The sequence below is a fragment of the Patagioenas fasciata genome, chromosome 3, assembly GCF_037038585.1.
Source record: "Patagioenas fasciata isolate bPatFas1 chromosome 3, bPatFas1.hap1, whole genome shotgun sequence".
NCBI classification, from domain to species: domain Eukaryota; kingdom Metazoa; phylum Chordata; class Aves; order Columbiformes; family Columbidae; genus Patagioenas; species Patagioenas fasciata.
Window position 1 is genome coordinate 74,275,349 of NC_092522.1, and position 144,179 is coordinate 74,419,527.

Sequence of the window (144,179 nt, forward strand, 5' to 3'; positions counted from 1 at the left end):
AATATATACACACACGTGTAATGCATACATATTTTTAAGCAAGCAGGATTCCTTTTCTACCATAGCGAGAAGAGGAACGGTGGGGCGCGCGGGACACTGCGGGGTGCCTGCGCGGGGGCGGACACGAGTGAGGTCAGCGGGCGTCCAACCCCTGCAGCAGAGGTCGTGCTGGAGCTTCCCGTCCCTGTAACCTGCTCCTGGGATGGGATGTCCGCACAGGGGTCCCAAATGCATATTAAACATGTGCAAGCTTTTATGCATTAAAGTTGTGCTCTGATTAATTGTGTATTTTTTTTGAAGAATGCTGTGGGCAGCTCTCTCTCCAGGTGGGATGGCCTCAGCTGCCCTTCTATGCTGACCTGTGGCACAGGGAGTGACTCAGGTGCACGGTAACGAAACGCCTGCAGCGTCAACAGCCGCAGGAGACCCACACATTAAACAGCGCCCAGCAGTCGCCCTTTTAAAAGTGTACCAAACAATTCAAAGTAGCCTGCCTGACACCGTACAGCTTTTTCAGGGTTGGGTTGCCATGAGGTGGTTAGATTCACACTGCTGGCAGGTCAGAAATACTGCACTGCCACACCAAACTGAAATATGTAATGAACTTGCATATCCTAGAGACAACTGATAGTTGTTCAATTTTGTAGTATTTTAGAAAAAGTCAAGTTTAGTAAACCTTTATTCTAATTGAGTTCTTGTTTTGTAAGTTGTAATGTCTGGTTTTAACTTTTCAGACACCATATGTGATCAGGCATATTTTTTACAGTGTACCCAGTACATTGTATTCTTGGTATATGTATTTAACACAATTTTTTAGTAGTTGAGACTTATCCCTTCTTTGCAAAAGAGAGTTCAAAATCTCAACTAAATAATTAGACAGCGTGTAAGGCAGAGCCTTCTTTACTGCAGCAGTTTAGCAGTGAGACTTAATCCTTGCTGGACCTCATCAGCCAATGCCAGCATCCTTCTGGCTGAAGAAGGTTGTGGTGGGTCACTCACTTCGATAATCTGAAGGCGGAGAGACTTTCAAAGAGAAGTATGTCCATGTGAATAGAAGTGGTCTGTTACTGTATTTGTCCCATAGATTGTCAGGAACAAATCCATACAAATGAGAGTGATTGTGGAGAGGCAAGTGCAAGAAAGTCTAACCCTGCAACAGCCTCAAGACTAGATTTAAAAAGAACATGGAATTGGTAAAAATATCGTGGTCATAGAAAACAACTTCTCTAATAGCAAATGCTGGTTCAAAACCTATCAATGATACCCAACATAAATTAAAATATGAGAGAGAGAAATAAATAGGACAATATAGATGTTGCAAAACATGTATCACTTGTGAAAGAGTTGCAGTTATTGAAGAGCAATGTAACAACAAAATAGCAAACGTTTTGTATCAGTTTCAGTGGGAATCAAAACCAGTCAGTCATACACAGGTTGATACTGGGAATTACACTGATTTGCATTCCATCCACTGAGATCTAGAACATATTCTTTAATCATATGGCCATATTTTAGTTGTATTTGTTGAAGGTCATGATAAATACTGGCAGGAAAGTCCTGCAAGTCAGTGCCAAGTCACTTTATGGAGGCAGTGCTGCAATAAACTGAGTCTGGTGGTCTTGGGCAACTAAATATGCAAAAACCTTTACCACAGTGCTTGCAGATAAAGTTGCTAGTGCTGAGCTTTCAGTAGAACTTGGGTGGTTGGTAGCTGGTACAGGCAAGTTAGCAGCCTTGGAAGGCCACAGGGTTTTTGCCTGTCACACCTTTGGGAGGCTCATAAGGAGGAGGGAGATGGGTTGGCACACAGTGGAAAAGGAAACTTTCTCCTTCTGCTGGGCAGTGGAGGTTTGGCAAGGCCCTCTGGGACAGATAGCTAGAGAATAAATCCCTTCACAGTTATTTTTATTCCAACAATTTGCAGTAAAATGAGAAGTCATGCCCTTGAGACTGGGGCTATAAAATATCTGGGAGTGGTACTTGTTTTCCTTTCATGATTGGTGAAGGAGTTCACTGTACAGAAGGGTTGTCTTTTCAATCTCGCCACCCTGGACTCAGCAGGAGCTGGTTGCTTATCCAAGGCTATGTGTTTCCTGTTGCAAATGTCTATAATGTCCAGGTGGAAACTTGACATCTTCCAGAAGATGTTGGGAGCAGGGGGTTTCTATTGACTTCAGTAGGATAATGAATAACACAATCAGTGCAGTAGCTTCTCTATTATTTATTTTGCTATTAAATTCACATTACTTTATCATGCCCTCTCCCTGTCTGTTTTCAATATGCTGTGGGCAAGGAACTTACTGTCAGCTTCCAAGATTAAATAATCATGAAGATGAATGAAGTAGTCTATAGTTCTCAAAGCTGTTATTCAAGGACTTGTGTAACCCCTGTCACATTGCTACTTTGATTCATGTGTACGTTTCCAAATATCCCTTTATAAGGAGGAGAATTAAAACCAGCTTTTAAATAAATACAGTTTTAAAAGCAAGTGCTTTGAGTAAAGGCAAAAGTTTAATTCAGAAAAAAGGCATATGTCGAGCCTGAGTAATAACTTATGGGGATGCCACACAATGGGAGGTTCACAACGCAAATGCTCCCTGGCAGATCACTTCTGACAGCTTAATGCAACTGATTTTGGTCAATAACGCTGACTTAATTTGGAAGAAACAGTGTTCCCCCAAGAATGTAAAAAGGTTGCTTTTTAGCATGAGCACATGCCCTTCTTTTACAGTTAGTTTTCCAAGCATACCAGTTAGGAGTATTTTGTGTGTTTAATGCAAATGGTATTAACTGTGTCACCCAAAACTAGATAACGTGTCTCATCTAGTTTTCATTATATTGATACATTCACTGTGCAGTCACTTGCAAATGGGAAATTATGTCTGATCCCAGGATAAATGACAAGACAGGACTTCAAGACAAAAATCAGTTCAAAACACTTTAGAAGGTGGTTGGTCAGTAGGATGGGAACACGCTCGATTGTCATTTAGAGACTTGTACAATCTATAACTTCATGGATTTACATTCTTACCTATACTTGTCGTATACTGTTACATACTTGTATGTAACACACACTTAAAAGAGCTTCTAAGCAGACCTAAAGCACCTAATGAGTCCTTGCTGCCTTGTGTGGTTTAGAGCCGGTAGTTTGTCTGGGGGAGGGGCAGAGAAGGAAGGAAAAACACACTGAAGAATTTACCTAAGCTTATGTTGCAAGCTTGACACTAAATACATATTTTCTTTCAAAAGCATCTGTTTAGTACATTTGTTCTAGGAGAAAGAAAAAAGGCAAAAAATGTAATTTATAGGAAGAGGCTTAAGTTTCGTTGTATTGAAGCAGCCTTGCTTTTGTGCAGCCAACAGGAAAGTTCCTGTTCTTCAGAAGTTGTGAGCACACTCTTTGCTGACTGTGTAGAAGGGAGACGAATCATAACGCACAGTGGAGTGGGGAGGACCCAAGGTCACAAATCACAAAATACAAGAACGATTCTAGACGTTGAGAGATACATTAATCTTGTCATTTAGCAGAAGGGTAGCTTGCAGATTGAGAGGTCTTTTAACGATCTTTATACATGGGCCAGGTTTTGCAGTTTCATTGGTGCAAAGCAAATAGTATAATGGATTTACAGGTAAAGCTGAGAACAAAATGCCCTAGTTGCTGATCTCTGTGTATTCAGGTACTGTGTTTTACCAGAAGCATATGTGATGGTTGAATAAAAAACAGAAAATGAAACATAGGAAGTAAAAGCCTGAAATGCATCTAGATTCAATATTTGTATATGATATGTGAGGAACCCTCCTTGTTAAAAATTATTAGGTTACAGCCAGGTCAGTGCTGCTGCAAGGTTGTGGCATGGCTTAGAAAGTCTAGCAAGTTCCTTGAGACACACCTGAATTATTCTGTATATACAGAGTATTTAATGGACACGGTACACTTTGCTGCATTTGTGTCATTGGAAGACTAAGGCCATGCCTAGGGAGCAGCAAAAGCATTTCAGCCTCTATTGAGGTCTGCATACCATTAAACCAGCTAGAGATTGACTGACCTCCGGGACTCCTCTGGGCTTCTCAATATTCACCTGACTACTGCTGCAAAAAAGGTCTTCTCATTTTGTACCAGACTGCTGGGCTGGGCTCCCCATGTCACAGCCAGCTGTGGTTCTGGTGAGGTTCATATTAGCAACCTCCATCCTTGTGTACTCTACTCTCCAGGTGTGAAAATGCACAGGAGTGATGGAGGTAGTCAAATAACATTTCCACTTTTCAGGTAGTTTTGTACAAGTAGCTAAGAGGATGTAATGACTCGGTGCTTCATTACTTTAAAGGAAACACAAGACAAACATTAGCCAGAAAAAAACTTCTTCAGATAGAAGAAACAGTTTACCTTGCACTGGCACAAGTTGCTGCCCATACCCATACAGACGAGTTGGAACCGTAATATTGGCATTATGCAATTATGCTAGTAGCAAAAATCCCCAGGGAGGAGAGACCATAAATATTCTTAGACCTTCAGAACATGGAAGAAGAAATTTGGGGCAATAAATTCGAGTAATAATCTCTGGGAGAGAAAACCAAACTGCAACAGGCTTCAAGACTTTTGTCTTCTATTTTCAGCAGAATAACTGGTCTTGTCTGGGCGAAGCGGTAGCAGGGCCCTTCTTCACCAGGGCTGGCAGGCGCTGCCTGTGGGATAATTGAATGCTAAAGAGGATACACAGCCTCATTCACTACAACAGCAGCAGTTGGGTGTAACTCTAATGAGAGCCATATAGGGGATGAATGTGCACTTTTCATCACTTTAATTACTGTAACCTATCCAATCATGTCACCTATTATGATGCAATTATGAGATCAAGCTGAAGACTAATCATTTGTCCCACTGCCACATATTTTGCCGTTTCTCGCAGCTGCTTGATAGTCTTAGGTCATAATTTGTCTTACTTTCAAGGAAAATGACATAAAGTTGCTAATCATCCAGATTTTGAAGATAATCAACCAGACGTGCCATGCTGCCGTCTGATTTGCTGTCAAGAAATATGGGGCAGAATGTTCCTTTTCATTTAAACATATTGTTTTCGGGTTGTCTTGAAAAATATTGTGATCTAAAGATTCATGACACTCTTTGTCAAAACAGAGCCTACTATTTTATAACTGACTTGTTGGCAGCATCCTTGATCAGTTTGCCAGTGACAAAGCTCTCATTGCTTTTTATAGGTGTTTTTAAGAATTTTCCTGTTTCTGTAAGGTATTAGCCCTCATACATTTAGAAGATAACCACTTTTAACTCTTAACACATAGGTAGTATGTAATTTTGAACTGTAGCATGTTTTCTTTTTGAGGGTGAGTTCACAGCTGAATTTGCATGGTCTGCATTTTTTTCTGTGAGAGGCAAGTAGTCTTAATCATTTACCCATGTTTATGAGGCTACATCAAAGTAGGAGCTAAGAAATAACTTGTGCAAGATATGAAGCAATCCCGTGGTCACTTCCAGGAATAACCAATTATGTTTGAATCACATGCCTTTTTAATAAAGACAGCAATCAGTCTAGTTATATCCTTCCAAAAAAAAGTGTGGAGTAATGGAAGGTGCATGCACGTGAGTAGAGTTTAACCATTTCTCATGTAGTGAGTGTGGCACTTACTCCCATGTATACTAGAGAGAGCAGTTTACATACTGTTTTATTGATCACTAAACTCCTGGCTATAGGAGTAAGCTTAGAGAGCTGAAAGTAAATACAAGTGTGAGTGGAGTGACTGCCTGGTTCAACAGAAATAATTCAGTTTACACCAGTTCTAGCCCTTTATCCTAATTTCAAGTGTTCATGCCAAGTTGCAGTTTTCTTGCAGGGTGTGATGTGAAATCAGGCAGAAAGCCTCAGGGGTGGAAAAGTGAGGCCAGAGATGGCCTTCTTTCCCTTCAGTTGATTTCTTTGAAGAGAGAGGGATGGGAATCATGCTTATTAATTCAGTAATTAGTGATGTGTGGGACTGTGCTCCCTCCCCCCACTCTGTGCTCACTTTGGGCCCTATGGAAGATTGCACTCCCTGGGAGCTTCAGAAGTCAGCCAGTTGTGCATAGTGGAAGCTGGGCTCATAAATCTGCGATAATCATTATGTATGGAGAAAAAACTTCTTGTGCAACTTTTTCACATAGCATTGGGGCATTACACCAATGAATTACAAGGTCAAATTATTGTAATTCATAACTGTCACAGCTGTGGATTTCAACTGTATATATAGTTCGAGGGTTCACTGTCAATTGCTTTTAAAGCCTGGCTATTTATTAAATGTAAAAAACTGATCAAATGTCATCTACCTTTGTAAAGACTTTTGTGCTTTCTAAAAAATAATTTCAAAAAAAAATATTGGTCCCTGCAACAATCCCCACTACCCAGCCACATTCGTCGTGTGCCCAGAGAAACAGGCAGCTTCACAGAGGAGATGCTGTGGGACAGCTCAGCTTAGTGCTGCACAAAAGGATAGAGGATGCACACCCAGAATCCCAAATGGTGAGCATGTTGCTGGTGCAGTCAGCCACAGCTAAGGCTGTGTTGGTGACTGCTCAAACCAGGGCAAAACTAACCTTGATAATAATTACCTGGTATAGTCATGCAGTGGAAACACATACCTCTAGTCTCTAGAGAGGACATGAGTCCCTGCAGCTTCTGACTTTCTCATGGAGCATCCCACTCATCTGGGAATTACGAGGACTCAGCATCTTTTCAGGGATTACCATAATCTTTTAGGTTCAGACTTCTGCTGTGTGCATTTGACTACTATATTATTTATGCATTTATAGGTTTCGAAAAAGATGAGCATGCTGTATAAATCTATCATCAGGATTCATGTTAGCACTGTTGAACTGTTTTCTGACTGACTTTGTTGATTTTACTTGCAAAAGAGAGAAATCAAATGGATTTTGATTCATTCTCATGGCATTATTTGGTCCCTCTCCCATATTCCTATCAACATGCCCTCATCACTAGGGATCTAGAGAGTCAAAGCCATTGAAAAATGGTGATCACATATCTTGTGTTACACTATCCACTGCTGTCACTGGTAAGGTGGTGAATTATGACTTCTCAGTTTGCCGGTTCAACCACTTCTAAACAAGCAGGAGCAGGGAGCCTGGCTGCTCTTCAGCCTTCTCTCAGTTGCAAAGCACTGTTGGAGCACACGTAGGTTATCCCACATTGGTTTCCTCTGGTGGCAAAGGCTGGCTATGGTGCACCATGAATCTTCACTTACTTCCTTGCATCTTAAAAAGTATTTAACAATATTTTCTTGATGTTCCTTGTTTTACGTTAGTGTCCTGGGGACTTTTTGTTATTGTTTTCCTGTGTGGAATTACATTAATGTAATAAAATAGGTAACATTGAAGTAGGAAAAAAAAAAAAAAAAGAGAAAACCAGCATGACAGAGATGCCACAGTCAGAAAATAGTGATAACGTTTGCAGACAGCTGTTCTACCAAGTGAAGGCTAACTCGTTGCTACACAAGAGAAATATTTACAGCTATTTTGTTTTACTGGTCTTATAGAAATTCCTCATATGTATCATCTTTATCTGAAAACCACGTGCAAAAAAGCAGTGAACTATTTTGATTGACACACAGATATCAAAGTGTATGTATCTGGGCACTCTTTCTGGACCCGGAAACACTGCCAAAGTAAGAATTATTACTTAGCAGTCCTGCTCCGGTGGAGTCTCTGCCTTCAGCTTAGTTCTTGGGCCTAATCTAACCCACCCTGAAGTTACCAGAGGAACCTGTGCTAAAAGCAGCGCTGGGTGCTCCTTTGGGCCCTTACTTTCCAGGTTCTGATGGATCTTGCTGTAGTGTTTCAAGGTATTGTTGCACCCATAGTAATAGGATCTGCCTAATTTCTGCAGCTCGCAGAGCAGCAGAACAGAGCATGTGCCTGTACCTCAGCTGTTCAACTTTCGTTTAACATGCTATTAGCACGGGTATCCACCAGCACACTGGGCTGTGAACACGACTGTCTGCAGTGGTTGGAGGAGATGGTGTCCTCTGCAGTCTCTGCTGTGGATTACTGCAAAAGGGCACATTAGCCATTTTCACAGAATAGACTTTCTCTGGTGTGTAATTAAATCCATATTCCAAACATTGCTAGAAAACAAAAAATACAGAAACTTCTTCTCAACAATAGTTGTTACAGTATCAATTGTTTTAAAATAAGTAATTCTGTTACATCTGTTTTGATCTAGAGATTTTCTCTTTCTAGCACGTTCCTTTCTTCTTTGAGCTCCACTGATTCCTTTCAACATTAGAAGATGTAGGGCTCTGTGTGTGTGTGTTTGTGCATATAGGTAATACTGAAAAATAATATACTTTTCATAAACCAATTTATATTTTTAATCTTAGGAATAGAAAAATATGAATCAGTATGACATCCCTTGTTTAATGCTTCTCCTCTCTTATCCTGCTTTACCTTGAGGTAGTATTTGTCATTACAGCTTAAGCACATCATTGTTTTGCAAATCTTTAGGGAGTACAGATGTGCTAACAATTAAAGGCCAACTCTTGTTATTTATATTATCATAATGCAGAGAGAGGTCACTGCTCTATTGTGCAAGATCACATTCAAACACATCATGAACAGCAGACCCAGGTCCCCAGGCTTCTTTCTATTAAGGGACAATGATGTATCCTCAGACAGAAAGTTAGTTAACAATAGCAGCTGTTAGAGTGAAGGTTTGAACTAGCTGAATAAAAAGGTCCCTTTCTTGGTCTTCCTGGTGCTGACCTGATGTGTTGAGCCAATTCAACTTGCTGAGCCAGCAAAACATTTTCTTGACAACAAGGTGAATGGCTTTCTGCTGTGTCAGTGACCTGAATTAGCTCAGTAGAGGATCACAACTGCATCAGAGCTGGTACAAGGGATGACCACACTGCTGGAGGACAGGACAGGGGAAACTAAGGTCTGGGAACATGGTGAGAGGGAAAGGGAGGGTAAAATGTCAGGGGTGCTCTCTTTCACAGGGCAATAAATCCTTTCAATCTCTGTGTACACCCTCACCATTAGTGTTCAGGTGTAGCTCTGTGTTGTTTGCCCCTCTTCTTGCTCTGGCATCTGCCTGACTTCTTGGTGAAGAAAACCTCTTCAGGAAGGAAACTTCCCTCAACTGTCAGGAAACTTCCTCATCCAAGGGAAAAGGAAAAGCTGGTCCAACACCCAGGCAAGTGCTTTGTTGTGGGTCTGACAGCACGTCAGTGCCAGCACGAGTGGCAGCACACACAGAGCTGGAGACAGCAAATACTAAAACAGTTTCAAAGCATTGTAATTAATTTAAAATCAATAAATCTAAATGCAGATGACTGCTGTTGCCATCAATGGAGATGTCAGGCTTGGTTCAGTGGCCTGAACAGAGGCACCTCCTGCCTTTTGAGATGCTAAGATGATCTCCTTGCCTCGCAGCTGCTGGTCCGGAAGGGCAGAGGTCTCCATTGCTCTGGGATGACACCTGCTTGCCCTGGCCCTGACAGGGGCTCTGCCTGTCCCTGCCTGGCCTCAAGGGACTCACCCACTGGCCACAGCCAAGGACCTCACATCAGAGTCCTGGCATCACCAGCCCCTGCCCCAGCAATGCCCCAGCAAGGCTGGTTTCCAGCTCCCACAGCCCTGCCCTGCCCAGCCAGAGGGCCCACTGAGCCATGGACCCATGTTCCAGCCTGGTCTCAGCCTGTCCCCATCCGCAGGGAGGTGCCCAATGCCCAGGGCTGGGCTGTCCCATTCTTCCTGGCTGCCCTGTTCCTGACTGTGGTTGGGACAGACTCTGCCTGCCAGGCCCTGTTCTGGGGCAGGGTCCTGGCTGTGGTGACCAGATGCCCCCATCCCTGGGCGAACCTCTGGGATACCCTAAAACAGGATGAGTATCACCAGCAACCTATATTTAGGCAACAGGACAGAGTCCCTGGCCTCCCTGGTGTCGGGGAGCAGGTGCACAGTCATGGGGCTCAGCACCAGCTGTGTCTCAGCAGGCCTTGGTCTGGATGTGGCAGCTGTGGAGGAGTGTGCGGGCTTTCCCCTCCACCCAGCGAGGTGACAAGTGACTCCCCAAGATTTTTCATGTCAGAAGTCCCAGCTAACTGTGGTCTTCTCAGGGGATGTTTCCCTGTCCCTCAAACAAGAAGAGATCAAACTTATCTCCAGCTGTTTGCAACACACCTGTGTTTGCCTGTTGGAGACTCAAAAACATTTTAGAGAACTTGTTTAAAATTATTATTTTTTTTTTTCTACTACAAGGGGCTTTGCTCTTGCTTGTGTAGAGAAAGGGAACTACTTGTTCCTGTGGACCAGTGACAGTGCCTGTACCCAGGGGCACTGCTCAGCCAAGGAGAGGAGGACTGAAAGGTTAGTGAGCAGTGCATCCAAACAGTACTCCAGAAACATGCTGTCACAAGCAGGTGATTGAAATGGTCAAAACCAGGCCCTGCTAACTCCTGCCCCACATGGTGGGCACTGTTGCTTCTCCAGCTGTCACAAACTCTGTGCAGATGGGCTCTCTTCTGGGTTGCTGGATGAGCAATTTCTTTTCATGAAACTACTGGGAGATTAAATGTTCAGGTATTTTGGAATACCATGGAAACCAGGAGGTGTTAGAGGTACAGCCTTTTATGGGAGATGTTTATGCAGGCTGAGCATGACTGTTCCGAAGATCTCTACAAGTATCATGTAATCTACACTACTGCTTCCGCTCCTTTTGTCTTTTTCTCCTAATCTTGGCTTTATATCTTCTTATACACTGATCTACATGCTCAGAGTGATAAGTCACTCCCTCTGCAGTTTGCAATCTTCTTTCCTTCTGTTCCTCTCTAAAAACCTTTGAAAATCTTTCCCACACAGTCCTCTTCAGACATGCTGCATCAGGCCACTTCACATTTACACTGTTGCCCTGTCTGCTACTTGTATAGTTTGAAATGTAGTTTTCTTCAAATTTCAGACTGCACATTTGATTAGTGACGATCAGAAGATACCTAATAGATAATACAGTTGAGCAAATCACTAAAGTGCTTTGCAAATACCTTGCCAACCTATCCTCTTTAAAGCAATACAATACGAAAAGCAGTGCAAGCTTTATCTACTTGACAGCAAGGTTTTTATTGTTACATTCTTGCTTCCTTTGTCCCCTGATGTCATATACGATGATTACACAAAAGTAGTTTAGTAAGCCCCAATACAGTTTTTTTTTTCTTTTCTTTCTTTTTTTTTTTTTTCCTTAGGATTTCATTTTTTTTTTAGCAGCATATTTATAGATCTTTGTTACCCTTTAGCATTTCTTATATTTTGTGTCCTGGCCTACCTTTCACATCTCTTGCTATTGTTCATCTCCACAGCTCAAATTTGCCTAGTCTGAAATCCATCATTGTACTTTGCTTAATGAGACATTTCTGCAGTCATCATTACTGCAGATCAATAGAAACAAATCCCTGTCTCCTGACTGGTTTAGCTAAGTATCTCATGCATGACTGTCTTTCCAATTTGATCCAGTTTAATAGTCTGCTTCTCCCCCCTCCCCAACCCCACTTCTCTAATCTGCAGAGATAGATATAAATCTTGAGCCAGACTCCAGGGGGTTTCTCTCGTACGAGTCTTCCCTCTGTTTGTGCAAAGCTCTCCCTGACCGACTGGCTGCTATTGCCAGACAAACAACTGCCTCAACAGTTGCACTAGCAAATAAAAGGGGAGGGAGAGAGGGGCAGTGGAGGGCAGCTTTTTACCCTCAGGGTCCTTGTTCACTTACTTTACTGAGAAATTCAAAAGCTAATGAGGGCCCATTGCTGGAGGGAAAATGAGAATAATCTGTGATCTTTGGAAAAGAGTGAGAATCTGTCACCACTAGTGAGTGCTTCACATGAGCAATATCTTTTCAAGGCTACCCCCACAAGACAAAGGGGTTAGAAACTGATAAGTAAAAGCTGAGATTTTCCTTTTCATTGCTCTGCCCTGTAGGCTGGCTGTGGGATTTAGTCTTTCCTTTCTCAGCTCTCCCAACTTCTCCCCTACGAAGACAGGACTCAGGAATGTGGTCTAACTTCAGGGAATTTTTAGTGCTATATAACCTGGTACAAGCAGCCCAGATCATACATAGACATCTGGGGCCTTTGGGTGTCCCCCTCCTTGCCTCCTCAGGCATCCCTTTTTCTGTTTTGCAGTCCTTCCAATTGCTGTTGAATGACATGGCTTTGTGAAACTATGTACAGACGTGGTCAAATGATAGTGCATGGTCAAATGTTTCGTTTGATGTGATTTTAGATGCCAAACTCACACGTGGGAGCAGATCAAAATTAGATGGCTGGAGTGGGTATTGCCCTGAGCTGTTGGCCTCCTCCCATTTTGATGGAGTTGCTGCCACTGGGGCAGGGATGATGGCATGGCTCCTGGCCTGGATCAGCTGGGACCTGCCCTGAAATTTGACAGCTTTTCCTCTGAAGTATAAAAATAACCTGAAGTTGGCATCAGTTTGTATTAATGTGTTGGGTTGTAACTTTTGGCAGCCCAGAACGTGCTTTCCAACACATGCCTCTGGCTGTAGGGGTAAAACTTTGTGTCTGCACACTGGTGTATATGGTAGGGGAGGCTGCCAACCCACCCTGAGCCAACAATTTCAGTCTTCTGCTCTAAGTACATAGAAGCCCTAAACCTCTGTCTCTTAGGATCATTAATCTGCTTATACAATACCATTCATGTGTACATATGCACAAATATGTGCATGCTCACATACAGAAAAGATTTGTCTTTACTGATCATGATAATTCCAGGTATAAAGAAGATGTTAGGTGCCTTACTGGAAGTAATAATATGTATTTTTCTCCTCAGGATATAATAGTCCATATTAATTACTATCAGGGCTGATAATTTGTCTGTATATAATTTTATTGCTTTCAAGGAAGTTTGAAAGATGAATCCACAGTTTGTGAGGTGCTCTGATATATACTGTTGTTCAGGTAGGGAATAGTAATAGAGTCTGCTTTTCTCTGTTATGCATTACACTGCTATTTTTCTCATGTACAGTCTCCTCTCTTGCAGACCCCCAGATTTTCTCTTCCTGTGCTGGGGTTTGGGATTGAGAAAATTATGTTCTGCATGTAGATCTACTATATGAAGAACAAGGTTTATTAATGATGTCCCAAGGAGTCTGGATTTCCTAGTTCTGTGCCAGGATGCAGTTTTATGGAAGAGATGCCCTTAAAAATAACACATACCCCATCATTTACAGATTTTACAAACCCTCCTTTTAAAGTTTGGTTTCTAAAGCCCATAAATACTCTCTTCCTGAATAATTCTTTAAATTTCGGGGAAAAATTCAAAGGCCTAGGTTACTGCTAGTATTTGTTTGGCCAATGTGTCAGTATAATCATAAACAAGAAAGGAAACATTTCGGTGCTTTTTTTCTTTGAAGGTCTCGGTTTATGGGATGTTACAGTGACACCTGGTGGAAAACAGTGCTGAAAGTCTATGAAAAATTTCTGTGTCCTAAAACGAATTATTCTTTTGAATAATATCTTTAATATTATTTTATTAATTATCTGCAGTAATGGTTAGAACCCATTTGTGCAAGGTATGCATGTACTACACATATATGAATGTGAAAATTCTCACAAGAACTGTCAGCATCAGTATTTGCAAATCTTTCCAGTTATAAAGAACTGTTTAGTTATGCATTTTTTATAGTAGCCAAATTTTCTTGCCCTAAGAGCCAAATGCCGACATTTTATCTGTCTGATGACTTCTTCAGACTTTCAGGTGCATCTTGACTACATTCCTCACCAGAATCTCAACTTGATCCCTCCTTTCCCCTCCCACTGCACCTCCCTATATACCTTCAAATAAGACCCAAGACACACCCTAACAATAAATTGTTTCCTAAAAAACAAAACAAACCCTGAAGTGTTGAATAATAGATGCAATTATATATATGCATATATGTATTTAAGATTGAAATTAGATACATTTGTTAACCTGTGCTATATCTAAACTAGCAATTTAAAGCCATACCAGGCGACAGTGACCACATAAACCTACTGTTAAACTGCTAGATTTGTGCCTGGCTGGTTTTGGTCCATGTCAGCACTAGCCCAAATAATATCCAGGAACAGCATGTGAGTTAGCAAAAGCTAGGAGTCATTCCTCATAAGTGTTTGAGTTGTGGTCATCCTCTCCTGGAGTATGAATGATTTTTGAAGTGTGGATTTGAGTTATCCTATGACACCTGTCAGGGTGTGGATGTGGGTACGTTTAATTTACTGGTGTAGAACTAGAGGTCAAATCCTGAGGGTCTTAAGTCTCCTAAAGATCTACCCAAAGCACAAAGTACTCTGTCTCAGGAAGAAATTGCAGCCTACAGCTGCCTGTCACCAGATTTCTTTTCAGCTATGCTGTTCATGTGAGCTCTGACGAAACTTCTTCAGCCTGGATGAGCTGGATTAGCAAAGAACTACTATTTAAGTGGTCAGACTAGACTGGATTATTTTGGCTGGAGCTAAGGAGTTCCCTCTTGAGCAGCTTTGCTGGTGGGCTGGAAGGCGGGCAGCATCCTTCTGGAGCAGAGAAGCGACAGATAAATGGGGGCAGTAACTCCCCTTCACCTGTGAAGCTAAAAGCCCTTAGCTGAAAGCTGAGCTCACTATAGACAAGTCTTACTCTCTTTTAGGAGTTCCCTTGAGTAGTGGTGAGGAGGCTGAGATAATGCACAAGCAAATCCCCAGATGCTTCGCGGGACAAGTGGAAGAGAAGGAAGAAACCTCCTCCACAAAGCCTTTCCTTCCTCTGACCACCTTCGAGCCATGTGCTTGGCAATATCCATCACCTCTCTCCAGCCCAGCTTATTTTATGCTTCTTTCTCAGTGCTTTTAGTGCCTTTCACCTATCATGCATGGGCACAGCAGCATGTGAGGCTGTGCTGCAGCCTGAATCAGAGAAAATAGCATCAGGATGATGTTAACCAATTCGCTTTTGTTGTTGCTGGGTTAGTGTTAACCAGATTCTCAGCCTTGTTTAATGTATGGCTGAAGGATGTTTGCCTGACAAGGGAGTGAGGCTTAGGAAGGTAAAGGAACATTTCAATGTGGTAGGAAAGTGTAGAAATGGAACATTTGGAAACAGTCATTAAAATAGATAATTAATTATCATTTTTGTAGTGACTGATACGAACTGTAGTGTTCTAACAAATTTATTCACCACCACAAATGAATTTACTTCATTGTATCCACTTGAAAATACTAAGAAACAGCTTAATCACAGTGGAAATGAAGATTAGGCCAGTTTTCTCTTACTCTCTCGCTGTTTCCGTGTTGCTTGGAGTACCCGATTAACAGCATTGCACTTAGTTTCCTCTGTACATTAATTATATTTATGTAAGGAGATACGCTGACTTTCATTGGTCGACTCTTTTGTTTCAGTGGTTTAATAAGAAACTATGAAATAGATGTTACGCAATTTCAAGACAGGTGCTCCAGGAAGCTGAAAAGTTGTTGAAGGAATGGAGTGTAAACAAGGATTTTAAAAACATTGAGTACATTGAAATGCAGAAAGTTCACAGTCGCATCTCCGTCATCTAGCCTAAAAGGAGTTCGTATGGCCAAGTCAAGGAAAGAATCGGACTGCCAGGTGAAACTGTTCAAGTTATGAGGAACATTTGCCTTTGGGATCTCCCGCTAAACAGATTTGCTGCTTTTTACTGTGTATGGATTTCTACAGTGTACTGTACTTTCTCAAAGAACTGTCGAAACTTGTGTACAAGTAGCCTGGTAAGTTTCAAAAAACTGTCCTTAATCCTTTGAAACATAGATGGTTATTAGCACTGTAAGAATTTTGCATTACATATATCTGCTTTGTTCAAAATTGTTTTAAAGAATGTAGCTGAGTAAAGACAGTTCGAGAACTAATGTTTAATATTTGAATTTGTGGAACTAGGTAAGGAATAAATGCCATTAACCAGTTTACATGTGTTTTTGTTTTATACTTGATATACTTCAGTTCCAACAGCTCCTGAAATTACTATAAACGCTAAAGACCCTGGAGGGTGAAGGAGATAACCCTTTATTCTTTCAGTTTATACACTTTGCTTATCAGTTTCTGTCTAGTCTATGACTTCTCTTGTACAAACCTAGGAAACTGTAAATTCAGAAGAAATTGGCTGAGAATCTGAGGCTTGCACAATTATCCCAAAATAATTTCAGCTTCTTTTTTAAGTCACTTATGCTTTAAATTGTGGATGTTTCTTTAAGTACTAACGTAAGTGGTTGGATCCTTAATCTTGTGCTTTCTTAGTACTCCTTTGAGTACTCAAGTGGAATTTATTATTTTTGCTTCTATTGATGAACAACAAAGATAAACAAAACCTCTCAAATCCAAACAAGAATTCTGCATGAGGCTTTCAGGAGTTACCTCCTTGTTTCTGTTTGCCTGAAATGTTGATGTTGCTTAGAAGACCATGTACCTTTGCTCTGTAAAAAGGACATTTTGTGCCCTAGGGCTAACTAACTGGAAACCTACTGCAAAGGACTATCACCTGCTCCATTTTATTTCATACATTTGTCTGACAGTTCCTTTAAAACTATTTCTGATTCTTGCACCAGTGAAAGAGTTAATTGTCTTCCCTGATGGAGACCTATCATGCAATGATAACTTTAATGGGGATCCTTTGATTTAAGCTTAAATTAATTCAGAGTAATAAGTAAGTTTCTGTTCCTCTCAGCTTTGAAAGACAGGAAAATCTCATTCCTGTTCAGTGAATGTATTGTATAAGGGATTCAGATGAGAAAAATATGATCTTTGAGTCTGAGAGCTGTAGATAATATTTTTAGCCTCTAGACTACTTACTGCATTTAGATTTGCTTTGTGACACCTTTGATTCTCACTATTGTCACAGTGCGCCCAGTGTGCTGAAAATTTCTTCATGAGAGTTGTTTTATTAAGGATGCTCTTACTTCCTTACAGGACAAAGCTAAAGACCTAACATTCAGCTCTCCAAGGCTGTTGGATACATCCTCAGATCATTTGCATTTCACAGGTTGTGACAGGTTTTGCACACTTTGAATTATGTGAAAAAGTAGGCACCTTAGCCCAAGAACACTTTTGGCAGGGGACGAAGGGCGGTCACCATATGGCTGTGTAAAATCCCTTCAAAAAGAGGCCAGACAAAAGACATTCCACTTGAAGGAAGGTCTCTCTGCTCTCAAGGGGTCAAAACCACTTGGCTTTGTCATTTATGCCTAAAGTATTTATGAAATTTTCATTGTTGATTCAGTGAACCAGAATCAGATGAGAGCCAAATTCCTATCTAAGGTAATGTGATTGAAACCAGGTGATTATGCCAATGTCTTTGATGGTACTCTGAAATTATTCTTAAGTGAGAAGCTACTGGTCTGTCAATAATAAATTTCTCCAAATTAGGAAACATTAGTCAAAGAAAATTTGTTTTACAAGAAAGTAATGATTTCATATATTTCAATAAAAGAATTTTGGGGAAACATTTTGACTCTGTAAAAAAGTATGTATCTCTCTTATAGGAAGGACAACTTGGAATTACTAACCTTTGCAATGTTAGTGACATCACTGGAGCAGTGAGTAATAGTTTACTTTGTTGATTACTGACATTTTATGTTACTGCTATTTGAATAAAATGGGTACAATGATTATATTGTCAAAGACTTCACATAAATGTGCACAGTTGCCTGTCTGGCATAAGTCAATAGGTTGTGTGTTTAGACTTGGCTCAAGTTATTACAGACACGATTGTCTTTTTTGTTTAAAGAAAATGTGTAAAGGGTGTGGATCTCTGCTGTGAGCTATGTTCACATTTATGGTCTACAAAGTTCATAAGCACTAATTTTTGAGAAAATGAATAAAAACTAGTGTTGCCTTCAAAATGCAAATCAAGAAAATTTTATTTAGCTACCTTTGTATGGTTAAGTGTTTTATTCTGGTTTTAGAGTGATTTGATGGGAGAAAACTTAAAATTACAATTTTTGAGAATTTAGAGATCTATAGGATTTCAATTGTCTGTGTCTATCATGGAGAACTCTTACACTTCACATGAGCTTTCCACAGCAGCATTCTTGCAGCTCTTTTAGCTAATGTTCTCCTAGTTCAGATTTCAAATGCAATTTAAACTGGCAGTTATACATATTCTTTGAAGAGTGGTGGAGAATTCAATCATCAATATTTTCCACAGAGACTAGTGGGAAGCAGCCTCTCAGCACCTGGCATCCAGCAAGACCAGGTCATTTATGATGCTGGGACCATAAAGGCTGTGTTGTCATGACAATGCATAGCAAGGTTGACTCATTCATTTAGGTCACTGTGTATCTTTGCTCAGTGTTATAAAGTCTTACTATCTCTTTCATGAGGCTTTGCAAGGTTCAATGTTAGTCTACTGCTTCCAAAGATATTCCCTTTCAGTTTCCCTTTAAAAAGAAAAATATACATGATCATGGAGAAGTGAATGGAACTGAATAAATAAATGAGGTCCAATACAAAATCCAAACCGCATCATATTCATTATATCTTTGAAAACTCCTGGTTTTAAAGCAAATGCCTTGCCTGTTGGAGAGTAGGAGGCTCACATCACGTGGCTTTCCACTGTGCTTGGCTGTGCTGTGTGCTCCATATCTCTATTCCACAGAGAACAAGGGGTAAAATAAAGCTGGGAGAGAGGGAGCACTGACTGCACACAGTGTGGCTGGATGACCCATTGCCAGAGCAAGAATGGATGTGGACTGTCATTAGCCAGGGCTCCTTCTGTTCCTGGAACTGTGTATCAGCCCTTTCCCAGCGCTTGTGTTGAACCGAGCACTCTCCCCAGGTGACAGTCACAGTCTGGTCAGGTGTCCTGCAATTCTTTTACTGCTCTCAGTACATGCAAGGGTGTCAAATACTTTAGCAGAACTGAACAAGTAGTTGAACATCTGCTCTTTTGCACAAACCAATCTTTAAGAATGATTTTTTTCTTCTGCTCTATATTTGATTTTGCTTTGAGAAGAACACTATGCAACATAACTAACTTAGTGTACATAGCATGTGAGTACCTATAATCTTTGGTATATTTAATATTTTTGTTACAGAGTTTAAGTACTGTAAATGCCTACTTTATTGCTAAAGAACCGGGGCAAGAGAGACCTAAGTGACTTGGTCATGCGGAATATTTTCCTTCATCTGGAAACTGAACTGTTGTCCTCACTCTTAGCATATGGAGTATCCTCTCTCTTTAAGAATGTGTTTTCAAAGGCCTTTTTAAAGCCACTGTCTGTCTTTGCAGTGCACACAGGGATGTCAGTTTTGGAATGCAACAGTGCAAATCGATTGCCCACTGAAATGTGTGAGTATTGCCTTAGCCTTGGCTTTATAGCACTTGCCTCCAGTCCATCAAGAACCTTAGCTAATGGCAGATGTGGAAAACCTAACCAGAGGAGTGTTTCTATGAAAAAGATATAATGAATGTATTTTCAGTGCATTCATAAATTCTGTCTTCAGAAATTAATAATCTATGTGAGTTACAGAATCACAGAATGTTAGGGATTGGAAGGAGCCTTGAAAGATCATCTAGTCCAATCCCACTGCTGGAGCAGAAACACCTAGATGAGGTTACACAGGAATGTGTCCAGGCAGGTTTTGAATGTCTCCAGAGAAAGAGACTCCACAACCTCCCTGGGTAGCCTGTTCCAGTGTTCTGTCACCCTCGCTGTGAGGAAGTTTCTTCTCATATTTAAGTGGAACCTCCTGTGTTCCAGTTTGTACCCATTGCCCCTTGTCTTATTATTGGTTGTTACCGACAAGACCCTGGCTTCATCCTCGTGACACTCACCCTTTATACATTTATAAACATTAATGAGGTCAACCCTCAGTCTCCTTTTCTCCAAGCTAAAGAGACTCAGCTCCCTCAGCCTTTCCTCATAAGGGAGATGCTCCACTCCCTTAATCATCTTTGTTGCCCTGTGCTGGACTCTCTCCAGCAGTTCCCTGTCCTTCTTGAACTGAGGGGCCCAGAACTGGACACAATATCCCAGATGCAGTCTCACCAGGGCAGAGCAGAAGGGAAAGAAAAACTCTCTCAGCCTACTAACCACCTCCCTTCTATTACACCCCAGGATACCATTGGCCTTCTTGGCCACAAGGACACAGTGCTGGCTCATGGTCATCCTGCTGTCCACCAGGACCCCCAGATCCCTTTCCCCTACACTGCTCTCTAACAGGTCATTCCCCAATTTATACTGGAACCTGGGGTTATTCCTGCCCAGATGCAAGACTCTATACTCACCCTTGTTATATTTCCTTAAATTTTTCCCTGCCCAACTCTCTAGCCTGTCCAGGTCTCACTGGATGGCAGCACAGCCTTCTGGCATGTCATCCACTCCTCCCAGTTTGCTGTCATCAGCAAACCTGCTGATAGTACACTCACAGTGAGAAAGAACTAGTACTTTCCAGGATTTTATTCTCCTGGGGCCTGTGTCAGAGTTGTATGCAGATGCAAATGAAGCACATGGTCTTTACTAGATTGATTTCTCTCTTTTATTAAACCAATGAATAAGAATTAGCATTGATCTGGGACAACTGGCCTGATAGTTTTTTAACTGCCTTTTTTTCTGGACCTCTTGAACACATGCAGCTGGCATTGTTTTAATGTTGACTTTCTGGTTTTTCAAGTGTGGGTTTTCTTTCTTTCATTATTTGCCAGTGATAAGGTTTGTAGCATACTTTCACTGCAAGAAATTTTAAATTAATTGATACTATCTGAAATACTCTGTGATTATATTTATGCTAATCCTACATTTTATTAATTTGTTTCTTGGCAGAACAAGACATACGTTAGAGCATGTGAGGTAAGTTAAATGCTATCAGATCAATATGAAAAAACATGATTTCAGTGATTACAATGTCCATATAGTGCTAAGAAATACAATGTAGATACATAAACTTATCAATCCAGGTCTACTGGTTTTGTGCTTCCTAAAGCTGAAGAATGAGTTAAGTACTGAATCCTTTCTTTCCAGCATGGTGAATAAGGACATGTTCGCATCTAAAACTGCTGTATGAGGCAACAAAGTGCTGCTAAAGAGAAAGTGCCTTTCTGGGGCCCTTTTAGCGTGAATACGGAGTGTACTACCAGATGGGGATGGGACTGTTGTAGGATTGTGTTTGGGACTGTTGAGGTCTCTGTCCGAAGGCTGTACCCTGAGGGGAGTAACGTACTTCAAGTAGGAGATGGTGGAGTTAGAGGGAATCCTGAGTAGATACAAAAATGCGTTGGCAAGCTGGAACTTGGATTGAAAAGACTCTTTTTAATGCTTTTTAATCTGTGAAATTGTAACCATGACAAAAGTTTACAAATATGCTAAATGATGGTTTTGGAGTGTAGGAGCAGTCAAGAAGTAACCAGCTTTTGTAGAAACACTGAATTAGTGTGACTTTTGTTGTTGTTGTTGGCTTTTTTTTTGTTCGTTTCGTTTTTGTTTTTTCTTGTCTGGCCACACAATATGCCAGCTAAATTCACTAATTCTACAAGGGCTTTTGCGAGATTATTTTTCCACTGTATCAGCTGGCTGACTTGACCCCCCACATGGTCAGGTGAGCAGCAGGTCACTGCGGTCTATAGGGCAGAGGAGGATGAGTAAGTGTGTGACTTTTCCTTTGACGTTGGCTCAGTTCTGTCCTGTGACTACATCTTGGGACTGGAATCTGGTAGTATTACTCCTGTTGGATATTATTTCTCACCTAGAAACATGGAAGTGCCACTGAATTCGGTAGGAATATTCACAAGGGCAGCAGAATCTGGCTCACGTAGGGGCAATTCTGATCAATGGAGAATATATGACTATTGCTTGTTTTCAGGCAGAGCAGATGGCGAATTTCCCTCTAAGTTTCTAAGGCTAGGAGCTTTAGTAATCCTCTTACCTCAAGCAAAAATTGTGTTTATGCTTCAGACAAAGATGAAAAGAAGAAAGAAAAACACTACATAAAATGAATGGTCAGAAATGTCTGTCTTAAATGAAGCAGAAGGCAGTATGAATCAGCATGTAATCTGGGGACACTATCCCCTACAAACTAAATAAATCTTGGTTGTAAATGAAAGCTCCAGTGTACAGCTGGTAACTGATGTCTGCTAATACCTGCATATTTGCCTGCTAATAGTCATGATAATTCACTTGGAAGTCTTTTATTTCTCTGAATATAAAAACATCAGAAAAAAACTTTTTAAGTACTTGCACTTGTCACTGAATGCCTAGATATGAGATAATGTATGTAGGAATACACTACTAAGCAAGTTTTTAAATCCATCTCACCTACAACTGCCTTGTTTGAAATAACATGCCTTGTCAGTTTCTGTAGGGTGCCAGAAATGTATATCCTAGAATCACAGGAAGAGCAATTAAAAAATTTGCTCACTTAACATAATGAATTGTTTCTGAATGATCTGAAGGTTAATTATCACTTGAAAGGTGGCTGCTCTATGAAGCAAACTTCAAGATTTTATAGGCTGAATGAACTTGCAGAATAAAATGAGCCCAAATAAAATACTTGTCTAGAAATGCTCAAACCATCACTTCTCAAAAGCTTCGGCTTTCCAGAAAACACAGTCTTTCATGTAACTTTTAAGCTACTGAGATGCACCTAGAAAATGTTACTACCTCTTCTTAAGTTCCCTACCTGTAAAGCAGGGTAGCACTATATCTGTGTTCCTTACCTAAACTGAAAACTCTTAGGAGTTTTCTGATTTTAGGATGTGAGCGTGGAGAACTCACTGCCCTGGGGTATTTGTTATGTTTGCAGCTTGTAGACATGACTGTACCAGAAGGAGTAACTACTAACAAGAAAGTGTGAATTAGGCATGGCTGCTCTGATGAATCACTAATTTCAACTATTTTGAAAACTGACTGGAAGTACATTTGAAAGAATGTTCCTCATTTGCAGGAAAGACAGGAAGCAGGAAAGAGTGAAACCAAACATGAGGCATGTAGCATTAACAAGTTAAAAAACATTATTTCCTGACTCCATGGTTGTCACTGAATTCTATTCCCAGCTTTAATGTAGCCCCATAGTTGTGCTTTCCACGAAAGGACAGTGTGTGAGGAGGAGAACCCTAATTCAGTGCCCAGTGAACCAATGGAAAATGCTCTCAGGAAGTTCTTTGGATTGAGTTTGTGGAACTGCTGTTTTTTAGAATGAATGTAATGACTTCCACAGGGTTTGTATGTATTCAATATGTCCATGGCATTTGTACGTGCTTAAACTGTGTCTGTGTAATTCTAGGAGGAAGTTTGCCTTTGCACAAAACTAACCAATGAGTTCTGTACCCTACACAGACAGTTTCCTGTAAATTTGGCTGTAGCCGTGCAGAGGATGCATATGGAGTTGAAGCACAGAGTAAGTCTGAATGGAGTCCTGTGTCTGATTCACAGTCTGATAAATTCAGTTTTAACATTATAGTCTTGTCCTACTCTCTGGATTTCTTTGAAAAAATAGGAATGTCTTGAGTATTTTTCTTTATCAGAATATTACCACTCCTCTTTCTTCTTTTAACAAATACAATGAAGTTAACCATTTCTTATAATAAAATTCATTTTCCTCCCTTTCATGGACATCAGACTTCTAAAATCCAACCTCAGCTGTTTAAGATGATACTTTGTCAAGACCTGTCTACTACCTTGAAATTATTGCCAAAAGCCCCTGAGACTTACATGGGAACAACTGGGCTAATGCAGTGCTGTTGAAATAGGCTCCTTGAAAATCTCTTCAGAAGTCTACCATAGCTTCTCTGGGTCACTATTTAGCAAAAGTTTACTAAGTATCTGTAACGAAAAGGGCGTTTACCAAAGCACAGAGTTGTAGTCACATATGCTTACATTGAGTTTGACCCAGTTTGGGCTTACTTATCAAACTGTGTTTAAAATGTCATTCAATTTATTCAACAAAATTTTCAATGTATTCTTTTCTGTCTTTTCATTGGCCTCACAACGTTTAGGTGTGTGAAGTGGTAGGCTTTAACCTTTAAGGCCCAGAGATTGTCACGGGGGCTTTTTCTCACTGTTGAATTATATTTTCCCTTCAGACTCCTTGAACAAACCTAGTGCTCCATTTGCATCTGCCATTGGAAGTCACAATGTCACATTAGGGTGGAAGCCAGCTAACGTCTCTGAGGTGAAATATATTATCCAGTGGAAGTTCAATCAGCTCCCTGGAGACTGGAGGTACACAGAGGTAAAGAAGAACATTTCCTTTTACTTGGCAAGGAAATAGGTTCTTGATTTCATTTATAATCCTATCCCATTTCACTGGAGAAAGAAAGGGTAATTTATTACTAGGGTGCAATCATATAAAAAAACTCATGAGGAAAGAAAGTAATGATGAAATTTTGAAACAGAAGTGGCTGTAATTTACTACTGAATTAAGTTCTTTCTTTATCTTTTACTAGCAGTTGGCTAAGACTGGTAAAATGCTTTGGGATTCTTAGTGTATTTGCAGGACAATGGTTGTGCTTGTCATCTCTGCTCTTCGTTTTATTTTAGAAAAATAAAATAATATGTTAGGTACAAGAAACAGGTTTACAAAATCATGACTAGCAGAGAGGAGTTGAGAGGTGGACAATTATTATCCATTTCCTCCAAAATAGGAACTAGGGACCTTGATAGAAACTAGCAGGTATCAGGTTCAAAACTAGCAAATGAAGGTATTTTCTCACAGAATGTGTAGTTCAAATGTTCAGCTGCTTTCTGGCAGATGCAGATGCTAAATTACTAAATTTCAACTACTAAATATTGAAATAACTAAAATTACTGAGTGGAGTTCAAAAAGTGACTGGACCAATTAATGGAAGAAAAAATCAGGTTCTAGTAAATGCAAACATTGCCATTGTTTCATGTTGAGCCATGCTTATAAAATGCCAAGACTGGGAGTATTTAAAAGAAATATCACTGTAGGCTTTCTCTTTTTTTATACCTTTCCCTAGACATATTTTTTGGTTCTTGTCAAAGACACAATACTCGGCTTCGTAGACCTTTGTTCTGACTCAGTATGGTTATTCTCATATTATGTACTTTTGCGTCAACTGTACATGTGTTATCTTGCTATCAACTCAATTAGACCAATTTACAGAGCATGGTAAGTTTGTGTCACAAATCAAAGGTAAAGATAATCTGTTAAACAGGAAGTTCTAATGAATTAATCATTGGTGAAATAATGGGGAACAATTGCTTTGGACCATAAATATTTTAAAGTAACTAGGAGCTATTGGATCTTCAACCTGTACTATATATATATATCAACAGTTTAAAATACATTGCCCATAATATGTTATTATTTTAGTTTTTTACCTTATTCTTCAAATTTACTATTATATTGCATCCATCCTTCCATACATTTACTCATTGTTTAGATTTGGTAGTGTGTTCTGAAGAAAAGAGAGGAGAAGAGAAAAAGTTCTGAAAGGATGGAAAATGAAAGTCTATGGTGAAAATAGCTCCCAGAATTTCCTCTTATTTAAATTTAGGATGCTACTTTTCAGTATCTCGGATGTGTATGTTGTTGTATGAGACCTTTTTTGCCCTGATAACGCTCTACATAGCAACTGCGGATGGAGGAATTAAAAAAATGTTTGTGTCTGTGCATTGATCTAGGTAGTATCTGAAAATTCATATACAGTCAAAGAACTTCAAGCCTTCACAGAGTACGTGTTCCGAGTTACTTGGATCATTACATCTCAGCTGCAGCTCCATTCTTCATCGAGTCCGAGTTACCGGACACATGCTTTTGGAGGTAATAAATAGAACTTTGAATTGCATCTTTCAGGACCATATCAGAAACATTTAGACTTCCTTGTTGTTTCTTTCATGGAAAACATTGATGCTTAATCTTCAGAATGATGGTTATGTTGTCTGCTGGGTAGCTGCAGAAGACCAAACTAAAATTCTATGGACTCTTTTTATTTGAACTGGAAGATTTAGGGCTACTTCCTGCTTTTAGTTTGAAAAACATGCACAGAAAACTAATGGTCAAAATTGTGAGGGCACACTGGATACTTTTGTGCATAATTATGCATGTTAACTTTTTGACTGAAATACACGCACATTTTCCTGGTTCAAAAAAAAGAAAAGGTTAACCATTGCTGAAATCTTATGCTGTCCCTAATATTTATTAGTATAAATGAATTAGTAGGTGTGAAACCTAAAAATATGCCTAAAAAAAGAAAAATCTATTAACATATTAGATGCCATCCCAGAGTTAACTACTTCTGTCTCTTGCAGCTCCTGCAACAGCTCCTGTCATTAAAGATATCCAAAGTTCAAGTCCAAACACTGTTGAAGTTAGTTGGTCTCCACCACTTTTTCCCAATGGGTTGATTGTTGGATATAACTTGCTCCTGACCAGTGAGAATCATGAGCTGTTGAGAGCCTCGAGAGGGCACAGCTTTCAGTTCTATTCCACTTTCCCAAACAACACTTACAGGTACAAAAAGAAAATACAACCAGTGTGGCCAAGTGTGCTGTAGCTCTTATTGCCTCGATAGTACAAGATATGCCTGAATACCACTACGGCACAATTATGCAGCTTACTTATGTTCTTGCTGAAAGCAAAAGTTCCTTCCTTGAGATAACGGAGTTATTCCAGATAAGTTGGCTACTTATGTGCAAGTGAGATGGGGAGGAAGGAAAAGCAATAGGTTCAGAAGGCTGCATTTTCTTAGCTACTGTTTTTCATTTTTTAAATCTTATGTGACATGTTTTCAGTATATGCAGGGAATAACAGAGCAATGCTCCCTAGCCCCTTAAACGTCTGGAAAAATTCCTTCATTTTTATTAAACACGAAGGCCTGCATTCTGCTTGCGCTCCTTTGAAATGAAGTTGTATTGCTCTTGAGTCTGAAACCCCATTTTGAATTTTAATTTAGAAGATTCTGTTGTTGCCCCACCTTTGGGGAATTCAGATTCTGGTTGATTATATTTTTATTATAAATTTCTCAGGGCATTATATTTAAACAGGCATTTTCTGGAAGTCAAGCACTTCTGTAGCAGCTGCCCTACTTGATAAAATATTTCTCAGGGAACTTTTCAAAAGAAACCTGCAAACCAAAACCTGTCTCTTTTCTTTAATGTAGGTTCAGTATTGTGGCAGTTAATGAGTTTGGTGCTGGACCTCCTGCTGAAGCCAACATCACAACCCCAGAATCCAAAGGTACAAAAATAGTAGAGTCCTTATCATTGTCTGTTTCTGGGGTCAAAGTCACGTTTGCTGGTCTACCATGTACCTGGCTGTAGAGAATAATATTTAGACTGTAAACAGTGCATGACAAGTACACTGAGGAGTCAGTAGCATATCAGAGAGACTCCTGTGTTTTATCTGTAGACATTATTGGGCTACACAGCATGGTAATAACCTGCGATGCTGGTAGGCCCAAAGAAGTTTGACCTGAGGTGTATTACAGATGAAAAACACCTCAGTGGTTAGAGACAGTGACCGGCAGGATATACTTTCATTTTCTAGGTGAGATTTTAACAGCTGACAAACAAATGTATTCTTCTTCTAATAATAAGTACTTAACACGAATCACTTTTGCCAAAACTTCCTCAGTTATCTCATGCCAAATATAAGAAATCCTATCAATATTTATTGCTCTTTCATAGCTGTGTTTATCTTACTATATTACCTAATTAATAATGAAAGTAATGATACACTGTAGGTATCACATTGTAGCAATATTAATTAATTGCCAGAGAAAGGTACATGTTGAGACGGAGCACAAGTGATAATTAAATCTATGTTAGCAAAATGTATTTTTAGAAAAGAAAACAAAAAGATGCTCCCCTGTTCCTGAAGAAATCTATTTGTCAAACACCTGGAAACTCTTCAATTTTAGTAAACACTTTAAGTCTGTCAATCTCTAATCTTCTGCTATTGGTTGGAGAAATTGAGCTTATAGCTTCTCTGGTACTTTTAAAATCTGTTTTGTTTTGGCTGGTGGTTTTTTTTTGTTTTGTTTTTGTTTTTTGTTTTGTTTTGTTTGTTTTGGTTTGGGTTTGTATTTTTTTTTTTTTTTTTAATAGCTTAGATACACTGATATATCCTTATCTAGAGACTCCACAGAAGTTTACCCTAGGGCTGGCTGAGCCATAAACATTTGTGCCATTTGTGAAATGTCCAGGCTGGTACATTTGACTGTATTCATTAAGCCAATTACCAACCAATTAATTTTGGTAGAAAACAACCAACCAACCAAGCATACCCCCCCTAAACATTTTCTCGGGGTAGATAACCATTCCACCTCTCCTTTTGAGATGAAGAAGTGATAGTGGCCTCTTGCACTCTGCTTTGGAGAGATCATTACTGAAGTGACTCATTGTGTGTGTGTCATGTGAGAAACGTGTGCAGCTCAATCTATGCATGTTATGCAGGAATTAATTAAGACGGCATCCCGCCACCGTCTTGTGATACCCATATGAGGAAATAATATCTGGTAGCAGGCAGCTGTTTAACCTAGAGGGAGAAAAAAAAAAAAAAGGAAGGATTGTTTGGAAACTGCAAGTAGCCAAATGCAGACTTGAAATAACACACCACTTTTGAAAATGATGGTAACTACTTGTGAATCAATTTAGCAAGTGATGTGTAAGGTTTTCAGGGATCTGAGATTCAGAAGCAAGACTAGCTATCTTTTGCAGAGCTATGCATAGCCTAGACAAAAGGTATGGATTTGCTGCAGTGTTTTGATGTGAGTTACTTGTGAGTGTATAAGCACAAAGTCACCTTATGTGAGCAAAACTCTCCTTGATTTCAAAATCTGTGACTTAAAAAGAAAATACCCGCAACATTTTTAAAATTTATCAACTCTGAAGGAGATAATATTATCCCATTATCATCTTTACTTGTGAAAACTACTTATTCCTTGAAAAAACTGGTCAGCATGATGAAATACATTAAACAAACATACTTCATTTGCTTTTCCCCAACTCTGTGGGATAATATTCTAGTTTGAATGGGCTTTTCAAAGAGGCCCAGGGGGGTTAAATATCCCCCTTCCATTGGATTTTGGACTGACATTGATGTCTCAGTGCCCTTGTTTCCTCAGGAGTCTGTAGGGCCTTGTTTGCTCCAGCTTCCTTTCCCTCACTGGGGACTCACTGCTGTTACCTGAAAAGGTGGTGTGAAATTCCTGTGGTGAATTCTCACCCTGTGGTGAGCAGCCACAAGGCACTGTAGTGAATAACTCCATCCACTTTCAACATTCAAATAGTTTAAATTTTAGTCAGTCATTGCTAGTGTAAAAATATATATGTACACGTACATATGTGTGTGCATGTGTATACGTATGTCTATTAGTGCTGTATCTGAGTTAGAAACATTTTTCTCTGTGATGCAGCCACCTATCTTAATTCTGATTTTTTTTTTTTTTAGTTAAGGAAAAAGCAACATGGCTCTTCCTATCCAGAAATCAGTCTTTAAGGAAGAGATACACAGAACATTTCCTCGAAGCAGCCCAGTGCCTGCAAAATGGTATTATACACCACAACATTACAGGTAAAAACAGATAGGGCTCTCTCCTCTCATCTCCAGTATGACTTAGACCTCTGTGTTCACCAAGGACAGAATGAACCTCACCTAGCCTGAGATAGTATCTAGCCTCCCTTCATAGTCAGTGAGGAGCAACAGGAACTTTCAGGACATATTTTGAGCTATTTGAAATGACAGGCATTGGGAAGAGATTAATTGTTCTCCCCAATGCAACCTTTCCTTCACTGAATCTAGGCAACTACTTCAGAGCTGGACTTTTACATAGTAAGTAGCTAAATTGAGTTAAGATGAAGCCAAAGCAGATGTTTCCCTGTAATTAGCTGGTCCTGTTTGACCAACCTGATCTTCTACAGCAAGTTGACCCACCTAGTAGATGAGGGAAAGGCTGTGGATGATGTGTACTTAGACTTCAATAAGGCTTTTGACAGCGTTTCCCACAGCATTCTTCTGGAGAAGCTGGCAGCTCATGGCCTGGATGGGGGTACTCTGCGATGGATGAAGAACTGGCTGGATGGCCGGGCCCCAAGCGTCCTGGTGAACGGAGCCAAATCCAGTTGGTGGCCGGTCACGAGTGGTGTTCCCCAGGGCTCAGTGTTGGGGCCAGTTCTGTTTAATCTCTTTGGAGGAAATGCAAACCGCATCTGTTTGCCCTGGAGAGGGGCAATCAGTGCCAGTTAGTTTGCATGTCATACATCCTCTTTTTGTCTGATTACCTTTCTGAAGGGGAATTGTCTATGATAATGTCACTTACATAGTAAATAGGAAAGTTTCCTTATTATCTGAAAGTAGAAGCAGAGGAGAAAACCGGTTAACTTTTCTCCAATAACACTGGGTTGCAGATTGAAAAATATTTCTTTTTAAGGCAAGTAGAAAAAGTAACTGAAAAACTAAAACTTACTATCTCTGCACATATCTTTCTATTTTAGGAATTTCTGTGAATGTTTACCAGGAAGTTGTCTATTTTTCTGAGGGGAATTCCATCTGGGTGAAAGGAGCTACAAATATGTCTGATGTATCTGACCTAACACTCTTTTATGCTGGCTGGGGGAATATTACATCCATCTCAGTAGACTGGCTTTACCAGAGGATATACTTTGTCATGAATGAAAAGGTAGTGCTCTAGGGCTTAATTAATTTCTTATTTCATTTGAACCATTTCTGTGATTTATTTTGCATAAGAAAATTTGATTTATATATAGATATGCATGCACAAAATATAATTACAGAAATAGACTTTTAAAATTTAATAATATTCACATATTTCAGAGATTTAAAAAAGAAGAAAGCCTTGCATATCGTGTCATATTTAAAGCAAACAGGCTATATGGAACTTTGAGTCCTTGTCTTATTTTTCTTCTTAGGACATAAACCACTTTGATTTTACCTGCTTTGTTTTTGGGACTGACTTCACACCCACTTCATACCCAATATAAGTGACTTCGTTACTTTGTTCTCCATCTAGCTTGTTCAGTTCCTATTCTGTCTCAAGAAGGAGGTCAAATAAGTAATTAGTGATATAATGCCCTTCAGAATTGGCAAATGGTGTTCAAGAGGGAAAGTGTTTCATACCTATGATGACAGCTGAGATTACAACTGTTTCAACTTGAAGTAAAAGCGATGGCAACTCTGCACTGGATTCCCTACTCATAAAACATCAGTTACTCTAATCGTCAGACTTTGAACGTATCTTTGTAGTCTTCTAATGTGCAAAGAACTGGAAAGTTTCCCTAAATGGTTAGGGGGGGTTTTATTGTTTGTTTGTTTTTGTAAGTCTCTTGCCATGTCTGATTTTTTTCACTTACTGCTCAGAGAAGAGGGAGCAGGAAAAGCAGTAGTAAGAAAAAGATACAAATGAGCTGTAGATGAACAGACTGATGGTAGGGATTACTGAATCCATTGTAGGTTATCAAAATCCCAAGGTATTGCTGCCAGGATCAGAAAAGCACTTGCTTCCCTCTTTTCCCTTCTTTGCTAGATTGTTTTCAAAGCACAGTCTGCCTATACCCCCAAAATTGGGGGTTTCCCTCCAGCTTAGAGGCAGGAAATTAAGATAAGGATGACTGACAGACAGCTCTTTTAGTGTAAGCTGTCATGCCCCACTGAGCAAGTGTTATACTCGGGTGACTGACAACTCAGGAGCCCAGGAGGACCAAAGATTGTCAGAGAGGTGTTTCATTGTCTGGTTCCCCTGAAAGAATCTCAGGTCAGCTCATTTGCTCATTAGCAAATGCTTTATGAATGCATCACCAGTTTTTCTTCTCGTTCCCCAGATATATGTCTGCCATTTAGAGAATTGCACAGCAGCTGAAGACATCACTCCTCTTCATGTGATGTTCCCCAGAAAGGTTATAGCTGATCCCTTCAATGGGTAAGTGTCCTCCTTTGAGCATTTGGTGTCAAAGGTGCTATAAAGCTCCTCTCTCATTTTCTTCACTTCATTAGTCATCTAGGTTCCCGCTTCAAACTCTTCCCTTATCAAAACAGAAGTGCAATTGGCAACACATAATAAATGATGAAACAATTGGAACAAGAGTGATGCCATGCAGTGTTGTTTTCTGCATTTTCTTCCTAGGGTGTTAGAGAAAATTAAGTATTTCCAATGCTTAAACTTGGTTTTCAGACATTCCTTGCTTTTATGAATATGAAGCTCTGTACATTTTAAATGTCCATGCTTAACACTTGAGGTATTATGAAAGAATATTCTCCAATAATCTGCCAGCCAAATCCCCAGAAGGTAAAAAGTGACATGCTTAATTCTTCCAGGATGTATATTAATAGCACTGAAAGCATTTTCCTGTTGTCTGCATTAAGACAGGCACATCTCTGAGCTGTTAAAATATTTGTGACTCATCTACGGAGTTCTTGTGCTGTAGTTATTTGAGTCTATTTTCCTCCATGGCCAGCTATATTTTCTGTCTTCTGGAGGATGGCATATACAGAGCAAACCTTCCACTCTTTCCTGGCACTGCCTCCACAACTTCACCAGTAGTGAAATCCAGTGCTCTGAGAGACTTCATGATCAGCTTCCAATCTAAGAGACTTATTTTCTTCAACAAAACAGAACAAGCCTTTGTGTCAGGTTTTCTTGATGGTTCAGAGCTTCACACACTGCGATCACACATGCCACTTAATGACGTGGAGAGCTTTGTTTATGAGGATGACACATTTACTGTCACAGATGGCCAGGCAGTTTACCATGAGGAGGTCTCTCCAGTGGGGAGTTCTAGCTTCAATGAGTATGTTGTGGATTGCAATTTGGCCTATCCAGAGTACTTTGGCTTTGGCAACTTGGTTTTCTACGGAGCATCTACTCAGCCTTTTCCTTTACCAACTCCTCCTCGTTTTGTCACGGCACTGTTTGGATTGGACCAAGCTGTGATCAGCTGGAAACCACCTGAACACACTATTGGAACCAGTAAGTTTGGTTGTTTCTTCCTGAAAGTCCAGTTCTTTTGTTTCTAGAAGAATAACTTCCTGGTTTCTCTTCTCCTGATGCTGGGCTTTGGTGACTCCAGTTTCTGATTCTGCTGGAAGTTCTGCAATTATCTGAATTTGAAATATTTAAGCAAAAATTTGCCAGTAGAATAGGTAAATTGTCTAACTAAGTTAATACAAGTTTACATTGCCAACTCCTTTGTCATCTTCAAGGTATTTTAAGCAAGGCAAGTAGCAGTAACGTTGATTGCTGATATCACACAGAAAATGCAGGCCAAAGATGTAGTGACTTTTGATCAGTGACTGTGCTATAGTCCCTGTCCTCTGTGCATGTGTCTTTGAACAGCAGAAAATTACCTGGTTGGAGAAAATGTTTATTCTTTCAACTTAATTCTTTGTGAGGGATTGAACCACTACTCTTGATTGGTCACAGAGTGAGCAAGTGTAAATTTTTAATTTATCCCTTTCCTAATTCCCCCGATACTGCATTTTAAAAATGAGCCTCCAACATACAGTTTTCTCAAGGAATGCACATCTTCTGTTGCAGCTATCCACTCTGTAATAACATGATTGTTTCTATCTCACAGGTCTGTCTGCCTGGCAGAACTGGACCTATGATGTGAAAGTGTCACCTCAGCACCCATCTGAGGAGGAATGGATTGTCTCAAACATTAGTGACACGAGGTTTACAATGAAGGATCTGGCCAGCTTCATGACATATGAAGTGTCTGTTAGAGCTGTGTCTCCTGCTGGTGAAGGACCATGGTCGGAATCATTTAGAGGCACAACTTTAGAAAAAGGTGAGAATTATTTTGTCATGCAGGAGAAAGGAAGAATGAGTTATGCATACAGCTTTCCATCTGTTGAGGTCCAAGCTTTGGGCAAAGACTGCAAAATGAGGGCCACAAAAAAAGTTGGTTTAGAACAATTAAAGAATACAGGATAAGTAAATTTGCTTTTAGTTAAAGTAGCAAGATTTTCAACTACAGTAATGGTATTATATACTACGTATTTCTTATTGCTACTTATATACATTTTTCTAATGCAAATACACTATCAAACACATTATTTGATATGCTATCAAATGAACAGCTATGAGAGGTGTTATTCCTTTCCTGTTTTCTGTAAAACACTTCCTATGATGAAGTGGTTTGAGCACTGCCTTGAGGATTGATGACAGTTTATGGGAAAGTGCAGGCTCACTGAAAGCTGAAAATCGCTGGTTTGAGCATAGATGCTAGGGGAAATGGATGTGTGCACAACATCTGAAGTTCGTAGACCTTGTAGACCCACAGTGGTTTTTAGGCATGTAGTAGGGTTCCAAACTGTCTGACTGTTCCAGATCTAAACCTGCCCTGAATCTGAGTTTCTCAAATGATGGTATTTTCATGCCTTTCTTCTTTGTCTATTATTTCTTAGGGCAGGGGCAGATTTAACTGGGCTTCTGTACCTTTCAAGAAACAGAAACCCTTTGTGTTGGAAATATAAATATTATGCATCAAGTATTGGTGTGTACAACTGCAGTTTTCTTTCTTTATCAGCTGAAGAAGAACCATATATTTTGGCAGTGGGGGCTGAAGGGCTCTGGAAGCAGCGACTGGATAGCTATGGACCAGGAGAACTCCTCTCTCCTCAAATAAGAAATATTTCAGGTAAATACTAAACAAACTACATGCTGCTGCTACAGACTTGTTGGCATTTATTAGCTCTCCATAAGTTTCATCAGCAGAACTGAAAGACGAGAGTTTTCACTGCAGCAGTCTAGACTTGAATGCAGTGCAGTGCAGCACCTTTGCTGAGCCAAGCCTTTGTGTTCATCTGCTTTCTTCTACTTTATGGGTCAAATTAATCCTTAGTGAAACCCTGCTGACATCACCACAGCTACAGTAGAGCTAAAATCAACTCTCTGAGCTAAATAGTTCTGCCTCCAATGTTGCAATATATGTAATACATTTATAATCATCAGGGCTATAAATGTACTATATATGTGCATTGTATTCCTGTAAGGAAGTATCTGTCTTCATGTTAACTGACCATAACTGTTTATTTGTATTGATTTTTTAAAAAAACGGAAGTGTCTGGCTACATTTTTTTCTTTCAAAAAAAAAGTTGTTTTTTTTTTTTTAATTTATTTACATGCTTGCTTAATATCTTTTTTTTTTTTTTTCTTCTCTTCAAGACTTCGACTGGTATAATGACACTCTTTATTGGATTAATTCCATGGGCAAAGTGCAGACCTGGTCATTGAGCAAAAGAGAGGGTACCACTGAGAATACTTACATATCTGACATCAGAAATGCAAGGGTGTTGGCCTTTGATTGGTTGGGTCAGTGCTTGTACTGGACTGGTAAAGCAAATACGGTAGGTATAGTTGCACTTCTTGAAAGGAAAAAAACCCACCTTTAAGTCAGTAAGAAAGACTGTAAAACAATGTTTGGGAAGATAACCCTTCTTCTTGCAACCTGAGATGCATTTGGACCATTGCTATTACAGTGTAGAACAAGGAGGCTTTTTCTGTGTGATTTTCCAGAGTTGTACAAAAGTTTGAGGTAAAATGTTCACTAATATTCACTAATGCAGGACACTGAACTTCAGGGGCAAATCAGGCAAATCAAACATGCCATCAGCAGTTTTGTTGGATTCAGCTCTGTGAAAAGAAGTGAAGATAGTGAAAATGGAGGCTGCCAAGTTGATCTCAGTTAAGGAGTAGATGGACTTTATTTTAATCCCTATATATGCAGCAAATTTGACACAATTTGTTTACAGAGAGATTTTCATGATTGGCCTGTGCACTGTGATATTTTGCAGATCACTGCAGATAAAAAAATAATTACAATTGCACTTTGTACTCTCTCATATCAGGAACATTGACATGCGAATTATTTAAAAGGTATCTGCCTTCAAAATTGCAGTGCTAATTTATGCAGTGCTGTCAAATTATGCCTTCCATTTCTTGTAAGTGCAAAGTCAGAAGCTGTTTGAAAAACTGGAGCTAGAAGGCCAGATTTCACACTGCCTTGCACCCTCATTTACACTTGTGAATAGTGAATAAGAAGTGGGTGAGAAACTCTGTCAGACAGAAGGCTGCCAAAACTGGGAGAGCCAAGGGGAAGAGATATTTCAGCTTTTGCTTTTGTTACTTTCTGGCAAACATTAACTAATAATTTTGCCTTATTCTTCATCCTTATACTTGGAATGCAAAACGTTTAGGCTCTGAAAGCTGAAGGCTTACATAAGTTTTTGCTAAACAGATGTGGAAATGTCACTTACGTATACTCAATTGATCATGGCTGATAACTTAGGTGTGACGCTGAAAGCAATTCTTTTGTCCCTAGATCTATAGAAAATCGCTGCTGGGAGGCCATATGGATGTTGTGGCTCATGTTGTGTTCCTAGTGAAGGATCTAGTAGTGGATTCAATAAATGGCTATTTGTACTGGGCCACGATGTACTCAGTGGAGAGTGCAAGACTGAATGGAGAGGAGTATCTTGTGTTACAGGAGCAGCTACAGTTTTCTGGTAAACAGGTGACTGATTTTTTTTTGTTTTTCAGTTGGGGGTGTGTGATTAGATCTCTTGAATATAGTCAGTGTTCTTGGTTGTCAAGATCACTGTGTTATGACCAGAAAAATGACATGCCTTTCTTACAATATTGTCCTATCATTTCAAGAACAGGATAAGAATTTATTCTTGTAACAGCTGTACCAAAACTCTGGCCTGTAATTCTAAAGTCAGACCATTACAACAAAATGTGATGTAAAAGGCATCCTTATGGCTGTAATGCTGCTCCTTCCCATACGTGAAAGTTACTTGCTTTTTCTAGTTGTCAGTTCTGGCTTTCCCATCAAAATACAGAACAGGAGCTCCATAGCATCGTGCCTCTTCTTTGATGTTTCCCACCTCACAGGTCCTGACAAAGCTAGTTTGGGGGCCAGACACTTGCTGGGGACACCAGAGTGGCACTTCATGCTGCAGAGGTGCTGCTGCAGGGACAGCTTTTGCTTGCGGTGATGAAAGAGGGGGCATGGCAACTGGTGCCATGCCTGTGCTTGCTTCCTTCCTTCCTTCTTTTCCCTCTCCTCTTCTCCCCTCCTCTCCCCTCTCTCCTCCTCCCCATGTAGCTGGGAGAAGAGTGATGGATGACCCAACTCCCTGATAAGAAAACCCCCTACTGCCACAAAAGGGACTGGGGGATGCTGTAAGTCAGTAGGATGGGGACTGCAGACCTGGTGAAGCACACAAGGGTTGATGAACCTATAAACCTTTCCCAGCCTGTGTCCTGAGCAGGTCAGGCTGAGTGACTGTCCCATCTTTTGCAGTGCTTTTACTCTATGGAGTCTTTCTCAAAGAAAAGCTGAATGCTCTCCACCTCAAATCACAGCCAGTGTGGGGTTTTACCCTCTGTCCCAAGTGTTAGACTGCCACAGAAGAAGTGAAGTTAGCTATGTTATTGCTGCAACAGCTTTCTTTAATACACAGCTCTTGCTAAAGAAGCCTTTAAAAAAAATCCATCTGTCTTAGAATTTCTACTCCAATTTTACCTGAAGACAACCTCTCTATTAAAGACCCTTTCTAAACTTTAGACATCTGTGTTTCTTGGTTACCTTTGTATCATTGCCCAAAACATTTCCATTTAGTTTCCTAAAGGAGAAGAGGCTGAAGTTTCCTTGATTATTAAAACAAAAGCCAGGCTTGACTTAGTCTCTGCAAGGTATTTAACATTCAGAAAGGCCAACCAGTCTCACAGATCCTTGTTACATTGATGAGGCCCTTGGGGGCAGAGGGAAAGCTGGTTCTGGTGTGGCATCTGCTATGTTTGTAAACCTAACTGCAGAAGAACTGAACAATTTTTGCCACATGTCTGTGCTGCAAATGGTCACTGTATTTTCCATGGCTCTTCACGGAAGCTGGCTGGTGTGGACTGTCTTCATGGGAAGAGACATGATGTCCCAGCTCAACAGCGCACTTACCACATACCTTCTGGGTGATGCGTTGCAAAGCACTGAAACTTTGCAGTTTATTCTAAGCGGTGAACACCACCTTCCTTGCCCTTTTCTTCTGATTCACTACCTGTTTCTCTGAATTGCCTCATGCTAACCTTAAATTTTCTTGTTCTTGTTTTCAAGAACCTTGGCAGCAATAAGACTGCTTGTCTGTTCCTGTCATTTTTTTTCTGCACCTTTATGTCAGTGATACCAGCCTTCAACCATCCACTTATTCACACCTCCTACAAACAAACGTCTCCTCTCCTACTTCGATGCTGCCCCTAATCTATGCACTGACTTCCTGAACTCAGCCTCCTGCTGTGATGCGTACAGGAAAAAAGCCAAGTAAAAATGTCTAGGTTGAGAAGTGACCAGTTATAGCTGACAGGTGTTTGTTCATTAAAATAAACCTAAAATAAACCCAAAATAAACCTATCAGGAAAAAAAGGGCAGTATAACATTATTTAAAGGTGGAATTACCAAGCTGGTCATTATGTTTTGCACAAATAATAATATGTATCTTCCTTACACAACGGAGTTTTATCCCCAAAATAGTACCTCTTACCTCAATATTAAAACAGAGATGTAATAGTTAATTTTTGTTATCCAACACTTAGAGCATGTTCTCTGCATAACTGGTTGTTACTGGTATTTGCTAGCTCTTTTTCTAATAAAGAGTGGCTGCTCAGCTGATCAGTACAGAATCTTCATCAGTATATAGCTGTATCTTGTTTTAGCTTGAAATCTGTCTTATAAGAATAGAAGTGACTACTTTGTAGATGACAGATTTCCTAAACTAATATGAAGGTAGAGCTTTGAAAGTCTAATTTCTTTGGCTGAAACTAGATCCTTTTATGACAATTATTTTATTTTCCAATCAGTTGTTTAGCTTAGCTAGTGCGTATTGGCATAGCTTGATTGATTTTGGCAGAGCTACTCTGATCTATCCCAGTTTAGGATCTGGCACAGAATTTCCAAAGCCCTTAGTAAGTCGTTCACATGGTACAATGTGCCTTGGACAGAAGTAATTTATAGGGCAGCAGGAAAGTGTGTTGTATGAAGGAGGGGGCAGGACCCTCTCGGTGTGGCCTCTTAATATTTCTAATCAAGGGGTATTTCAAGAAGCTAAATCTATCTTGCATCTCATGATGTAGAGTTACGTTGCATGATCACAACTACATATAATGTCCAGACATTCATACCTCTCCTGAAATGGGAAAAGTTTGTCTATTTTTGAAGTGCAACGAAAGGGAAGTGGTAAGTTACTGCCTAAGTCCTCAATATTAATAGTACCAATATTTCTTTGCCTTTTGTTAATGGTAAGAGAGGGATCAGAAGAAAAAAAATGGGCACATCTATGGGAAAATGTAATAGTTGCAGAAAATAGTGGGGCAAAGAAGGAGGATCCAAGTGTTTCAAAAAACCAGACAGATCCAGGAAGATGTAATTTGGTGTTGAGCATGAGAGGGAGCGTAGGTAAATGCAATAAAGTATAACATGCTTGAGTAAATATACACTCAGGCACATACATACTGTAAAATATTTTTAACAGGAAAATCTACAGGAGCAATCATTCAGACCTTGATTTTCTGACACACAATGTCAACAGAAATATGTCAAGATTGCGGTTACATAAGGACCAACAGACAACTAAGGGATGTGGCATTTGCTTTCCTGTCATCATCTTCTGCAGTTTATTAATGAAGAGTTAAAAAAAAAAAAAAGTCTGCTCCACTTACATCCATAATGGAAATCTAAGCTTATAAAAGAATAACTCCAACTAGTGTTTGGATGAGAAGTTTGAGAGCTGCCAGAAAACACGTTCAGAGAAACCCCTAACAACTTGTAAGCTGTGCTAATGACTGAACTTGATAATATTTAGCAGACTAATTTGTGGAAGCAAATTCTTTGTTACTCACAGAACAGATTAACAGATATCTGATTTCTATTATTTTTGCATATGGTATTGAATATGTTGTTTACTGCAAGAGCAACAAAGCTCTATTTTTAAATACTGGATCCTATTGAAAAAAAATCTTGCACCTAATTTAGATGAAAATGAAATATTGAAGTAAGGAAAAGGAAGATTGTTTCATTTCCCGCCCTGACTCTTATTTAATCATAAATGATTTACAAAAATGTAAATATTTGAATTTCCTGTTTAACCAAATACATCAATAAAAATTTTGCACATATATTCCATAAATAATGTAACACATTTAATATTCTATGCATAAAATCAAAGCTAGAAAACAAAGACAAAATATATGAAATACTTATTTCAAAAAGTGAGTCTGACTTGCAGACTGGATATCAACCACCTGTTTCTGATACAGAATATTAAAATACAACAGATGCTCTGAAATTTTGATAGCTAGTTTCACTAATCTCTTGATATACCATTGTCATCATATCAGAAGTACTCAGATACTCCAGGGGTGAACACTGCCTAGAAAATGCTGCCTAAAAATCATCGGTTGCTATAACGGGGTGTCTACCCAAGACCAGATTATTTTCTAGTGCTACTTCTCTTTGTGTTAGAATAAAGCTTCACAGTAATGTTATTTTTGCCAATAATATTTTTGCCAAAGAGCTACTCATGATGCTGTCAAGACATCAGAAGAGAAGGCATGTTTAAACTGCTATTTGGACTTGTTTTCCTCAGGTGGTTGGTTTAACTTTGGATCTCACCTATGGTTTTCTCTACTGGCTTGTGCAAGATAGTCTATACATAAACCTATACAGAGCTTCTCTTTGCAAAGAAGGGTAAGTAAATGTATAGCAGAAGTAAGAAAGTCTGTATTTTCTAGTTTTTGTGATACTCTTTAAAAGCAAATTTCATGCAGTGCTGGGCAGACTCATTACTAATTTTACAATGAACGAAAGAAGAGATAATGGTCACACTTGACTGATGGCAAACTACATATTGAGATGGTTGTTAACATGTTTTTACAGTAAGAGAAACATAGTATGGATACTTAACTGAACTGAGGTTATGCTCATAAATTCTAAGACTCAGCTTTAGGAAATAATCACCATTTATTTTCTATTTTATCTTGACATTTACAAGAGCTGACAGTTTTCAAGTGCCCAGAGCTGTAACTTGCTCAACTTGCATGGAGCTTAGGACTTGAACTGACACCACTTTCTCACCCGAGCAATCAGAACTCAGCAGGCTTTCCTCTTGAGCACCCTGAGCTTGAAATGGCTTCATTATTCCTGAAAGGCAAAGTTTTTTTTAAAAAAGCATAAACCCATCTTTATAGGTCAGCTTGAATATATGCTAAGATCTCAAGAAAAATGGTAATTTGTTCTTTAAGTGCCAAGTGCATGATGAGTGGTGGCTCATGAAACTGCATTTTTGCTTCCTTTCATGTGGAGAGTAGGGAGAGTGCCTTTTTTTTTTTTCCCCCCAAGCATCAGGTTAAACCTCTTAAACTTAATTGAACAGTATCTGTATTTGCATGTGTTCATGAAGTTGCTGGCTTTGTGTGGAATCACCTGAATTTTCTGATTTTAGACTTTCTATGATTAATGGTAAACTTTGAAAGAATCAAAATGTGTTCATTACTTTTAGTAATAACATGTATCTCCATTCTGAACCAATTGACAGCCATAAATCATTGTCCCTGGCATGCCAGAACAGTGAGATTAGAAATAATCCATTCTAATGGACCTGATAACCTGTGAAAGCTTTTAAAAATTTGTTTTGGATAGAATGTGTCTAAGAGGAAATGCATTTCTGACATGGCAAAATGATGCCTCTTATGCTTTATTTAATCTCTTACCCAGAAGACAAATTGAGACCAAAAAAAGGCCTGTAAATTCTGACATAGAAATAACAAGACAGATTAAATAACTGGTGAAGCCAGTGGAGGAAAATGTTAACAGCGTTGAATAAATAATGGAAGGTTATCAAGGAAACTAGTAGGGTCAGATTAACTGGGAACTTGCTGTAACGAAGCAGAATGAATCTCATGCAGTGAAGTAGTCTCCACTGTTTCAGTGGGGCTGATGTTTCAAAATCTTTAATTTTCTACATACATACATAAGAATATTAAGTTGTTTTATAATTGTTTTCTAATGAGATCAAGGGAATGAAGGCTTTGTTTTGTGGGTGTTCCTGCAATGTGCCATTCTAAAAAGTGTTCTGCTGCAGAGAACTTCAAGAAAACTTTTTGAATTATTTTCCTGCCTCCTACGTGAGTATTTAAAATTTGAATTATGAGAATCTTATTAATGTGTCAAATATTGCATAAATTTTGTTCTCTCCACACGTGTTTTCAGTTTGTTAAACTCATACATGTTTTCACAGTTGTGGTAATGCTATCGTCACAGAATTTGTAGCATGGAGTACCTCAGAAGTATCTCAGGTTGCACTGGAGTACTACAGTGGTCGTCTGTTCTGGATTAATAGTCTTCAGTTCATTACAACTCAGGAAGTCAATCAGAGCCTTAGCATTCCCTTCTCACAGCCAGCAGAGTTTGAAGCCTTTACACTTGTTCACACATCACTTAAACCTTTGCCAGGTACATTATTTTCTTTATCTAAACTCCTCAATAAAGGTGTTCATTGTCAACCTGTAATTCTTCATTCTTGAAATTCTTTAGTCATTTGACAAAGGATAATAACAACAACAACTTATTAATAAATATATCAGACTATAACTGGATAATATACAATTATAAAAGCTGATGAGTATGGCTAAAAAGAAAACATGGTGGTGTTAGTCATGGTTTCTATCTAAAGACAGCTTACAGGATTTTCAATAGTACTTTAATATTCTAAGTCAGGTTTGAAAAGTCTACCTATTGCTCACATTCTTTAAATTATTATTATTTCTTCCTCTCTTTATGGACAGGAAATTTTTCTTTTACACCAAAAGTGATTCCAGATTCAGTACCAGAGTCTTCCTTCAGGATTGAAGGAAATTCTTCAAGTTTTCACATCACTTGGAGTCCTTCCACAAATGTGGACTGGGGAACCGTCTTTTACTGCACGGGATCAGAAGTGCTACAAGTGAGGATATTCATGCAATCCCTCCTTATTATCCACATGTATTTCTGTGTCTGCTTGCTGGTGTATATATTTTAAAATCAAAATACAGTTTATTTCTTCCCCGGCATTTGCAAATCAGTCAAGCAATGAAACTAAACTGTAAATATAAAGCAAGTTGTCCTGTTTCTCCAGCGCTGAGGCCGGCACAGGAGGAGCACAGGCTTAGCAGTATCTCTGGGTGAGCTGCTGGGGTGTGAAGAGTGGGTGAGGAGCTCCCAGTGCTCAAAGTGTGAGAAAGCCTTTCACAGTAAGTCAGAGACAAGAAGTGTCCTCTGAGCTGCCAGTGGGACAGCCTTTGCCTGAATGTGAAATCTAGCCTTCATCCATGCTTAATTTCAGCATGTTTAGTAGTCTGTACTTTATATCAAAGGGCAGATTGCTAGCAGATTGCTACGCATCACTGCAGTGGCACAGGAGCTGGTGGGAAAACTCACAGGAAGAGAAACTTTGTCTTGAATTAGTTGACCAGACTGGTGAGCGGAATGTTGGAAAACTGAAGGCCTTACTGAGAGGGAAATAAATGCTTTGTTTTATTTTTTTTGCTGTTTTGTTTCATTCGCAGTCTTTGGAGGATGAACAATGCCTCCATCACCATAACCTGACAGTGCCATCCTACCGAGTTGATGGCCTGGAACCATTTGCACTCTTCGATTTTACTGTCACTCCATACACATACTGGGGCAAGGCATCAACAACATCTGTATTCCTTCGAGCCCCTGAAGGAGGTACCAGAATTTTAAATCCCATTCCTCACTTGTAACAGATACTGGAACCAGGTCTGTGTCAGCAAGTGAAACCCTGGAGAGAAATGAGCAGGTTCAGGGCTAGTCAGCTGTAGACAGAGTTGCAAGGACATGTTCTTGAGTATCTTTGGCAATTATCTACTGCACACATAAATGCCTGCAGCAGCAGCAATAAAATTTGGAACAGAAAGTGCATGACAATATGCACCATGTGCCTATGACTCTGAACAAGAAAGAGAAATTGAGATCCATTACCATGACCATCAAAGGCTGCATGTAATATATTAACTGCTTAGTAAGTTTTTACTAAAGGTTATGCACTTTTTACTTCAGTGTTTAATTTTGCACTCATGCAGGTCAAAGTCAAGTCAGCTAAAATATAGTGCTGAGTGACTGGAGTGCTGAGAAAGCTTATGAGCTGCAGCAGATTTTGAAGTGGTGAGGAGAGTGAATACCGTACACTCTATACAGAGAATATTCTTGCAGCTCCATTGTTTTCTACAGGAAACTTGGCTAAATAGATGTGTCCTAAACTGAGTGCAGGAGTGAGTTTTTCTCTGTTTATATAGCTCTTTTTTGCTAAGCAAGTTAAAATCAGATACCTACACACCAATTAAAAACAGAAAGAAATTACCATTAAGTTTTCATATTCTTATCTAATTTACACCTCACCAATTGCTATCTGCCTCTGCCAGCATTGGAGTTGTAAAGTTCAGGCTCAAAACTGAAGGAGAGTTATTTATGAAGTAGAACTAGGAGTACTTTGCTCTGTGTTTTTACCTTTTTTTTTTTTTTTGTCTTTGATACAGTTCCTTCAGCCCCTACGAACCCCAGAATATATGTGTTACGAAATAACCTACATAGAAGTGATGAGAATGTCCTTGTGGAGTTCAGGTGGGACAAGCCTGAAAGGGACAATGGAGTATTAACACAGTTCAGGGTTTACTATCAACTATTGAGTCAGAATGGCACCACTGGCACCTCCACAGAGTGGAATGTGAACAACATCAAACCCACCCTGATGGTCTTTTCTCTCAAGAATGTGCTTTCTAGCCTCACAGTAAGGTTTCAGGTATGAAAAATTACTGAACTTAGTTCATGCTAGATGGTAGATGTTATCAGTGCAGCCTAATGGGTTTGCCCAGGAGATGGTATTGAACTTGGGGCAAGAACTTGTGGTTTTTGCTTATGGAACTGCTGATTCACTGACTCACCTTTGGATACCTGGCTTAACCTTTCTACGTATTGTATTGTTCACTAAATAGGGTGCAAAACAACGCTGCAATATTATACAGGTTTGATGAGGCCCAAAAGAACCTTTTCTAGAGGTCTTTCAAAACCACTGCTAAAAGCTACAAGTTAAACACAGATTCTGCTGAGCTAGTGGAGGTAGATGGGCTATTAAAACAGAGCCGCAGAGTGAGATAAATTCCCCTGCTGAAGAAATGCAAGGGCTTGCATATCTTTCACAAGAAGAGACTTCCACAGTAAAGCTTCTCAAGAGGTCACACTTTCATTTTGATAGAAGGTTTAGAACACACAGATTGTGTGCCTGAAAGACAGGTTAAAAACACGGGAGCATGTAATAGGTAGGGTACTGATGGGAGAGAACACTATGTTGGTTGCAGCATCAGCCAATAGTAGTAACTACTCCAGCCTGGGGAAGAAGACAAGCCTGTCTGGTGTCCTTTGAGCTCCATTTGATAGATGCGGCATAAATTGTCACTCTCTGGACCATTGCTTAAAATTCTCTTCATAGCCATGGTCCAGCCCTGAATGCAGCCTTTAAACTGACCAGCACATCCTTAGGTCAAACAGAGCACATGGATGGATTCCTAGCTGAGCAGCCAGGGGATCTGTTTGTTGTTGTTTTGTGTGTGGGGGGGTTTTTTTATGTTTTGTTGTTATTTTTTTTTTTTTCTCATTAACTGTGATTCTACAGGCTCCCAGATGCAATGATTTTTGTTGCTATTTAACATACATAACAATCTTCTGTCCCACAGGTGCAAGCCTTCACCTCTGTGGGTCCAGGACCTTTGTCTGATATAGCTGAGAGGAACTCATCAGGTCTGTATGACTTAGATGCCATCTCATGGTTTGTGTCTAATAGCTGGTGAAATTTTCAACGTGGGAATTTGGTAATTTGATAAATAGCCTCCGACACATCGTGTGACATTTGTTTTACCCTACAGTAGATATCACAGAGTTACAGCTTCTGACATGAAATGGTTAACATATTTCTTATCATTAGAGTAGATGTCAGGCATTTTAAGCCTTTCCTCAAAATTATGTAAAATTAACTTTTCTAGGCAACCTCAGGAGAGTACAGAACAGCAGGTTTTGATCTGTAACCTGCATATTGCTAGAGATCATAGAAAATTTCTACTTGGGCTGTGAAAAGCAACCAGGAGAGTTAGAGACCTAGTAGGGATTATAGACTATTTATACTTTGGCTGTTAAAGATAATGAAGTGAGCAAATCTGGTTTTACTACACATTTGAAAAAAAATTTAAAAAACCTCAGAAGTTTATACGTGATGACAAGAAGATATCTCATTTTTTTATTTATTTGCTGTGACATATGACCAAATATAATTTGTGCAGGGCCATAATTTATTTTTATCTTGTACTTCTTTGAATGATTGCTATTGTTTAGATTTTTTTTTTGTAAATTCTGTTGTGTACTTTTCTTTCCAGATCTTTTCCCTGTCCCAACTCTAATAACTCTTTCTGCCAACAAGTTGTTTCTTACTGACATAGACAATAATAATACCATATGGGAACTTTCAGCAAAGGCAAATGTAAAGGACATCTGTTATACTGTTAATGATGACAAAGTGTACTATATCGTAGAAGATTCTCTTTTTCTCCTGAATATAAAGACTGCTTCAAAGTTGCAGGTATTCCATTGTTCATTCCCTTTCTTGAGAGAATATAGGAAAATATGTGGCCATTATTGCATTATTTTTGGGTTAATTATGTTTTTGAAGAAGTCAAAACTTCATATTTGAAACAGAAAAAAAAGCAGCATGCTGAGCAAAGAACATTTAATGGTAAAATACAGTGGGGAAAACAGAAGTGGAAAGACAATTTTCTTAATGACTGTCAGTTTGTTTGAGATGTAATATGAAATAGATTCGCTGGAAAATTTTCCTTTCTAGCAGTACAATAAAAATACATACAATATAATTTTTAGTGTATAATACGATACAACACAACACAACACAACACAACACAACACAACACAACACAACACAACACAACACAACACAACACAACACAACATAACATAACATAACATAACATAACATAACATAACATAACATAACATAACATAACATAACATAATATAATTTTTTGTGGTCATCAATAGCTATTAGAATAAACCAGAGTATGACAGTGGTAAACTTTTCCTATTAAACATGTATGATTTTACTGTCATCTGCTTTGTTGACAAGCTATTTCAACAGAGATTTAATTTTAAATTACATTATTAAATACAGTATTTTTTGTTTGTCAAATGGAATTAAATTAAACTTGATTTCAGTCTAATTTCAAGTATATGGAAGCAATATTGAAGTAACAACTGGTATTTGTGAGGCAATAATTTTAATTTGTATAAAAATATTGAAATCTTTACTCCATGGGATCTCTTTATATTTTGACTTCTACTTGTCAAGTAGAAACTATTTCAGAAAAAAATCTAATTTCATAATGTACTAACATCAGGTGGGACAATTCTGCTCTCAAGTAGCTTTAGTAATGTCTTTATTTTTCTCATAAGTTTTTCAAAGATGCATATCTTCATAATGCCACAGCCATCACAGTTGACTGGATTGCAAGACACATCTTTGTTGCCCTGAAAACACCACGGAATGAAACTGAAATATTTGTTATTGATCTTGAGCTCAAGATAAAATCTCTAAAAGCCTTGAACATACAGTTGGGTAAAAGTAATTCAACTGTATCATCTCTGTTGTCATATCCTTTCTTAAGGTAAGACATATATTACTAGTAACTTTTAAAAGCATATTCTAAACATGATTTTCATGAAATCATCAACTGCTGGGACCAAAAAGGACCTTTTATAGTATATGAATTTTTGCATCATGTAAATCTCAGAAGTTTCTGGATGTAGTTCTACTTTTATGCTGCTAGTTGAGTTTGGACACATCTAATTTCAAAAGATGTCTGTGTTTGAGTAAAGATTTCAAATGATACTTAAATACTGATAGGTTCTTCTACTTAAGTGATGCAAAGTCAGCACCAAACAACAATATTTTACAGTAACTGTTTTATCCAGAATAGTAAGTTATTGTGATGTTCCACTCAAAAATATCCTTTAAACACCTGGAATCACTCTGCAAATATGCTGCTGTAGTTACCTTGTTTTAAATGTTTGGGAGGTTTGCAAATGTAGTCACTTATAGGACTGCATTTAGGGTAGATTGCTCAGATTGAAGTTTCTCAACTGTAAGCGATGTATTTTATTTGATAGCCGCTTGTACTGGATTGAAGAGCTTGATTATGGCAGCCGCATGTTTTGTTATGATATTCTAAATAACACCGTGCACCACATTTTGGGATACGTATCAGAAGAACAGATGAGAAACTACTGCACCTGTAACGTGGCAGAAGAAGAGCTAGGAAGACCTATGAGTATAGATGTGTCTGACTCCAAGAATCCTCAGCTGCTCTTTATCAAAGGAAGAGATGAAATATGGGCCTCAGACATGGATGGTTGCCACTGCTGGAGAAGTACCAAAATATCAAGTTTCAAAGGTCTGAGCACTCTGTTATGTTTCTAGGTAGTTTGTGATTCTTGCCATCTCTTATGTCAAACAATGTTCATTTCAGCAAAATAACATTTATGAAGCACTTTATTTATAAAAATGATTGATCTATAGGCAAGATGGACAAAATGTTCATGTTCTGTGTTTCCAGTTGCGTATCCTGTTGATACAAACTAGGAGGAGGAGCAGTGTGAGGATATTGATGCAAGTTGTATTCTATTAAGATGTAAATCAAAGGGAGACACTACAGCCTCGAATACTAAATGTCAATAGATTTTAGTTATAGTATTAACACATTTTTTTGCTGGGGTTTCATATTAGATACACCTGTTCCAGTTTATATTGATGAAAAGTTACAATACCCTCTTAAATTATACCTGAAAATGGCATTGCAGACTTCAATATGTGGGGAGGGTACTTCATACTGGTAGTGTCTTGTATGTCAACTGATCTATGTTGTGCTTCTTGTAATAATAACACTTAATCTTGGTTGCTCAATTTTCAGCTTGATTCTGGTGGAGTGTTGGTAAAGCTGTTCTGTTACCTGAGGAGCTGTCTTAATTGTTCCTGGGAGATAGCAGAGCACTATGGTTTTCATCTTGGAAAAATGAAGTTTCCATAGGCAACACTTGCTCTTGTGTTTTATTTCTGGTGTTTGTTAGTTGTATTGGGGTTCTCCTAATTGTGGATAATAAAAATCCTTCCAATCTACACTTGTAGACTCAAATAACAAAGTATCTCAGCTGCATGAGACGTACTGAAAAATATCAGAAATCTCTTTTCCAGGGGAGGTCTTTGAAGATATGGTATGACCAAGATACTCATAATGACTCACTGTGAATACAAACATGAATTTGCTCTTGTAAAATTGTTTGCTCAGGGTTTATTCTGAAGCTTAACTATACAATGTTTTCCTACAGGTAACAAAATTGGCAGCTTGACTGTAGATAAGAAATTTATATACTGGAGCACTGAAATGGCGGAATACACTGAAATCTGGATAGCAAATAAAGAAAGCACAAAACACTCTCTTCAGAAGAGAGCAAATCATAAGCTGAAAATATTAGCGTACAACTCAGCGGCGCAATTGTACCCAGGTAGAGGAGATTTTGGGTTGTTTTGTAAATGTAAGAAATTTATTTCAGAGCACATTTGTAAGTTGCAGACCATGCTATGCGTATTTATATAAAGTATGCTTTGTGAATTCACAGGCCTTCTAGAGGGAAACAATTCGCTATGGACATTTTTAAAAGGATGAATGCAAGGACTGACCTTGTGTTGGATCACATGGAAGGTCATGATGAGGGACATTGCCCGTGTTTCAAAGACTCAGGACGTTAACGCCAAATCATGCCAATTTTCAAAGTTGTGTCAGACCTGGAGATTTAGAAAAGGTGGTGCACTTTAAAACACAGAGAAAGAGAAAACATGCCCACAAAGTGTAGCAAGAGTTTGGTAATTATCCCTGTTATGATACAGATTTCTAGTTTTGTTCACAATTATGCAAAGTTAAAACAAACGAACAAACAAAACCCCTGCCCTTCCAAAGACAAATAAGAACTGTGCTTATTAAAATGATTTATAAAGAAGTACCTGAGAGGCAATTAAAGCTCACATTATAGTAAACCCAGGTTTCACTTAGGATTCCTAATAGTTTAAACAAACCATTGTACAATGATAATGAAAGAAATAAAAATTACTTTTATTAGAAAGTTAGGATTCATGGTCCCTCTAGGGATTATCTTTGTAAATGTAGAGGTTTAGAACACCTACTAGCCTGATGAATATATTAAAAATAATTCTTTAACTTCAGTTTTGCATAATAACCTGTTCAATATACAAGACAATATTTTAACAGAATGGACTTTTTGGAATGAAATAACTTCACACTCTTTTGGGCAGCCAGTAGTTACTCCTGCCTGCAGCTGCTCTGACCAGTGCCCAGGCTATTCTCTCCAGCATTTTGGGCAAGTTTGTTCCCATGAGGTCTGTGTGGGCTTGGCTTTGGTGCAGGAGCCTGGTTTGGGCCTGGTACAGAATGTACCAATCCCTGTTCCCAGGGACAGGGTTTCATGCAAGAGCCTCAGGCTTATCTGATGCAGAAAGGAAAAAAACGAATTTCAGTTCAAAGAGATTATTTCTACCCAGAGATCCCCATAGAGCTTTTCTTATTTACATTGACTGCTACGAATGTATTTGGAAAAATACAGAACCTTGGCATTTGGGGGTGGGGGACACACAATGTTTTGAATTATTCACACAAGTTCAAGATAAATGAACACACTAAAATAAGAAAATGAATTCTTCTTTCAGTATCAAAAGCAAATGGTGTATCTGTGGAAAAGTGATATTTGCAAAGACCAACTGGTTTGACTGACATGCTTTTTGCTGCTTTAGTGATGTGAGCAAGGAGTACTGCTAGAGTTTCCTTTCATTCTAACCTATTTAATTGCCATCCAGAGATGTGATGTCAGTTGATCATTTAAAACATCAGAAGTACTCAGTGAAAATTATTGTCCTGTCACAGATTCTGCGAGAGAATGATTTCTCTTCAGGGTTAGGAGGAAGAGGACTGAATATGAGTGGAGGATTTTCTTGTCAGGGTAAACACATTTCTATGGAACAGCCTGACAGAAACTTTGACTCTGAAAATGACTCAATTCTTTATTCCATCTGGGACTTTTCCCGTGGGAGTTATCCTACTCTAAGTAACTAAAAAATTGACAAAGATTCAACTCCACATTTATTTTTGTTAAACAGAATTTGTTATTCTCCTTCCCTTATGTGCACGAACCTGCGCAGCTTTTGTAGGACTGGCAGGGTTGCTCAGAGAGAAAAGATTTCAACAATGAGGTCAGTTGCTCTGGCCTAAGGGCAAACATTGCTCCTTGTACCATCTTCCTCATGCATCTCCTTAATCTTTTCCTTCCTGGCAGCAAGTCTATTTAGAACCATAGAATCATTTCAGTTGGAAGAAACCCTCAGGATCATGGAGTCAAGTGACGAGGGGTGTTCTTTTGTTACTTTTTGTTCACTATCAGAGAGTAGTTTCCTATTGTGTTCTCTCTATAGACTCCTTTTCTGCTTCCAAAATTTGTCTCTCCTTTCCCTGTTCTGTTACTGTGAACTTTGCACATGAAAATCTGTTTGGAAGAGAAGAGAGAAAAAGTTGCTAGAGAAAGTTGCTCTCTATTCTGTATATCTGTCTTTTCTGTGACAAGTAAGTTTGTACTCATCAGTGTGTGCTGTCCTTGATAATACAGCAACACGAACTGGATTTCCAAAGTCTTTAGGTACTTGAACTTAAATTCTTCAGTAAATCTGTACCTTAAGTGAATCTGTTACTGAGACTTTACTTTGATGACTGCCATTTTTGTGTCCATGAAAGTGATTAAGAAAGTACATTCAGGTGGGATCTTTTTTCTATTTCTGTTTGTGAAAGCAGAGAGAATAATTCATGGTTATGCTTTCTCATAGGAATGATAATTGAATGCCATGTAAGTTTGAATTGGTCCAGCAGTAATTTTTTTTTCATTTTTTAATGTCTTTCCTAGATGAAAGATGCCTGATTCTATTGCTAGACACTGAGAAACCTACTATTCTTGATACTACAAACACCAGCTTTACATTAAGCTTGCCATCTGCCACACCACAGCAGCTATGTCCTGGCATATCGCAGCCTACGCCAACATATCTGGTATTTCTCGAACAAATGACTAACAGCCATGGGAACTCAAGCTACCATTTGTCTGCTCTACGGCAAAACTCATTGGTATGGTTATTTTGGAGTAAAAATGCACATGATATCATATGTGAACAGGGAATGTGATATCACTGCTAGTCATTTTACAAGTCATTTTGTTACTTTAACTCAGGGAGTTTTTCCACTTCTATATCACAGTATCACAGTATCACAGTATGTTTGGGATTGGAAGGGACCTCGAAAGATCATCTAGTCCAATCCCACTGCTGGAGCAGGAACGCCTAGGTGAGGTCGCACAGGAATTTGTCCAGGCGGGCTTTGAATGTCTCCAGAGTAGGAGACTCCACAACCTCCCTGGGCAGCCTGTTCCAGTGCTCTGTCACCCTCACTGAGAAGACGTTTTTTCTCAAATTTAAGTGGAACCTCTTGTGTTCCAGCTTGATCCCATTACTCCTTGTCCTATCATTGTTTGCCACTGAGAAGAGCCTGGCTCCATTCTCATGGCACTCACCCTTTATATATTTATAAACATTAATAAGGTCACCCTTCAGTTTCCTCTTCTCCAAACTAAAGAGCCCCAGCTCCCTCAGCCTTTCCTCATAAGGGAGGTGCTCCACTCCCTTAATCATCTTTGTTGCCCTATGCTGGACCCTCTCCAGCAGTTCCCTGTCCTTCTTGAACTGAGAGGCCCAGAACTGGACACAATAGTCCAGATGGGGTCTCACCAGGGCAGAGTAGAGGGGAAGGAGGACCTCTCTCGATCTACTGACCACCTCCCTTCTAATACACCCGAGGATGCCATTGGCCTTCCTGGCCACAAGGGCACAGTGCTGGCTCATGGTCATCCTGTTGTCCACCAGGACCCCCAGGTCCCTTTCCCCTACACTGCTCTCTAATATGTAATTTCCCAACCTATACTGGAACCTGGGGTTGTTCCTGCCCAGATGCAGGACTCTACACTTTCCCTTGTTAAATTTCATCAGGTTATTCCCCACCCAACTCTCCAGCCTGTCCAGGTCCCGCTGGATGGCAGCACAGCCTTCTGGCGTGTCAGCCACTCCTCCCAGCTTAGTGTCATCAGCCAACTTGCTGATAGTACACTCAATTCCCTCGTCTAAATCGTTAATGAATATATTGAATAATATCGGCCCCAGTACTGACCCCTGAGGCACTCCACTAGATACTGGCCTCCAACTGGACTTCGCACCATTCACCACTACTCTTTGGCTTCTCTCTTTAAGCCAGTTTGCAACCCCCCTCACTACTCTATTGTCTAGACCACACCTCCTCAATTTAGCTGTGAGGATGCTGTGAGGGACTGTGTCAAAGCCTTTACTGAAGTCAAGGTAGACCACATCCACTGCTCTGCCATCATCCAATTGTAATTCCCCTTTTTCATCAGTATTTGTTAAGTGGTAGATTCTTTAGCTTTCCCCTGTGCAAGTACTCCTCTACTTTTTAACGTCTTTGTTAAAATCCTGCTAAAACAGGTTTTCAGTTTGTACTTGTAAAAAGAGCAGTTGTGGTTGATATTGATCTGTTTAAATAACCCTTGAGACTCTCCAGCAATCATAAGGCCTGCCTTCATATGTTTTGTGATAAATTTACTTGCCTAAAGTAATTTTTTCTTCTGTTACATTTTTTTGGACTTTGCCATTTCCTATTTAAGCACCAGCCACTGAACCATATGCTGTTGTAGCCATGCTAATTACACCTCAGCTTGTTTTTTAGCATGTATTTTCCGTAGTGACCTATTAACAAAACTATCATTTTAACTTTTTTTTTTTTTTTTAAATGCTAGGGTGTATTAGAATGCAAAAGCACTACTGTATTTTTTCTAACACTCATTTTATTGACAGATTATTGGATTGACATATGAATCTCTTTTCTAAGAATACTTGATTATTATCTGTTTTTGAATTACAGGAATTTCAGGGTCCTATAGCCATCATAGACAATCTACAGCCATTTTCAAGTTATGTCATACAAGTTGCAGTGAAAAACTACTATTCAGATCAGGAAGTGCTGCCTATGGGAAAAGAGACAATTGGCACAACTCTGTATGGAGGTTTGTTCCACATTTTTTTCTCAATTTGAATGGAATTCTCATCTCAGTTAAAGGAAGATGTATGTAAGTTTGGGTTGCAAATAAGTAAACAGAGACGTTTTTTGCCTAAAATGTAACCTGTGTAAATCTTCATAAGGTTTCGGCAACCAGATTTGATGAATCTGTAAAATTCATAACACATGTATGTATTCTTTAGTGCTTTTGTTCATTGGCTTCCTGAGGAAAGATAAACTGTGGTCAAAAGTGGCTAGACAGTGGCAGTTTCTGCCTTGGACCACATTTTTAATAAATTGTGTTTGAATGTATATGTAGTTATACATGTTTAAATATGTGCATTATTCAGCATTAAGATTTTTCCCCATGGCTTGACATTATTCTCATAATTACTATTTCTTAGGGTAATGCAGGTTTGATTTATTGTGAACCAGGCCAAAAATACAACACTTCTTTTTACCTCTCTTGGTCCGAATGTTAATTGCACGTTTTCAGCTGATTTCAAGAATTTTGATGTACCCTTCTTAGGCCCTTTTACACTAGAAGAAGAAAGGAGAAGTACTTTGAACTTGAATATTCACTGTGTAATTTAGGGCAGAGAGTGGACTGGTTAGGGATTATCTACCTTCCTAGTTGCCCTCTCCACCCTGTGCTGGACTTTCCACTGCAGAACATAGATCTGGTGCTGCCTTAGCTCCCTAACTAAATAGAAACTAGAAATACTGGTTTTCGTTTGTGCATTCAGGCCTCTACTTGAGTCCAAAGCTACTGACTGCATCTTGTCGTACTTGTTGAAATGTGGGGCATTTCATAGTGAGGAAACTCCACTCTCTGCTGCACTTCAATGCAGACCCAGGTGCTGACACTAGGGGTGCCTGCATGTCTCCCATCTGTCCTTGAAGCCAAGATGGCCCAAAAGCTTTGCTCAGTTGCCACAAGAGATACTGAGATTCATAGGCAGCCCGAGTTCAAGATGTCCTTATTCTTTGAGAATACTACTAGTCTGAGCTAGATGTTTCTTGTGGTTGGAAATGTCTTAATTAGGGCAGGAAAATGCATCTTGTCATCTCCCAGAAAGAAAAGCATTATCTGAAGATGCATGGTGTGCATGCACAGCACTAGAAGTAACTGCTCAGCACTTTTTCTTGTTTTGCATGTGTGTGTATGCACGTGTACACTTGTATCTGTCTTCACGAGCAGCTGAATTTGCACTGCTCTTCCGATAATTTTCTCACCATTTGAGTGGAACTGCTGGACTCATTTGATGAAAACATGGAAAACTACGATGAGAACTAGCCATTTCCTGTAGTATACATAGCACTTGCTCTTCTATTGCGTTGGTTTGCTCTGCAACTGTGCTCCATTGACTGTACCTGGTGTCACCAGACAGGGTCAGCTTGATCCACATAAACTCACCACTTGCAGAGCCATCAGGCACCTCTGACAATAACCAGGTCAGCGAGGCAGAATTGTAACCAAGCCTACATGGCAGGCAGTTTGTATTTTGCAGGAAAAACTGTAGAGATTGTACCCAGAGATGCTTGCTGTTGAACTCATAGTGATGTGGGAATGCTATAGCTGCACCTTCACTAGCTTTCCTGTTTGTCTTTCGTCCTGCAGCACTGGAGCAATTATTTTCTGAAAGAAGGTGACAGAATGAAACTGAGAGGTGCAGCAACACCTGGTCCTTGGGCATTAGCTCAGTTAACCCAGCTACAGTAAGGCTGCCCATAGCTGATGTACAGCTCTGCAGACTATGCAGCTATGGAGATATTGCTGTGATACACAGACAGGATGCCACAGCAGGAGTCCTATGTTTCCCCCTTCTCTCTCTTTACCTCTGCTTGGCTTTTGGATGCTTCAGAAGGTGCTGAAGCAACTGGAATTGGAATAAGTGCAACCACCACTGTGATTTTCCTTACTTGTCTCAGTGTTTCTTTAAAGGTTCATCCATAGAAGTAGTAACGTTTCTTTTTGCCACTGTTGTCCGCAGGAGAGCATCACCTGTGAACTGTCAGTGGCTCCTCTTAAGGACAGATCATTCCTTGTTTCTTGTCCTGAGAGCAGTCATATTTCTTCTGTTAAGAAAACCTCAATTTAAGATGAGCTTCTCTTTGTCTTTCAAATGAAAGTGGAACAGGCGGTGCAGGCACACTGCCACTCTTCTTTCAGGATCCAGGGATGCTATGCTTTGGAAATTCTCTTCCACCATGCAATTTTTTTTTCCCTCTTGAAAGTCTGATCTTCTAGCATCTGCAGCATCAAGCAAATAGGGTCTCATCCTGTGTGGTTCTCTGGCTATTATGAGCATCTTTTTTAGGACACTGTGGCAAGGAATAATAAAAAAAAAGAGCTGGCCTATGATAAGTAGATGTTATTTCTTTGCATGGGAATTCACGTCTGTATTGTAAAAATCTATATGACACACTGATTGAATAAGCCTGGATACTATTGGGATGTGTCAAGAATTCACACTCTTGCTTCTGAACCATCCTGCAGCAACGTACACCCTCTCAGGGGCAAAGCACAAAGGTAGCACCAGAAACAGGAGACTGGGTTGCTCCACTCAAATGGAATTTTTCAGTCAAGTTAAAATGAAGCATGAAACTCAGGATGAGCTTCTCTAGTTGGGGCAAAATAGAATGTCATGATAAGAATAAAGTCCTAAACAGACAAAGAAAACCAAGCAAAAAAGCCAAACAAGCTAAAACAAACCAACCAAACAAAAAAGGCAAACCAAGCAAACAGCCAACCTCCAAAATCAAACAATAAACAAAAAAACCCAAACCAAAACGCAAACCGCATCAGCCCCAAACCTAGAGTGTTTTAAGTATATATTTATATCAGCATTCAGAACTTCTCACAATTTGTTAAAAAATTTCCAACCAGCGTAAACAGAATTTATATGTATTCTTGCACTTTTGTTCTCAATTTCTTGTATGTAACTGCTAGTTTAAATTGTAATCAGATGCTGCTAGGGCTTTTTGAAATGTGTACACTGTTTCGTACCTCCGAAGCTGTGTGAATTCCTTCTGTCTTTCTCTCAATTCTGTAATGAAATGAAAGAAGTTTGGATTAATCTGTACTGTCCAACAAAAAGCAAGGAAGACAACTTGGAAAAACTACTGCATTGCTCTTGCCACAGTGTGTCACTCTTTCTCCACATATGTTTTAGCTAGTGAAATTAGACTTTGTCTTTACTGGTCCAGCTTCTGTATGTTTCAGTTAAATAATCTGCAGTCTTACTCCTAGAATATACATTATAGCATATGTACTCATAATTATTTCATGCTAGGAACATAGATAATGACTTAACTTGTTACCTATGTAGACAGTTCAATAGGAAAAAATAATTTTTAATGTGAAGTTGGGGCTTGTCATATGTGATTTCAAAGTCTGTGATCTCAAAGTTTCAAAGAAAGGTTTAATTTTTCCAAAACAATTAGTGAGTAACCAGTTGGCATGGACATTAGACCAGCAACCCAGTTTCCTGCTTACACAACTCAGCCAGATCGTGTGTTTCTGATCAAAACTGTAAATGATGGCAAACAGTGCCGAGTTTAGGGTTTTCTTCCTTCAGACTTTTCAGTTCAAGAAAGGACTTTCCAATTGGAATAGTACATGAGTACTTTTGCCAGTGCATATCTAAGTAAGCATCATATTAAACTCACATCTGAGACCCTGATCAGGAAACAGACAGCAGGAATTCAGTGATACGACTACAAATGTAGAAGTATAGGACAGCAGCTGGTGGTTTTTTTTGTCTGTTTGCATGGTAGGATAATCAAGGCAATACTAAAAAAGTCCCTCAAAATATTTTGAACTTGTCTGCAGCTGACTGACTATACAAGAATATGATTTTTACATGTGTAGAGTGTCAGCCCTGTAAATGGGTTATATCCATACACTTGTAACCTTTTTTCTTTCTTCAGTAGTATTTCTTGGTTTCTTTAAAAATAACACAAGAAAACAAACAAAAAAAACCCTCTAGTGACATCTGTCCCTGAAAGGAATTTTTTTTTCTTTCTGTTTCAGTCCCAGAGGCAGTTGATTTCATTAAGACAGTGGTTTTGTCTGACAACACCATCAACATCTCTTGGAGTGAACCTTTGAAGCCAAATGGACCTCTAGAATCTGTCCGCTACCAAATCGCTGTTAATTTATTGCCTCCTGTGCCAGCGACACCCTTGCGAAAAAGTGAATTTCCAGATGGGACACTTGCCTGGTCTGTCAGTGGCCTCCAATCCAGAACAAACAATTCATTCAAGGTATAATATAAGCAGCTTTACCTGCACTAACTTGCAAATCTTTACGTTGCTCTTCTGGAAAGCTCTATGTGTGTTTTGAAAATATGAGTTCAAAACTTGGCAGACGTCTCTCAGTCCTTTAGTCTTAAGGAAAAATAAACATCACAGTTTATTCCTGCATAGATGGTTCAGATAAAATCCTAGAACTGAGATCTTTTCTATTTGGGGAGCACACCACAAATCTCAAAAATAAATAGGAGTTTCTGCTGCAATCCTGTTGTTACTGCCCTCAATCTCCATGCAACACTCTAAGAGAGGGTCAAGTGATGGCTGACCTCTGTTCTGAAAGGATGATGCCCGGAACTGTGACCTGCTTTTGAAGGACTAGTTGTAGTGCAATAAGCAGGGCTATGTGAGTGCATGGCCAAAAGATAAAAGCTTTTCTCAGGAAAGCAATGTATGTGAAACCTTCATAAAGAGGAAAACTCCTGATGTTATATCAAGAGCAAACTCAGCCATTTTGTGAATTGCTGCTTTTCATTTAATCAACAACTTTTCATTTAGAAAAAAAAAAAAAAAAATTCTTAGTCCAATAAACCAAAAAGTATCTGAAATATTCATAGGGATATAGTAGATGACCGGATTAATATTATCTGATTCTGTCTTCCAGCAGTCACATTTTAAAGAAAAGTGTACTATAAAATATGCATGCAAAGTTCATAACAAGTACAATATATCAATGCTGATCCTTTAACAGATGTAGAGGACTAACAATAATTCAAACATGCAATTAGGGGCTTGGCTATTTGGTGACCTTTGAAGACAATTTCTGTAGACAAGAATATTGAAGTGTGGTTACAAACTCTTCGATTTTGGATTTCGTTGAAATATGATGCTGTCGGTGCAAGAGAAGAAGTAGTTTCTTCCACTGTCCAAGCAAGTCATAGACAGAGGAAGATAGAAAATATAAGAAGAGGCGAGCCGCAGGCTACCTAGCAGAAGCAGCAGAATGGGATATCCATCCACCAGCTGCTGCAGTTCATGTGGAGTCCCATGCCAGTGTTGCACAAAAACTTTGGTGTCTTGTGTAGTTACGCTGGGCTATGAATGATGAGAATTGGGGGCAGACAGAGCAGCCCTCCCCTCCCCCCAGCTCTCAGACTCAGATAGCGAGGCTTTTGGGGCAGCCAGGGCAGGGCAAACATCATCCTAAAGTAATGTCAGTATTACCTCCCTGAGCACTAGTCATTTCTGTAAAAGTGAGCAGGAAAAATATCTTAATGTTGAAACAAAATCAAGAAGGTGGAGGAACCAAAAGAGTTCAAAGCAGCAAGGACTTAAAAAGGCAGCTGGGAAGGCTCTATTAGTATTCTGAAGAGGAAGACAGTAGGAAGAATAGGTTGCAGTATCTAGTGGGTTTTTTTGTTTGGTTGGTTTTTAGGAACAGGAGGCTTGTGACTAGATATTTAACAGAATTGCATGAAGCCAATGTTAGCAGAACAGATCAGGAGAAGAAAAGATCAGGTTAAATAATATTTATGTAGGTTATATATATTTAAGTCAACAGCATCTGATGGCCTTAAGCTACTTAGGGAGCTGGTTAAAAATAGTCTATGAAAATTCACAATTATCTTCAGTAACTTTTGGAAGAGAGGAAGTCCCACAGAACTACAAAAAAAAAAAAATTACACTTCAAAAAGGAAATTATAGACTACTTTGTGTGAATTTAGTACCTGAAGATATTTTAGGGATATATATGGTTTTACTGGGACTATATCAGAGCATATATAGGTATTATTGAGACAAAATGGTAAATAGTTGGTCTACAAGCATCTAGAGGATAACAGAGGAATAAAATGTCCAACGTGGATTCATGAGAACAAAACATACTGCTTTGGCCTTTACAGGTGAAGGGTTAAAAGGAAATAATAAATGATGTATCAGGTCAGCAGGGCTATCACCAGGGTGACATTTTCAAAAACAATTAAGTAAACATGTCTGCAGAATGCACACTGAGTGCATCACATACTCTGAGAGAGTGGTTATCCCAGTTCACCCATGGTCTGAGAGCATATTGAGGTGATGATTGGACGGGATCTGTTCTCTCCTTAAACTGATTTTGTTCTTCTGTGAATGATTTGTATGGTAAAATGAGGAATACCTACAAACCTGTATACATTTATGTATATCTGTAAGTATGCATACTTAGACATCTTGTCATATTTGTGGCTTACTGGAAGGCAGTATACTAGGGCATTTCCTTACCTTGTATTTTTTTGATTCTGAAACACTGCCCAGTATGCGATGTGACACCTGCATGCCTGTGTAAGAGTTTGTGGCATTTAAGAGAAGTCTAGAAAGAGAAGAGTCTTTTTAGAAAGATCAAATTAGAAATTAAGAAGAATCTCTGAGGAAGGGAACTCTGGGCCATGAAATTCCAGTCTGAAGATGTGTGACGCCTACACCTATACCTATATTGTCTGAATTGTCTTGTTGAAAACAGCCGATCTTCCAAACACTTGGAGTTGCTAACACCACTTTTCCAGTTGGTCGGGTGTTGTACCGTTTATCTGTTTCCTGACCAGGTTCTTGCTTTTCATCCCAATGAGAACTGGTTTTCTGAAAGTGTCCCTGTTATTGCAAAGACTTTTGAAACTCCAGCTGCACCTGACAACATAGTTCCCAGAAACACCAGTTTCCAGCTGGAATGGAGAGCTCCTCTACATGTCAATGAAACCAGCTTTTGGTTTGAGCTGCGTAAGGTAAAAATACCCTTTAGTTTTTTTTCCAGATGAGCAAATTTAACCCACTCTGTCCTCATGAGCAGCAGGGGGTGGCAGGATGAATCTGAAGAGTCTCAGTGGTTAATTTGGGCAGGGTGATGTCAGTCTCGGTGGCTCAGAAGGGGCAGGATGGAGGCAGTGTTTGCCAGGAACAAGGGGGAGTGCAGCTGTAGCATTTAATACTCCATAGTGCCAAAGGACATCCTGGATGACCCCAACAGAATTCCTCCCAGGTCTCCTGTTTCAGTAGAGTCTCCTCCCTTTTTCCTCACTGCCCTCCCTCAAGCTGGCTTGTAGCTACATATCCTATGTCTGCTCTGCACAAGAAAGAGAAGAAAGGGATTTTCAGCATTTAATATGAACTACAAGCTAGTATCTGAATTTTATTTTCCTGTAATAGAGGCTAGGAGAAAATGATGGAGAGAAAAATGGGTCTGGAAGTGCAGACTGTCGAAGTAAGTGAGAGTAGTGAGAGCAGCATGGATGGAAGCTTCAGATTTTAATGTCTGGACCACTAGACACAGAAAATGTCATGTGCTAAACTGGATCACGTAGATTCCCTAATATAGATCATCAGATTCATTAGACCTACACCAAACATTTCCCATCTGCCCTAAAAGAAATGTCATAGCACAATTCCACCAAACTGCCTTCTTTCAAGTGCATCATGGCAAGTTGAACTCATGAGTCCGTCACAGTGATCCAGAAATACAAGATGTACAGAGATAAGCAAGGGAAAGGCTCCTTTTGGCTGTGCAAAGGGGTCACTTAATCTGTTGTCCTGTGTGGCTGCCAAGACTTGCAGGTCTCCTGAAAACAAAGAAAAAAATGGGTTTTTTGTCCTTGGTCTCCAAGAGGACAAAGTCGCGTGATTGAAACAGCACATGCATAAACTCTCCCCTATGATATTAAAAGGTGGAAAAGTAATTAATCTACCCAGGAATAGAACTGTGACAGACTTTCAGCGGAGTAAGAAAGTTGACCATGATGATATTTTATTTTTCTAGTGGCAAACAAAAAGTGACTGGTTTTCTCCTGCAAGCACTGAGTGCACAGCAGATCTTGTCTACATGTGCAATCTCACAGGAACTCTTCCTTCAACCAGTTACTTTGTAAGAGTAACAGTAGCTTATGTTACAGGAGCGAAAAGTACTTCCTCTTCAACAAGATTTAAAACTACAGGTAAGCACTGAATGTAGGATAACAAGATTTTAAGACTCTTTTCAGGACATGAATATTCAAACATGATATTTTATAAAATTTAGCAGGCAATTTTCTTGTACTAAAAACCAATAGTTGTGTGTGTTTGAAAAATAAATAGCACAGTATCACATCTGCAAAAGTAAAAGGGTGAAACAAATGAGGTTCACTTTCAAGTGGAGCACAGGAAAAGAGTGAGGGGAACTGAAATGGAATGCCTATATGCATATGAACTCATAACTACAGGCGAAAGGCTGCATGTGAATGAAAATTTTGAAACTTGTCCATCACAAAGCAAAGGCCGAAGATTCATACTCCATGGGTATTATTGATAAAGATCCTCCATCGCTTTGTATTTCTAAACACTCATGTGCACATCTAAATTGTTGTCTGTGCCCATTAGCCCCTTGTCTTGCTGTAAACACATTGTAAGTGTTCTGTTTCTCCCTTCCTTTGGTCTTAGCTGGTGTTCCCAGTAAGCCAGGAGTTCCAAAAAAATCAGAAGACACCAAAAACTCTGTACAGTGGGAAAAGGCTGATGACAATGGAAGCAATCTGACCTACTACATCTTAGAAAGCAGGTAAGCTATGCATGCAGGTACTCTTCCCATAGAGAGCTGCCCATAACATATCTGGGTGTGCAGAGGCTTTCAGTTTGGCTCCGATAGGACAAGTGAAATATCAATGACTCTTCTCAAAAATGGCCTTTTTCATGGGATCTCTTTCTCAGGTAAACTAAGTAGCCACCATTTCCAGAAATTCCTGGAAAACTTAGAAAATGCACACTAACAATATTACAGACCAACCCTGAAATACAGGGGTATATTTGGATATATGTTGGTGAATTAGAAGATTTGGAGATACTGTCAAAGCACAAATTTTAAACACTTAGTATGTATTCTCAGCTAAAATATATGTAGAAATAGTGTTCAGACAAATCATGGAAAGGTGTTACAAAGTACCCAGAAAGAATCATAAGGTATTCCCACTAACTTGGGATGACCAGATAATTTTTAAAGCACTCTGTCATCAAATACAGTTTGTCTGGACTATACATGTCACACTTATTAGGTATCTATGGAGTGCCAGTTCTCACTCTTTCCTGCACTGGCATTGTAAGGGCGGAATGGACAGGTTAGAGTGTATTGTTGTGGTTAATGACTTTGAAATTTCTAATTTTTTAGCCATGACCCTGAAGGGGTTTATTTAAGGTAGGCAGTGCAAGACTTAATGCATTATTTAAAAATGGGGAAAGTCCGTCTTCTGATATATTCCTATGACATTTTTCAAAATCAGGACTGATGGAGGGAAGCAATTTTTTAAACTCAGATATTATTTCTTTTTCTTCAGCTAACTCTGTGCTTATGAAAGCTAATGACTGGCAGCACCGTGGAACTGGACATACTTTACCTATATAAGTTTTCACCCAGACATACTTTCCTGGTGCTGTAAGCTTCCTCCATACAGTTCTGTGAGTGTGCAGTAGCACTGACCTGCATGCTATGAGACCACCATAATTTTGATATGCCAACCGTCAGTTTGTACCTGGCTTGCTGTGCATGGGTAAAGAAAGGACAGACCCTCAGCCTGTGTCAGGGCTGTGTGTTAGCCACTGTGTTCTCTAGGCTCCAGTTTCTCATTCATCTCTGAAATCTTAATACATTGCTAAGCTGTTGGTTTTTTTTTTAATGAAATGAGCATTCCTCCTGCAGTTTGAATGTGCACATGCTGATATTTTTGTCTGAATTTAGCTTTGAACCTCATGGTCATTTTACACCAGGTAGAAAAATGTTAGGTCAGTGGTATAGCATTCTAGAAAATAATTGCACAGACCTTTGAAACAAACCCTGTTTTTCATACAGTTCTGGTGGGGATATGTACACACCAAGGACATGAACACACAGTTTTCCCATGTCTTTCTGGTTTAGAAGTATTTGACCTTTTTTTTTACTGCATTAAAGTGTGTTGGGAGAATGATTGACATGCACATGAAGGTCATTTCATATGAAATATTAGTGTCTTGCGTGACATGAAATGATATTTCAGATATGGCCTTTCAAGTTGAAATACATGGTCTGCTTTTGGTTGGTGAATAATCAGCTCTGAATTTATTGTGAGCAATCAATCTCAGTCCAATGGGGAAAGGAAGAAATATACCCAGCAGTCAGCAGATACTGTGGGAAACTGGCTAGCTGAAGAATTGGGGCTTCCCTGCCAATGACCCGCTTCCTGTTTAGCTTGTGAAACCTGATGCACAAGAGCCACTGAATTACTCTGGGCCCAGGAAAGCAAAAACCTCTAGCAGGACACAAAAATAAATGTCTATTTTTTTTTTTTTCTGAAAGCTAAATAGGAAAGTTTTGAACTCTTGGCTGTGAGGTGTTTACTGAAACAGGTGAAACAGTGCTGGAGATTTTTACGTCTAAAACATTCTAGCATTTCATTTCCAATGCCAAGCTGAAGATGTGTAATTCCTAGCATTGCTGAAATGGCATAATACAATCTTCTGCTCTGTAGCCAAAACCCCATTACAAGATTGAGCTTTCTTTCCTGCAGGCAGAGAGAGAGATTTTGAAGATCGTGGAACTGAAGTGAAGAAAGATGGGAGGGAAAGAAGTAATCTGCCCTGACTGTGTTAATGACATACCTGTGTTATTTTCCTCTGCCTGTTGCAGGAAGCATTCTGACAACACCACAAAGTCCTTGTGGGAGGTGGTTTACAATGGCTCCTGTACCAGTATTTGCACATGGGAGGCCAAGAACCTGGAAGGAACTTTCCAGTTCAGAGTGGCAGCTGCAAATGCACTGGGACTTGGTGAATACAGTGACATAAGCAAGGATATAATTTTGGGTGAAGGTATGTCCTGTACTTTCTTACTCTGTTAATGAAGTTTTTTGTTCAGAATAACCATACCAATTTATGAAGACAGACCTACTATTTTAATAATGATATTGCTGAACATGTGAAGTGATGTGTCTAAGCACTGGTAAATGGCGACTTTTATATGGTGAGCCCAGGTGCTGGTGCTCATCCAGGCTCTTTTGCACAGCACAGTGGGCCTGAAATTTGCTTCTGATCATTTATACCAGTTAATCTCTGTGGGCCTGAACACTTCATTGTGGTATGATTCCTGAAATAAAGGCAAGCTCCCACACCAGGTAAAGATGTGAGGATTACTTTTTGCCCTTAGGCAGAACATTAGACCTGCACTTTGTGAGTGTTTTTGAAAATCCCACCTGGAGTGGCTAAACAGTTCAGCATTTTCTCTTTCCATGTACACAGTAGATCATCACCACAGGAGTGGCTCAGAGCTGTGGGAGTAAGATTAGTTTGACCAAATGTAGACATCTACATACAGCTTACAAGAGAACTTTGTGCAGATGAAAACATTTATACAGCAGGCAGTTCAAGGGTTCTCTCAGGTTTGCTCAGCTCTTTAGGACTGATTTTGTCTGTGTACGGAATCACTAAGCAATTTTCTCCTTCTATTTAATAGATACAGTTATCTTCCCAGACACCATCATTGCCACTGCTGCTGTGAGCGGAGCTGTCATGCTGAGCTTGACTGTGGCCACACTATTTGGCTTTGGTATGTAGCTGAGTTTTTCACATACCCTTGGTTTGCCAGGTCTCAGTAAAAGGCAGTTCAAATGGTGGGACATGATCAGCCTCTAGGTTTAGGGAAACGCTGAAAAATCCCCAGGGTAAGAGCTGACAGGAATTTGTGTTTTCTCATCCTTTGAGACCCTAGAGATGGTAGATTATGTTTTCAGTATCAAGGGCAGGATTCAAATTCACTCTATCCTCAGGTAGCTCTTGCTGCTGATTCCCTGCAAGGAAAACACAGGAATGCTGAAAGAACTCTCAAGTTGGATACTGCTTTTATTCTGCAAAGGGTCCCAATTTTTTTCTCTTAAGCTTTGTGCCTGAAGACAGGATGTAGAGCGGGGGTGTCAAACTCATTTTTACTGTGGGCCACATCAGCCTCGTGGTTGCCTTCAAAGGACCGAACGTAATTTTAGGACTGTATAAATGTAGGCGTAGTTACTGATCTCTACTGATGTAGAGATTATGAGATTACCCTGAGATGTAGGTGTCCGCATGTGGTGGTCCTGCCCTCTCACTCCTCATCCTCTCACTGGGATACAGCAGTAGCCCTTTGTGTTCAGATCTTGACTAATTTCTCAGCTCAAGGACCAGTTGTCCGTGTTTTGTGGGGAAAAAGATAGCGACCAGACAGAAATGTCTTGCTTACATGAGCTGCTGAGGGATCATATTGAACAGAATACCAAAACAGTTGTAACCTTTCAGCCTGCTTGCACACTGGGGTACTCTCAGAGTAAAATGTCTGATGGTCTGATTTTCTGTTCCAGTATGGCACCAAAGATGGAAATCCAGCAAACAGGTCATGCCTGGGCAGATAGTGTTTATGAAGGAAGATAAAGAATTAGCTCGACTCAGGGGAATGGCTGAGACAGTGGGACTAGCCAATGCCTGTTATGCTGTAAGGTATGTTCCTGGAGCAAATTTATTTTTCAGGACAAAAACATCAAAGAGGGCTTCCCTGGAATGGTTTTCATCAGTGACACCTCAAGGTGAAGTTAAGGGCTGCATCTGCACTGCAGGGCATGTCTGCTCTGAAGCAGACCATGCCACATTGGCTCTCTGGTGTGCACCCTGGCCTGGGTTGCCCCCAGCCCACCCTGCACACTCACATTGGCAAAAAACATAAGTACACAGGGAAGGTAGAACACCTAATGTTTTACAATAGCTTCCAAAACATCCAGGCCTCACTTGAGCTCCCTTTAAATGCGTCAAATGAGACAAATAGTACCAGATTCATTTAAGGAAGAATTTTAATAACATTTCAAACATTCTTAAGTATGAACAAGTGACTACTATTGCTGTTTTGTAGCACTCTTCCTTCTCAAGCAGAGATTGAATCATTGCCAGTTTTCCCTCGGGACAAACTGAACTTACATAAATTGTTAGGAAGTGGAGCATTTGGAGAGGTGTATGAAGGGACTGCAGTAGACATCCTGGCAGATGGAAGTGGAGAATCCAAAGTAGCAGTCAAGGTAATTGCAACTATGTATTCCTCTGGCAACGAAATGGGGTGGGCAGAGGGATTTGGCTCGGAGGTTAAACCACAGAAACAGGTGTTGACAGATTTGGGTATTTTTCTGCAGTATTTCTTGTAAGTCACTCAGGGCTGAGCCTATCTCCTTGTAATGATTGCTAAATGTGTATTTTAAGGCCATGTCTATGTCTGATTGTTTTACTTAAGTGCTACATGATAATGGTGCTGGTGACCTAAGCGCTATTACGCTTTTGCTTTCTGTTGAGTAGACTTTGAAGAAGGGTGCGACAGACCACGAGAAGAGTGAATTCTTGAAGGAGGCACATTTAATGAGGTAAGGAAAGCTCTGCCACTGGACACTCTTTGGAGCCAGTATCATGTGAGGGTGGTGGCCTTCAAGAGGAATGGAAGTAACACTTTCCTCTAAACAGATTACCTTGGTGTTTTGTGGGTGTTCTCCTCCTTCTGCAAAAGAATTAAATCACTGTTGGTTAATATTTTAAAAATAAAGCTATGAAACTGATTAGCAGAATTTAACATACAGACAGCAAGTTCAGTGTGCTCATGTCATGGATTTATTTGGTTTGTACAGTTGATTTCAGTATCTTTGCTTCCTTATAACTGCATTTGTTGTTAAAGGCAATTGGGTAACATTTGGCTAATCCCATTTTATCAAAATAAAAATATCAGAACCAGCTGGTGCCTTGAAGTTTCAAATAACTGTTTTTGAAAAACGTACATACTTACCACTAGAGGTTGCCACATACCTCTTCTATTGAAACAGACTTAAAAAAATAATGTTGTCTGTCATCAATGCGAGAATTTCACATAGAAAGTCTGATTATCAGCTAGAAATCCAGTTTCCCAGAGCCTTCATGAAAACAAATAGAAGTTTGGCTGAGTTTTCAGCTGGTAACATAAGACTGAGAATGTGGTTTAGTTTTCAGATGCACTTCTGCACTTCTCTTCCTTAATATCCATGAGTGCAGAATTAGAAGCACCTTTTGCAGACTGCAGGATTTTATATCCTGCACAGAAAACATAATGTTATTAAATTTGAAATTTGTTTTCATGGCATTCTTTTTTGTACTTACATACTTGTAAAAAAATATCTTGCATTTTTCACCTTTTTCCACATACTGTACACTGAATGAGATAAAAGACTCCTGAAAACCAAAATGGATCCATGTCATTAAAATGTAAATCAATGGGAAACAATAAGTTTTGTGTGTAAACTTCCTATAATCTATTTTTAGTCTACCTAGCAGTCATAAACCCAGTTAAGGTTTCTTTTCTGTGTAGTGTGGAAATTATATGTACCCATAGTTAAAAGTCTTTGATGATTCTCCAATACTTCTTTCTTGTTGCAGTTAATAATCCAAAACTAGAAATCATGGAAAAATATATAATTGGAAATTAATACATTTAAATGTAAGCATTGATGTACACCAATACAATCAGACATCGTAACAAAGAGAACAAAGAAGTTAAAACATTATATATTTCCATTAAACAATATTGTTTTTAAATAAGTATGTTTAGATGTTTTAAATCTTTCACTTTTTAATGTGAAAAAAGAATGATTTCATTCCCTCATGGAGGGCTTAATGCTTTTTCTTGATGTTCATCTGTAAGGTCTTATAAATGAAACCAAGAACAGAAAGGAAAAATAAGTGGACCTGATTGCTTACAAATGTTGATGCTAAATATTTAAATGTAGCTTTTTTTTTTGCTTACCTTTTTGGATGTTCATTAAAATCTGGATTGTAGTGTTAGGTATACTGTCCCAGTTAATGAAGGACTATTTGTTTCTTCCATTATTGCTACGCAGCAATGGGGAAATTGAGTTGCCTGTATTTCAAAAAGTCGTTTGATATTGGTGAGTCCTTTGTGTACAAATTTATGTAGCAGATTCTTGTGTGTATCCTATCCCATGACTTGGGAAGTCAGGAATGACAGTTCTGTGGAGAAAGGTCTGTGTGAGCTGTAAGGAAAGTGCCATGTGCTCCTTCCCCTCTTCCTGGTCTTGGGAGTGCCAAAGTTTGGCTGATTGAGAGGTATGTGTTAGGGGCCGGGGGGAGCTGTCAAATTCAAAATCACACTTTTCTCTAGAGTCCCTACCCACACCTAAGATTACGTGAATTGAAAGAGGTTTGAATGAAACTGTCCCTCTGTTTTATTTGTTTGTTTACATTGGTGTACTTGACAGCATTTTAGACACCAATGGTTTCCCCGAACAGAGTCAAGTTTCTCTGACTGCTGGTGCAAGCCACTTCACACAGCAGTGCAAAGGGAACACCGTTTTCTAATACAAGAAATGTGATTGTAAGAACACAGACACTGACAGAGGTTATAATTATTCTTCGTTCTTTGAGAAGTGCTAGATCTGAGAGTGCTGATTGCTCTGTGATAATCCCTCTCTCTTCGGATATATGCGGACAATCACTAGTATATCTGCAAGTATTTCTCATGCGTACTCTCTCTTGAAAATGTACTGTGAGAAACAGTTCTCTTCTGAACTGTGAAAATAATATGTTGCACCTCGAGCTCTTCCTTTCTCTGCTCATTTCTCTGAATCAGCAGTTCTACTATGAATATAGTAGTAAAAATACTCTATTAAAATAATACAGATACCTTTAATGTGGAGGTGGCAATTCATGTTGTTCCTAGATGAGATTGCCATTTGGCTACCTTTCTTTGCTTTCTGGAAATATAATGAAGTGTGCTTTTAATACACATGCATTCATTAGAGTACCTGTCAAGGTACAGTGTAAGCCCATGTCTTGAAATGATGCCCCCGAACTCTCCCTGTGACTGAGCAAATCCAGGCACTGTGAGTTGCTAAATCATCTTGTTGGCAGAGGCAGGATTGCAAAGGCCAAACTGCTCATTCATTGCTTGCAGCTATATGGACTTGATTAGCCATCAAGCAACTGGATTTCTTATATGGAATCTTACGGTTGTGTCCTCCTTTTCAGTAAATTTGATCACCCTCACATTCTGAAGTTACTTGGTGTCTGCCTGTTAAATGAACCTCAGTACCTTATATTGGAGCTAATGGAAGGAGGGGATCTACTTAGCTACTTACGAGGAGCCAGAAAGCAAAAGGTAGGCTGAAGACCATAAGACACATATTTTTAACCTGTAACTGCCCATAGGTTCTCAGTTTTTCCCTCTCTCAGAGACCATCCTGATGTTCAGCTGTTTGTGTACCTGCAAGATCTGACCTGACTTTTCCCTACCACCCTGGAACCTCAATGCTGAGTGCTGACCTTGCATTCAGAGTTGCTGTGAACCAGATTGAATGTCATTAGGTCACTGACCAAAACTGTGTTTTCAGTAGTGAGATGTCTGCTGAGTAATAGAATAATAATATTATACTGAATAATAGAACAGCAAGCAAACCTGATTTGATAGTGGGAGCAAATTTTCAGGGTCTCATTTCTTCCACTATGGTGAAGAAACAATTTTGAAGGTCCCAAGATATTTTTAGCCCCAAATCAAAGAATGGGATGTATTTACCTGCCTTGCACTGCAGTGATTTGGCAGTTTGCTGTGATGTTAATTAGCATTCACTGTGTTGAGATCCAGAGACTTTGTACCTGTTCTTTGCATGTTTTGGAAAAATCCTATACATTTCAAATGAGGAAACAATACCATTTTTGCATGGGGAGGTTGTTGTTTTGAGCTTGTAAAGCTGGAAGACATGGCTAACTTCCATCTTTGTTTCTTGTAGCTCTGGAGTCCCTTACTGACAGTGACTGATCTCTTGGATATATGTTTGGATATTTGCAAAGGCTGTGTCTATTTAGAGAAAATGCATTTTATACACAGGTACAAGACTCATTTCCTTGGTTTTCCAAGGTTTACCCACAATATCAGGACTAATTATCTTACTTGGGAAAAAATGCTTGGAAAGATGTCACAATGTAACAGGGAAGATGAGAGCACTGGAGTAAAATTTGATATGTTTTTCTTCTAAAAAGCACCTAGAGTTGTGTCACAAAATGGTGGGCTACTCTAAGAACTGAATCTAGTACTCATTGCACCCTAGGCACGAATCATATCCTGTGCAACAAAGGGAAGGGCAAGAGGGGAGATCCGTTTACTGTTTTCATCTGGCTAACAGGTAGCTACAGAGGACACAGAGTCAGGCTTTTCTCAGAGATTCACAGGGAAATTAAGAGAACCAACAGGCACAAGTTCCAGCAAGAGAAACCAGACTATATTGTTCACAATGTGCAGGATCAGTTGCTGGAACAGGTTGTAGAGCAAGGCTGTACCATCTCCAGTCTTGAAGACATGCAAAACTTAACTGGATGAGGTCCTAAGCCACTTGATCCAACCTCAAGGCTGGCATTGCTCTGAAGAGAGGGTTGAACAAGATGACCTCCAGAGATCCCTTCTGACCTGAGCTATGATGCAATGCTTGGTGAGACCACACCTGGAATATTGTGTCCAGTTCTGGGCCCCTCAGTTCAAGAAGGACAGGGTACTGCTGGAGAGAGTCCAGTGAAGAGCCATGAAGATGATTAAGGGAGTGGAACATCTTCCTTATGAGGAAAGGCTGAGGGAGCTGGGGCTCTTCAGCTTGGAGAAGAGGAGACTGAGGGCTGACCTCATTAACGTTTACAAATATATAAAGGGTGAGTGTCACGAGGATGGATCCAGCCTCTTCTCGGTGACAACCAATGGTAGGACAAGGGATAATGGGTTCAAACTGGAACACAAGAGGTTCCACTTAAATTTGAAAAGAAACTTCTTCTCAGTAAGGGTATCAGAACACTGGAACAGGCTGCCCAGGGGGGTTGTGGAGTCTCCTACTCTGGAGACATTCAAAATCCACCTGGACACATCTTGTTTCTGCCTTTCTAATCAGGGACCTGGCTGCTCGCAACTGTCTTGTGTCTGAGAAAAGATATGAGAGCTCCTCCCGGATAGTAAAGATTGGTGATTTTGGACTTGCCAGAGATGTCTATAAAAACGATTATTACAGGAAAAGAGGAGAAGGCCTGCTCCCTGTCAGATGGATGGCTCCTGAAAGCCTCATTGATGGTGTCTTTACAAATCGCTCTGATGTCTGGTGAGTTATAGCAATCACACAGCTGTGGGAATAATCATACTAAATCTCACAGCAAGAAAATATTGGTTTACGGAGAGAATTATAAGGTAGTATACTGCCATTCCTAATAATTTTTAGGCTAAGGCAGATTTCCTCCTAAGTGATATTTTAATGAACTAATGAAAAGTTTGTCATCATGACAGTACCTGCATGGTTATATTTCTTAATGCTTTGAGTTCTACCTTTGGATTCTGGCTGGAAAGAGCTAGTGTCACTCAATTAAACAACTTTGTTCTAGGCCCACAGTATGATTTTTGCTTGATCAGGCAGTAAATTGACTGCCTGCATGCTGTTCCATTTTGTTTTCCATTAGGTTGATTGACATTTCCTTCCTAGAACCAAATACTTTCCCCTTACTGTTTTACCCTCTTCTGGTGATTTCTTTATTTTGAAGCCAAATTTTCTCAGCATCATCAGGGGAACATCATAATACTTTGCTACAGAAATTTACTAAAAGTGTGTATTTGGGTGGGTTTGAGTTTGTGATGAACAAGCCAAGATGCCTTGTCAGGAAGAGGTATGGCAGGGGGGAGAGGAAAAAAAAAAAAAAAAAGACTAGATTCATTAAACCTGAGTTTCACACAAATTCAGATTTTGGTAGCTGTAGGTACTCATGGTGGGCTATAGTACACCAATTTTCCTGTGCAATCTGCTCCAGGTGTACATACTTTGGCAGGTAGATTGGACTAGCTGATTTCCAGAGGTCCCTTACAGCCCCAGCCATTCTGTGATTCTGTGATTCTGTGATCTTGTCCAATTCCTCAGCCCCTGCAGCTCATCCATTTGACTGCCACTCTTACATTTATCTAAGCAAGTGGTTCTGTGCTCTGTGCCAAACCAAATGAGGTGCTGACTGTTTAATGAGTGGTGCTTAGGAGAACGTGTCTCTCTCCATTTCCAACAGCACCTCTAGAGATTTCTAAACCCTTGTTTCATTGAGGACGTACTCAACCAGAGAGCATTGCCAGGGAAAGTTGTGGGCTCTCAGTGCCTTTTAAGCTGCATCTTGATGAATCTGGGAAATTGTGTCAGTTCTACACATTTATTTTAGCTATTCCAGAGGCTGACTTAAGGAAATATGAATCATTTCACAAAAAATTAGAACTTCTTACTCCTAATTTTTGTAACTGAGTCTTAGGTTGGAGACACTGCAACTGTTTATGAGGAGATTGTTCATGATGACTATGGTAATTAAATTTTTTTGTCGATGTTTCTTAGGGCTTTTGGAGTCTTAGTGTGGGAAACATTAACTTTGGGTCAACAGCCATATCCAGGTTTCTCCAATACAGAAGTTTTACAGCATGTACGATCTGGAGGAAGGCTGGAATCTCCAGATAACTGCCCTGATGACCTGTAAGTTAATTTTGGTTAAATATTTTTGATAATATTTACAAGAAGCATGAGGCTTATTGCCAAATGCCAATCATTTTGAATGTTACTTATTCCCATTAAGAGTTCAATGTCCTCCATGTTTTTTTTTTCGGATAAAACAGCTAGCACTTGTAGCTGCCAGCCCACTACTAACTCACCCAGTAGTGCTGCTTGTGAGTAAGAACTTAAGTGTTGAAGTTGAATGGTGGATATTTCAGAAACAATGTAAAGTCAGTCTTGAGCATGAATCTGGTAGTAATGTGACAACAGGCTGAGTGTGCCTGATGGTATTGGTTAAAAGTTAAGATGGCTTTAAAAGAGAATTTGCTGGTCCTTGTACACCATGTGCCTGTAGTAGCAGATATAACTCGCTTTCTCAAGGGTAGTTGCAAGAATTAAGCTAATATTAGAACATACATGGAAAAGAAACTGCTCTCTCTGCAGATGTAACTCTCACAAAAGACAATAGAAAAGCTGAAGCAGTACAGCAAAGGGGAAGCCTGCACTTCTGGTTAGTCTTTCACTGAACTGTAAAAACAAAGCTTTCAATTTCCATTTGTCTCTTCAGCACAAAATTTGGGTTTAATTGTAAAATTCTTGCAACTAAAATAATAAAATGAATACATATAGTGGATCAAACCCATACTGGACAGAAGCATACAAAGGAGGAAGTTGAACCTGAGCTCAGTGATCACTCAGTATTGTCTAATTTCATGTTGCAATTCCTATATCACCCACTCTGCACAAGCAGTCACAGCAATGCACTTCACAACAGGTCCTACCAACTGAAGGACAGGCTACTTAAAGCACACAATTCTTACTCCTGGGGCTGAGGAAATGGATTGAGAATAATTCTGTGATTGGCAAGCCCAGATCTCTGTGATAGGTCGCACATAATTACCATGCTCTGAGTTCCAGAGAGAGTGATTATTTATCATTATGTAAGCACAGCTGAAGCACCATATTAGCAATAATTTTTTTTTTTTAAGTAAGCTTTAGCACTTCGAGGAACTGAAGAGTTGAAGAGATAAGGATTTTCTTTTAAGAACAGAGTGAAAACTGGAAGTCACAGAACAAATGAAAGCCCAAAGTAATTTCAATTTCAATATTTTTTGCTGAAGAGGTTTCCTCAAAAAATTCCTGACAAGTGTCCTGTGAATAAAAAAGCATAGGAGGTAATGTATGGCTATGTACTAGAGTGATATTCAAGCTCACACAGAGGCTTAGAAGTTGCCTTTAAAACAAGCGACCAGATCTCCAGAAGAATCAAGAAAACTTTGCTTGAAGTCATTTTTATGGTCCCAGATCTTAAATTTAGCCCAGAAGGTAGGGCTTAAACACAGGTCTGCCTGTTGTAACTTGTAGGATCAGGGCCTAATAGCAGTAACATAGTTTTTGAAAGCCAAGGGGCTGAATGAGCTCTTAGACTCCCGTACCATCTTTTATCTCATTTGGTGAACACTCAGCACCTGCACGCATCTTCTGTCAGTAGCGTAAATAGCTTTTTGCTACTTTGCTGGGTCATTAATGGCATGCTGGGATTCTTGACATTCCTGCTTCCCTCCTTGTGGTTTTGAACCTGCATCAGGACACCAGCAGTCAGTAATTGTCTCCTCAGCACTTTGGCTTGCTCATTGTCATTTGACAAAACAAACCATCACTGATAGGAAGAGAGTTCAAAGGCCAAACTACTTCAGCTGAGAAGTGTTTAGGAATCTGTGGTGGGCTTACATTGCAAGGACAAGTAGGGTTGACACAGAAACCTTGGGGCGTAAAATCACTAAGGAAGTGGGACTGCTTTTTTTTGGGGGCAGGGGGGAGAAATGCTCCCCCTCGCCTTCACAGGTTGTTACTTCAGGGAGTAATCATTTGCTTTCCCCCAAAGAAGCGTGGATAAGTAAAGCTTGCTAATGAATTGGAGAAGGGGCTTGGGGATCTATAAATGAGCCTCATTTAATGAGATGAATTAGATGTGTGAATGGCACTACTTTTGCAGAGATCCACATCTGGCACAGCCACCTGGTAGTGAGGTTTGCATGCAGGAGTATGCCAAGGTTGGAACTGACCTGAGCTAACTTAACATATATCCTCAAAGGCAGTGGATTACAGTCAGGAGAATTTGTACAGGCGTGATGCCACTTGCTGACTGGCTGTGGTTTCACCAAATGCTCAGTCCCATGCAAAGATACACAACTAAGTTTGATGAAGAAACTTTGGTTTGCTAATTAAAAGCTTTCGCTACTTGGTTCTGGGAATGCCCCACTGGAAGGGTGTGGAGGACAGGAGAAAAGGAGGGCTTTCTCAGAATGCATCAGATAGAAGCAAGGGCTCTTTTTCATTCCAGCAAATTGTCTCCTTTTCTAAGAAAAATTCCCACATCAATTATATTTTCCATCATGCGTGAGAGAAAATTGATAATGTCCTGTGGCTTCTGTGCGCTAAAACTCATTTCAGGAATTGTTCACTTTCAGCCTCCAATATTAGATACAGAGTATCAGTTCTTTTGTTTTCTGGGCTCTCGAATTCTTATTTGCCTCATGTATGCATCTCTGTTGAACACATAGTTACCAATTGTCCCAGCCAGATACAGCACAGTTGTGAAGTGTGAGTGTGTAGGTGCACATCTACCTGTACAGGCTTGTACTTAAACCTAACATAAACCTTCAGCTGGTGTTGTGTTTGGATCTGTTATTTTTCGTTTCTTCCTGAAAAGCTTTCCCCATGATGTAAGGGAACCGTCGGAGTCTCATCCACATACTGAAGGGGTGTACTATTTGCTAGCCCATGTTTGGCTTCCAAAAAATATAGGGATGTTTCAGGCTGTCATTTATGTATATCTTGGCATATTAACCTGACTTTTCACCTGCATCATGCTGATGCCTTTCTGGGCTAATGAAAGTTTATGCCACGTGACTTAAAACTTTGGATGTCACAACATGCCTGGAAAACTAAATATCATGCCACAAAGAGCTGTCCATGCAAAATTTGCAGATATATTCTGAGAAAGCATGGAAGTTTTTGTTGTTAGAAACCTAAAGCTTATCTGAATTAAATACTTTATGAACAATATCAGTTCTATCTGCTAGTAATATTTTAAGCTCACCAGCAAGTTCTTTGGAATAATATGGAATATAATTAAAATGAGAAAATTCTAGTCCTGAATGTTTTGACAGCAATGAATATCCCCACTCAATAACAAAACTGAACAGCTTTATAAAGCATATTGTCCAATTAAAAAATTGTTATTTTGAAATATAGAGATTGGTCTTAGGAATACAAAAATATTCAGAATCCATTTTTGTCATGTTCTTATTTCATAAATGAAAAGAGAATACACTCATGTTGTATACAAAGAATAAATTTTTTATTTTAAGAGTGATGAGGCACTGGAACAGGCTGCCCAGAGAAGTTGTGGATGCCCCATCCATGGAGATGTTCAAGGCCAGGTTGGATGTGGCTTTCAGCAACCTGGTCTAGTGGAAGGCATCCTTACCCAGGGCAGTGGGATTGGGCTAGATGTTCTTTGAAGGCCCGTTCCAACCCAAACCAGTTTATGAGTCTATGACTTACGTATAATTTTCTGTTTCTTTCTCCCTCCATTGGCCTGTGTCTGTTCGTTCCTTTCCATCAGAGGAGCAGTGTACTCAGTCAGCTCTTTTCCTTCATTGCACTTCATTTCCTTCATTCCTTTTGTGCCTTGCACAAGGCTTTGCTCATGAGAGCCCATATTCTAACCTGAACTCATGTTTTTAATTGGATATCCTACCAACCAGTATCACCAGAAAACAGATTGTTTGCCTTCCACCACCCAAGGCTGGCTTTCAAATTCAATGTGACAGACACTTTGCTGACAGCAGAAATAAAATTAGTGTTATTTCACTTTGAGACCTATTCAGTACTTTTCCATCTATGTTTTCAGGGTCATAAAAAAACAGTACACCTGAAGGTAAGCAGATGAAGTGATTCAGAGCATTAGGAAGTCATTATCACATTTTTAGATTCTTAAAAGGGATTTTTAAGTTTTCATTGGATCCTTTTGAAAAAAAAAGAAACATTCTGTCCAGCTCCACAACCACACAATACAGGTCAACGTAAAGTGGTTTTGAAACAATTTTTCTACCTACATTTCTCACCCAATGCCAATATTTTAATATTATTGAAAAATCAGAAGTCAAGATTACTCTCACCTGTTACCACAGGTTTTGTAAAATACACAATTGTGGGGAAGGACAGCAGTCTCCTTTTAAAGATGGGTAAGCAAGGATCTGAACAAGCCAGTTCATTTCACATAACTCAGTAGCGGCTGGTGTCACATAGCCACAGATCTGGGAGGTTGCTTGTCAGGGGAGGATTTGAACTTAGGGCTTAGAGGTGAATACTCCACATTCCAGTAGCAGCTTCCTTAACTGGCCTTTCACTGACTGCCCAAACGACACTCTGATGTTTTGAGACTCTAAGACCTCTCTCCACTTGCAACAATTTGCATGTCCAGGTGCTGGCTGTGTTTTGGTTTTCAGCCTGGCTCACCCTGGCTTTTGTAGGATTTGGTTTTGTGTAGCCTGGACTCACCTTGAGTAAGCAGTATAAATCAGCCCTGTCCTTTAGACAAACAGGAGGGGCAGGTTTTCCACTGAATGGTACAGATAGTGTTGTGCAAGGTGGGCTGTGATCCCTGCACTGGGAGGAAACTCATACCATTTTTTTTGATAGGAAAACTTATCCCTATTTGTTTTGGTCTGGAGGCAGAAGTCTAAACTAAACCTCTCTCTACTGAAGGGTTTGTATTGAACTTCCCCTAAATTTAAGGTACCGCAAGCTGAAGGAGGATTAAATAACCTGATAACTTCAGAGTAGATTCTAGGTTTAGGCATCTTTATTTTTTTTTTTTTTTTTCTATTGTGGAAGAATTACCTCTTTGTCTCCTTTCTTCGAAAGTATCCGTGACTTCTTTGGTGGAAGCAAATATTAATGGCAAATGTGTCTTTTTAATGTTATAGCTGCTCACAATCTCAAAAATATCCATCTTTAAACATTTAAAAGCATTCATAGTGAGTATTCCTGACAACCAATCTTTAATCTGCTTTTCCTTCCCTCAGCAGCTGATGATAGTCTTTGTATCACATACAAAGATTTTGGAAATTAAAATCTAGGCCAGACTTGCCTCTCAGGTGATTTAATGTTAACTATCGAGATGAATGATTCTATTATATTTTCTGTTTGCATTTTAACTTTTTTTTTTTCCAGATGTGATTTAATGACAAGATGCTGGGCCCAAGAACCTCACAGTAGACCTACTTTTGCATATATTCAGGACAAACTGCAAGAGATAAGACAGTCTCCACTGTCCTTCATCCACCACCTTGAAGACGAACAGGTAGCAACTGGAGTCATCAACCAAGCTTTTGAAGGTGAGCCTGGGCCAGCACCTGCTGTCCCCACGATCTCTTCCCTACTAACAGAGAGGGATTCAGCAGTTCTTTTCACTGCATTTGTCACCACCTCAAATTCTCTACCTATAAGATAGGGAAACCAAGATTTATCTCTCTCATAATGAACTTGTAGCGATTCACTAGGTGCCATTAGGTATGATGCATTAGGTAAAGCACATATAAAATTACCAAACAAAAAGACCCCTATGAGGTTGCAACTGAGCCTGCTTCACAGAGATATCCAGCTTGCATCTACATTTTTGATTCTTCATGACCCTGTTCCACTAAAGTAAATGCTTAAGATCTTTGTATATCCAGGAGAGCAGTGGAAAGCTTCTGGGTGGAATTCTGTTCCAATTTCAAAGGCGTCTATTCCCTCTCCATCAGGTAAACATGGCAGTTAGGCACTTACTTTAGGAGCACTGATACAGTAGTTGCCAGAAAGTGAAGCATAAATAAGGTACTTAATAAGAGCAGCCTTGATCCTAGCCCAAACTGTGACAGCTCCAGTCAGGAGTCACACCATATCTGTGCTCTGCACACTGGGAATGAATAGAACTAAATGTTGTTAGGAAAGACACACTTAAGACATGAGACACAACAAAACTCAGTTATACAAGAACATTATTAAGATTGTGAAGACAGGAATTAAAAAAATACTAGGTGATGGTAAATTTGAAGTCATCTGTGCAACTGTGATTCAAATCGTCTAAACATGGAAATGAACATCCTGTCTAGGCGAGAACAAGAAACAGTAATTCCTGACTGGCTAAACCTTGAGAAAAAGTGAAGTCTTAGTAAACAGTGTGATCTGTAAATCTACAAAAAGGAAGTTTTTATTACTTCACTTCTATTTCAGAGGGTGTTCTTTTTTCTTTTAATTTAATTTCACCTGTTTGCATTCTATGGTTTTCTAATGAAAATATTTCTTGTTAAAAGTATTACTTTCCGTTCTAAAAAAGCAAAAACTAGTTGTTTCTAAAATATCTAAAGACTTTATTTTTTGTTTCTTGGTTTGGTTTGGTTTTTTTCCTTCACAAAATGTTGTTGAACTAGGCACTCACCCTGTTGTATAAGCAGTTTTGATACATCAGGATTTCCTAAAAACTTCCTGATCCATTTCAGGAATGGCTCAGTACTCAATTACACAACTACATAGTCATTTTTCCATAGGATTCTACCTATAATCAATTCCTCTGCAGTGTCAAATGCTCAGTTAATTATAGTCTAGTTGATATTTTGCTAATCATTATCATAACCTATAATTTTCTACTTTTTTAACAGCTGGTCTTGCACCTTTATGTAGAATTAAAAACTTTGTGTATTTGCATTTAGTGTAATTTCTTAGTTTCTTTAAGGGCATCTTCACTATGAATAGTGGAGTTCAGGAAAGAGACATTTAATCTGGCACAAATCTAGGCCTGGCATTAGCTCAGGAAAGGATTACAGCCAATTAATTAGGCACTATGCCCAAGCTAATAGGCCGCACATTTTGGATGGGCTTCATCTCACCTAAATACAGCTGTCTAGAAGCTAGGACATACTAGCTAAGATATCTCTGTAGTCAGGGGCAGAAACAGACATCTCCAGAGAGTGACAACTTCTATGTTTTATGGATGTATCATAGCATGAAAGGGATCACCTTTTGCCTTCCTCTCCATCAATGATGTCTGGAATTTAGGTGACTTGCCATATTCAACTTGGACATGGCATCTCAGACTAGACATTTATTTTTCAGACGTCTACAGGAACACAACATCCACTGGACACAGGGCTGTACTGATTCAACTGCTTGCACCTACTCCTTAGCTAGGGTGGTTTCTGAGCTTAGACATCTTTGCTCTGTATTCCCTAACTCCCTGGGCACAGAGACATGAAAACTAAGTGCGTTAAGAAATTCTTGTGGCATTGCAACGGTACCTGTTAAAATCTTTAACAGGGCTGAATCTTTTAAATACAAGCCTGCTCTCCTGCTCCTGAGAGTTGGGGAAAGAAGCTGGAATAGCAGGCCTGCCACAGGTGTAACATGAAAAGATTTTCATTTCAGTGCAAGTCTCTGCTTAGCATGCGCCAGCTGTTAGCTTGCTCAATCTAGCCAAATCATTACTTTCACTGGGATGACAAATTCATGTTTTTAATGTAAAAGACATTATTTTGCCAATTTTTCAGGTTCTACCATACAGCAGAGATCACAGAGAATAAGCTATTGCTTTGCCAGGGACAAATGTAGTGTTCTTAGAAATGGCCAGACTATTGAAAAGAATAATATGGACTGAGGCTTCCATGCAAAGCCTCAGTTTGAATGACTAAAATTTGACAAAAGCGTTTACTACAGAAAATGTTGTTGTATGATGGACTTTCAGGTTAGTCTTAATAATAGTGGTACTCCATAATGTAGGTTATGTTCAGGGAATCTGTTGCCTGTGGTCACTTCTTAAATCAGATTCCATTAAGCCTGTTTATAACAACCTAGTGTGTTAAATCTGGCCCACTGTGGTAAGCAGGGCAATTCAATGCAGGCAGAGCTTTGGCAACTTTACTGTTTTGCTCAGCACATCCTCTTCCAAGCCCTGTTCCCTCATGTGGCTTCCTCCCATTCTTCCCTTTCCATAGGCTCTGCCCAACTGTTGTTGCCACAGAGCCACTGCTGGGTCGGCATTGGGGTGGGATGGCAAAGCAACTCTTTTTATTTTTCCGTTCGTTGTTTTCATGCTTCGGTTCTTGAAACTCTCCAACTTCTCCTCGGTCTCATGTGGTGATTTTCATGAAGGGAGTACCCATCAGGAGACAGTATAGCTTGAATTTTATTCATTTATATATCATCCTTTCATTTAAATATATTTTAAAAGATTAAACACTTGACTCTTTCCCCAAGTAGGCTTTATAAGCCTGTTAAAATGTTATGCTGCATACTCCACTGAAGGCCTAGAGTCTTGGTGATGTCTCAGTGTTGCTGGATTGTCTGATCGGGGACACATGCGTGTCAGTTTTCTGTAGCTCTCCAACATTAGGTTAATCAACGTTTTTTCTGCCTGCAATGTTAATCTCGTGTAGCAGAGTTCAGTGCAACATGGGCTTCAGAAGTGCAATTGATTTAAGCAATTAAATGGCAATTTGGGTTCTAGTCAAGCTTCTGGACTGAAATCTGTGCTCCATTATGACTCTCTGTAAACAGTTTGGGGCATGAAATATATCTCAGTTTGTGATTTGTAAAACACGATATAATAAGTAAACAATTTTTAAAATTTGCATTCATTTTTGGTTCGGACTAACTGAAGTACCTCTTGTGTTTGTAGTGGTAGTAGAAAGATGACAGCCAAAACAAATAATCCAAAAGACTGTTCCATGATGGATTATCCTGGAAAACATTTTCCAAAAATGTTATGTGGTCATTGGCCTTTGTGTGTAATGAAACTCCTGTCATGAGCCTCCTGCCAAGAAATACTTGCTCTCACCAGGAGACTTGGTTCCAGAGTAAGAGCCAAATGTCACGCAAAGTGGAACAACAGGCCTCAAAATAACTGTGATACTTAGCCCTATATAGAATCATACAACTTCCAAATTCTGTTGAGCCTTACCTTTAGGAGGTCTGTAAACATTGCCAGTGCTGTTTCATAGGTGGGAGAGCTGGAAAACGTTAGATTTTCTCAACAACATTAATGCTGGTGCAGTATGACACACAGCTTGCAAGTGTGGGTGAACTAATATGGACGGTATGTTAGTGGTCTAGACAGCACGCTAATGGGATAGCATGGAGATGGCAAAAGAGCCATCGGGTGTGTTATTGCAGGAGTTACCCTTCTAAAGGAGGCATCAAATGGCAATAAATATGTCTGAGAAATACCAGTAGCTCCTAGCACTGCTGCTTCCGAAGGGAGAGAAGCAAACTCAGTACCAGACACAGGTCTAACAGTTCAGAGTTTTTTCTTCTTGCTCTTACAGTTTTTCCTAGGACATTGGTTGTGGGCATTAAGTAGCATTAACAATATTTTTTTGAGTAAGGAAAGGACTATTCAGTTGGAGGATTGAGACAGCAGTGGGTTTTGAATCTGGTGGGAATCAACTGAGCAGAGACCCCATCACCAGAGTCCCCATTCATTGCTGAAAGATCCACTCTTCTTCTCCCAGTTTCAATGAACTCAAATGAAATGTCATGAATCAGCATGGTAACAGGATTGCTATAAAAATAGCAGTCCATCTATTTTCAGACATAGCTTTTTACATTTGCACATACGAGAAAACACTATATGTTTTCGGGCCCCAAGTGTGCACCTTTATGGATAGAAACACCTGTTTGTTTTGGCAAACATCTTTTCTGACATCAGACAACTGGACAATAAGCAGCTGCAGCAGCTCCTTGCCTTTATGATCCAGGAGGACTATTCTTATCAGTACTGCTCCCCATAATCCGTTTTGGACCTATAAGGAAAAAAAGTCTAATTGCCCAGAAGCTGTGCCACAGCCACCACACTTTTACTGCTAGAAGTGACTCCTCTGGTGAGAGGAGATGCAGGGCAGCTGGAGAGAGCCTGAGAAAATCCACAGCAAAAGACTGAAAATAAACACAAAACCCATAATAAACCTCAAACCCATAATTTTTTAATCTCTAAGCTGGAGATACTGCTTGAAATATATGGGAAGATAAAACAGTTAGAATTTTGTAATGTTTCCTTTTTTTTTTTTTTTTTGCTTTTTGCTCCAAAGCCACTGGCTCAGTGTATTTACTTTTTTTCAGTAATTAAGGTACTTGCTAAAAATGTCACCTTTTTTTTTTTTTTTTTAATCTCAATGCAAAACCTCATGTTGAAGGGATTTGATATAAATCTGGAATCAGTGATTTCACCATTAATTATCTGTCTGCCCTCTCTACTGGCTGAGTAGTGCTGGTTTGCTGTTCCTTGTGTAAGAGTCATCAGTTTATTTTCCTAAACCAGACAAATTAAGAAACTATTCTGCACACCTCTCTGAACTTAAAGTAATCACTTGGACAAACGGAAGCTTCTCTAAAGCAGATGTGTTGATAAGAGACTTTTTTAAAACCTAGCCTCCTTTGTATTTTTCTGAAATTCAGTAATCCTCTTCCCCACTTAGCTTAGTGAGTGGCTGACCCAAAGCCAGCAGAGGTCAGAGAAAAACCTTCTTCCAAAACAGCAAGTGGTTACAACACTGCAGGAAAAGGGGGACTTGGTGACGTGATCATTTCTTATTTGCCCCCTAGAAAAATGCTGTTTAGTTCCAGAGAGCACACACAAGCCATATGATACTGCAAAGAAAGTCATGCTAGTATTTTGCCTTGGACTGAGGAAAAAACGCCCTGATTATATGATAAGAGCTGACATTTGTGTAGTATAGGTGTACAGATAAAAGCAATTAAAACTCAGGCACTGCATTTATGCTGGCTGTCTAGGCTGTTTGACAGTCACCAGTGAGTTGTGGACATGTTCAGGGGATGATATTGTGTAAAGGTGAGGATGTGAAATAATCGCCTCTACAAAGGGATTCATTCCTCCTTCTCTCTCCATTGACTGGTAAGGCAGCCTAGGCAAGGAGCTTAAACCAGACGCGTAAGATCTGGGTGATTCAAACTTATTAAAATGAATCTTGCTTTGTGACCTGGAGAAGTGGGTGGTTGGAGGGATGCTTTCTTGTTTATACAGCCTTATTGTATTTCAGCAAATATGGAAATGACTTTTTTTGGTGCTCTTATATTATAAATGATAATAAACAAGATAACAAACAAGTTTATATCTGTATTTCCCAAGACAGCTTCTTGTACACAGAGGTTTCAATCCACAGATCTCTGAAGAATCTATTAAAATAAGAAGAAAGACAGTCACTTCTTCAAGCAGTTTAGTGCAGTGGTAATGCAGGATGAGCAAAATTCTCACTTTTAACACCTTTAGTGTCTGACAGAATAGCAAAGCTTGGTGAGTCACCCTCAAACCATGCAAGATCATATGCTTCATTAGACAGGAAACACAGATATATCTCTGCTGATATATAATACAGAGTGGAGTATTAAAACGGATATATATTTGTTCTATTTATATTCTTACTGGCAATGTGCAGAAACTGAAACACAGCACCTCCAGCTCCAGGTGGCCAGCAGGTATCAGGAAAATACTCCCTACACAGGAACTGTCTCCATGAGCTTACCAACACAGCTGAGGTGCAGAAGTCAGGGTTCAATAGCTACCTTTTACGTCCTTAACAAAGATATGTCATCAAACACGTCTTTTGAATGTGTTCACTGTGGGGCACATCTTTCAGCCATGCCAGTAAGTCAGTCACTCTCTTGTTTACTACAATGTGCCTTGTGTGGCAGGGACAGAGCACAGAGCAGGTACGAGAAAAGCAAGAAGATATTAGTGGGAAAAAGTAAACGTGGCTTCACTTCCAAATACCTTACCATATTGAAGGTGTTAAGCATCATAAGGGATTGTGTTACCCAGAATTAGTAACGTCTCAGGATGGCTACTTAGCTGGTGTAAATCACTGGCATCCCATCACTTTCTATGGAGTGTTTTTAATTCACTCTAGCTGAGGATCTGGCCCTGAAATAGCTGTGATTAGAAGAACAAAATCTCTAGATCAGTTTATTCAGTCTCTACCAATCAGCTTTTCTATGGACTTTTTTTTTTCCTTCTTCTATGTTGTCACCTTCTGAACTTAAACACCCAAAAAACCATCTGCTTATCAAGACATCACAAAAATTTGCACCCTTCCAGGCAAGACTTCAAAACATGTGAGCCCACACAAGCGTACGGAGCAGACAAGGAAAGCCACTCTGCAACCGCAAGGCAGGATATGTGACCCAGCTCGGTACCCTGGCTGCTCTGTGGCAGGAAGCAGCCGACTGAGATGCTGAGGTTGGGGAGGGGGAAGCAGAGATTTTATCAGGCTGGGACCAGTCTTCTCAGAGCAGGCTGAGTAAGCAAACTCCATCGCTTATCAGTATGAGTCAGGTGACCACAGTTTCTTGTGTCAATTAATGCGGGGCTCTCTACAGTAAGCTTCTGCCTACCCCCGGAGAGATGTGTTGTGATTTATTTACCTGCAATTCGGCTCAGAAGTTGTGCTTCAAGCACACCACTACTAGGAAAAGTGTTCAGCAAGGTCAAAGCTACGTACATTTAGGACCTGATAATGTGTATCTATGCAAGTACAGTTCTGAGCTTTGAATGTGCCATTTTAGTTACTGAAAGCAGTCTACCTGAGAGAGTATGGAGCTCAGTGGGAACCTGCTCCTCAGCAGAGTACTTCTCAGCCTGTACCAAGTTCTGGAGTGCCAGAGCTAGCCTGCCTCCTGCCCTGAGGTAGAGTGTTCAAAGCAGACATGGGTAACTCTACACTATGCAGCAGTCCATGGTGTAGACAACCCCTCAGGATTTAAGTGTTTGGAGCTTACTCCCCAGCACGACTTCAGATTCCATTAAGGTGTTCCTTAGACGCCTCGTCTCAGGATGTTTTGTTGGGTCAGCCAGGCTTTGCTTGTGAAATCTGAGGGGATCACATCACATGGTTTATCCTGCATTTACTCACGTATAATCCAGCATGACTATACATCAATCAACTAATTTTAGCAATGTTAAAACTGAAAGGAAAATAATGATATCTCGTGAATATACTGACCTACCTCCTCACTCCAGCTTCTCTCTATCTTGCTTCAAATTCTTAATGTTTTTTGGAAGGGGTTTCCAACATTTATTCAGAATTCTCTGCATTTGCTTCTGGCTTCCCAGGGTGTTGGTGGAGCTTCTAGATCTCACATTTCTCAGAGAATTTCATAACATATAATGATTTTTTTTTTCCTCAGTTACTCAATTATCTTTTACCTCCATCCATCATATAGCTAAGTAAGCAAAAAGTATTTGCTTGCTTTGATGACTTACATGAGAGACAAGCATGGTACTACTGACATATTTCCATAGATTTTTTGGCTTGTATGGCAGAATGGTGCTAAGCTTTCATAGGTGCCGAACATTGCGCTAAGAGATGACACAACAGCGAAGGAAAGGGCACTTGTAGTCAAAAATCTCATTGTGAAAGTGGCAATATGTAGTTCATATGTGTCATGTCACATAAGAAAGGACATCAACACTATATTCTTCCTCCATTTTTGGATAGGGTAAGAATATTCTGCAAAAATAATCCTTCCTGCTTATTTTGTCCCCAAACTCAAAAAGTAAAACCAAGGCAAGGTGTTTGATATTTTTAGCTCTTTTTCTCTATAATGAGAAATGCAGTGGGGCATAAGCTGAAAAAGGATTATAATATTTTATACATTCTGCAGTTCTTCAGACCTGTTGGGGAAAGAATTAGTAATGTATCTATATATCTGGTAAAAATATCTCAGTGACCTCATACTCACATTTGTGTAAACATCACCTCATCAGTTCCAGATACTTATACAGGAAACAAATCTGAATGCTCCTCTAGTGTTCTATACTTAGGCAGGTCAGCCGGCATATGTCTGGTCTGTAAATACCCAGTTTTACTTGGGTCCTTATTTTAAGGTTTCTCTCCTTAGAGTTTACTGCAAACATGCCCTCCGCATTTCCCAGTATGCATTTTCCAAAGCAGCTTGCCACAAAGGGTTTCAATTAAAAGCTTTATGAAACAAAACCCAAATACAAAGAGCTGTACTGGTTGGTAAAGTCTTCGTTGGGATTGAATTACTAAATATTGCCATAATAGTCCTGAACTGACAAAGTGAGTATCAAATGATTTTTCATAGCTGTCAGTCACTGTGGTATGTGACCACAGTTTGCTCTATGTCTCAGTCCTCCTCTTGCTAACGTGTTCCTAAAACCCAAATTCTCCTTCAGACTTCTCCTGATAATCTTTCCTAATGGACCCTAGCATGTGAAACAGACTTCTGACTTTATAGCTTGGGAGAGTGTGTGATTATAGTGACATAATAAATTGCATATTGTCTTGTGCAACAACACAATGCTTGTATTTGTTTTGAACAGAAAACCTTGAATGTTGCATGCTTAATTTTCTAGTTATGACGTAAAAAAAGGAGAGAGTGTAATAAGAGAAGGTATCTGTTACAAAAGTAAATCCACAAAATGGTAACAATTATCACTTGAGCCTTTGGTTAGTACTTTTACACTTAGAAAAATATGTATCTCCCCTGCAATAGATTTCAGGAAACTACATGTGTGAACAGCATCAAATTAGGGAAAAAATACAAAGTTTTTAGAAATTATGAAAACACACTGGATTGTCAAGTCCTTTAGAGAGACAATACATAACGATTTAGTAGGCAGAGAACTGCCTATGTTACAGGACTCTTTAGCAGTGTTATTATCAGGGTGACACAAAGGTACAGATTAAAATCACTTCGGCTTTATGCCAGGTTATCTTTACTACTAAAAGAAGAAAACCATGTGTTCATAACTGTATTACTGCCTGTGGAGGTACGGATAGTGATGACCAAACTTCCCTAGTGATTTGCTTAAAGCTATAATCCACACAGGCAAAAGCAGAAAACAAATCTGAATTGTCAGTCACTCTTTATGTGGTCAGTAAACCAACTTTCTCCAACAGCTGTCTGATGTTGTTTACTTTCTAATACTACATGTGTGTCACTGGGCTGTTGTCTTTTTTTTTTTTTTTAAATACAGATAGTGATGTTCCATGTGCAGATTCGGACAGTATTCTTTCAGCCATGCTGATGGAAACGAGGAATCAAGAGGGCTTAAATTATTTGGTATTAGTCAAAGAAGGCAAGCAAGATCAAGGAAGCACCAGTTCTGCTGAACATACTTGAGTCTGGTTCCCTCTGTTTGAGAGAAGGAGGGAAAGAAGAGAAAAAGCTCTATCAAAGAAGACAAAAGCCAAGGAAAACAGTCAGCACATTGTCACACTTACAGAGATGTCTTAAAAAAAACCCAACAACTCTCTAAAACACTAAAACTATCAGAAAATATCATAAGGTACTGAATTATGTGTAGCAGAATAAGACAACGATTATGTAACTTTTAATTTTCTACATCTTATGGTTTGGGTGTTTCACAGGAGATAATTTAAGGGAATAAAACTTATAATCAGACAGCAAATGATTTTACTGTAGTGTTGACCAAACTTATGCAATTGCACATGCCTCAGACACAGGCAGTCTTTCCGAAAAGGAAGCACTGGTGTGTTGTTTCAAAGAAGGGACAAACTCACTCATGAAAAGAAAAAAACAGTTGAAATATAGCTTCATTATGCACAAATAAGTCTTTACAAATTGAAAAACTAGCATAAATTCCTGATGTATTTTTATGAACTCCAAATCAGAAAAGAATTGAAGGAGTCTGGGTTGTCTGTTGCTGGGAATGGTCTATTTCATTATTTAATTTAGGCAAATGTTTGCAGTCATCTTGAATGTTTAGTTGCACAGTGATTGATGTGTGAATCTAGACAGTCCTTTTTTCTTACATTTATTTTCCTTTGCCTTCTAAATGTTCATCATCCTTGCTTATTTTTCGTCAGACTGAGTGAAGGGAGGTACTTTTCCTTGATGTGTTTGAAGATCAAGTCAAAGTATATAATAAAATTATATATAAATCATTATTGAATAAAAGACAACAATGAACTTTTTGGAACATTTCTTCATGAATAGAAGTTTGCAAATTATGCAGAGCTCTTCACTGACATCTGTCAGGAATCTAGAAATATTCTCTGATTTTATGCAAATATTTGATAATGGGAGACACTGGGAAGTAGTAAAGGCACTATCTGATGTCATAATGTATATATTTTTAAGATGTGGCCCCACTGAAATCAAACTTCAAAAGTTTCTTAAATGAAGGTCCAACACAAATGAACAAGAAATTAGGGGTTTGACCATTTTACTCAAAAGAAACAGCAATGGACATCTTTTGAAATAGGATTCTTCAAAGTCCCTGACAAAGCTCATTCAAACAGTCTATAATTATGTACATTTTTTTCTTCATCTACAAATTAGTGCACAAGCCAGATTTGCTAATAACAATAACTGCAACACTTTGCTTTTTAATCCTAAACTATGCTTAACAGACCATGAGTGACAAACAAATATACAAATACCGTATGTTTCCTTGCTCTTCAAGTGCTGCTTGGGTGGTTGTACAGCCATTCCTTCCATTTCAGTAACTTAAACATGACTAACATTTACTAACCAGTAGCATGCGCTGTTCAGAAACCAAGAAGACCCCAGTTCTGTACTCATCACACCCGGATGACTTCATGTATGTGTGTAATTTCACCTGACTACAAAGTACTGCTCAGTCAGCAAGCCACAAACAAAGGTTTTGAAAACCAGTGGGACTTCATATGATATGTTTTTCTTTAGCAGGAGAGGCCTAGAATCCTGCCAATTTTATGTCTAGGCAACACCTTTCACAGGCCTCACGACCATGTCTGTGATGTGATAACCCAAGTCAGTTCAGATTTGTGTAGGTCTGAGTTGGAAAAGAGTCATGCATGAGCCTGTCCAACACAGGGAAAATAGGTTAGCGGGCAAGATGAGTGTCAGTGGCATACAGCAGTCAGAAGTCACATCCCTGAGTTCTTGAACTAGCCATGAATACCCAAAGCAGCACAGAAAAAACAGAGGGGAAGATAACTCTTGCTTTTTCAACATTTTCTAAATGTTTCAAGACAAGACTAACTTTAACAGAGGATTTCTCACAGCATGATGAAGAAGAAAATGTCAAGTTTAACATGTTGCCAGGAAATGAAAGTTCAGGATATCGACCAGTGATCTATGCCTTTTGCACCTGACAATACGAAAAATGGATTGGACTGGATAAAACACAAATCTTTCAATCCAAATCTAGGGATCCTGGTCTACAACTTGCTGAATTCAGTGAAAGACACAATACCTAACCTTCCCCATACATGCAGTGATCTGAGGGATGCTCAGTGATACAGTTTGTCAGCTCTGAGCATGACCCTATCCATCACTCCATTCTCCCTCACTTCCCTGTCTTAGAGAAAGGATGCAAACACAACTATTCCACTGAGTCATGGTAAAGCTGAATTTGCTGTATGCAAACTTGCCTCACTTGCATCCACTTGTGATGACACTCACAAAGAGTTTCTTAATCCCTTATGTTTCCGTATCACCCTTTTCTTTACACGTCTTCATCACTTCACCTTCTCTATCTCATTGAAGATAAGCTGCTATGAAGAAAATGAACTCCATCCCAGACAGACCCAGTACAGTCTCTAACCTGCCCAGGAAGAGGACGCGTGTGGTGCCAGGTGCTGATGTCCCAGGTGAGTCTCTGGTTTGCAGCCGGTTCCTGTCTCAAGATCTTACTTGCTTCTTGATGCCAACACAAACACTTGGCGAGATCCCTGAGGAATGATGGTGAGCATGCTGCAGGACGTGATACCGCACACAACCCACTAGTGCTGGCAATGACTGAACTCTGAGCCGTGCTTGGACAGACATGGACATACTATGTGGCTTTAGTTGGCTTATTTAATCTCTCAGCTGTAAACTTGACCTCCATATGAATGGACGAAAAATAATTACTGCTACCTATGAATAGTATTTACTACAACATAACACAAATACTGTGGTGATTAATTAAAGTTTTTAAATTATTTTGTAAATGTGAAGGGCCAGGGCAGATGCTACGTATTTACTAAGGCAGCATTTCCAGTGGCATCAATTCTAGGTCTGCTGTCATCATTTCCCTTGGTCTACAGCGGATGGTAACACCTGACCATCAGTGCATTTCTGTTTTCCAGAGTTGTTTGCAAGGGCCTTTGAGCCTCATGACCAGATCTATCCAAAACTTGTGTACCTCAAGTATTCCGTTCAGGACCACAATCAAGATCCTTCAACAGAAAAAAACAATGCTTTATGAAAAATATTTTAAGTCCTTCCTGGGTCACAGATAAACTTATAGAAAATTAACATGTAGCTGCTGCTGCAATACATGCCAGGCTTCAGTGGGATCACTCACTCATGGCTGTGTGCCGCAGAGGGACCACTCAGCAGCCTGACACAAGTTATGGGATTGTGGCTCACAGGATCTCCAAAGACAAAACTTATACAGTTTGAAAAGAGGATTTTTTGAGATATGGAAAGCAAAAGATATGTTTGCTTGTATCACATAGGACTGAAAAATGTGAGGTCTTCAGATGGTTTCTTTGCCTTTTTTATACTTAACATTCGAGTCTCATCTTCTCTGGGAGACTTTACTGTCAGTCATTCAATGGCATCGTCCCAAGATTCAGGGAACTTAATAACTACCAGAAAGGCAAAAGGTCATGCAGCTACACTGCTAACATGAGCATTTTCTATCAGTCTTCTTTACCTGCAAAAACAAATAAGTGGCAGGGACAAGAAAGGCAGGAGCTGAGTTCACTACAGCCTCGCTTATGTGAGAAGCTTGAGCCAGGGCCAAGGGCTGAGAAATAAGTTGTTGTTTCTCAGCTTTCCTGGTACCCTAGATAACAGAAACTAGTAAGATCCTTCAGATCACAAGGTCCCTCACAATTTGGTTTCCTAAATACTTGTACGAAAGGGCACAAAGATCTTTATGGCAGGGCCACTGAACCCTTGCTTCCCTCAGCTGTTTTCAGAACAGTTTTACTGTCTGCTTTAATTGACTAATACCTCCATCTTTTGGTGGCTTTTCTTTTTTTTTTTTTTTTTTCCTCTGGTATCTGTGGCATGCTGCATATGAAGGCACACAACCAGGTGAAACTGACTCTTCGTGATACAGGTTTAAGACTGCATTTTGATAAGAACTGTGAAGGCAAGCTTACTTCTAGATTCAATTTTATGTCTTTCTACACAAAGTTGATCTTAACTCAGCTACAACAGACTTGAAAACAGTCGTTAAAGAATGTCTGTAAAATAGCCCTGACAGGTCTGATGGTGGTTAAAAAATTCTGGTTTACCTTCGTTTCTTTTAACCGATTCTTGAAAGTTTTCCTTACACACACACACACACTGGAGTGAGTTGTAGGAGCTTGCATACCAGGTGGATTTTTCAAGCGATCATGGGTCTATTTATAATGATACTTGGCACCTCTAACTGACATTATGTTTTAACTCTAATAAATAACCAGAAACCCAGCGCATCAAAGCCAAGTGATGATGCCAAAATATTGTCATTATTGCCAGTGACATGACTGATACTGCCGTATAAAATGACCTTTTTAATAATGTGTTAACTTCTTCTTCAGATGACGTCTTCCATTTGGAGGATGTTCATCACCGCCTTCTATCTTTTACGGTAAGAACTGAACTGTGAAACAGCCACTCTCTGTTTAGATACCAATCCCTTTTGCAATGCTGTTGACATAGCTGGATCTTCTTTTTCCTGATTTTTTTTTTCTCTCCTATCTTCTCTGACAAGTCACTTAGTACTTGTCAGAGATGTGGCCACCGAAATGCCTTTGTTCTCCTATGCACTACAGTAAGCAACTACAGTTACCTCTTCATCTGTCCAATAGGAAACTCAGTGGAGTTTCAACATGTTTTGTAGCACCAAAATCTCACCACTCTGATTAATCTCCTGATGTATTTCTCTTCGCCTATCCAATTTTTGCACCCTTTCCAGGTGGGCTGACCATGTGTAAGTTCTCAGTAATTTCCAGTCACAAATATATTTAGCTTTCTCTTACTGAGAAACAGGAGAGGCAGAAGTCTGGGGGTCACAGAATTAACCTTTTATGAAAATATCTTCTCTTACATCTTTGTATTTCTTCCATCTGATATCACCACATCCCCAAGAATGAAAACCTACTTACATGGTGCAGCCTTGTGTCCTTCAAGTAAGACTTTTCCAGCTTTGTGCTTCCATCGGTTTGTCTGTGGACATAGTCTTTGTTATCTTACTAGAGGCATTACTCTTGAATTTTTGAGTCTCTTGCTTAAGACACAAAGAATTATCCTGTACCTGAATCTACTAAAACAAAACTAGTGGCCATGATAAACCATGGTTGGTTGTCAAATATGTCCTCTTGCCTACCCCACTCAGAGATGGCTCTTGGCTTTAGTGGCAGCATCACCAGATTAGATGCTGTCACTTCTCTTCACAGAAGCAAGCAGAGAAGGAACTGTTGGTCCTATTTCTTGCCAGCATTCAAGGCTGGCATTAAATAATTAATAAAAGCATCAAAAATGAGGGAAAAAAATCACACATTTAGTAATATCTTTAAAAGTCTTCGTACACTCAATCATGTGGTCTTGCAGCAGTCAGTTTAGGTGGTCACTGAGGGCTGGATGAGGCGTCACCAGGAAAAGGACTGGACCTTCAGGCTCAGTTGTCAGGCCTGCATGCCGTAGTCATACTGCCACCAAAACCAAGCTTTTCCACTTCTAACTTTTGGGTTGCTTCTAATGTTTTTCAGATCTTTTGTGCAAGGAATGCTTTCTGAAATGCCTACCTGTCTCCATATAGAAATTAATTTATGGGGAAAAGTGTTACTAGACCTCTTCAGCATTCTTCGATTCAATATGAGTAAAATACTTGATCTTGAAAGCAGTATAAGAAAAGGTGGTGACAAAGTGACTAGAGCTACAAGTGGCCTGTTGCTACTGTGTTTTGGCCCAGATCATAGACTCCTGCAGCTTCAAAGTAGTTTATGTGTTTCTGGGGCATGAGAAGCAAAGAAAAAAAAAATGTGAGCAATAAGATGGCTTTTAGAAAACAGGTCTCTATGCAAAGAGTTTGGACTGTGACTAAAAATTTATGACTGTTACTCTAAGGACTATGCATATATAAAAATTGCAAATTCTTATCTGATTTACATTTTTTTAAAATTGCAAGAATGTCAAGAGAAGTGGCAAAACAAACAAACAAAGTGCCCTGAGAAATACACTCCCAAAGAGGGCAAACAAAACCAAATACAAGTGCCCTCTTAAACATGGGATTTGCATTTTCTTAGCAGAATAAATTCTCTGCCTTGACTCTCTGTGCTCTCACTGAAGTGGAGGTCATGGCTAGTGACAACTGGGAGCTGCTCCTGGAGGCTCTCTTGCCTTTTTAGGTTATGAGGGTCTCCGTGTGTTTAGGATAATATGATTGACAGCTCCACTCCGGTCCCAATTAGCACCCTATAATTTATTAGCTTCTGCTTTCAGATTATGCGCTAACTTCACAAATATTTCAACCATGGAAACAGCAGCTATCAAGTGTCTCTTTCCTGATCCAGCTCACTGGGACTGCAGTTAGATACAAGGAGGGAGCTGTGCAGCTCTGTCAAGAGAGAATAATCATTTGTGTCTGTGTGCAACTGGGGCTGTCGCAGCTCTTTAGACCTCTGTGGAAAAAAGAAGGTACAGGATTGAGGCCACATACTGGCTCTTCTGCAGAGGGTTTATGTTTGTCCAAGTCTGTTTATTGTACAAACACTCGTGCTTCAACTCCATGCAAACAAGAGTGATGGGAAAGTTTGTGTCCCTCCTAATGCCATTTCTTCGCTCCTCATTGCTGCAGCATGGGGCCACGGAAGTGTGTGTGGGAAGGGAGAAACAGGGTGCAGCAGGAGAACAGAGAGGGGATGAGATGCAGAGTTGGGCCTTGATCCAGAAGTCAAAAAGAAGATGAGTGAAGAAGTTGGGTGTGTGATGAATGAGGAGGGTGTGTTGCAGCCGTTCCTTGGCCAGGTGGGAATATCCCATGTAATGGGGAGATGGAGCCCTCTCAGTAATATCCAGCGTGGTATTACAACTCCTAGTGGGACAGCTCTTCTGTTTTGTATTTATCCTGCCTTTATTGTGGATGTAAATAAGCAACTGGCACAACCTTAAAGAAATGGTTTAGTCTCCTGTCAGCCTGTGTTTTTGTGAGCTGCAGGCAAGCATGGCAAACGGGGATGGCCTTGCATGTGAGTGGGGCTTAGCAATGTGCACCCCTACACCCTTGCAACCTGCACCCTGTTCCCGGAACCCTGCACCCCACACCTCTACACCTTGCCTGAGCTCCTCCAGTGCCTTCCCCTTCTCCCACAGGACCTGATGCACAGAAGGCAGGGGCAGGAGGAGGGAAGAGCATGATCCCCCAGCGCCTCTCTGTTACAGTTTACACTCACAGGTTGGTGCACATGATTCATGGGTTATGCCAGGCTGTGGAGGCAGTAGAAGGTGCACTGCAAAGGTGCTCCTTCTCTGTGATCAGAGATGGACCTGAACAGGGGGACCTGCTGGCCTGAGCTGCTTGTATAGTCAGGTTAGGGAACAGTCTAACCATTCTGGGAATGAAATTAACAGTATGGTTGCCAAGGTTGGAGACCCAAAGCCTGGGGGCTGACTGAAGATTTTTCTTTTTCTTTTTCTTTTTTTTTCTTTTTCTTTTTCTTTTTCTTTTTCTTTTTCTTTCTCTTTTTTCTTTTTCTTTTTCTTTTTCTTTCTCTTTTTCTTTTTCTTTTTCTTTTTCTTTTTCTTTTTCTTTCTCTTTTTCTTTTTCTTTTTCTTTTTCTTTTTCTTTTTCTCTTTTTCTTCTCCTTCTTCTTCTTCTTTTTCTTCTTATTTTTCTAATTTTTAAACTTTTTTCTTTTTCTTCTTTCTTTTTTCTTTTTTCTTTTTTTATTTATTTTTCTTTTCATTTTTTCTTTTTCTTCTCCTTCTTCTTCTTCTTCTCCTTCTCCTTTTTTCTTCTCCTTTTTTCCTCTCCTTTTTGCTTTTTCTTCTCCTCTTTCTTCTCCTTTCTCTTATCTTCCTTTTTTCCTTTTTTCTTTTTTTTTTTTTTTTTTAATTTAAGAACATCTTAACTTTAACTCTCCCCTATTCCCATTTCCCTAAGCAAAATTCCCTAGCCTACAGAATCAATACCTCACTCCTCTGGATAATCACACCATGAGCCTCTCTCCTTCCCCTGCCACAACTGCTCCTCTGGGTAGCAGGCCAGGGAAGCCAGCCAGGATGCCGCAATCCCCCAGAGGAGCTGGCTCACCCTTCTGTAATCTAAAGGGCATGTTAATTACAACCCTTGCCCAGAAAAAGACGCATGAGAACTACCAGTCTGAGAATGCTGGTGCATCTAAAGCGACCAGCAGCATTTTCCTCCCTTCTAGGAAGGGACCAACCTTCAAGCCCTCACTAGAGCTTGTCGGGAACCTAAACAGGACTTCAAAGGGAAGGCAAGAAGGGACGGCAGTCCCGCCTGACCCAAGGAGGAGACAGGGCAGATACATTTCCCCAGAGAGAGACAGAACACAGTCCAGCGGAGGCACAAGGGATTACTCAGACTCTTTCACCCTCGCTCTCCCTGCCTCCTCCTCCTCTGCTGGGCAGTCCTATGGAAAATCCACTGGAAAAGGAGACGGGAAGCAAGGAAAGTTACCCTAAGGCTCGCCAACATCAGACTGCAAGTGCAGGGCCACATATGGATGTGTCTAAAGAGCTCTCTGCCATGTTCTTGCAACTGCAGCTGTACTGAAGCGAAACCCTTATTAAAATAAAGTGGAGACTATGACCGCAAATACTATATCCCATCCTTACTTCCAGCCTTTCCTTGATAGATCAGTGTTAACCCTGGAGTTGATTTAAATGGTATTCTTTTGTGCTTTGCCAAGTTTCAGTAATTTTTAGAATGGGAAATAAATTTCTGCAGTGAATACACTCAGAGTTCACTCTGCAAATTTCTACAAACCACTCTTGGTATCAGCGGATCCTTTCGCTACACCCTGTACTGCTATGCTCTGGGGCAGATCCCATCCCTCTACCTCCTTCCCTGGACTCTGCATGAAAGGGCTGGGAGCTTGTTTGTCGGTCTGTCCCATCCATACTCCTTTGTTTGTCAGGTGGGCAGCCAGAGAACACAAGCCAGTTCAAACCTCTGCACGACACTTGCAAAAGGGGCAGTGGGATGATCTGCTCTTTGGGCTACAGGACCGAAGACCCACAGCCCTGTTCTTTTGGTGTGTGACAAACACATGACATACAAGACATATGTAACATATAAGAAGCATTTCTTTTCTATTTCCAGATTTCCTGCAAGCATTCATGACTAAGCAATCAATCTATGAAGCAAAGAGGAATAAAACAGACCTGTGAAATGGCATTGAGGTTATTTGCACTGTTACTGCATTAGGAGCTGTGGCTTCAGTCCTGCAAAGATTCACTCCCAACGTTAAAGGTAGATGCTGTGAGCAGTGCCTCTGGAGTCAGAGTAATGCTGAGTGAGCAAAACTCTGCAAGGATTAGTCAAAATATGGCACGTGCACTTTCAGACTGCACTCCATCTGCAGTAGGAACATTTTTTTAAAATTGTTTGCATAGCATCTAACATCTTGAGCCACAATCTCGCCTTCAGATGCTCTCACAATACAACAATAAAAAAGAGTACCTGAAGAACAAATGTCAAAGGCAATATTCATGTATTCATTGCATAAGTCCTCATGCTTGGAAATGTTCACAGTCAAAATGGATTGTAAATGACCATAAAGCATATGAGTTGTTTGCACTTATGTGAATATTTCCAAATGTATTTGGGCTGTATTGCCTTCTTACTACGAATTGTAGAGGACAGGGGAGAAAAAGAAAGAAAAATGAAACTATTCTGGTGAAGCATAACCAATGCTAGAGCCACATTAATATTAAACAACAACAACAACAACAAACAAACAATCAAACTTTTAAAACACCCTAAAGAAAACCACAGGCAAATGCCACAGAATGACCCTGTTAGCTTCAAGCCTCTGCAACAGTAAAGTTAAATGTCATTTTCAGCTACTTTTCTCCTGCAAAGCCCTGCTGCCTTTTTTCTTAATAGACACCTCAGAATGTTTTTGGTTCAACCAGTCATATAAATTCTGGAGTCCTTCCATTGCCCTTTACAGCTTGTCTGGGCTCTGGCTGATTGGAGGCTGACGGCGAAATGCTCAGGTGTGCGTTTGGCTAAAGGAATCACAGCAAGTCACCTTCTGCCATGTGCCGAGCTCTGGCCAGGGGTGTTCCACACACAGTGGAACAGCAGCAGCTCCTTGTCAACTTCTCACAGTACTTACTCACACTGTGTCATGGTATTTTTATTATTGGGATTCCTATTCTTTCCTATAAAAGGAGTTATGGGTGAACTGAAACCTAGGAGAAGAGTGTTTTGGTTATTCATAACTCCATTTCTGATACGTGGTGAACATTATGTCAGATTATGTGAGAGCGTCAGAAGTTTAAAACTCTCATCATAGCAGAAAAGTCCGTTTTCTACTGCTCCTCCCAATGTCAGAGAAGTAATATTAAGAAAAATTAGAACAAAACAAAGCACGATAGTATTGGGAGCAGATGCTTTGCTTGTAAATCGTCAGTGTTTAAGGGGAAGTAGCCACTTCTGCTCTGTTTCATTAATTGTTCATCACCCAATAATAGCATTTTAATTTACTTGTGCAATAACAATGCTGAATGCTACAGTCCCCTCTTCTATCAGCTTTATGAAGGAACATCTGCTATTATGGAGCAGACCCCTTACATGAACCTATCTTACAAATATACCATAAACTAAAATGTAGCACTGCAACAAACTAGAATTTTCTTATCTTCTGTATTTATCGCTGTATTTTTTATTCAGTAATGAAATATTTTCAACTGTTAAGATTTCTATTTATCTTTAATGCAAAGTAATAAAATAACACTTCATCCGCATGACAGGCATTTTTCCTGTTTCATCCTGAAGCTTCCAGTATGTTTCATTTCTCTTATTTAACTTTACTTCTTCATAAAAGCACACAGGGTGAAAGAAGGAGATACCTTTAATACAGCTTTTCTACTGTTAAATAGATACCTTACTCCTCCTTCCAAAAAAAACAAAAACAAAACAAAACAACTATTAAAGTGACAAAATGACAGCAACAAGAAGACAAAGAGAAATGTTAGAGGCAACTCAGACCTATTGTCCGTTATGTGCCTTTCCTTCAAATGTTCCTGGTAAAGGCTGCTGGGTTGAGGGCAAGCAGTTCTTCACAGGTTTCCTTCCCCTGTTTTAAAGGGGGGATTTCTTTCACCAGAAAATGTTTCTTGTAAAAAACAAAACAAAACCAAAAAACCACAACCAAACAACTGTTTTATATCCAATGCAAATGTTGTGCCAAAGTCTGAGAAGTGCCACCTTGCTTTTTTGTCTTTCTGGGGTTTGAGCAGTTGTGTGTGGAACAGCTGCATCTCTGTAAGCCCAGGGCAGGTGGCCCCAGCCAGACACTTGCCACTCACAACCACAAAGCTGAAAAATCTGAACAGTTCCTTGATAATTCAAAAATGTTAATGAGTTCCAGTTTCTTCTCCTTTTACTTTTCTATAATGTAAAGTATAAATCCAGTTCAAGACTGTTAAGTAGCTTTCCCATGTTTGCATTTGAGAAATAATTTTCACTGCCATAAAAAAATATTCATACCACTACAAAAAAGCCCCCATGATTTCCTCTGCCCTCTCTACGAAGGCCAGTGGTTTTGCATCACCATCCATGATGTCATTTAACTCTTTTAGAGTAGTCTGACTGCAGTTCTGGGTATGGGCTCTGCTTAAATAGAACTTCAACGTCTTTGGCTCTCCTCTCGCAACAGAAGGATCTTCCTCTCCGAAATAAGTCTGAAGTATCATCCTTGCAATGCCAGGTCCTTTTAAGTCCTGTTGTCTTTCCCCAAGCTGCAGGGCCACAATGGGCTTGGAAAAGGGCAAGGGGCAATCTGGGAGTCTTTGTGTCAGCACATCAGCTCAGAAGGGATCCACCACAGAAGGAGTAACGGCGAGCTGCAAACCAAGACCAGAAGCTGTTACAAACTGACCCGATTTCAGCTCCGAATGCCACCATGTCTAACAGGCAGAGATCTACAGGGGAGAGCCAGGGGAAGAAGAGTGAAGGACAGCTCTAAAACCAGTATAGATCCTTGCTTTTATCCTGAGGTTGCAAACCTGAGAACGGAGAGAAAAAAAAAAAAAAGAAAAGGAAGAAGAAAAATAGGTACAGGCATTTAAGGACAGAGAAAGATAAACTGCATTTCTGCCAGGTGAAATCAGGAATCAGTCTAAAGCATGGACTCTCTGGAGCCCCAGGAGGCTGCGGAGCAAGGAGAAGACCCCAATCAGATGGCAGGCAGGCACACCTCCCTTCTGCCTACAGTGAGGTCACTGTAAGGAGCCACTTGTGGTGGGACTGAGCCGCGACCTTTGGGATAGCTCTGTCCTGCTCCCAGCTCTTTCTGTTCAAGGCAGAAGAGGGGCCAGCACCAGGATAAGAGTACCACAAAGCAACCTGTATCCTCAGGGCATGTTCGTGGGTGTCAGAAATTCAAAAGAAGTTGTGGGGGCGTAGATGTGTTGCCCTGTCCCGTCTTTACCCTCCCCTTCCTTACTTGCCTGACTTGAGAGCCCCAAGAAGGGCACCCAGGGCAGAGCTCAGATACCTCCCATGGGGCTTCCACCCCAATTTGTCCCCCTAGAGCAGTACCCCATCCACCCCCCCACAGAGGGTCCATCCCCACTACTCTGGGTGGTGTGAGGGTGGTGGCGAGCAGGGGTGCAGCTGAGCTGAGGGGACACGGAGAGGCCAAGGGCAGCTTTTTACCTGCGTCCACATTGAGACTGAGGCTCTGTGTCATGTCCCCTGCAGCACTGGGAAAGGGTCCCGGTGTTGTCCAGGCTGCAGCGGTGCCTGCCTCACTCTTGCCGAGTTCGCAGGGGGGGCTGACCGGCGTGGGCACGGAGGCGGGGGTCAGGCGGTGGGGACGGACGGAGGCGGTGGGCACCAGGAGCGAGCCGTAGCGGGGGTCAAAGTGGGGCCCATAGACCTCGTGCATGGCGGCAGGGCGGGGGTAAGCAGTGCTCTGTGTCCCAATGTAGGGGTGGTGGTGGTGGTGGTGGTGGGCGTGGTGCCAGGGCTCAGGGCCACCCTGGTGCAGGTGGCCGTGCAGAGAGGCGGGTGCGTAGGGGTCAGCGGCGGCGAAGGGCAGCTCACTGTGGGCAGCAGCAGCCAGGGAGCTGCTCAGAGTGGCTGGGACCGAGGAGGGCTGGTACGTGCTGTTCCAGAAGGATGGTGGGAAGCTGCGCTGGCTCATCGGGAAGGAGCCATCTGGATGAAGGCAGCGGGAGAGAAAGGAAAGACAGCAATGAGCACATCCAGCAAGCCCTGACCTCTTTTTCCTAGGGCTCAGACCCTTCCCAAATCCCCTCAAGCCAGCCCTCACCTTTCCTTTATCCTCCCTGCAAACTGCCAAACACAAGAAATTACTCCCAACAAGTACTGATTCCCCTCCAGATAAACATCCAACACACCTAGCCCAGGGCCTACCCATGGAACTGAAACTATTTGCTCCAGGTTTCTCTTACTATGTATTTAATAAAAGGTTGTTATCCAAGGTGAGGGAAACATCTCTTTTCCTCAGTAACGGAAACTGAGGGGAGCTTCTATGCACCTCAGCAATTTCCAGGATTGGATTGTTCTTGTTTGTTTTTGTAGTAATCTCCCTGCCTAAGCATTTACATCCAACACCTCAGAGAATGCCTGACCCTGCCAGGAAAGCGGCTGCTGCTTCAGTGCAGTTTCAAAGTGGGCAGGAACAGCATGAGATGTGACTAAGGGCCAGCTCAAATTTTCTAAACACGTGAGGGCAATTTCCCATCTATTACACTGGACTTATGGCTGTTTCTTGGGTATATTGTTAACATATTTGAGAGGCACTCTGCAGATCTTTGGAGGTTGGTAGGGCAAAGGACAAGGACCCTACATTTTCTTTACTCAGTAAGCAACATACGAGATGGACTAAGATTTATTAATAGTGCAGATAGACATTATGCATTATTAACTGTGAATGCGTACTGTTCCTGAGACATATAAAAACATGCTCCTGATTTGTGTTTGCAAGAAGGTAAGTCAGTTCTGCCTCCTGGCATTACTCAGGAGAAAGGAAAAGGGTTCAAGACGAGCAAAGGACTCTCTTCTCCTGGTATCAATTCCAACACTGCATATCTTTCACCCGTGAAATATTTAAACTACTATTTCATTCTTAGAAACTACCAAGAGCAACTCAGGGAGGGTCTGGGAAACCAACTCTTGGCTAAGTGGGTGACCCTGTGAGGAAGGGTCCCCAAAACTGCCACAGAAGGTGTGCCTGCTCTAACTCTGGTGGGCAGAGAGTGGAGCAGGTTATTCCCCTCTACCTCAGGTACCCTGGCGGTGTCGTCCATGTTGAATCAGGCATGGCTATGGAGAACTGTACATCAGCTGCAGCCTCAGCCTTGCCAGCACAGGGCTGCTGCTGTGGGCAGGTCTGAAAGCTGTCATTTTCAGAAATTTAGGGTCCTTGTCTCTGCTCCAGAAGCAACCAGGGTGGTGATACATGTAGTACAAGATCCAGGCATATACACAATCTGGTTCTTAGCAGTGGGAAGCTGGCGAGATGATTTCCACATCTGCCTTTTGCTTTGTTCCCACCTTTGATGACCACCACACTAGACTTAAAGCTGCCCCGGCTGGGTCGGCAGGGGAGGCACTTGCCACAGCAACAGTGAGAAGATCCCTCAGCAGCTTGTTTGGCTGAAGCCCTCATCAGGTAAATCGCCTGTGTAAAAGCGATTGGAGTCTGCCAACCACCTCGCTTGGCACGGGCAGTGGGAAGCACGGTGCAAACAGAACGGGGGTTTCTTTTCCTTTTTTTCAGTAAGAGACTCAAGCAGCTCTCGGCTCCCGAGCCGGGACAACCGGTTCCCAGGGGCTGCCCGCCGGGTGCCCGCGGCCGGCGGAGGGGAGGGAGATGTCCCGGACGGGGGTCCCGCCGCCCTACGCGCCCCACCGCGCCCCACCGCCCTCCACCGTGCCTCACCGCGCCAGGATCCGACGTTCCGCGCCACTTTCGCGCTGCCGAGCGAGAAACTGCTGGGCTGACTGAGCGCCCGGCTGAAGTGTTCGTCCACCACGGCGCTGATGTCCCCCTGGAAGTAAGTGAAGAGGACGCAGCGGGAGCTGATATACTCGGCCTCGGGGGGTCGCTCCTTCTCGGGGCTGCAGTCTTCCTCCTTGATGCTAGTCGCGGGGTGGCTGGAAAAGGAGCTGCTGGCGTTGGCGCTGCTGCCGCTCTCCGGGGCTTCTTGCATTTTGGAGTAAAAGGCGAGTTTCTAGAGGAATGTCGAGGGGGCGGGAAGGAAGGAAAGAAAATAGAGCCGGTTACGCAGCGCAGCTTGGCAAGGTGCGCTGTCCCTCTCTGTGGCAGCCGGGATGCAGCGCCGGGCCAACTCCTGCGAGCTTTCCGAGAGGATGCAAAAGTCTGGTCCTCGGCTGCCGGCCGACCCACCAGCAGCACCCAGTAGCATTTCTGCCCCACCCTGCGGAGGCAGAGAAGGGGTTGCAAGTTTGTCTGGGGGCCCGAAACCCAGAGATGTCGACCGGGATGCAGCAAGATAGCCTCGGTACCGGAGAGGGGGATTACACAGGCGAGTCACCAGCACGAAGTCCCGCACAAGAAGGCACTTTGCAGGCCGGGTCCTGGGGGGACAGTGGCCGCCAAGGGACTGAGGTATGGGGGGACGGAGCGGGGGTCGCGGGCAGGAGGCGGCCGCGCACTCAGGGATGGTGAGCGCCGCTCGGTCCCCGGCTCGAAAAATCTGACCCAAAGAGTGTCCTGCAACTCACAGCGGCAAGGAGGAGGAAGGTAAAAACAAACAAACAAACAAACCAACCCCAAACACACAAAACACAAACAAAGAAGACCAAAACAAAACACTGGCAGCCTCAAACACATTTCAAGGGGAAAAAAAAAAAAAACCGTATTTCCCTGGCCAGCAAGAAGTTCCAGGTATTTCCTACGAGATCATTCTGTTTTTACTGGATCCCGCTGTGTGGGAAAACAGAAGTTTGCTGAATGTTTCCCATTTTCTCTTTATCAGCCTTAGCGTGTCCGCAGCTGCTGGGAGTTTCTTAGAAATAAGCAACGGGGACATGGAGCCCGGGCTTGACCGCTGCGGGCAGAGACCTGGGGCGGGCCCCGGGGGAAGCACCGAGGGGACGGGTGGAAGTCCTGGGCCAAAACACGAGAGATATTTAATAATGTCACTCTTTCGTGACGACGACCTTTCCACTTGGCTCCCGGTTCTGCCATTGAGGTAATGATCATCCCCCTAAGTAATGTCACGATGCCGTGTGCGCGGCGTAGGGGGTAGGAGAAGAAAGCAAGGTGGGTGAAGACATCATTTACTATTTCTAACAGGTATTCCGGCGCCCCTGCCAGGCGCTGAATGTGGCACAGGGACCACCACGCCAGGGGTTACGCGTAGCCGCTTGCTCCAGCACCGGCCCCGCACGACGGGGGCTGCCGCCTGCTCCGGGCCCGGGGTGCTGCTCTGTCTATCCTTGCCCTTTTTTCGTTTTGCTGAGGGAAGAAGGAATTAATTTCTGGAAGGGATAAGGGGGAGGAAAAATGAGAAAAACAGAGGGCGACAGAGAAAGTGGCGGGCAGCAGGTGCAACCCGGGGAAACGAGCCCTGACCCACACGGGACAGCAGGCATCACGCGGCGGGCAGCTCCCCGCGCACGGCGGGCTGTGCTTGCCGAGAAACATCCCCGCGGCCAGCGGGATCCTTTTATCGACTTTCAGTGATCAATCGGTACCCGCGATAGTCGGGCGGAGCTGCACTCACTGCGGCGGCGAGACGTGGTTCTCGGCCACGAAGTACCTGCGGGTCTCGCAGGCAACCGCTACCGCCGCGGGAGCTCGTGGAACGGACCGGGTTCTCGCCGCCGAACGGGCGGCAGGAGCGGGGAGCAGCTCTCGCCCCGCTCGGGGCCGGGGCTTCCTCCCCATCAGCCAAGCTGGGGAAACGCCGCAGCCCTCCGGCACTCTCGCATCCCGCTCTTCCAGAGGGTAATTCCGGAGCACCTTGCCAAGGTGCTGGTAAAATATCTGCCCGAAGTGGCTCCCGCAGCTGCGGCCGCGATGCCGGCGCGCAGGGGGTGAGCAATGCCCCATGCAGCTCGTCCTCGCCACTGCCCGCGGGCCCCGTGCGAAGGGCGGGCATCGCTGCCCTGGAATGGAACCCGTCCCGGCAAAAGGGGAAAAAAAAAAATAATCCCTAAAAAACCGTCGCAGGGATAAAATCGCTATCAAGGCAGCCCGCAACCCGTCGGTCGCCGCGGGGGTACGTACCCTGCCAAGCCCCGCGCCAAGGTGGGATGCGGTTCTGCTCCGCTCACCATCGCAGGCTCCCAGATCTTCCCCCCTCCACCTTTTCCCCTCCCCTTCTCCTTTTCCCTTTTTCCTTTTGGTAAGGCCCCAGACGACCATCCTCCAGATGGCACCCCTCCCACCCTCTGCCTCCTCACCGCTGCCCCCCGCACGTACCGGGTGATAGGGGCTGTAGGCTGCTGCGAAGTAGGACTGGGGAGGACCGTAGACTTGGTACATAACATCCAAACAGCTCATGGCTGGCCGCGGCCGAGAATTATTTTTTTTCTCATCAACTCGTGTTCTGCAAAGTGGAGTAGTGCTTCGCGGGAGGGAGGTTCCCGGGGGTTAAGAGGCACAACTCATTGGTGGGAGGAGTGAGGGGGCATGAGGCCGCTCTGGGCTGATATGACAACCCCTTCCTGTCCTCTTTCCCTGCCTCTCTCCCTCCCTATACCTCGGCTTTCTCCCGCAAACGCACCGGGGCCGGCGGGGCTCCGTGGACACCGTGTGGGGGGAGTAGTTTCAGCCCCGGACCCACGCCCGGCGAGAGGCAGCGGTGGGGGAGCCGGGCAGAGCCCCCTCCTGAAGCCGGGGCTGCCCGAGAACAGTGGGGAGGGAGTTGCGGGGGTAGCTCCGGCACCCGCCTCCCGCCCCGACCGCGTCGGGATTCGCCGACGGCCGCGGGGTGCGGTGGAGCCGAGCGGCTGCAGGGGAAGCGGGGGGCTTGCCCAGCGGGGCAGACCCTCTCCGGTTGCTTTTCGTTTCATTTATTTCATGTGCTCACCGTGCCGGGTGCTGCCCCACCGCCGGCGTCGGCTCCCTCCGCGCCCCCCGGGCAGGACGCTCCTGCAGCCCCCCGGCTTGTCGAGCCCCGCTATCGAAGTGGATGAAGCCGGGCCTCGGGAAAGGCAGGGATGTGGGTAACCCCTCCTAATCCCACCGAGTCCGGTGTCCGCCGCAAAATGCCACCCCCAAAGTTACATGAACTGAAAGGTCTGACGAAGCAAAGGAGGAAAAATCGGTGGCTTCGAACGAGGAATCTTCCGAGAAACTTTGAATCATTAAAAATGCCGGGAATGAAGATGTTTTTACATTTAATAGAAACTCAAACAACGCCGAGGGCAAAGGCACGTGAAAAGAACAAATTATCTTGAAGGTAAACTGGATTTACTCCCTGCCTGTCTGCTGAGTACGACACACAGAGGTGTAAATAGGCGAATGCATCTTAACCGCTAATTTTGATGGAAATGCATGGGAGCTGGATTTCAATATCAGCTCTTGGAAGCGTTCAGCTTCATGGTACGGGTCACAACTACTGTGAAAAGAGACCAGTTTTAAGTTATGTTTTAAACATTTGTAATAAAAAATACAGAAAATGTGAGCAAAATAACATTACTTGCTTTTCAAATGCTGATTGTTTACAAAACTAAGGGGGAAAATATCTGAAAAGAACGAACACTTCAAATTCTGAAGACGTGGAAATATTAAAATTCATTTTTGCAGAAAATACAATTAAAAATTAGTATTTGACTCTGTTTCCCCCAAAATGTAATTTTTGAATTCCAAGTGAGAAGAATTGTTCTGAATGTCTGTCTTTCACCACAATCATATTTCAGTGCTTAATGAGCATAAGTTTCAATTTTTTCTGCACCAGGTGCAAGGTTTAGAACTCACATTTAAACATTTTTTTCTCTCCCTCTTCTAGTTTAGTAAATTTGTATTTCATACTGTGGTGCAGCCTGGAACACCATGGCTGTGGGGTTCAGCCTCAGCACTGTTCCTTCCCCCAGCAGAGCAAATTTTGTGTCGGTGGTCAAGAAGAAAACGAGGGGAAATGTATTTCATACTCTATCATTTTATTTCTCCTGAGTAGCAAGTGAATAGCCACGGTGTGGGGAAGGATTCGCTCTGTGGCTGACATCCAAGATGAGGCAGTCAGCTAAGGAACGCCTCTCCACTCTGCGCAGTGAGAAACTGAGGGTCCTCTCTTGGGAAGACAGGATGTCGCTTCTCCTGTGTGTCCCTGCTCCTGAGATGCAGGGAGATTTCCCACCACACAGAGATCTGTGCCTATTTCAAAGGTAATGGTGCGCTGGGCGACGTACAAAAAAAGTAGATTTGTCAGAAGATGAGTCTGTTTGAACATGTACTCCTAAGACACAACACACCTTCCTGTGGTTTATACGAGCTCTTCACCAATGACTTTGTGCAGTAGCAAAGTTAGGGCCTGACACTTGCCAAGGCTGAGCATTTGCTTCTTGTGAAGAATAAAATAACAACATGTGCAACTGGGTGCTGCGATGCAGCAGATAGTCTAGTCTGTGGCCCCTGGGAAATCTCTCCTTGAGGGACGAATTTAGGAGTTTTACCTCACATTCAAGTACATGTTAGAGGCATTAGGTCTGATGGGGCTTGGCACAAATTCAGTTATTTTATTATAAACAGCTATTTCACTGTCAAACTGTCCAATATAAGACCCAAGCAAACTTTAGTGCCTTAATGCAGAGCAATACAAACATTCATGCAAAGGTGCTGGCATTGTTTTGCCTTCTCAGTGCGCTCTGTGAAATCAGTCCTTGTATAGGAAATTATCCTGGAAAACAAGGGTCAGAAACTGTATTAACTAATGATCTCACTGCATACTTACAATTATATAAAAATAGTTTTTCTGGGTCTTTACTAAAGAATTTTAGGTGGATTGAGTCACTTGAGGAACAACAAAGGCTTGGACAAAAACAGCTGGGACATCTGAGAGAAAAAATTATGAGAGCAATGAAGGAAAGCACACTTTTAAGAAAGACATGGGTTAATATTTGGCTGTGTACCATTGAAACACTGGCCTGGGCTTACTCCTATGGTCATACACTGGTATTGTTTCACAGGAGCAGTGCAAAAAGAAAATCTTGTTAGGAATAACGAATGATGGGTTATGATAAACAGCAAGATGCAAAAAGTTACACCTTGCCTTGGAAAACATTCCTATAAAGCAAGTCAAAGTTATCTTCTAACTAAGCTGGAACCTTTCACAAAAGAAGAATTGGGTATTAATGTGAATGGCTCACTGGACAGGCAAACAGGTCATCAAACAAAACATCAACATTCAGAAAGGCTGGGGAGAAAAAAAAGTGGAAACTTGATAGCACTGACCACATTTGTTGCTCACCTTGCCAGGAAATCCTACATCCAGTGCCAACCTGCCAGCACCTGGTGTGCAAGTGTTTGAGCAGGAAACATAACGTTTGATAAAATGATTTTTTGTTAGCCGGAAGATACCTTTTTATTTTGTCAATCTGATCTCATATGTACTTCATGCTGTTGATAATGTGCTTTTTTAGAAGCTCAGGGAGACTTGTGCTGTTTCCAGGAAGGGATGCTTTCCCGACTGGAAGATACATGAGGTGGATGGAGAATCCAGCCCTTGTTGCAGTCATTTACCGCAGTGTTCAGCTGCCTTTAGTGTTTCTCACTTCTAGCTTGAGTTCAGCTGGCTTCAGTTTCCAGCTGTTGGTTCATGTAATGCCTTGCTTCACTTAGCTAAACAGTTCTTTGGTATGTAATATTTCTCTTATGAAACCTATTTTATTCTACATAATAATCTTTTTGGTTTTGCCAAAATAGATGCAACTCCTTAATATTCTACAGCAATTTCTTCAGTCTGCAGATAATTTTAGTACCTTTTCTCTTTGCACTCTGTGCAATTTTTCAACATTATTTAAAAAATACTTACACAAGAACTTGTTATTACTCTAACATCTCTCCTGCTGAAGGTATACACAAAGTGAAATCCCTTCTTAGCAACTGGTGCTTACAGCTATTTTTTTTTTTTCCCCACAACACAATTGTAAAGGCACATAATGCGGACATGGTATCCCAGTATTGGGATACCACGGTATTTTCAGGATCACTATTGCAATTTTGTAAAAACCAAGGACTACTTGGTGGCATGGGGCTGATGGCACCAGGATGTTTCTGGCCTTTCTTCTGGGGTCTTGCATAGCTGACTGTGATTGCAGGTAACCAGGCTGAAACCTTTGGTGATCCTATGTGAACCTATGACATCTGCTCACAACCCCTTGTAGAGTCATCCTTTCCAGGACCCTTTCCATCACCTGCCTTCCTTGGTCCTAGATATGCAACCCTGGAAACAGCTCCATTTGTGTGCTGTTTGTTCTTGAAAGTGCCAAGAGACTTAGCAAAAGACTCAGGTCTTGCCAAATGTCCCACTTCCCACCTTACTCACCAGTCTTGTCACAATGTTACCTGCAAAATTTATTTATGTGGTTTTATATCACCTTCTAAGTGGCTGGTGAACAACTTGCACAGTTCACAAAATAGCTAATATAAATAGTCATATATAATGTTCATATACCGTAGTCCTATATAGTAATATTAATACTCCTAAATACTAAAGATTTTCTGGTGACTCCAGTTTCTTTCAATTTTTGTCCATTTACTGTGTGCATCACAGTGTGATGTGTGTGTGCAGTGCTTCCTCTATGAGACAACAACTTTGGTTTCACTCATCTTCCTATTTCCGCTCTCTATTTTATTTTTTAATGCCTCAATCTGTCTGTAGAACTCAGTACATACTTAAATTTCAGTAGAATGCATTACTTTGGTTGAAATGGATTAAGAGCAATATTGCTGTTCTTTCTTATCTTGTCAGTCTTTGTGCTTTATTTGCCTAAAAGCTTTTTGGTCTTTTAGGGCTTGGCAACTGTTACCATGGTGTTCCCAGGGACCTTTTTGAGGTGCAGCCTCTGGGTCTGTATTGCTGCAGAAGACTTTAGGTTAAAGAGCTGCTGGCTTGCTAGTTTTTACAGGCTCTGAATTAACTGAAATTAAAGATAAAAATCAGTATGGTAAACCAGCATGGGGACACATACCACTGGCTTCGTTGTCTCCTTCACTGTCCTGAAGAAGATTTTGGTTTTAATTTTCAACCTCAGAGGCCTTTTATAATTAATTGTAATCTTCCTTTGAAGGCATGGTGGTTTTGTTTGTTTGTTTGGTTGGTTTTCTTTTCCTATTTTCCCTGTGGTTCTATGAATTAGCTGCTAATTGCTAATTAGTAACACATACAGATACTATTTGGTGCATGTTTGTATATGTGACAACACGTCTACTCCAGTGACACACTCTGCAGCAGCTGGAATGTACGTGGTGATTTTTACTCCATGATGTATTTACAGGGGAGCTGCAGTCTGGCTCAGGGCTCAGCATCTGGCGTGTGTCACTCACCCGTCCCACCCAGCCCTTATGGGCCGGAGGCATCACCTGTCTCTCCTCTACTGATCGCGGCAGATGAAGAGATCGTTATGCAGGGCTAGAAGGGAAATTTAGAGCTGTCATGAGGGAATATGTTAACATGTGTGAGAACACACTGAATTTAGGACTTGATTTTGCAATACAAAAGCTCAGGGAAGTTTTCTTTTCACAAATCAGTATAGTAATGGGCTCAATTTTGTCTCCAGAGATACAGCTAGTAACCTTTCTGATACATGTGTTATAGCACATCCAGATCTGAGCTGAATGACTGTGCACCCCTCTGCCCTCTGCACTGAACCACTGATGGGTGAATTCAGCTTGTTCTGAGATTCATTCACCAAGATGCTCTACAGATATTCTTGCCTTTATATATAACCTGTATAATACGTATTTCCACAGCTGTGCTCAGGACAGAGAGGCAACTTCAGACAAAATTTTCCCTAACAATCACCTCCAAGCACAAACTAAGTATTTTTTTGTTTTACTTTTTTTTTTTTTTTTAATTTCTGTGATGTAAAAGTAGAAACAGGCCATGTCTGAATTCTGTCAAAGCTGCTTAAACACTAGCCCAATTAATATAATACATGCACTAAATTCTTGATGCAATTGTGATATGTAGATCCTCTGCAATATCCAATTTCAGTAATTTTGATGGCACACAGTCACATACTTGTGTGCTTTGTTTTGAAAATAAGGTGTTTTTTTTTTAAGTGAAGACCTTGATGTGTGAAGTGAAGAAGTATCTTCATTTTAGAAGTGTCTTTCTTTCCACTTCTCTAGCTAATATTTCAGACAGAGGGAGGTAGGTGGCAGAGAAAGACTGCAACTTGAGAGAGGAGGTGGCTCAATGCAAGGAAAGAAGATGATCAGGTTTTTGATAGAGCACAAAAAGGTAAGGTATATGCTTTGTTGTCAGTACAGGCTTTCATATAATACCGGCAACATGAAGCTGGGATAAGGAAAGAGAAGTCTCTTATTTATTTCCATGATTAAGCCTTCCTCAAGCGGAAATTGCTATTGCTAAGTGAGGGCAATATTATATCACATCACACCAGAGGGGTTCATTGGTTTACTTCTGTTTTTTTTTTTAATGCACATTTGGTTAACTCTCAAGAAAATGTCACTAGAAAATCTTAACAGAGTAAATTTTAAACAAAATAAGTGCAAAATTAAGCAAAAAGAAAATTCATAGTAAAATACTGGAGGTGGAGCCATGGTACAGCAAATTGTGTTCTCATTGCCTGGAACTGCCCCAAATAATGTAGCTCCCAGGTTGAGTGTAAATAGGTGTGATTTCACAGGCTGGAAGATGTCCTGACTTTCTGAAACTGAACAGAGCCCACATTTAACATTTTTTATGGTCATATTTAAGAGAGAACTTAGTCCTGATGGTGAAAAAGTCAATCCATCGTTAGAAGTCAGTTTGGAAAAACAAGCAAGAGAAATGAAAACAGTAAGAAAGGTATTGAATCAGTCTGAGGGAGAAGGGGACAAAATAAAACATCCTTTGATTTTCATAATAATATTTATTGTAGACCAGTTCACTGGAAACCAGTGTATACACAGCTATACTGTAGCCCATCTGGAAGCTCTGCCTTAATGTCATATTAGTATCTGTGTAGATTTATCTGATTTAATATGGAAGGCTAAGAAATAGTGTGCAGATGAAGTATTTGCAATAAATAACGATGCTCCAGATTCTATTGAGGACACATGTAATCTGTGTCCTATGCTCCTGCTTGTACACAAAATACTAGAATGGGGATGGAATTGTGGAATCTCGTACAATAAACACACCCCTTAAAGGGAAATCATAAAGAGAGTACCGGGGATCATGTGCGGAGGTCTTCACACAAGATGGTCATGCATTTTAAAGAAGGAACTTTTCTCATGCTGAGGTAAGCACTTTCCCAAACTGCAAAGTGTTTTCCATGAACATGCAAATCAGTCAGTGGGCTGGCAGAGGAGGTAAGAACCATCAATTTAGAGAAAGTAAGGCATTTCATACTTCTCACATTATTATGTTTTCTTCTTTCAGGAAGACTTGTGTGTGTTAAAGAACTTCTGGTCTACTGAGTGAAATTTATGGAGATACCATCCTAACAAATCAAGCTTTTGAAATGCAGGTCTGTCTCATATATCAAGGTAAGATAATACAATTTTTAATTCAGAGAGATATCTCAACTGAAGAAAACTTTAAGAATTACCTTGAAGTTTCTGTTGAGGTTCTGTATTAGTCAGTAAGAGCCAAGCACACAGGGTGACAAATACTTGGAGTTGCTGCTTCAGAAGAAATTAATAGTCAGGAGTTCATTTAGGCCCAGAATTTGACATAACTTTTTGAATAACAGTTTTCAGAAATCCATTTTTAACTCACAGACAGTTCACTAGCCAGATGGGATGATGTTTTATTGTAGAGTAGAGTATGAAAGCTGAAGAGCTGGCCAAACACTGTGTGGAGTGGGAAGGCAGCTCAAAGACATTCATATGTCTCTGGCAGTGGAAGTAATATAACCGCTGCATTGAACAAACCAGTTTGCCCATCATTAAGGCACTAGTTTTTTTTATACTGCCCATTGCTGGTCATGGTGACAATTTTACCAGCCTGTGTGACTCTCGTCCTGATCTGCCCCTCTAGTCCTGGCCTGGGAATAGACTGGCACCTGGCTTTACTGCAGGAGGCGGTTTTGCTGTGCAGCGATGCTGCTGACTCCTGGAGCCTTCAGCACCTTCCTGGGGCAGGCTGGTAGTTGCTCGGGCTGCTCCAGCAAACAAAGCAGCTGAAGCAGGGACTGAGGGTGTTTTCCAGGGAAATCAGAAACAGGTAAGCAAAACTGTTGGGAAGGTCTGTCACCAACCCCATGACGCAGAGGAAGGATGGGAGCCTCAGGAATTCCTTACAGCTTCTTCCTCTCCCACATGCCCCATGCTGCATCCCAGCCTCCTGCACAGCCGAGGACAGACACATGTCTTTCAGTACACTGTGTCTTTCCAGCTGGCGTGTACCGAGCCATACCTCAGTCTCTCGCCTTCCAGCACCATGCAAACTCCACAGTCCTCACATTCCCGCAGCATGGGACATCCCACTCCTGCCCCTTCCCATAGAGAGCACAGCTTGTGGCCACGCTCCAGGGCAAACCACACACTGATTAATGGGCAGTGAGCCTTTTTCCAGGTAAGCATCTTCTCTCGGGGGAGGACAACAGTCATTATTCAGCAATACAGACCAGGTGCCTGCTCCACTGACCTGCAAGTGCCATTACATTGTTTGAAGATGGTGTTGGAGAAGATGTCATAACCATTTGTCCATATGCTTTCTCTTGCCCCATAGACCATATATGAAGAATTATGGGTACACTGCTGCTTTTCTGCTTGCTGACAGTTTGGGCTGTGTGTCCTGCTCTTCACTGGAGCTTCAGAGGTTGGCCACTGGTTCTTTGCCATGTTACTTGTGCCCATTACCCTTTCACAGTGCTAAAAGTCAGTCGCCCCACAGAGTTAGGGTGGTGTTCAACTGTTGAGTGTTGAGTGTTTTTCAGTTTGCTCAGCCCAGGGATCCCTCTTGCAGCACAGGAGGAAATGTGGAAATGCATACCCTTCTGTCAGTCCCAGCAACATCCTAAAAGCAACTGCCCTGTGGCACCCTTCTGTACGCTTCTGTTATTTGAGAAAAGCAAGATGACTCCTGCTCCATGAATTGTATCAGTGTTAATCTCCTAAATCAGTGATGCTGCCTTACAGCTTTTACATACATGAGAGAAAGCTGGCACAAGGGTAAAATGAACTTTCAAAAGGGTATTCAGGGCATCCTGAGACTGCGTGCTTTCATCCAAGTAGTTACATGTGCTTTAGTCAGAACCACGTTTTCTTTTGCATCTGGGAGAACACATGCTAAGTACTGATTCCACACATACAAGAAACACTAAGCAGAAAAAAAATACTCTATCATCCTCATTAACTTAATAAAAAAGGCAATTATTTCTAAGCCAATACATTTTTTTTCTTCAACTACATTCCTCTGTGCTCACCATTTGTCCTAAAATATAGGTCAGTTAGAAGTTTATCAACACAAAGAATGAATCCTTTTGCTCTCCAAAAAAAAAACCCAAAACATTTAAAATATGTATGAAAACATGCACAAAATATATACAGCGTCTTTCACACTGAAGAGGTCCAAATACTTTGGGAGTTGTAGTTTACATGCCTGCTAGAATATTCCTATCAAGATTATTTCTCTCTCTCTTCTACCTTATCTACCTACATACATACCTGCCTAACTACACAGTACCTTATTATACAAATTTGTCACATTTATCAGCTACCTAAGTAGACACAATTTGAAAGTCATTTCACAGAAAAGGGAAGGTTGAACACCTAATATCTAGAAGTCAAGCCTTCAGATCTAAAAGATATTATGGGGGAACTTCTAAACCAAGGACTGGAAGGAACACTTTGGCTTACTGCAGTTGTTTGGCCTGAAAGTTAATATGCAGCAAATTCATGGACAAGATTCGCCTCCAATCTCTTTTAGGGACCCATAACATTTCCAGCTTGCTGTTGTCTTTGGTGGAAACACTTGGCTTAACCAAAGCTATTAATTTCCCAGAGCTCTACTGAGTTCATGTTTTTCTCTCTTTTTTACTTATTTTTTTAATTTATTTTGATGGATGACTGAAAATCTCCCTGTATTGGGAAGATCACTGTCTTTAAAAACCCTAGCATGGGTTAATTAGCGTTCAGCTATACAATAAGCACCACAGCTGATCACTGTTTAGTTCTATTATAGTTGACAATTTTGACAGGATTTTCCCTGATGCTGTTGTTTTCTAAGTCTGTTGCTGGTCCCTCAGTCATGGAAGGGAGAACTTTCACCTTATGCCTCATTCCTCTCCCAGGGTCATCCTTTCCACGCTTTTTGCTGGAGTCAGGTGAAGTCTCAGCCCCTGGAGATGCCAGTGTGGTTTCTTCAGCTTTTGTGGGGAGATCTTTTTGCGTGTGTGCCTTCAACAGGTGCCCCTCACTCCTGCGGGCCTGGTTTGGACTGGGACGTTTTCCTAAGAAGTTGCAATCTCATCTCAGCCCTACCAGTATAAGCAACATTCCTGGCGTGGATGGCCAGCTGGCTGTTACACCCTTCTTTGACACCATGCTATGTGAACCTACTCAGGGCAGGTCTTGTTGATGTGTGAAAAATGCTTCTTGACAGCCTGCTCCTACCTGCACAGAGGTTTCCAGCTTCACAGACTTGCTGACCCACGGTGAGCAACAGTTGAGAAATCAAGAAAATGGTTTGCTATTGATGGGAAAAGAAGAAGAAAAGGAGCAGAGGACTACATTTGGTTTTCAGAACAGAAGTTTTCAGAAGCACACTGTTGGCATGGTGGGCCAACAGGAAGTTCATGAAAAATGAACCTGCAGAAATGCTTATTAAATACACAGTTCTTTCCAAAACCTGTTTTCTTCATCAGCTTACATGTATGAACTGCTTTCCACTGATCAGCTTACCCACAATACATGTACAATTGACTGTTCTTGTTAAATGGGGTTTGTGACTACTCAGAATGGTACACCACTGGTGTGTCAACCACTTGGGATGTACTCTCAGATAAACATATTCTGACACCCTGTCACAAATGGACAGTTTATTGTGAAGAAGACAGGAAAAGTGGTTAAAAATGTATGCATGTGTATGTAGAGATAAATACATGCACACACATATGTGTATGTATACATTATATGTAGGTACACACATATTCTTTTTCATTCTCTGGCAACCATAAGGAAAATCTGGAGATGAAAATTGGCAGCAACTACCAAATTATTCACTAAAAATTTGGAAAAGAATTATTTTCTTTAAAAAAATCCCTAGTATTTTGTTGAAGAATTGCCTCAACATAAAGCCAGTGTCCAGGCCAGTAGATAATGTTTCTCTGAAATCAGAGGATGCAAGCAGCAGGTTCTTCTTTCTCTCCTGGAGGTCACAGCAAGGGGCTGTTCCCAGAAAGCTCCTGCAAGGGAACACTTCTCTCGCCTCGGGCTGCAGCTGTTTCTGCACCATGTACCATTGGGTTATAAATGGTGATGGGAGACATTGGCCAAACCTATGGGGAAAAAACCCAGAGCACTGTTCATGTTCATGTAGCAGTGTTTGGCGGAAGTGTAACAGCTGTCCATACTTTGGAGGAAAGCTAGTTTCTGTCTTTGAAATATCAAGTCCACATCACAAAAAGTACACTCCCAAACCCACTGTTAGTTGCCTGTGTTATTTCAAAATCCAAGGCAACTGGGACTGGGAACATTTACAACCATCAATGAATATTCTGGACCGCAAAATGTCACTAAACTGTCTTGAAAAATTTTCGTTTCTTTTTCCCCAGTTTTTGCTTACCTCTAGAGCAGGTTGGAAAGTTACAGCTTTTTCCTGGGCCCAATTTTTGAACAAATAGGAAAATATTGAACAAATAGGGAAATATTTTGGAAAAAATATTCCATCTTCATTACACTTCTGGAAAACTCCTTCTGTGGCCAACCTCACCTGTGCTGGAAGATTACATTTGGTAGTGAGTGAAGTTGTTGGAAATAAATTCTCAGTGCATATGGCACAATCTTAATCTAAAAATGAACTGCTGACTGAGGCAGGCACAGGGCAGGGTAGGAAAAAAATGGGATTAATTAGGAAAGTAATAATTTAGAATTAATGCAGTGGGAGGTCATCAGGGATAAAAATAGTTTTTCACCACTTCCCCTTTCTACACTTTTCTGGATCTGCCTGTTTGCCTCTGGTTGAGTGTGATATGAATAGACCCCACGATGCAAGATAGGGCAGCTGGGCACTGCATGGGGTGGCTCTCAGGGAATTCTTCCTCTGGCTAAGCTTGCTGGAGGGAGTATGTTCGGACTATAACGCCTCATGGGTTTTGGTAGCACTTTTGATTTGATCTCAAGTGCTTCTCATGGTGGGAAAATCACAAATCTCCCAGGTGCAGAGGAGGCTTCAATCAGGTAAAAGGTCCATTCCAATCATCCAGCATGGCATCTCCAAATGCTTGCGTGTCACCTGGGAGCTGTGGAACACGATCCCATTAGATGTGGCTGTGTAGTGGAGATGGATCTATCAAGTAAAATATATGGGCCATAATCAGCCCCTGTTAATGCTTTAAAAAAGCTGAGGATGAGAGGATTTTTATTTTATTACTGGTTTGGGAGGTGTTGAGAATGAAATACTTCTGACTCTTTGCTCTTCTTTTGTCACTGGGGCAAAATCTAGAGCAAAGAGCAAAAAATTAATCTAGAGTTAGTTTAAACCTAGATACCACCCAGTGATTTATAAGCTCTTGGTTCGAGCAGCCTGAAGGCAGACATGGAGCAGAAAGCAATCCTGTAGCCCTGGCCTTACTCCCAGTGAACAGAGTCTCATCCACTGACTCCCAAATGGCTATTTTAGAAAGAAATGCTTGAAGTAACATGCAGAAATAGGGATCTCTGTAAAATGTACTTTTAAAGACTTTCTTGTATACATTGGTTTCATGTTATATAATGGCATGTGAGACACGCTCTGCCCCCATTCAAGGGCTGAGCCCTTTTCCCTCAGTGCAGTATGGAGCACACACAGTCCTGGGCTGGTAACAACTCCGTGCTTCACATGGATGACATATTTTGGAAGACATTGAGAGACTGGATTCAAAACAGATATAGAGAAAATAAGAAAGATGTAATGTGTAAATGAATATTTCACGCACGTCCAAATTATGCCCGGACAAAATATTCTTGTGAGAAAAACAGCACAGTGCATGGAGAGAGGAAAACTCAGTTTGGTGGGGTGGACAAAGAGCCAGCTAAGGCGGACTCGGCCGAACAGCAGTTACTCGGCTGTAAAAAATGGACATGGCAAATGTACTGCATTTGCTAAAGGCTCCATGAAACTCCAGGGAAAACAGAGCGTTCACAGAGTGGCTTTGCAGACAGCGAGAAAGTTTCATTATTATTAGTCATATGCTGAGGATGTCAAGGAATTTGAAGGCCGCACTCTTTGCATTTTTAGAGGTTATTAATGAAATAGCATAGCAAGGTGAATTACATTAAAATATTTTTCTAACCATTCCAGAAATCTTGGTCCAAGTTGGCATAAGGGGGCTGGCAAGTGGTGAACTTTTGACCGAAGCTCGGATTGCTGGGAGACACATCCTCCTTGTTAGTTTCGGGTGACAGTTCACTGTACTAGAGGGATCCACTTGTGTGTAAAGAGGTGAGTGGGGGAGGAAGATTTAGCGCTGCATTTTCACAGGGGCAAGAAATTCCATCCAGCTCAAATGTGTTTTGGCCTGCTGCCCGGCTCCTTGTCAAACACATGACCATCACTCGGCTTCCTATTTCTGGCCTGAAGTTGGATCCTGGGGATAAGCGAGCCCCATTAGTGGTTAAAATTAGGCAGCCGAGCTGTGACAACACATGCTGACTCTCCAATAGAGGGTAGACATATTTAAAAACCAAAAAAGCGCTAGACGCACCGAGATTTAATGTCAGTGCCATGCGTAATTCATCAGTTTGGGCTCCTATAATTCAGATAGCAGCTGATCTACTTCATGAAAAGGACTTAGCAGGATTTTCTGGCTTTCTTCTGACCACAGGCTTCCTACAATAATTGCAAAAGTTAAGATTATGCCACTAGTTTTTTCATGGTAGAAATCCATAGCTCTGGCTTCTCACCCTGTCATGATCTAGTTGTGTGATGGACAACTCCTGACCTGAAAATGATGAACCAGGACATCTGTTTTCTACAAGGCTGTACTTTAAATGGGAAAATTTGTTTCCAGTTGAACCATCAATAGACTAGCTGGTTAACAAGTAGACATTCTGGGTTGTTCAGTAATCAGAAGTTTCCATCTGCCAAAAACAAGTCAGTCAAAACGTTTATGCCTGTATGGATGACTTTCATGGATGCAGCACTCTGATGGCTATTGACACTTGCTTCTGTTCCTATCACACCTACCTCCATCTGTTTGGTCAGTGACACCAGCCATGGTAGCCTGGCTGACAAGGTCCTGCATAGCTCTCTGGGATTTATCATGCTTCCCCATAGCCTGAGATGCTCTCCTTGAATCCATTCATGGAAGACCTGGACATGGACACCAGGCACAACAGCCTGAACCAGTATGAAATACCCCTCTGCAAGGACAGGCATCTCCTCTTACAGCAAAGGAGATGCTCAGAGAGCTCTCTGGAGGTGGGGATAGGAAATGTCCCATCAGATCTCTACTGGTTGCACAGAGAAATACCTAACTTCTCAGGGAACTAACCCCTAAGCTGCTTTAAAATGTGTGTGTTAAAAAGGAGACTAAAAGTTTTACCCTGAGAAAAACATGCTAGGTAATTCAGGCTTCAGTAACATATTCAATGTAGAAAATTCTGCTAAGGAGACAGCCTGAGATATGTTGCTCTAACAGAAATTTCCGAGAGGTCTTCAGTTACAGCACAAAGCAAGATACTTGAAGTTAATAAGAAATGCACTTACTAAACAACAGAGCAATAAGAAATGTGCCTGCTGAGCTTTTGCAAATGTCTGTTGCTATTAACAGTCTGGTATTTTAAATGCTTCCAGTCTAATGAAAGTTCTGAAGCCAAAGGAAATACATCTGATACTCACAGGCTGGTTACTCTTTGTGGATATAAGCGATGTTGTAGAGACAGAGAAACTCCAGGTGCCAACTCAGGTGTGACAATTTGTGGTACTCTTTGGATGGGAGAACGCCAAGGCAGATCCACACCAGATACCCCAGCACAGCATTTCCAGCCCTACCTCAGGGCTCAGTGCAGTGCAGCTGGCTCCAGGTTTGCGTGCAACATGGTGTCTGTGCCAAATAAGCCCATGCAGAGCCAGATAAGGGAACCTGGGGACTGAAGCAGTCACTCCAATCCTAAGAAAGTAACCTGGCACAATAGAGAGCTGGCTGTGCCTGTTTGCACCTGAATTTAGCAGTCGCCAGGCATGTGTGCATGGGTTGGTGTTTTAGTACATTGTCATTGCAGTCAGGTTAATCAATCTGGTTCAGGGACAAAATGGCACATGGGGTTGATTACTGTTCGGAGAGAAACTAATCAAAAAAGCATTATACCTTCAGGTCTGATGCAACAATCTCCTCTCTTTTCTTTCTCTTTTCAGTGTTCTTCCCCCCACCCAATAAGCAGGGCCTCAGTTGGCTTTTCTGCTGTGCTCAGGTGTCTGCTGTGCCTGACCCACAATATGCCAGCAAACTCCCTGAATTCATAGGGTGCCAACAGCTGCCACTCAAGAGAGAAGATCAAGAAAATTCCAGACAAGGCAGAGTTGGCCACTCCGACTGGCAAAGGGGCTGTCACCAAGGGGAGCAGGCTTAGAGGAGCTGCTGGAGTTAGACTTGGTGTGTGATTATACTAACATTCTCATTAGTGGGATGTTAAATCTTCAAATTTAAATCTTTTACTTGATATCTTTTAGTCAAGTTGTATGAAATGTTTTAATATCAGAATCTAAAGTTTCAAAAAGTGTGTAAAAATCTATCTTCAACAGTATCACCTTTATTTAAAAGATGCAGGGTTTGCATATTTTAGTGTACTCTTCTTTGAGTCCATTAAAACACACGTTATTACTTCTTTCAAATCTGAACATTTGACTCCCTCTGCAAGAAAAGTAATGTGTTTGCTTATTAACATAAATCTGAATGCTGACCTTCCAGGCATCACTCAATGGTTTGTGATTGCTTGGAATGATAAGCTATTACAAGAGGTGCTACAGATTCCTCTTTCCTGGGAAAGTAGCTTAGGATTTTGAATTGTTCATTAAATCATAACTTCAATAGCTTTCTCAAGATAAAATTTTCTAGTTCTCTTGATATTATTTTTTGTTTATTTTTTATACAAAATCAAACTTTCTACTTAATTTCATCATTCTGCTCAAAGAGAAAAGGTAATATTCAAGAATTGGCTTGAATGTGCTCTTCTGTGAACATGATGAAGGAAAGATAATGTTTGTTTGGCTTAAGACTATGGAAAAGCAAGGACACAAAAAGGTCATGAATGTCTAGGGGAGGCCAGAAGATTGATTCCTCCTTAAATACTCTAGCATCTACATTACTTATTTGAGTTGAGCTGCTAAATAATTGCAAATGCCGAAGTTTTTATTGAATAGGAGGGCTTTCTGTTCAATGTTTTTGAGTCCCTTCTTGTTGCTCTTGGGTCTCACCTTCCTTGCTTGTAATTGCCAGTTGACCTGAGCCATATTGGCCCAGCTGCCATTTTCTGTCATCCCTGAGTTGCTTCCTACTTCCTTTTGACAGTGCATATCCTATAGCAAGAGTTTAATGGAGACTGACTTTGCTGTTGGTGAATTAAGCAGCATGCTGATTGTGGCTTTCTGAAAAAGTTTAAAAATGTGTGTCAGTGTAGATATCCAAAATGTCATTAAGGAGCTCTTACACAGACATGAAGAGCCTGTGGTCTGATCCTGGTCACACACAGCTATTCGTCTCAGTCTCCACAGTAGTAACAAATGTCATCTATATACAGAAGCTACTCACGTATCTCTTTTGGCTGACATTATTGATGCTTGTTTTTCTGGATACATGTATTGACTAATTGCAACTGCCGATGTTTTAAGAGTCAGATCAAACAGTAAAAACTGATGGTGGCTAAGTGACACTCTGAACTCCCAGGGCCCTTGGCAATATGGAAGAATGTTTTCTGTTGGCTTGACAAAACAATGTATTAGACATTGTGGAGATAATATTAAAAAAATGTGCTCATTTGCCTCATTTATTCCTGTAAACATGCCATTAACAGCTCTATTCCCTGAAAACAACCCTTCCCTGCATCCCTCTTAAGAAAAGGAGCTGATGGAATGGAGAAAAGCAAAGCAAGAGGTTTAATATGGCACCTTGCAGACTGCTGTGAATTACTATCATAGTTCAACTGCTGACTAAATCTTGTGCAGGCTGGAGGTCCTTAATCCATACTCAACCTCACCCACTTGGCAAGGAACTATTTCCAACATGTGGTCTGGTCAGGTTGACCAGAGAAGCTTTCTCTCCATGGTCAGAATTGTTGGTGAACCTTTCTGGCTCTTCTTCTGCTCTGCCATCCCAAAAGGTTAATGTCACTTTTCTGGTTCTTCGGCTCTTCCAAAACCACTTCAGAGATAAAGAGCTGAAAAATGTTTCCAAACTGATGAAGAAAATGGGCTCAGCAGCCTCCGCCCTCAAAACAACTGTTTTGGAAAAGAAGAACCAGTCTGTAGGGTGAGAGGTGTGAGTTATCCATGAGTTTACCAGGGTAATGCAGGCTTTTTGAAGAAATACTAGAGTAATGTCTCTTTGATACGAGAGAGCAGGTAAGGATGAATGAAGAAATGATACATTCTAAATTCTGGTGAGCAGGGAAGCTAGTCTGGAGGTAAACAGGTCCTTGTCTGTTTTTTCTTAGGGGAGAATTTGTTTCTTCACCCTTTTTCCCTTAGGCTACACACACATGCCTATATTTCTGCATATGATACTTTTTACATAAGCTTTGCTTTTTGATTAATTTTCCTCTTATAGAAGCCATCCAAGTCAATATTCTGACTGCATTAATTTCATATTCTACAATTTCAGTTGTGTTATCCATAGTTTTTCTTGTTTGTTGCTCATAAGGACTAAATGTGCCTCACAAAGGCATTGTAACTATCACATAATGCAAACCTTGTCTCTGTCACAAGTGTCTGGGTGGAGTAGGCATCTTGTTCAACCTCATGTAACTACTTTTCAAGAGTGCCTGTAAGTGCGTACCCATTTTGCTGACACAGCCATAATTAATCAGCACTCACCTGACCTGGTATAGAGCACACTTTCATTCACTTGACATTTAATAACCTGTTATCCAACACCTTGCTTGTGTCCTCCTTGGTATTTTGTCTATTCTAAGCATCCTGTATTGCTATGACCATGTGCATGTCACATTCATATAGTTCTGACTTTTAACATTTTCTCTGCCAGTGCCGTGCAGCATCCCCATTCTTCCCACCTCCTCTCAGCTACTTGCTTACCCTGAACATGACTTCTGAGTCACTGCACATGACCTTTTTATTTCACAGAATCACAGAATGTTAGGGATTGGAAGAGACCTTGAAAGATCATCTAGTCCAATCCCCCTACCGGCGCAGGAACACGTAGATGAGGCTACACAGGAATGTGTCCAGGAGAGTTTTGAATGTCTCCAGAGAAGGAGACTCCACAACCTCCCTGGGCAGCCTGTTCCAGTGTTCTGTCACCCTCACTGTGAAGAAGTTTCTTCTCATATTTAAGTGGAACCTCCTGTGTTCCAGTTTGTACCCATTTCCCCTTGTCCTACCATTGGCTGTCACCAAGAAGAGCCTGGCTCCATCCTTGTGACACTCACCCTTTACATATTTATAAACATTAATGAGGTCCTTTGCTGCAGCACAGCGTATCTGATGAGATGTATGGGTTGCAGTATTTTAAGTAGCCCTTGTCTTTCTGCATTCCTTAGACTCTAATGAGTACGAGGCAGTTGTGTGTCAGGTAGACACTGAAATGAGCCCACTATCACTGTAATGTCTCTGTCCTTGCCATCCCACCACATCTGATCCACAGGACTGCATTCAGTGAAAGTCAGAGGCTTGGTCTCTGCTTATTGATACAGACTTTTTGTTAGTGGAAAAAGAAGATGGTTCTCCTAACAAGCTGCAGCTAGCAGTAAGTCGTCAGTATTGCTTGTAAAGTTTGGAGTAGTAAAGATGGAGAGACTTTATCCGCTGTGCCACCTTTTCTCTTGCAACAATACTGGCAGTACTTGGGTTGCTGTTCTGTAAGGCTGAGCGGGGCAGGAAACAGGAGAAAACAGGAGGCATGGCTGGTGGGGAGAGGCAATGTGTCTTTCCGTAGCTGTTTCTGGAGCTCTTCTTGGTCCACTGTAGCTATACCTTCAGGCAGAAATCCCCTTTCTAGTCTGCAGTCCAGGGAGCACATCCTTTATGCCCACCTGAACCCATGAAGTATCAGGGCTTCATCTCCTCATCCGCAATGTGTTTTTCTGTTCCTAAAACAGATGGTCTTGATCCAGTGCTTATTCTCCACACATTTCCACTGAGCAGTTACCACTACCATTCAATCGTAGGATGTAGCCTCATCTTTGAATTTTAAGGTCCTTCTGGAAAAAAGTTCTTTCCTCATATCTATCTGGTAAATGAAATAATTAAAATCACAGGCATTTTTATTTATCCTGCACTTCCATTAGACTTTATGTAGGCTCTTCGCAACACCAGGGCTTACTGCCAGGGAGAGGAACTACAGTCCAAGCCTGTGCACATAACTCCAGGCTTACTCTAACACCACCTTTGTTTTTCAAACATACGCTCTAAGCTGGCAGATGTTATTTAGTTACCCTCCATCAACCACCTGATTCAGATTTGCAGCCTGGAAAAAGTAACCTCATGTTAGGCTTTGTGGATTGCCTAAGGGCCTGATATTCCTGAAGTTCCTCCTCAGCCTTCCTAGCGAGACCTCATGGTGGTGACATACACTTGTTGCCTTATAAAGAGGGGACACAGAACAAGAATTGAACATGGCCAAGGTGGCTGTGCTTCTGGGAAGTGAAAGAGAAGTAGAGTATCTGTCCTCACATGGAGATTACAGGGAACTCTTCCCTCCCATTCATCATGACATAATTTTCCTATGGGGATTACAGAATATGTTGACAGGTAAACGTAATAATAGGAAATTATTCGGTATGTCTAAGTGATGCTGCACAGGTGGAAACATGAACAAAAGCTTCCACCTGCAAAAGCAAAAGTCAAGTGCTCGTCTTCTATTGACAACACTTCATTTTTTAGTATTTTGCAAGGACAACAAGTAGAAAGGTCACATCTAGGCTGGGCCTGAGAAATCCAAGTCATCCAGCTGGACAAAGGACAGAATACTTGACTAGCTACAGGTGGAGAGTAAGAGAAAATATGTTGGGGAATGTTTCAAGACAAATGAGAAGGGAGATGAATGGAGACCATGAGGCAAATATATCAGAAAAGGAAGGTAAATATTTCAGGTTCATCCTGGAAAGGGCAAACATTATGACTCTTCGTGAATTTGGGGAACATGAAAACTACCTGAGTAATCAATATAAGACATGAAATTGCACATATGAATTAACTCAAAGTTCCTACCCAAGGGACTGCAGCATGGTACGTTGTATACTCAGCATGTCCACTACCAAGAGTGAATATTGGATCGCACTTACATTTTTACATCCTTCTTGGTAATCTTCTTGCTTTCAGCCTCTGCTTGAAGTTTGAACAGGGTACAGAATACATGAAAAGATGTTTCCAGGCCTGGAAGTGAATGGCTCTGGGAGCTCAGTTTAGTTGCGACAGATTGAATCGTGGTGTCTACAGTAGGCTTTGCAACTGAACAGTGTGTTTATTGTTCATGTCTTTGAGCGCTGACATATTGGTGAAGCCCAGACAAGGTAAGACCACCATTTATTAAGCAGATATATTGTAATATAATTACTTATACTTTTCCCTGTTTAACTTCATAAGTGACATTGTCACTACATACCATCTTGCTTTGTAAATCCCAAACATAAAATTCACTTCCATTCTAATTTGTCTGAACACAAAACAGAAGTGAGGTCAGCTGCTAATTGTGTAACTGAGGTACAATTTCTTCTTGCTCAAAGAAACCAGAAGAATATAGAGCGATTCAGGTAAAGTTAGAAAACTTATCAACAACTACTGTAGGACAGGAAAAATGCCTCATTCTGGATATTCCTGAAATCCTGCTGCTACATACATTGCTCAGCTTCTGTTTTCATAAATCCAGAGTTTACCCCTGTTGCAGACTTTCCTAAAGTGGTCTTCTCTGATACATGAATTAATGTCACAAAGCTGGATGCTGGCAAACTCAGTACTACAACACAGCAAGCTCAGTTATTTCAGGTCCATTTTCCAGGCAGACTACGTAAATTCTTTCAATACTTTATATTCAGCCATAGTTGTAGCCCATCGCTACAGAATGAGTATCTTTGGCCCAGATTGGAACTTCATTTTATCTTAAAACTTTAACATCATAACTTTTCATTGAATCAGTCTTGAAGATGAGTTTGATCAGGAAAAGAAAATCAACCTGTTCAAGCATGTGGAGCAGCAGGCTTCTCTATAGAATGACACCACTGACGTGGTCATACAGTTCTGTGATGGCAAATCCCCTCCTGCTTCACAGCAACAGAAAAAGCTCTTTTCACTCCAGAAGGTGGAAGCTGTCTTCCTGCAAGCAATCTGTAGCTATGTTTCCAGTGCTTTCCAGTACTCAGTAGTGTTGGTGTGCTATGCAAAATTATCATGGGAAAAGCTGACATCAAGCAGGGGCTAGACCTGGTAGTAGAGAAACAGCCTGTACCTCTCCTCAGGAGTGAGATACAGGAATGGCAAGAATCTCCTGTGACTGATGGTCTGTTTACTTCTGTCTCAAAATTCCCATTAATGTACCCAGGAATGTGCAAGATCTCAGATACTTCTTCACATCAAGTGGTCACAGTTGAGTACTGTCTGTAGATTTGGGACACTGACACATTTTCATGTGTAGGTAAATGGTTCCACTCCAAATCACACTGGAGCACTAGCTCTTCCGGTTGTCAGTCTAACTCTCCAGTTCTTAAATTTTGCCAAATTCTGGAAATATTCTCCTACAATATCAAAAGTGGTGGAAATTAAAAACATTTAATCTTGCATCTAATTAACAGAATATTACAAACATACCAGTCTTTGACAGAAAATACGTCTGACGTGAATTGTTCTTTCCTAATAGCAAACTGTCTTGCCATGTGTGCAACGTAGAATTTTTCCTATAATTACAATCACACAGGCTGAAACTACATAACTAGAGATTGTAGCTCTGCTTCTCCAGAGCACAGGATATTAGCTTTCTCTCTGCAGACTCTGACAGCATGGCCTGGTGTCACATCAAAATTTATTTACCCTATTGAAGTTCATCATGTTTTAAACACATAAAATCCTAATAATATCTTTGCAAGTATGAGCATAAACTGAACCACAGTTTGTCTGGCACTGCTCACAGAAGGAGACACATCTCTTAGTGCTTTCAATGTGCTCCAAATATATTATGGGTGTGTGTTTCACTGTGAAAGTGAAACTAGACAGAATGCCATTTAAAGAATAAAGTGGGTGACATCACTCCATTCGTCTACTAAATTAGAAATTTACTCATTGCCTCTTCAGGTCTCAGCTGACCTGATTTGGATTTTAACCAGCAAGTAAACAAGCCCTATTAACAACACTATTCAACACCACTTCTAGCAAGATGCCAATATGCTTATAGTTAAACAGTATTTCAGACCATCAGCACCCAGTCACTAATTTAAAAACTGACCTTTTGCATTCGCCAGGTGGATGAGGCTGGTAAGTCAAAGGACAGGGAAAAATCTTGTAAAAAAGAAGAAAGACAGCTGCCAAGGGTGCAATCGGATCAACTTCAGAGTAAGTCTGCAGAACAGAGTGGCATTTGCAAAGACACCGAAGCTCTCTCATGGCATCAAACTGGTGGTGACAGAGCCATCTGTCCTGTCTTTTTTGCCCTTTCCTGTCTGCCATTAATTTTCCACAAAGGCTCCCAGCGACAGTCCCCTCATAGTGACCATACTTGGAAACAAGGTGTATGACAGGCAGGGGGAGAATGGCAATAATCTCCAAGAGCCCCTGTGTTACGACTTGGGAAAAAATAGCTGAGAGTTTGCAAAGTAGCGAAGAAGAAGTGAAAACCGAGAAGATCTGCTGACAGGAGGATTCGACAGGCACGCACCCCCTCGTTACATGCGCCTTTGAATCGCGGTGTAGGAGCAGAGGCGAGCTCTCCTGCTGCACGCACTGGGCAGTAAACAAGGGAGCATTTCTGGAGCAGCTGCTTGTGTAAGAGGAGAGGTGCCTGTTGCTCTCCCATAAAGTTACAGTCTTAAAGGAGTGTGTATCTTATGCTTCTTAAACTCTTTCATTTCTTGCACTAGCCATGTCAGGCCTTCATTCAGCAAACTGCTCCTCAGGACAGAAGCCCCTGTTTTGAGTCAAAATATTTTGCTGAGCTGGATGTATAACAAGTAAGATTGCATGCCATACTTTGCCTTTTAAAATGAACAATTATCAACATGATCTCAATCACAATATACATAGAAATTCATATACTTTGCTTTATGTTCAGATTGGTGCTTTTCTTAGCAGTAGGCAAGTCTAGACATATTTTACAGAGTTTTATTACACAAATTCCAGTTTAGAGATACTCTGCTAAAATTCAGTTTTTCTCCCCATATATTCAGTTACCACATTCATTGTTAGACTGTCTGAATATCTTACAGTATTGCTTCATTCAATGCAACTAACACTTATCACACATTTATTGTCACCTTTTCCCCAAGAAGGCTATGTGCACCAGAGGGGTTTTGTTTTCATAGAATCAAAGAATCATGTTGGTTGGAAAAGACCTTTAAGATCATTGAGTCTAACCATTAACCTGACACTGTCACGTCCACTTCTAAACCGTGTCCCTAAGAACCTCATCTACATGTCTTTTAAACACCTCCAGGGATGGTGACTCCACCAGCCTGTTCCAATGCCTGACAACCCTCACAGTGTCTTTCCTACTAACCAGTATTTCCTAATATCCAGCCTAAACCTCGCCTGGTGCAACTTGAGGCCATTTTCTCTCGTTCTATTGATTACTACTTGGGAGAAGAGATCCTGATACCTTAAAAGTAATATGTGTGCACACACCCACATGCACACATTGCTGCATGATCGTGTGTATTAAATGTGTATTACATGTCTATTAAATGATCTGTGTACTTGGAGGAGAGACTCTTTCATTCAGGGCTAGTTGGTGGTTGCCAAGGGAGGTTGCACAGGCTGGGTCCTGTGAAGGATCTCACTCCTTGCTGAAACTCCTACTGTGTCCAGACTGAGTCCAGCACTTTCTGCCAATAGGTTTCCTCCAAACTGATTTTAAGACAGAAATGCCTTACTGACTCCTGAAGTTTTTTACTTCATTCCTCATTCTGTGTGACTTATCCATGGAGAGGGTGAGAACTGGATGTTTAATAAGACTGCGACTGTACTGAATGATGGGCACTTCCCCAGCCTTTACTTCCATTCCACACTACAGTTCTCAATGCCCAATAGGATAAATGAGCTCATATGATGAGGCACATTTTTATTTCACATTATTTCTGTTACACTGGAGATGTACTAGTAATTTGGCAGGAACACAGGGACCTGCAGAGACATGCTTCCTAGTGACTTGTGTAGATATTCATAACAGCAGATAAGGCTCAATATTTCTCAGATTTGGTGACTTTGCTCTCATTTTCCTCCTTTCTATTAAGAAAATAAGGGAGATATGTAAATTATATTATCCCAACAATGCCTGATTTGCTTTCAGAGTAAGAACAATCTTTGATTCCTCTTTTGTTTCAACTTCTGAGATAGCTTCTGCTTAATAAAGTTGGACATCTCTCTCTCTCTTGTATCAAGCATGTTCTAACATTATGTGATTGAGTAAACCGTGACGTGGTTAAACCAAGTGCTCAAAACAGCTTATTTCCTCGCAGTTTATTTCATTTATTTTTTGATGCCCCGGGTAGTTTCTGCTGACTTCTAGTTAGAGATAGAGGTGCAAAGTTTCTGGAAGTTTCGAGGCCCCAGAAATCAACATTCCTCCTCAAGGTTTTTCAGATTTTATTGTACTTCTTTATTTCCTAATAACTGAAGTTTGAAAGGTCGATGTGGGCTACTTACTTGTAATTAAAATGAAATTTTCTTAACCTTAAGAATATGAATTATACTGTTTAGTTAGAAAAAAAAAACAAGTGTATGTTTCTAGTAGAAACAGTAGAAATAACAGTGTTCAATCCTGGATAGTTTAAGAACACATGCAAACTTTGCAAGAAAAGTAATGTCTTTTAGCTGCTTGTCTAGCTACATCATCTCTTCCTAAAAACTTTGTGTTCATATATGTGTTCTTTGGGTTCAAATAACGAAATCGGAGCTTATACCTCTCAGCTTTACTTCATGAACATGTATGTGGAGATATTTTTTTGTATGGTTAACACTGCACAATATTAAGTAATTTGACCTAAGGAATAGAGGAATTTTAATAATGCACACCTGCAAATTTTCCAGGCACGTAACATCATGTGAAAGGATTAGTTTTTATAGAGGGAAAACTGATTGCTTGATGCTCAGGAGCTACATCCTTTAAGAAAATACTCTAGAGATTCTCTCACTTTCCTTCCAAGACTAAGTATCTCTTTTGTGCGGCATATATTTCCTTTTCATTTTTCCAAAGCTTTCAAATCTTTTGCACAACCATCCGGAGGAAGAAGTGATGAAGAAAACAGCTTCATATTCTGAAGTTCCCAGGCTTTCTGCTGGACCTTTAAGCAGCCTGCAGGGGCCCAGCAGAAATGCTGTACCTCCCATGTAGTTGTTGGCAGAGAGGATGTCACTGGTTGGAGCATGTGGCAGCTGTGCAAGAAGGCAAAGACCAACGGTGTTATCTTGCCTCTTCCCCTTCACTCATCTGGAAGCTGCTGTGGAAATACTCCTTTATCCTGAAAAAATTCTGACTGTGCTTGGTTAACACTCAGGATTCACTCAGATGAGAGACTTTTTTGCATCATCCTTACGCTTGCGGACCTGCTCGAAGTTTAGATCTGAATTCAGTCCTTGGGAGTGCCAAGATGTATGATTTTGTCCACAGATGACACCTGGGGACGCCAGTGAGTAAGTAGCTTTGTAGGTAGTGTTCAATGGAAAGAATTAAATTGCAGTTGACCGTTCTGTCTCTGGTAAGGTAGGCTGTTCTTCGAACCCCCTTCTAACATTTTTACAGACATGTGAGAGCGGTTCAGGCTGGAATCAGATCCAAGTAATCCAGGTTACTCAGGACATTCTCTGGCCAAGAGCTGTTGAATATGACATTGTAACAATTGTTTGGCTACTTATGTGTGAGGTGTTTTATCTTCCTCCATTTATCTCATTAGTATTGGTGTTAGTGTTATCTTTCCATTAAAGGGGAAGAACCTATGGCCAGGAAGAAAATACACAAGCACCCTGCCCTTGAATGAGTGACTAAGATGGAGTGTCTGAGGCCACCAGCAAGGGCTTTGCTGTCATGGGGTGACCTGTAAACACTGACCACATGTGGCCACAAAAGCCTGGGCTCTGCCCTGTGCTTTGAGGTAGTCTGTCTGACAGAGAGGAGAATGTATGACAACCATCTGTGTCTTTGGGGTCTCCTGTCCTCATCCTTTGGTTGAAATCTACCTCCAGTAAGTCAAATCTGGATGGGGGTATCCCATCCATCATTCTTCCATCTTATTGCCTGGAAAAATCCCAGGGCCTAGCTCCTTTTAAGTGGTATGGCACTACAAGGTCTGGAAATTCTCCCTGGGTGGAAACTGTGTCACAGGGTTGACGGTGGGTTTAATGTCTTACTGCCGGACATGGCCAAAGGAGAAGCCTGTGTCATCTCACCAGGAACAGGGACGGGCAGGGAACGGAGGAGTTGTGCCAGGGAGCTCACTCGTGACTGTGCGGGGTCTGCTCACCCCGTGAGCCCTTGCTGGCGTTCCTATGACCACGCAGCTTTATAAGTCACCTTGGAACATTATGTTTGTTGGAAAAATTGAAACTGACGTTTACTTTTTTTGCTTGTACTAAGGTAAGTTGCCCTTTGAACCACCTTTCAGCATTTTGGGAATGTAGCAGCAGTGGTTAGTGCTGTGAGACTCAGCTTTACTTGATTTCAGGAGAAAGAGGGTCTTCCAGATAATTCATACAGCTTTGCAATGGACAATTTCTTTCTTCCCACTGATGCAACGACTTCTCAAATTAACGGCTATTTTGCGCATGTCTACATTAAAATAATAGGCATGCAAACTGTAACTTCTTCTTCTTCTTCTTCTCATTATTATTATTATTATTATTATTATTGTTTTCAGGGTGGGGAGAGAATTACCAATGTATATGAAAGAAATTTATTAGTAGCTGATAGTACTGAAAACTCTGCAACATCTTATGGCACAGTACATTGGAGGCAAATGCCAGAAATGAGAAAATTGGTAGTTACACAATTATTCAGTTAAATACAAACTAACAAGATCTGAAAGTGGGTCTGCTTTGTTACCACCACTTACCTTATTGTGCCAGGGCCATTTTTATCTAGAGCTTGGACTTGAATTGGGGGACAAGATGGGTTTGAAATACAAGTCCCTACAACTGAAGCTGAAGAGCTGCTTTAACATATTTCTGTACACTGTGAGGTGGGTCTACACACAGCAACTGATTACACAGATAACGAACCTCATTTCAATATTAGATATTCTATAAGATTCTGTATTTTTTATGGCCTGAATGTTGCCTCAAACTGTTCTTGCACATGTGAAATGAAAGGTCCTTACAAGCAAATGCACCAAAATCAGGGCTACTCACGGTTAGAAATTCCTACTTGCTGTTGATGCTAGACCTCATCTGCTGGTGATAGTGCAAACAAGATGTCCAGACATACAGGAAACACCAGGAAGATGCTGGCAGTTTTAGGTTTATATGGACAAACACAGGTGTGTTGCTTCTCATATAGCGGACTATGTGTTGGTCATCACTTGAAGTGAGCCTGAAAGGATTCTTAATTCAGTGGTTACCTGCAAGGATTCTTAATAACCTAAGGATGCAAAATGGTTTTGAGTCACTTTCATTGAAGATGGAAAATGAATGTTCACAGGAAATCTCTAAAGTGTGCTCTCTGGAGACCATAATACTTGGATCTACTGTTCACCAAAACTGTCCACTCAAATAAAAGAGATGGAGGATTGACAGAGTTCCTGTGGCAGGACTTGTCATGTGGCTTTTGACAAACTGAGAGTTTGGGGCAGATTTTTCCCAAAGAATGTTTGTAAAATTCATCCGTTAACCAGTTTCACTCAACTAGATGTGTTTGAGGGAACCCTGTTGCTTGACTGTAATCTGTGGGGCTTCCCTTCCTTCGATAGAATGAGAACAGAGGATTAGCAGAGGGAGAGTAACATCACCCAGGAGGGTGGAAGTGTACAATTAGAGGATGAAGTTACATTTGCATTAAATGACTGGAAACCTGTGGTCCAGGCCATCCATGATCATAGCACGTTTGTACCTGAGCTGGCCATTCAGTTGGAGAAAGTTTGAAGCACCTACATGGTTTGAGGCATCAAGAAATTTTACTACGTAAGTGTGGATAACACATGCAGGACTATAGGCCAGGAGCTATCCTGTACAAGGGGAAGGTTGGATTTGACAAGTGAACTGAAAAGAGATTTAGAGATCCTGGATGGATACAGTGATGCACAAATAGAAGTTCATGAGGACATTGCTTCATGATTATGTAATGGAATTAGTAGCTGTCTATAATTGTCCAGCTGGACTACTTAAATGAACTGAATAACTAATTGAACCTGTCTCATGTTATAAACTTTTTTCATCTGGGCTTTTTCTCAGTGATCCCTGTAATATCATCGTGGCTAATTTTAGCTGCCATTTTCCCCTTGAAGATATTTACCAACACGGCGCCCTCAGGCTGTTGTAGTACAGGAAACTGGGGCTGCAGGATGTCTCTCTAGGCTGAATGCTCTCCTGTCAATGAGATCAAATTATAAGTAGCTGCACTAATCTGCCTATCATCAGAAATAGCCAAAGAAAAATGCACAAATGTAAACATAAAAGGGAACTTTCATAATTTGCATACTTTTCATAGTTCACCATAAATCAGCCTAAATGCCAGTGGGCTTGTTCTTTTTGACATGATCTGGAAGCTAGCTTCACTTGTTGACAACTTATCTTCTCACAAGATACTGTATATTAGTAAAGTTAATTGACTAATCATTTTCATCACTGGGAGTGTAAGTAAATAATTCCATCTATTTCTACCTAGGCTTCTGTTTACGGTCCAAGGGTGCCAAGCATTCAGACTAAATGAAAATATACCCTGTAGTAACCATGTGCGGCATCCCCCATAACAAGCTGCAGAAACTGTCCGAAGCATTGCTGTTATGTTGTGGGGAATCCTGAGAATCTTAGGCTTAACTCACCATGCCGACCAGTCTCTCGCAGGGCTGGCCAGGCATGGGCTTGGGCGGTGGGGGGACGCTTCTGGGCAGACCCGTGTTAGAGCACTGGCATCTGTCATTTTTAGGGAAAGGGGGCAGGTCTGCAAGTAATGAATTAGCAGTGGCTGGGAATGTGCATGAGACGATGCGGTAACACGTGCTTCTGCTAGATGAGAGGAGCTGGAAGGTTATCTAATAGCTCATGTTTTCCATCTTTTGACTGTCCCCACACAATCAGCCATAAATATTCTGTTCCTTTGACCAGTTTTTCATAATGGTGGGGAAGGAAAATTTGCTGTTTCTTCTTTCTTCCATATCTTTGCCATCTGGTGAATTAAAGAAAAATTGACTGTGAATTACACTTTGGCAGTGCATGTGGTTTCAGTGACAAGACTTCAGTGGGGGTTGAGAGTTAGTGGTCCTGAACTTTTGCCTTAATTTGTGATGAAGATTAAGTAGGTGATGTAGAAGCAAGTTATTAAGTTGCTAGCTCCCCATTTGTCCCACAGGAATACAGGAGCAGGTTTTGTTGTTGTTGTTGTTGTGGTTTTGTTTTTCTGTTGTTGATTTGGGGTTTTTTGATTTGTTTTGTTTTTGGTTTTTTTTGTTTATGCTTTTTTTTTTCCCCAGCTGTAGGGATTGTTTGATATTTGCAGATTGCCTGTATGGTGTGCTGTGTTTGTTTCTTTCTTTGTGCAAAATATTTCTCCGTCTAGAAAAGTGTCTTGGATTTTCTTTGAACACTGTGTGTCTAAAAGGTACAGCCTGGACACCATCACTGATTCTTACCACACTGACTTGTTTGTATGACTTGCTCCAGAAACTCTTCCCTTCATGACCCCCCAGCCTGTTTAGAGGAAAGTGGGGTCCTGTGCTGGCTGGCATATTTCTCTGCTTACTTTGGTCCTGGTTCTTTCTGCCATGACTTCTGCCATCAAGGGTATGGATTAATGCTGCGGATTTTTGCCCCTCACAACCACCTGGTTTGAGACCACAAACTTGATCTCCCTGCTGGGCTGTAGCCATGAGAGGCAGTAAGTGCTGCCTGCTGCAGCGGATGGCCCCGCTCACACCCAGGATTTACAAGTGAAGGGCTTGCAGAGAAATGCTGAGACCAGAACAGTCCATTCCCTGCCAGACCATGCCAACCTGGCTGTCATCAACAGCTTTGGCCTACTTGCTTGTCTTAACCAAACTAAACTCTACCTTCTACTTCTGCACAAAATGAACTTTAAAGAACAACGTTTTTAGATTTAAAAAGCTGAATCATAATTGAGAAAGAGACCTAAACACATGCTTAAGTGCCTCTATATTTATCTGCACTTTAGGAAGGGCTTTCTTGAATGGGTAGGGACCTAAATGCTTCTAGTAATGAAGATTTTAGAACAGAGTCAGGGAGCTTGCAGCTTTGTGCTCTGAATATTTAAAATGTATTTCAGCAAATAAAAAGGTCACTTATACTTTACTTTAAAGAAAAAATAAGTAATTCCAAGGTATGTTATCTCACATTTATAGCATGTTCCCATTTCCAAAAGCTCTCATTAATTCCCCAAATGAAATTCTGTTGACGTCTTTGTGTGTTTAGCTTATGGACAGTCTTGGTTTGTGAGATCTTTACTACTTTTCTTCTCATTGTAGCATGCAAAAATCTTTTATGTGGCTATATCAAAACACGATCTCGTATGCAAGTCATATTTGCTTCAGACCAAGTTGTCCTCTGAGGAGCAGAGTTCTGTAAAAGGTGTGGGAGGGAGTTAAATGTAACATATAATAGGAAGTCCATTCAAAATCTCTAGCAACTGGAACTAATGGGGACAGACAGGGTTGTGAAATACGAGCCTACAAGATCTCCACTGAGAGATATCCTTTCCACTTTGTCCTCCCAGGCCTTACTTCCCAGAGATGTTGGGTTCTCTTCTTTAAATCAGTCCAGATATTTACAAATAAGAGCAGTACTACAGTGATTTCTTTCTAAAGGTATTTCTTGAAATCAAATAAATCTTCTTTCCAAATAGAGAGAGTGTTTCTAGCAGGGCTTTAGGCTGTCAATTTTCTGAAGTAGCATGTTTTTTCTTTTTTCTCGCCAATGCAGTGAATGGGTCTCTTACTGTGATTTGATTCTCACAGAAAACAAAACAACTTTCTTTTTTTTTATAATTCCTTAATGAAATGAGCATTAATAATAGAAGCTTGTTGCGTTAGAATTGGTAACAGTTTACCCTTACACAATCCTTAGGAACATAGCAGGTGTTAACAAAATAACAGTATCCTGGGTAGACCTTTCTGTGGAAGGACAGCACAGATTATTGCAGATGATGGAAGAGTCAATATTTTAACAAAGGCAACAGCGTGAGCCTAACTGAGGTTACTGAGTACCTTGTGGTTCTGGACACAGAGGACCCTGAATATGCTGAAAAGGACAAAGCAGCCTCAGAAAGTAGACAGGACAAAGGAATTCACCTGGCTGGCAAAAATAAATCTTTTGACTTCAGAATGGTGGAGGGAAAGGAGAAGGAGTGGGGAAAAAAAGATGGTCTATTGATGCAGTCATGAAGACCCACAGACACTGTTGGGTGAAGACCAAGGAGAAGTGCAGTCTTCTGGAATTCCATAAGGATTTAGTCAATTGGATTCTCTGGGTAGTGAGGCATCCCAGGCCAACTACTTTGCATGGATCAGATCTATTATTTTCTTGGCCACCCAGCTGGCTGGAAGATGGGTGGCATGGTAGTGAGAAAGTCTTCTGGACCTAGTTTGGTGTACAGCACCTTTGATATTTACGTTGCATCCTTCTAATAATATCTGAGCTGGAAATACCCCTGATTGCAAGGATTAGGGAAGAGAGTAAGGAAAAAATATGATAGGCCAGCAAAGAAATTTTCATGATGAAAAGCACTTCCGTAAGACTATTCCCTGGTGGCTAAACTGCTTCAGTGGCTACAAAAGCAAGCAGGGAACTGGGTGTACTAGCAAGTCTTAAGTGCAAAATGAGGGCACTGCAGGCTGTGCTGCGGCAGCTGGAGGCATTTGTAGCTGTGGTGTCAAGGAGAATACTTGCAACCTGCACTGTGTTCAAAACCAGCATTACTGTTTCATTGACTGCATTTATGGCAAGGAAAGATGTTTAAGAACAGAAAGGAATATTTCCTTTAAATCAGAAGCAGTACTGTGCTTATCTTTACACTAACATGTTCAGCCAATTAGACATGGAAGAGAAGAATAAGCATAGACTACTGTATGTTTTCACTTTTGTATAAAAGGCTTTAATCAACCTACTCACAGTGTATAAACATTATATCAACATATAGTTAGAAAATGGCATATAGCTGTAAAAGAATTCAGATGCTTTTCTGCATGACGTAGTCTTTAAATTGAGTGTTTCCAGCAAACAAGATCGTCTGTGAGCGTCCTTGCTTGAAAATATTGTGCCTTTCCAAAATTAAAGCTCTTGTTCTTTGAATAGTGAATGTATATTATTACTAAAAATGCAAAGATGTGGAACCCCTGTTTTCATGCAAAATTTAGTGCAATCTTAACAAGGGAGTCAGGATCATAATGAAATCTTTTATATGGCTGCAACAATACACGTGCTGCATAGAATTAATTATCAAGAAATGAAATGTGTGGGTGATGTCAGTCTAGAAATACCTAATCAAGATGTCTGCTGGTAGGTTACCTTCAAACATGTAACCTATTTAACCTGTAACATAATGAGGATAACTGTAAAGCTTCAAGTAGCTTCCTAGCAACTCTGGCTATTGTTTGGAGATTATTTATGTTTAGCTAGTCTGGTACAAAACTCTAATGTGATTATCTCACCTGCCTGGATGGTTTACAGTTGACTCATAACTGTGATAAGCTTTAGCAAAAAATTAGCAAAATTTATTTGTATGCTTTTTAGTGAATTTGCCCAGAACTTGTTTTTGTCTGCTTACAAAAGCAGTATAAACCAAATTTTGCAGCTCTGCCACCCCTCTCCCTAGACATGGGATGAAGAAGGGCTCACTGAGTACTCAAAGCGCTGAGTTCAGTTTTGCTCTACTTAACAACTCACCAGGTAACTGCAGAGCTGTGCCTGGAGAGACTGTGGGCCCAATGTCCCAAGAGATATCTGTGTCTGGTTTTCCTGGGTAAGGATAAGCGTCGTGAGAACGAGTTAATGGACTCCTCCCTTGTACATTTTTGCTAATATGATCTCGTCAAGTTTTCCCTATTTACAAAACTTTAAGTAGTTTGATTTACCTTTTGCTAAGTAATTTGGCAGCACAAGTTTAGAGAAAGTCAAAGATACTTTTCCTTCTCCTTTACTTAAGGATATAGGGTCTATTAGTTGCACATACAGCTGTAAATTAAATATTACAATTTAATAATTGTGTTTACCTAGACAAATTAAAGAAATGGACGATCACCAACCATTTGTAATTTAACAAGGGCACGTGCCAGATTTTGCACCTGGGACACAGCAACCTTGGTGGTACATACAGACTGTGGAACAAGATGCTGGAGAGGTATCTGGAGGTTCTGGTCGACAGCAAGTTGAACATGAGCCAGCAGTGTTCCCTGGCAGCCAATATGACCAACCATGTCCTGGGGTGCATCAAGCACAGCATTGTCAGCCGGGTGAGGTGATTGTCCCACTCTGCTCTGTACTGGTGCAGCCTCACCTGGAGCACTGTGTGCAGTTCTGGGCACCGCAGGATAAAAAAACAATAGTAAGCTACCAGAGAGTGTCCAGAAGAGGGCCACAAAGTTGGTGAAGGGTTTAGAGCAGAAGCCACATGAGGAGCAGCTAAAGTCACGTGGTTTATTCAGTCTGGAGGAGACTGAGGGAAGACCTGATCATGGCTACAATTTCCTCACAAGGGGAGGCGAAGGGGCAGGTGCTGATCTCTTCTCTCTGATGACCAATGACAGAACCCGAGGGAATGGCAGGAAGATGTGCCAGGGGAGGTTTAGGTTGGACATTAGGAAAAAGTTCTTCACCCAGAGGGTGGTGGAGCACTGGAACAGGCTCCCCAGGGAGGCAGTCATGGCCCCAAGCCTGACAGTGTTCAGGAAGCAATTGGACAACACCCTCAGATACATCGTGTGAATTTTGGGGTTGTCCTATGCAAAGACAGAAGTTGGACTTCATGATCCTTGTGGTTCCCTTCCAACTCAGGACATTCTGTGATTCTATGAACCATTCACATCACCTTGTAGACTCTACTGTTGCTCTGTGGCAGCCTATAATAGCTCTTTGACATGCCTGGGAATGCCATTTTTCCAGGGTCAATCTTTCCTAGTTACCTATCCAGAAATTACAGTCATTCAGCTCGTCAATATAATTCTTAGCTATGTTGTAGCAGAGAAAACACCAAAGAGGGTTGCATCAGTTTAGAACAACTGCACAGTCACCGTGGTTTTCTCAAACCTAGTCTGTAGGACACTGATTAAGAAGGCATCTATTGTATTGGAAAGGTGTTTACAGCCAAAGTGAATTAAATAAGATAGGGATAATTAGGATGGACATACTATTGGAAAAGAAACAGGGACCAAGCTCCTAATTCCATTTGAAGCTAATTAGGTGGCCTGTCACTTTGATAAGATGTTTGGGCTCACAGAATCTGCTTTGTTGAGGATATTTCTTCTTTAATTGGCCTGTCAATTACAATTCATCATGAAGTGCTGCAAACTGCTTACAGACCCTTTTTCAATCTGTCTTACAAAATGGGTCCCACAAACAGTTGTCTGTTGTTTGTTTGTTTATTTTGTTTATTAAAACAAAAGCAAAACATTAAAATGCATACTCATTGTTACTCTCCTGTTTTGTTTTAACTGTTTTTGCTATTCACTTTGCCATCTCCAGGACTGAGCTACTGAAGTCTTCCACAACTGCAAAGGTAGAAGTTATGCTCATGATGAAAGTTGTGATGGAAAAATTAGATGTAAATTAAACACAGTACGTGGGACACTGTGTTGCTTTTTCCTGGGGTGATAAGCTGAGAATGCTAAACCTGAACAACAGAAACAGCAGCATAGATGCCTTACTGGAACAAGACATTTCACATCATTAAGGGCTAGCTGAGAAACTGGAAATTAGCAAGTACTTTTTAGAGGGAGCATGGAAATAATCAAGCATGAAATAGCAATCTATTGACCTCTGGTAACTTGATGTCTTGATTTAGGTAACGGCTTTACAAGCTTGACAAACAACTTAATGCCAGTGATACTGGACTTTTTATGGTAGTTCACTAGTTGCTCAGATGAGGAACGGTCACCATGTGACAAAATATTAACAGCTGACCCAAAGGCATGCTTGGTCAAAGCAAAAACAAGTGTTTTCCATGTCAGTATTATTTGTTTCTGTTTTCCTGGTTGAGAAAAACAGTTTGGCTAAATGCAAGGGTGCTGTACACCCTGCTGAGGGATAGCTTTCTTTTAGGAATCAAAAACCAAGAAGAATTTGCTGTAAACCTACACTGTTGACAAAACCAATAGTGTTAACCGACACATGAATTTAATTTTCCTGTTACTGAACATGCAGTGTCTGTACACTCACAGAGCTGCAATAGCCATTATCTAGTCCTTCTTCTTGTCCTTTCCCTTTGGACCATTCAGGTGGTATGAAAGAGTTACTTTTAAATGTATTTCTGTAGGAAAATCTCCCTTTTTCTCTCCAAAACGACAGAACAAGCTGGAGAGGGCAGGAGGAGCAGTAAGTGCTCTTTAACTGTGTGTGGAATTAAATGGGTGCCATAAATCCAGGAATAAGCGTGTTATGGATGCGGATGTCGAAACTAAAGTCACTATTGGGCCCTAGTAGCCATTGAAACTATGTGGTATTTCTGTATAAACCAAATCCTGTTTATCCCCTCTCGTGAATTGCAGCAAAATGTCCTGATCTTACAGGATGTGAAGTGTGTTCTGTAAAACAGCGTTTGTTTGAAAGCACTCAGCCCTGTCTCAGATCTGAATGGAGAACAGTCTGCTTTAAGATTTTTTCCAAAGTTTGGATTAGGAAGAGAAATATTCATTTCCTCTGTGGATTTCCTTTCCTTTTTTCCTGAGGCCGGGTTCTACTAAAGCATATTCAGCAGCTTTCCTCTGCAACAAAATGTTTATATGTTTACAGCCTTTGCTTCATTTTCAGACATTTCAGCTGGAAGAGAGCTAGAGACCTACACCAATCATCTATTCCAACAGCCACTGCAGGTTTTTGCTGTGACTCAGATTTGAAGTGAGGTGGCTGCAGCCATGACGCAGACTAGTGACCACTCTGCAGTCACAGCCGCCCAGCGTCTGGTGTCACCACCATGCATGGACATTGAAAGCTCACTTCTTATTCTGATGCTATGTCTAGTGGTGTGACTTATAATTTGATTTGGGTAGGAGAATTAAAAAAGCTAAATAAAATGATGACTCAAAACGCTACACGTTTGTCAACCCCTTGAATAGCTGTTTACGCTTTGACTTTTACTATAAATTGGTACCTTATGGCTTCTTTGTATAAGACAGTGAGCTAGTCTAGCAGGATGACCTAGTTATTTTTAAAGCCCGCTTATGTCAATGCTCTCTGTCCTGTGACCATGTTGGCCACCATTATTTCAGTGTGAGGTCAGTCTTTTTCTTTGCTCGGGCCTCTTGCCAGTTTCTCAACACCTGCCTTGAAAGTGACAGCTCTATGGGTGTCCTCATAAATTACAAATCATGTGCCTCTGCCCTGGTGCCTTGGGACAGGCACAAAGTTAGAAACTGTCCTGTAACCCAAGCCCCGGGGCTGCTGCATGGGACAGCTGAGCAGCAGGCAGCGAGCCGCAGCAGCAGGGGGCCAGCCACGCCACAGGCCCTGGGCAGCGCCCAGGATGGCGTGGTGGAAACTCTGGGTGTGTTGGTGCCAGCAGGCATGTGGCTGTGCTTGGTGAGAGCCAGGGCTGGCCCCCAAGTAGGGGCTTGCCCCCGTAGGGGAAGGGTGGAGGAACCAAGCAGGGCTGATGGGGGTTTTGTGCAGCACCTCTGCCCTTGCATGCCTGGGATGAACTGGATCAGCAGGGATGGGATGAGGAGCGGGGAGCAGGGTTCTCCACACTGAATGAGCAATCCTGTGCACAGTCGTCACTATCCTTTGCCGACTCCCAGCTCCTCAGTTA

General features: G+C 40.9%; 2 protein-coding genes across 5 annotated transcripts; one reads left to right on the forward strand and one right to left on the reverse strand.

The window, feature by feature from the left end:
- Positions 1–15,435: 15,435 nt before the first annotated feature.
- Positions 15,436–90,024, forward strand: ROS1 (ROS proto-oncogene 1, receptor tyrosine kinase). The gene is made up of 44 exons (XM_065834956.2): positions 15,436–15,768; positions 17,533–17,586; positions 19,281–19,340; positions 20,815–20,841; positions 23,323–23,383; positions 24,069–24,217; positions 25,633–25,771; positions 26,260–26,461; positions 27,111–27,187; positions 29,402–29,524; positions 30,445–30,629; positions 31,789–31,886; positions 32,422–32,933; positions 33,541–33,753; positions 34,495–34,605; positions 35,133–35,314; positions 36,289–36,480; positions 40,604–40,704; positions 42,254–42,468; positions 42,801–42,958; positions 43,560–43,722; positions 44,550–44,812; positions 45,744–45,807; positions 46,437–46,639; positions 47,524–47,735; positions 48,238–48,521; positions 49,453–49,629; positions 52,087–52,304; positions 54,162–54,303; positions 58,333–58,565; positions 61,130–61,306; positions 62,335–62,509; positions 62,991–63,108; positions 65,203–65,384; positions 66,025–66,117; positions 66,902–67,037; positions 67,444–67,606; positions 67,878–67,942; positions 70,587–70,716; positions 71,345–71,442; positions 72,488–72,691; positions 73,949–74,083; positions 79,346–79,509; positions 89,163–90,024. Exons 1-44 carry the CDS (start codon positions 15,646–15,648, stop codon positions 89,306–89,308), a joined length of 6,927 nt encoding a protein of 2,308 aa, XP_065691028.2. The 5' UTR covers positions 15,436–15,645; the 3' UTR covers positions 89,309–90,024.
- A 10,036-nt stretch (positions 90,025–100,060) lies between these two features.
- VGLL2 (vestigial like family member 2) lies at positions 100,061–107,747 on the reverse strand. 4 transcript variants are annotated; one of them, XM_065835308.2, is made up of 4 exons: positions 106,795–107,747; positions 104,284–104,575; positions 102,023–102,533; positions 100,061–101,438 (listed from the first exon to the last, which is right to left on the reverse strand). In XM_065835308.2, exons 1-4 carry the CDS (start codon positions 106,873–106,875, stop codon positions 101,294–101,296), a joined length of 1,029 nt encoding a protein of 342 aa, XP_065691380.2. In that variant the 5' UTR covers positions 106,876–107,747; the 3' UTR covers positions 100,061–101,293. The 4 variants fall into 4 exon arrangements, with proteins under 4 accessions (XP_065691380.2, XP_065691378.1, XP_065691376.1 ...); XM_065835306.2 differs by having other exon boundaries at positions 100,061–101,215; positions 102,030–102,533; positions 106,795–107,415; XM_065835304.2 differs by having other exon boundaries at positions 100,061–101,377; positions 102,030–102,533; positions 106,795–107,414.
- Between the last annotated feature and the right edge of the window lie 36,432 nt (positions 107,748–144,179).

Coding starts and splice junctions, on each gene's coding strand:
- ROS1 (XM_065834956.2), top strand. CDS start 15,646: ATGAGGAACATTTGCCTTTGGGATCTCCCGCTAAACAGATTTGCTGCT. Junction 62,510..62,990: donor AACAAGATTTAAAACTACAG/GTAAGCACTGAA, acceptor CTTTGGTCTTAG/CTGGTGTTCCCAGTAAGCCA. Junction 67,038..67,443: donor AATGCCTGTTATGCTGTAAG/GTATGTTCCTGG, acceptor GCTGTTTTGTAG/CACTCTTCCTTCTCAAGCAG.
- VGLL2 (XM_065835308.2), bottom strand. CDS start 106,875: ATGAGCTGTTTGGATGTTATGTACCAAGTCTACGGTCCTCCCCAGTCC. Junction 104,576..106,794: donor CCTACAGCCCCTATCACCCG/GTACGTGCGGGG, acceptor ACATTCCTCTAG/AAACTCGCCTTTTACTCCAA. Junction 101,439..102,022: donor AATGTGGACGCAGGTAAAAA/GCTGCCCTTGGC, acceptor TTCTCTGTCCTT/AAATGCCTGTACCTATTTTT.